Below are 144,179 nucleotides of genomic sequence, written 5' to 3' on the forward strand. Positions count from 1 at the left end.
TCAGGGTATATCGGCTCCTTCAGTGGAGAGGTGTGAGACTTCCACCCTCCCCAAATATCAGCCAAGACTAGACTGATTTTGATATTCCAGAGATAGGATCTTTACTAGCACTCCAAGATAGCAGATGCTGCCTAAATACACTTCAAAAGACCGTACACAAGTCTTAATAAATATATGCAGGTAATAATTAAGGTGAAGATATTACAAGCGCTTATGGTTTCTCAACAATAGAAATTGATTGTGTTTTGATAACATTAAAGGAAACAAAATGAAATCAATACTACTGGTGGTGTAGTTTTGTAGCTGTGTTACACTATTTGTATATATTTTTATGTCCATCATCAGCATCATCATTAGCTATTTATATAGCGCCACTAATTCCGCAGCGCTGTACAGAGAACTCACATCAGTCCCTGCCCCATTGGAGCTTACAGTCTAAATTCCCTAACATACATACAGACAGACACCGAGGGGTCTCTGCGTCAATAAGATGCGGTACTCCTAAATATGTATTGCTGCAAATCACTGCAATTTAAATAGGCTCAAAGGGTTAACCCAGAAGGTTAACCCTTTACCACGGATGTGGCACTTTTTTGCCCTGCCACACTGGCGAAGGCTTCCCCATGCCTTTCAATTGGAAGGCCTATTTAGCAAGCATAGCAGTATAATACTGCAATACCTCTTCTGATGAAAACCATTGAAGAAAATTCTTTATTGTTTGTATAGAGCATTTTTTTTAATGTTTAAGGTTTTTAATTCATTTTTTTTATATTTTTATTTTTTTTACCTATTTTAAGCCTTTTTGTGGAACTGAATCCAAATCTGGTCTTTCAGTTACACTAGGCATGTGCAAGCTTGCAGACATAGACAACCGGCCACATTGTCACCAACGGCACCTATTGATAAACAGGCCTCCATGTTTTGTATCACTGTGCAGTGGTCATTACTGATAATTTGTTTCACGTAATCAGAGCCTGATTGGTGGACACCTAAAGCTCAGCGCTGAATTTCTGGGGGCAACAGAGTAGCACGGAAATAGTTCTATGGGAGACAAGGATGCTAACGGTGGTGCATACAAGTAGCCTGATTATTGGTGTTTACAGATAGGATTGAATTGCTGGGTATTACATTAGAACAGTCAGGATATCATTATGGAGACAAGTCCAACACATGGCTCGGCTAACTTGACCGATTTAATGGAGACAGTTACCTTTTAATAATTTTTATGAAGGCTGTAAACAAGGCTTCAAGCTAAAGCCCAGATCTCCTGGTGCTGATGTAAACAGTCTCTCAAACTTGGGTGTTTGGCATTGTTCCTCAGAATCCCCTTGTCTCATCTGTGGACAGAGTTTCTTCTGCAGAGACCAACATTTGCACACTCAAACAAGGCTGTAGGACCATAGTCCATGGACTAGAAGTGGAATGATCCTGTTCTATGATGCCATATAGGGGTTTAAAGATTGTTTTGGTCCAATACCGAGTTCCCGAATCTTTGGAGGTAGTTATACAATTTTCTACCTCTATTATAAGAGGGGATGCTTACTTTTTACCCTAACACTCACCGCACAAGGGTGTTGGGAGGAACCCTAGTGCTTTCCGCATGAGGTTATTTTCTTATTAGATTATTAACCTAATGAGCCAAGAAATATAATAAGGGATCCTCCAGACGTATGAGGGTCAGGTGCAGACTTCACACTGAACACACAGCTCTTCTGATACTATGAAGAAGAAATAAATTGTATTCAGTGCAGGTCTTAGATCTTCCAGCCCTGTTGAGCCTAAAGCAGCTGCCTCTACTGCCTAACCCTAGGCCTGGCTTTGGTCACGTCAATGCAGGTCTCTCATCAACCAACAAGGTAGAATGCTCGAAAGTCATTTCCATACAAGGAATAAATCATTGTTGTGAAAACATGAAGACAAATAACAATGAAAAACAATCCCACTCTGCTCTGATAATCTAATTATTATGGTAAAGGGCACTTACTGTTCCTCTGGGTCCCCAGTTCCTCGTCTGATGTCTGGCAGGACCTGTTTCCTGTATGGGAAATACAATATGTTTATACAGATATGGTGACACTGCGGTTATGAGTCCGATTCCGACCAGGGCTTCATCCGTATGGAGTTTGTGTGTTCTCCCCGTGTTTGTGAGGGTTTTCTCCGGGTGCTACAAATTTCTCCCATAGTCTAAACAAGTGCTGGTAGATTGATTTTATTAATGAATAAACTAGTGTGCGTGTGGCAGGGAATTTAGACAAACAGTAAAAGGGAAAAGAAGTTTTATTGTATATGTTTTCTATTGTATCCTATTGTTCCCTTATAAACAGTTTTCTTAGGTATTATATATCTCTTATGACTCTAAGGTTGAAGGGTAATTATATTGAGAAGAAGCGTCATTAAATTAGGATGCACAGAGGAAGTATTGTATTAAAATGTAACTTTTAATTTATATTTCTTTAACATGATTTTGTTGCATTGTTTATCAAGTGTTTCAGCAAAAGATTAAATTAAAACAGATTGAAAATTATATAGATAGTATATATATATATATATATATATATATATATATATATTATAAATAAACCCGTCAGGATATTTGGCAGAAATAGTTGTTTTGACATCCTCTCTTAACTAAAATTTTCTCGAACAAATCTGAGATGGGTGGTGGACATTTCATTTTTTTTTGGGTGATCTGATGTGGAATGACCCTTATATATATAGATTAGAAGTCTCCTTGGAACATACACATGTGTTTGAAATATAGGGTTATTAGAAGTCATGTTAGTTTACACCCAAGTGTTTAGAATTTCAGGTTATTAGAAGTCACCTTGGTCTACGTCCATGTGTTTGGAATATAAGGTTAGTAGAAGTCACCTTGGATTACTGTACCCTGTATTAAAGCACTTTACCAGCAGACTCATATCTTTCAGAGTTCCCAGGTAACTTTTAATATCCTCATATTTACAGCAGGAGTCTATAAATATTCCTCATATATAGTGTCTACTTATTAAGTACCTGTAGCATCAGGGGTAGTATCACTTATTCTGTCACCTCCAGTTACCAGGCCCACGGTCCACAATGAGATGCCCACCAGCATCCAGCTATACGTGTCCATATGTAATGGCTGCCGGCCTATTGACTTGACCAGAACAACTTGTGACATCATCCATTGTGACAGCTGTATTGTGACATCATCGGTCAGAACGCTCGGATGTGTTCTAAGCTGGTGGGTCAAACCCCTTCATCAGGTGATTACATTGTTACAAGACACCTTATGTATGTCTAACAAGTAAACTGTCACGTGATCATAAAAGGCCAATCAAAGTCAGCATCTTATTCATTATTGGTATATTTAGTAATAACTTAGAAAGTAGGCAATCATTAGCAAACTGAAATAGTATTTAATATACTCTTCTACTAAAATGAAGAACACAGACATTATGTTACATAAACAGTCGTCAGTATACTTTTGCTGAAAGCTGTAGATATACATCACTATATTTGAAAACCTGTGAAAAATAAAAACATGGAATGACGTAGGGTTTACATCAGGCTTCAAGATACATATCCAAATATACCAGACACAGAAATATACAGGGACAGGTTATTCAAATATATATCTTTTTTATTTTAATATATATGATTCAATTTATATAGTTTAAATAGTCTGCATGACACGTAATAGAACAAATATACCATTATCAAATAGCTAACATACCTGTAACATTATGATACTCCCTATACCACAGAATATATATATATATATATATATATATATATATAAAATATTATTCAAAAGAGGCTATTCAAATCCAACTGCGTTTGTTATTTAATTAAAAATATCAAGCTCTAAAATACACATTATATATGAGATACCAATATTGACATATAAAGGGGCAATTTATTTGCTCATACCAATGTTTATTAGAAACCAGTGTATGCAATGGGGATGTGACTTATTTAAAGTTAGCTAATAGACTATAAGTAAGACTGTTAGCTGTTCATTATAGTTTAAATGCACACTATTTACTCGTAGACACAATATTGTAGGAATATAAATTGTGCTCTGCTGCCCTCCAGTGTTTATTTTGATCATTACAAAACATATTCTTTGAATGCAATCATTTCGTGTTCTCTGCTGGCACCTTGTGGACGATTTTGCAGTTGCATGAATCAGTACTCAAATGACACATCCCTTTATACTGTATTTGCAGATAATGAATATTCTTATTCACATTCCCAGTCAATATTATATTGACTGCACACTGTATATAACTCAATTGGTTAAAGAGGCAATATAAAAATAAGAATGAATTTAGTTATGTTTATGGTAATAGCATTTGGTTGCATAATTGTATTTTGACACAGGCTTATGCTAGTACAATCAAGGTTATTTACAAAGCATGCCTATAGTACACCACAATGCTGTGGAGATATTGTCTATAGCAACCAAGCAGATTCTAGTTACCATTTATTTAGTAAATTCTACAAAATGACAGCTAGAATCTGATTGGCTGCTATAGGCAACATCTCTACATCTCTACTTTTCAAACCCACCAGAACCTCGCAGTTTGATACATTTACCTCCTGATGTCAGATATCCTCACCTTCCACTAGGATTGCTGCAGCTCTCTTATCTGATTTCCAGCAATGCAGCAGTTAATTATTTTCCCAGGTCTGCTAATTTCCCCACCTGTTGCATGCCCATTTATACCTGCAACGCGTAGCTCTTATTGCTGGTTATTAATGGTCCCTAGCCTAGTTCTGTGATGATTCTTGCTGATTTCTGGTTTGTTGCAAGCTCGTACCTGGACCAGTCTCTCCTCAAGCTCGTACCTGGACCAGTCTCTCCTCAAGCTAGTACCTGGACTTTATCCGTTGGAAATTGGCTTTCTACAACCAGTCTCTCTTCAAGCTAATACCTGGAGTTTGTGTTTTTATTCAAGGATTATTTCACCAGGAAGCCTATTTTTGCAACCTGACATATACTGATGTAAAAAAGACAAAAAAATACTAGCGCAAAAACACTACCACTATAAAAAAAATTAGGAGATAGTATTCAGTGCAAAAAATCAAATAGTTCATCATGAACACCTGAGGATGTTCTCCACAACACAAACCATTTATATGGGATATTGTTTCCCTAATTGACTATATGTAAACAATTCATCATCTAGAGGTCTGGATCCTTATTTAACATATGCCATGTGATTTGTTTGAAACACTTTTTATTTCCATGTTATATGGTTGAAACATATTTATTTTTATTTTCATATTTTTCTGTATTTTATTGTTGCATATGTCAATGTTACTGGCACACATATATAAATGATGTGATTTTTTGCACTGAATACTATCTCACAATTTGTTTTATATATCCTCCGGTAGTGTTTTTGCGCTGGTATTTTTTTGTATTTTCTTTTGGTTTATATTGTGGGTTGTCGCTTTCCCATCTTCCAGCTGCAGCTCATTCCAGATTATTACTCATTATTTTTTATTTAGTGCCCAAATATTTTTGTATTTATTGGAAATACGGATGTAGACTCTTTCTCTACCACCAGTCGGTTCCTGTGCTGTCAGCTAGGATTATTGTTTGTTTTTTTATCACCCAGGATTTCAACTGTTTTATGTTTTTAGATACATTGTTTGCTTCAGCTCTTTGGGGGAATTTAATTCCTCCCGAATTACCGCCGCGCTAAAACTATTACCATTATTACGGCAATAGTGCATGTAATTACCGTTATTACGGTAGTTCTAACGCTGGCTTTTTGCTCGCAGCTCTTTGAGCTGTGAGCAGAAAGCCGGGTTAATATTACCGTAATAACGGTAATATCTATAACATGGCAGTACTTCGGGGGGAATTGAGTTCCCCCCTTTAAATCTTCCTTCATTTTCCACAGTACCTCCATAATCACTATCTGCTACCAGTGTGTACCACAGTTATAATAAAGCCTTTTGTTTAGCTCTACTTCCAGCTGTTGTTATATTCTGTTTGTGAGGACACACTGGGTATATCTAACAGTGAAGCAGAGAGGTGGAAAATTCTAAAGAGCCTCAATGTGCAACACTATAACCAGAGCCTTGACCCTGAACCAGAGCCATGATACTGAACCAGAGCCATGATACTGAACCAGAACCATGACACTGAACCAGAGCAATGACACTGAACCAGAACCATGACACTGAACCAGAGCCATGACCCTTAACCAGAGCCATGACACTGAACCAGAACCATAACACTGAACCAGAGCCATGACCCTGAACCAGAGCAATGACCCTGAACCAGAGCCATGACCCTGAACCAGAGCAATGACCCTGAACCAGAGCCATGACCCTGAACCAGAGCAATGACCCTGAACCAGAGCTATGACCCTGAACCAGAGCAATGACCCTGAACCAGAACCATGACACTGAACCAGAGCCATGACACTGAACCAGAGCCATGACACTGAACCAGAGCCATGACACTGAACCAGAGCCATGACACTGAACCAGAGCCATGACCCTGAACCAGAGCCATGACCCTGAACCAGAGCCTTGACACTGAACCAGAGCCATGATACTGAACCAGAGCCATGATACTGAACCAGAACCATGACACTGAACCAGAGCAATGACACTGAACCAGAACCATGACACTGAACCAGAGCCATGACCCTTAACCAGAGCCATGACACTGAACCAGAGCCATGACACTGAACCAGAACCATGACACTGAACCAGAGCCATGACCCTGAACCAGAGCAATGACCCTGAACCAGAGCCATGACCCTGAACCAGAGCAATGACCCTGAACCAGAGCCATGACCCTGAACCAGAGCAATGACCCTGAACCAGAGCTATGACCCTGAACCAGAGCAATGACCCTGAACCAGAACCATGACACTGAACCAGAGCCATGACACTGAACCAGAGCCATGATACTGAACCAGAGCCATGACACTGAACCAGAGCCATGATACTGAACCAGAGCCATGACACTGAACCAGAGCCATGACCCTGAACCAGAGCCATGACACTGAACCAGAGCCTTGACACTGAACCAGAGCCATGATACTGAACCAGAGCCATGATACTGAACCAGAACCATGACACTGAACCAGAGCAATGACACTGAACCAGAACCATGACACTGAACCAGAGCCATGACCCTTAACCAGAGCCATGACACTGAACCAGAGCCATGATACTGAACCAGAACCATGACACTGAACCAGAGCCATGACCCTGAACCAGAGCCATGACCCTGAACCAGAGCCATGACCCTGAACCAGAGCCATGACCCTGAACCAGAGCAATGACCCTGAACCAGAGCTATGACCCTGAACCAGAGCAATGACCCTGAACCAGAACCATGACACTGAACCAGAGCCATGACACTGAACCAGAGCCATGATACTGAACCAGAGCCATGACACTGAACCAGAGCCATGACCCTGAACCAGAGCCATGACACTGAACCAGAGCCTTGACACTGAACCAGAGCCTTGACACTGAACCAGAGCCATGACCCTGTACCAGAGCCATGACCCTGAACCAGAGCCATGACCCTGTACCAGAGCCATGACCCTGAACCAGAGCCATGACCCTGACTCTGAACCAGAGCCATGACCCTTAACCAGAGCCTTGACACTGAACCAGAGCCATGATACTGAACCAGAACCGTGACACTGAACCAGAGCCATGACCCTGAACCAGAGCAATGACCCTGAACCAGAGCCATGACCCTGAACCAGAGCAATGACCCTGAACCAGAGCCATGACCCTGAACCAGAGCAATGACCCTGAACCAGAGCAATGACCCTGAACCAGAGCCATGACCCTGAACCAGAGCAATGACCCTGAACCAGAGCTATGACCCTGAACCAGAGCAATGACCCTGAACCAGAACCATGACACTGAACCAGAGCCATGACACTGAATCAGAGCCATGATACTGAACCAGAGCCATGACACTGAACCAGAGCCATGACCCTGAACCAGAGCCATGACACTGAACCAGAGCCTTGACACTGAACCAGAGCCATGACCCTGAACCAGAGCCATGACCCTGTACCAGAGCCATGACCCTGAACCAGAGCCATGACCCTGACCCTGAACCAGAGCCATGACTCTGAACCAGAGCCATGATACTGAATCAGAGCCATGATACTGAACCAGAACCATGACACTGAACCAGAGCAATGACACTGAACCAGAACCATGACACTGAACCAGAGCCATGACCCTTAACCAGAGCCATGACACTGAACCAGAGCCATGATACTGAACCAGAACCATGACACTGAACCAGAGCCATGACCCTGAACCAGAGCAATGACCCTGAACCAGAGCCATGACCCTGAACCAGAGCAATGACCCTGAACCAGAGCCATGACCCTGAACCAGAGCAATGACCCTGAACCAGAGCTATGACCCTGAACCAGAGCAATGACCCTGAACCAGAACCATGACACTGAACCAGAGCCATGACACTGAACCAGAGCCATGATACTGAACCAGAACCATGACACTGAACCAGAGCCATGACACTGAACCAGAGCCATGATACTGAACCAGAGCCATGATACTGAACCAGAACCATGACACTGAACCAGAGCCATGACCCTGAACCAGAGCAATGACCCTGAACCAGAGCCATGACCCTGAACCAGAGCAATGACCCTGAACCAGAGCCATGACCCTGAACCAGAGCAATGACCCTGAACCAGAGCTATGACCCTGAACCAGAGCAATGACCCTGAACCAGAACCATGACACTGAACCAGAGCCATGACACTGAACCAGAGCCATGATACTGAACCAGAACCATGACACTGAACCAGAGCCATGACCCTGAACCAGAGCCATGATACTGAACCAGAGCCATGACCCTGAACCAGAACCATGACACTGAACCAGAGCCATGACACTGAACCAGAACCATGACACTGAACCAGAGCCATGACACTGAACCTGACATCCCCACTAGCAGCAATTCTACCATACTCCTCAACCTCCTCTGCATTATACATATACAATTTTTTTTAATTTTAATTCTATTTATTTTCCATGTCCACAAGACACCATCCTCCAAGGAGGAACAATTAATGATCGGCAGTTTATATTCCCTATTGTGCAATTAATGATCAGCATTCTCTTATCACGAGAAGCCCACTGAACCCACCAGGCTCCTCATGGGCGGCGGTCACTCACAATTTGGATTTGGTCACTGCACACGTTACATTCAGCTCTTGCAGGTTTAACTATTTCCCTGCCAGTCTCTGACAGTAGAGATCCAATAAGGCCTCTTGGAAGCCTCCAAACAGTAATAAACCCCCTTTTCCATGGGGAGGGGGTTGTATAGCTACTTGAGGGGTATGGATGAGCACCTCCCGTCTGTATTTAGGGAGCAGGAGAGCTCTTTGCATTTTTTGTCATTTTCTTTGAACTTCTATTTAATGTGCTCATCTACCAGTACAGCAGCAGGGAAGGGATCTACCAATCCTAATGCAACATTAGATACAGGGCCACTCTATTATTTTAGAGGGGTGGTCATTGAATAAACAGTGGTAATAAAAGAGGGTTATTATTAAAGAATGGGATTTACAAAAGCATAAAATATATTTAAAACAGGTGGCACTTTATATTGCACAATCCACACATTATTAATTATGGAGGTACTGGAATTATACCCAAACATACTGACATGTTCAATGGGAATTAATGATTTTCCCTTTTTACTTGTCTATTTTTATGACCGGCATTAGAACAATAACTGAATGTTCATACCAAAACCAAGAAAATTAAAAAGATATAAAAGGTTTTATTTACAAAAAATAAAATAATAGCTTGTGCCTGTGACATATCCCCATGCTTACATTCTGAATGCTCTGTAAAGTTTCTATACCTGCAGATACTTTGTTTGAGTAATGAGAAAGGAGGGGTTTAAAATAATGACAATCCCATCATTTCAAAATCTTTGTGGCTCATTCGTCAAGGTCCCCATCTGGGCAGGTCCTGTGGGTGTGGCTCGCTGCTCGGCACTCTGGGAAATTCTTCTGTAATTGCAATTCCTTTGCCTCTCAGTTTGAGAACTGACCTAAACCAGTTATCCTTATAACACATGGCAGTTAACGCACATCATTATATATGTATAAGGATATCTAGTGCCCTCTAGAGTCCGTTTAATGAAATACATGCATTAAACATTTTAGCTGGTAAGATTATAATTATATTCATTCTACAATCTACTATTAAATGTATTCTCTTCATTCGAATATAATTTTCTTTAACACCAGATACTTTCAAGTCTCTGACAATGTTTTCAAACATGTCTAGTTGATTACAAAGATTCTGACAATGGCTATTTAGAGTTAGTACAGGAGTAGTGGTGCATCGGATTAATCCTCTTATCGGAGATTGAACACAGCCAGGACAGACAGGGCCTTTACTGGGAGTACGGGAAACAATAGCCAAGAATCGAGGGCAGGAGGATTTTGCTGAGAAAGACGTTATTGGTTTATCAGAGTTAGAGAGCTAGTATGTGCTGTATCCATAGACTCTAGGAGGCTGGTGTTATATAGAGGCTTCTCCTGTTGTGGCTGTCAGAATAGTTATGTATCTTATAAACATTTGCTTCCATCAAGGCTGATGATTGTGCTGACTGTAGATCGCTCCACGCCCAACAGAAACAATCATTCTGGTGTTGGTTCCAACACATCTGAAGCTGTGATTTCACTTCTAGGAAACAACTAAAATAAGTATTAGCAATATTTAATGGGCAATTCTAATATCAATATCAACCGTTAAATATATCATTGTTATTTTGTGTGAAGATAACAATACTATTACCACCCTCTACAATATGATGTAGCACATGCCCTTGTGTTTCAAACTCCCAGTGTCCTATAGATTGCAAGCTTTCGAGCAGGGTTCTCTTACCTCTCTGTCTGTATGTATTACCCAGTATTGTCTTAATAATGTTTGTTCCCAATTGTACAGCGCTACAGAATCTGCTGGCGCTATATAAATAAATGATGATGATGATGATGATGATTATTGCACATTCAATCTGCTATGTAAATTATGTCCACTCTCCCAGTATGATTATATAAGGAGATAGTGCCAGTGAGAGAAATGTGAAAGTGAGAGAATGTGACATATTTAATTTTTAGGACTTTATTGTGCTGTGACAATCTCATAATACATTTGACCACTATTTCCAAACACAAGGATAATATCAAATGAATAAAAAGAAAAAAAAAATACAGCGCTCTGAAAGCTCTATTTGAGGAAAGAGCCAAAATAAACAGGAAACTCAGATGGCAGAAAAATTGGGCTGCAAGCATTCAAAAATCAGTAAAAATATTTTTGTAATATTTAGAAAAAACATACATAAAAAAATCATACATATAACAAACAATAAATAATGAACTATATATATGCACTATCACTCATAAAGAGAATATAGCATTGATACTGAAGTGCATTTGCACATCAGAAAACTAATTCAGTTAGCAAAAATTAATATTTAATGTGTGGTTCCTACCACAAAACATAGAAGATCCCCTAAAAAGAGCGTCTAATAAGACACATAGGACCTCATTTAGAGTCGGACGCAAAGTCCGTATAAGAAGTATAGACAGGGCCGGTGCTAGGGTCCATGGCGCCCTAGGCATTTTTACAAAATTGGCGCCCCCCCCCCGCAAAAATTGGCGACCTCCTCCCCCTCACCCCGTCTTTCCTTACCTTGTCTCACCACCGCCGCCTCTCTGCTCCGTCTCCTCCCCTCCACTCACTGACACTAGGGGAGGAGATGGAGCAGAGAGGCGGCGGTGGTGAGCAATAGCCTCTTCCCCCCTCCCCGTGCATCTGAATGCTGTGCGGCGGCCGTGACAGGTATGGTCAGCGGTCGCCGCACAGTTTTAAAGTAATTTACCATTCTGTGGCGCCCTCCAGGCGCCCTCCAGAGCCCGGCGCCCTAGGCAAGTGCCTAACCTTGCCTAATGGGAGCGCCGGGCCTGAGTATAGAAGAGGGAGTGTGCCGCAGCTTGGTAGGGTATTACAAGTTGCAAGCAAACCCCAGCTGCGTCCCACTCTTAATACCCTATCGAGCTGTGAGCAGTTCCTGCAGCTAGCTAACCGCTTGCGCCACCTAATTCCTGCCGGACAGCTTTAGCCCTGTTTAGACGTGTGTTGCGTCTGCGCCTTACTGCGACTAGGATGTATTTACATGGCCACGCCTTAACAAATCAGCGTTCCTCCCATTCTCTCGTAGTGAGTCGCAAGCTGTCGCAAGTGTTAATTGCGTCCAAGATGCAGGCGGATTTGGAGATTTCTGCACATGGGTGGTAGTGTTTTTTGGTTAGATGCGCCTAAATAGGACTTTGCGCCTACTCTAAATGAGGTCCATACTATATAATAGTCCTAAAACACAAATAGATTGCTTTGAAAAAGCAAAACGCATCAGGGACGGCAGGAGTATGTGTATGCTGAATACTTGATTTCCTTATTGATGCTGTATTGGGGTTCCGAGGATTTGTGTGGCTAAGCATTTAATAGTATTTGTCTCAGCGTGGTAGTGAAGACCAGAGATCCCTTATGTGCGCAGTCGGTGTGTACTGAAGAGCTCCGGTGATTGGAGGTAAGGACGGAGCAGTGTATGGGTGGCCACCTCAATCTTTACTCAAATTCAGAAGGACTGCAGGACCACTTTCGACTATCTCTTTTCTTCCAGGATCTGGGTAAGGACATTACATATATTTTACCGATCAACAATACAGACGACCGGGAACTACATTATTTATCTACAGCTTGAGACCATATATGATTTTTTTCCTGATATGGGATGATGAGTGCATGATCGAGCTGGTCTATCATTAGTGACTCCCATCAAAGAGGGCAGGACGCTCTTTTTTTAGAACTGCAGTTAAGTTGTTTTTCTATTTTATGTCTTATGTATATTAGATTTGTTTTCTATTTGTGTTTTAGGACTATCATATAATATGTGTCCTACTAGAGAAGGTTCTTTTTAGGGGACCTTCTATGTTTTGTGGTAGGAACCACACTTTATATATTAATTCTTGCTAATTTAATTAGTTTTCTGGTGTGGAACTACACTTCAGTATTGATGCTATATTCCCTTTATGAGTGATACTATATATTTCTAGGTTATTATTTATTGTTTTATATAGGTGTGATTTGTTGATTGATTTTTGAATACTTGCAGCCCATTATTTCTGCCATCTGAGTTTCGTGCTTATTTTGGTGCTTTCCTCAAATAGAGCTTTTAGAGCGCTGTATTTTTCTTCTGTTATTCATTTGTGTTTTATTAGAGATGTTTTGGCAGTTTCTTGATACAGCAGCCTGAGCCTATTTGTACAGGATTATTAAAGAAGTTTGGATAATTTTAGGATTATCGTAATATTATACATATCCATTCTGCGCCTGAATTTTCCCGTGTTTGGAGCTGACTATAAAGAAAATATTAGTTTCATAAGCTAAATTTATACCAGATCTAATGAAACTTAAGTGACACTGTAACAATAATCTGTATATACAGTTGTACATTTATTTTATTTCTAAATCGCAAATTTCTTTGTCCCTGATACATTCATGACATAAACTGTTTATAGAGCTTCAAAGTCAGTTTCAATATTACACTTTGGCAGAGCTCTTATCCCCTTGGAATAAACCGTGGCATTATATAAATAAAACAGTGGTAATATATCTACTGTACCTGTGATGTTTCCGTATTGTCCAGTTCAATACAATCTTTGTCAGTCTTACACATATACTTCTCTTTAATCCTACAAAATAAACGTAAGTGTGTAAAGACTGAACTGGATGATGCAGAAGTATTTTGTTAAACTTTAGCAAATATTGTCATTAAATTTAAACAAACAAGTTTGGGAAGGTGGATTCTAAAGAAACATGTTACCGAAGGTGTAAACAAAGGTATTTTGTAAGAATAAATGACAATATACTTATCTGATACTATGATGATCATCTTGAACCAATATATTTACATTTGATATAACGTCACTCTTGCACACATACGTGAACTGCTGCTAATGTATGTATTAATACACATAAGAGGCAGGGGTGATGCAGAGGGCCACAGAGATTAGGGGAGGATCATTACTTACTTCTTACAGTACAGTAGTGCAACGATGCCAGTAGCCAGGAACAGAACAAACACTATAGCAATCCAGGAAACGACCATGTACGTGAGAGCTTCTCTGTCTGTGTAAATGGAGAGATGATGAGAGAGAGGACTCAAATATAACTCTAATTTCTTGTAAAGATAAGTAGTGTAAGACACAGAAGAGGGGACATCTACAGAGTCTACAGAGGACGTGACAGGAGTAATAGGTAGGTAATGTCACACAATGAACAGGTGACATGACATGAACGGTACGTAGTGTAAGACACAGAAGAGGGGACATCTACAGAGGGCGTGACATCAGTAATAGGTAAGTAATGTCAGACAATGAACAGGTGGCATGACATAACCGGTAAGTAGTGTAAGACACAGGAGAGGGGAAATCTACAGGGGATTTTACAGCAGTAATAGGTAAGTAACGTCAGACAATGAACAGGTGACATGACATGACCGGTAAGTAGTGTAAGACACAGAAGGAATGGACAGGGAGCATTAAAGACATTATAGGTAAGTATAGCAATGAACAGTAAGTAATATGAGACACAGGAGAGGGTACAATGTCCAGGCTGTAAAATAGTTATAATAAATAACATGAGACACGGAAGTGAGAGAATGTTGAGAAATAATAATAATAATTTTATTTACATAATGGATTTCTCCAGTCGGAGCTATAACCTAAACACCTATGATATATAATAAAAATATAAAGAGATCGCAGAGTACAGAAGAGAGAACTAAATGAAAATGGAGAATGGAGTCTGTTCATGAAGATCTCTAGAATGAGGGTCTGACGGACGGTATGTGCTCCGCAGAGGAGGAGCACAAAGATAAAAGCTCCAGCCCCAGCTGAAGTATGGGAGATTCTACCAACTGTTAGTAGATCTACGTCTGCAGATTGAAGTGAGTGGGAGTACAGGGAATCAGAGGCTGCTTTAAGGACCTAGGTCCCTGGTTGTGAAGGACTTTGAATGTCAATAAGCCAAATTTGAAACAGATTTGCCATCTTACAGGCAGCGAGTAAAGGGAATGGAGAACAGGTGCTATGTGGCAGAAACGGGGCTGGTTAGGTACCAGCCTGGCCGCTGCCTTTTCTACCAGTTACAGGTGGTGTAGCTCTTCCTCTGCATGTATAGTGTAGGGAATGAAACGCATGTTCTTCAGATGAGAGAATGAGGATTTGATCATGGTTGAAACCTGATGTTTAAATGTCAAACCACAATCAACACCAGGATTCCACACACAATCAGATGTTTGAAACTCTCAACCCCCAAACGTAGGCCCAGTTGGTTGGCCAAGCTGTAATCTATATACTTGCTATTCAGTTTCTATCATAAGAACCTCTCTTTTATCAGATTCAATCTCAGCCAACTTCCACTAATCCACTACAAAAAAATGACATTTACCATCATTACATCTTGATATCTGCTGCTTTGCATCTGTGTTGGTTTTACTGAGCAGTCCCCATAAAAGTGTATGGGCGCTGCTCAGTAACAGTATTTACCAATAGCCAAAAAAAAGAAATTCTCTTTCGTCTCAAGTTAATGTACACGAGCTTCAGCTGTCGTACATTTTCATAAAACTTTAAAACTGTTAGTGCTGTGAGCTCTACTCCGAAGAGCAGAGCTGGACAGCGCATGTGTGGAGGGATCATGTGATCCCTCCCTGTCAAATGATAATAGTTCGTCGTACAGGGCTGTCTGTGCACATGACCGAAACTTTCGGTCAGCATATGCGCAATAGGTGTTCAAGGAAGATCAGGGCCATCTTAACAACATTGTGGGCCCCCGGGCAAAGCAGTGCATCGGGGCCCCTACATATATAGATATATATATAGATATGCATGTATAGAGATACAGATATAGATATATATCTATAGAGATAGAGATAGATAGATGTACTTGCTCAGTGACCCTTGAAGGTTTTTTTTGCAGGTTTTTTCTTTTGCAGGATTATTTATTCTAATTAAGAGCCGTGCCTATGGGGCCCCCTTGACCGTGGGGCCCCCGGGCACCTGCCCATCGTGCCCAATGGAAAAGATGGCCCTGAGGGAGATGCTTCACAGGGACAGCAATTTATCATGTCTGCTGTCCCTGCTGAAGTTTTTTGATAAATATGATAGATAGTACAATACTTATCAATGCAATGAGGATTGAAAACTATCTTTCATATTATGCGGTGCTACATAAATATGCCCCTTAGACTGTAAGCTCCAATGGGGCAGGGACTGATGGGAGTGAGTTCTCTGTACAGCGCTGCGGAATTAGTGGTGCTATATAAATAGCTGCTGATGATGATGACTAAGATAGAACAATCACCTCTGTATCTTACCATCAGATAATCATTAAACACATGTACCAGGGCTCTTTCAGTACTCTCTCCTGAACCCTGACTGTAATGGATCCTGGGTTGGCCGATGGTTCCCCAGTTTGGTTACAACCACTTTCTCCAAAACCATATCTATAAATGGATAGTTTGATATCAATCTGTAGCTAGTCATACAGTCTGTAAAGCACGTACGATACGGGGGAGCCATGGTAGGTAAGTAACTTTTACATAATAAAGTATAACATCATTATTACTATAAAAACAAGAGATTAAATAAATTACACAATTCTCAGTTGAAATGAAAGTCTCCAGTGGGAAACTTACCCTTAGCATTGAAGACTATAGATGATCTTGCTGTGCCTAATGTATTGCTGGCAGTGCAGAGATAGCTCCCAGAATCCTCAGCTGTGATATCTCTTATCTCCAGTCTTAGGTAGTTATATGACGGAGAGGACCAGTACTTGTAACCTCGGTCAACCTGTGACAGTGCTGAGCTGCCTAGAAGGATGTTATTCCGGTAAAGTCCAATAGTAGATGGGGGGTCGCTGTCTGCACTACACATTATGATTCCTCTCTCTCTTCCGTGTGTTTCTAAGAACGAGGACATCACCAAGTTTCTGGGACCATCTAGAAATCAAGATCTACAATATCACAACTGCAGAAATTAGTGTGAAGTTTGAGTTAGGTTTCTCAGTAGCGCCTCATAGTGGATAATACAGGAAATGTTAATGAATGATGGTGTGTATGATTAGATTCTATATGGAACATTCTGCTGTTGCTAAATTTTTAAATTTACTAGGGCGAGACCCATCTTTTAAATAGCTGTTGTTGAATATTTTATGTTTCTAACAATGTCCCTGTATTTTCTGGCTGACGAAGACAAGAGTTCCACAAACTGTGTTTAGTCTGTATACAATAATGTAATTTTTAAGAATGGATTTATTCTGTGACCTGTATCAATTATTTATTGAAGTAAACTACGTAAGATGTTGTAGAATTTCTAAATAATAAGATAAAGGTAAAAAAAAAATCGTCAAGGTTCAGAGTTAGGGTTAAGGTAGGGTTTGGGCTGTTTTGGGGCGGGTTACATTCAACAAAAGGAATTGCAGGAAGTTTGATGAGGATTAGTTTTATGTGGGAAAAGAAAATATTTAAGCAACTTTTTTTAATTTTTTGTGGATCAATATGATGAAAATTAAACTATTGTTGCAATCTCTCTCATTACATCATATTCAGAGGTCACATTAAGTTATGTATTTATAATTTAGTTCAGTTGTACTCAAGAGTTCAGCAATTAATTGTTTTGCTGTTTGGAAGCGCAGATGAATTACCATAATTATTTCACCGTCATTGTGTTAGAGCTAAATAATGTAACAAAAATAATTGTGTCCAGCACGTTATGCATTATATTCACATTAATGTTGTGACATGAGAAAAAGTCATTGGGCCTGATTCATTAAGGAAAGTGAAGCAAAGAAATTATTAAGATTTCTCCTGGACAGGACCATGTTACAATACAAGGGGTGCAAATTGGTTTATTATTTTGCACATAAGTTAAATACTGGCTGTTTTTTCATGTAGCACACAAATACTTGATAGCTTATTTGTACACTGAAATTTAAATTTGATGTAGGACATGCCTTACCCCAGCTATAAATTTGCCTCCCCCTCCAATGCAACATGATTTTGTCAAGGTGCATGGTTACTCATTTTTTTGCTTTACTTTCCTTAATGATTCAGGCCCATTATCTTTTAGCACTCTGGACTGGGGAAGTAGAGGAGAGGAAATCTAACATTTTACATGTCGGTGGGATTGAGTTGCATTTTTAATGTAATGGCAATACCCTGTACAGATAGATGGACGACCTGTGACTGAGGTTTATAGAAGGCTTAAGCTGACCATAGAAGTTGCAATATAGCATCCAATATTGGGGGATTGGACCAATAGTGAAGTTTGTATGACCATAAAACGAGGTCATAGTTACAGAACATTTAGGCAGATGTGGTCAGAAGATAACTGCAGATCTTGTCAAATTCGACCAATTATGTGTGAGGCCAAATTGGATATTAAGCTTGTCACCTGGTATTTACTCAGCTACAAATACATAGGATATTGATTGCTGATACAAACCTATTGACCCATCTACACTGCCCGTATTACTTCTGTGTCTCAGGACAGGCCTGTTTTTATTGTGGAAATGTTTAAATTCCATTTTCTCACCTTACTATGGAAATTGCAACATGTTTTGCTGTAGGAGTGTTTTTGACTCATAGAAGTAGCCTTTTAATCATGGGCAGCAAGCTGTGGAATATATTTATAATCGGGCATTGTGTATAACCTTTAAAGTCTTTGAACAAAGCTAAAGAAACAGCGCATTTCAGACCACACAATATCATCTAAATGAATCTTACACAGCACACTTAATCCAACCAAGGGGGAGACTCGGTTTCCTCTCCAATGATTTGCCAGGCAATGGTAAGAACCTGTATCTGAACTGGACACATTGGGCAGCACAAGGGACTTCTGGAGACCTTCATGGAGCCACTTGTTATTCTTGTACCAGGTGTAAGTTGTATTGTCCATCCTGGGAACCTCGCATGTAAGATTCACCGAGTGGCCTTCATGTATCTTCTCATGTGGACTTATCAAGACTCTCGCAGCTAGAAGACAAGTGGGACAACCCTAAATATAATGATAATCATAAATTTTGAGGTTTTACAAAAATATTCGGTGTCTGTTAGATACTGCCAACACTACCACATAACTTATTCAACATTGTGTGCGCTGGGGATACCCCTGGGCCTTTTTATTTTGATCACAGTATTTTGTGGATGCCCAGTTTGTCTCTCTCTAACAATGAAAAACTCACAAGGCTCATTTTGTGTCAACCTGTCTTACTTTGTTCATTATGACTCTTCCTCACGGAGTGTATATAACAGTATTCTTGTTGGAAGGATTTACTATTTAAAGGCATAGATCATATGCGGGTCTGTGTGCATATCTGACCCCCATGACTGCATCATCTGCCTGATGTCAGCTAACTGTCCCGAAGATGATGGACTCAAAAAACTTCTTGTGATGCCACCCACTGAGGGTCTTCAACTACTGATGTCATTAGATACAAAGTTGGAGAGTGTATCTAACGAACAAAATAGGATTTTGTGTATCTAACAAAGAAAATGGGATTTTTGTTAACAAGATTTATGATAGAAAAACAGTTCATTTTGTTAAGTGACTAAAAAATAAGACTAGAAAAGTTGACTAAATCTGCGATTCTCCACTTTTTTTTAATAGTTTTATATCAAACTTAACCATAGTTTTCTCTACAAGCATATTGACAAGTAAATGCACTAGATTTGAAAAAAATGTAAACATTAGTCATTATTTTGCAAAGCAAATTATAAATGCATAAAGTTATAATGTCATTTTGACGAGAAATGTGCAAATTATTTAAAAAATTCATAAATTCATCGGAATTGCAAACCTTTGTCAATGAATTAATGAATTGGTGTAGATTTAATAAAGGAATTGCTGAATATTTCACACTGACTGGAGAATCAGGCAACCCTGTTTACATTGAGACTATAGTGAAACTGGCTGGTGAGTCTATTGGAGGGTGGAATGCAAAAAAAACGCAAAAACATTCCTTGTTCTTCCCAGAAGTTACAATCCCCAAACTGAGAGGTACTGGATCTCTTCCCAACCCCCCTGAGCTGTGGGGGCTGGGTTATTTAATTAGGTTGTAATCCCTATCAATTAAACTGTGACACTGATGGTAATGCTTAACTAAAAGTTTCAATATTGGTATTAATGCATGTTTTCTTTGTCTCTCCATGGAAAATTGCTGCTGATTATAATAAATCCTTAATAATAATAATAATAATAATAATAACTTAATATTATTACTACTATTATTACTAATACAACCAGAAGCAATTCCAGTGTCTCAAAAGTGCACTGGAAACAAGCGTTTCATAAGGGATTTGTGATGATTTTATTGTTCGTAAAATATTCCTTGTAATTCGATTTTTTGTTAACCAGGGTATAAGCACCACCCCTACTTACTCTGAACGGAGAAGTATATGGATTTTATTGTCATTCCAAAGGTATTATTTGCCTGACAAGTATATTCCCCCTGGTCGTCTATTGTGATATCTTTGATTTCCAGTCTCAGAGTGTTCCGGGAAGTCAAGCGAGCGATGCGTGGGGCAGTAGACCTGGTAACGTTTACTACATCCTCCCCTCTGAGAAGAGATAATTGTGAGGGAGGCTCACTATCCACACTGCACAGTATGACTCCCAGCTGTCTCTCCTGCATCTCTAAGAACGTCGTCAGTGACAGGTTCCTTGGGGGATCTGTTGTAAAAAAAAAGATAACAGAGTCAAAATTGAGCTGGAAAAAATTGTAAATCATGATATGAACTACTTGAGAGTAGTATGTACATTAATAACTAAGTGTGGACATGATTGAAAAGGTATCTCCCTCCGAACAACAGTATTCTCACCTCAGCCAGCAACAAGGCCTAACAGAAATGTCAATAGTTGGAAAGGGCTGACATTTTATATGGTGGAATGTGGCACATCATTGATTTTGGCTCCAGCAAGGTTCATTGAAGTGGTACAAAGGCTACGAGCCCATGATGTAACACATTCCAAAGTATAGAACACCGTCAATCTTAACATTTCTACCTGACCCAATTCAGGATAGAATATTACTCCCTTACTCTTGTGGAACATTGTCCACACCATGTCTACTCTTTATATTAGTAGTACCCAGTCTGTTTTGTTTTAACTAATTTAACATTTATATAATTACTTCATATACTTCCCACTATCACTTCAGAGATGCTCTACATGGTGCAATGTTCAATTGCTTTTATTTCTTCCATTTTTATTTCCTTTTGTAATACTGTCTTTTTACTATCACCCAAACATATACAGCAGAGAGATGCTCCTGAAAATGGAATGGTTTCCTAGAACCAACCAACCCCCATCTGCCACCTCTTTTCTTCAAACTAGCAGTCCTAGGTGTTTGTGAGCACATCTGTCTATTCTCAGTTCCTGACCAATTTCTGGCTCACCGGAGTTGCTATAGGTAACATCTCCACTTTTCAAACCTGCAGCTTGATAAATTTACCCCTAGAACTCATGTCAACTTGTCATTTCATTAAATTAGGAGATCCCAGCAGTATAATATAAATATATACCATGACCTTGCAAACACACATGTCCTTAATACAGAGTGCAAGACGATAATAAGACTACTAGACAGGCTGTGGGTGCACTACATTAAATGATGTACCAAATACAATTAAACATTTTCTCATGTTAATACTTTTTGCAGATTGAACTTCTGAGTACTCACGTAGCACAGATATAGAGACTGGTGAAGAGGACTTGGAACCCTCAGTACTGTGAGCTATGCAGGAGTATGAGCCAGCATCACTGCTAGTTACTTTCTTAAACCCAAAAGAAGCAGCATTCCCTTCTTGGAACCACCGGCCATTTTTATGCCAGGTGTAGCCAGTCACAGCTTGGGGACCATCTACAACATTGCAAGTCAAGGTGACCGAAGAGCCTTCCAGTAGCTCTGTGAATGGACTGACAAGGACACGGGCACCTGTGAAGAGATTACAGAGAAACTACAATTTATTTGAAGTCAATCAATGCAATGAAAGTAAAATATTACAACCTGATGGACAATGCTGAAAGAATATTTAGAGTGGAAATGTTATCCTTTCAGATGTCTGACAACCAAGGCATCTCGTCCAACAGAATTACTGGATATACGTTTTTAGAACTGTTTCAAATGCGCATTTGGTTCTCAAAAGGAAGCATTGATTTTATAGTCTGAGGCAGCTTAACTTCGCTTGGGTGCCCCAGTCATTCGGTTTTGGAACACATTTGGGTACTATGCATAGGTGTTGATTAAAGGGTGACTCAACTTTGATACATTAAGCTTATTGTAGTGTTTAATATCGTTTTGACTCCCTCTAAATGCAAAACTAGTGATAACTGGTGTTTAGGTTTTGGGTAGGGTTCCCGTAATCTTGAAACAACTCAATCCATTAAAGCCATCTCCACCTGTGGGTGCCAAACACATTTGTAGGTGTCTAGCAGCATAAACCTTCATCATGATACTGAATGAAAGGAAGTCAGCTTTCTGAATTGCAGATTTGTTATAGTAAAAAGCCCACTGTACTTGGACAACTGGAAGACATGGGTGGTATCTTCCAGGATAAGAGTATATGTTGTGTGCAACATATACAAAAATGGTAGATTTTGGGGAGATGGAAATTGCCGGTGAACTCAGCAGCAGTGAGGCATACCTGACAGAAGAGGACATTCCTGGATTAGATGCATCATTTAATTGGCTCACATCGTACATTGGGACAATCTCTTCGGTCAAGTACATCCTTCTGCTGTCCAGTCCTGTTACTGCATTGTGATAACTGTTGTAATGCAGCCAGACGTTATCTGCCACTTTATAAGGCTTCAGCCCTTACTCATTTATATATTCCTTACTTATTGTGGGTCCTATACTGGCCATACGCAACATCTAACTCTGTGGTCAGGGAACAGGGGTAAATTACCCCAAATGGGGTAAAAATGAAATTCCTGGGTTAATGCTGCCGATTCACATGCTGTTAGTTGGATTGTAGACCCCCTTAAATGTGAAATTGCTGTTGTACCAGAAGAGCCTCAAGGGTTGGCAGAGGGACCTCTTGAGCTTCGATGCAATAATGAAGCACCTATTGCATTTGATAACAAAGCAGATCTGTCATATTTTTGGATGTCAACAGCTGCAAAGGCATTCAAAATTGCACATGAGGGGGCAGTCAAAAAGTTGCTGCCTTTTGCAACAACCTGCCTTTGCGAACAAGGATTTTCCACTCTAACGAACATAAAACAAAGCAGAGAAATTGATTGGACTCTGAAGACTGTATCCAAATTGCTCTGACCTCAAAATGCCCCAATATTGATGCTCTCGTATCAAAAATGAAGCAACATCATTTCTCCAAAACCTGAAGTTTTGAAGTTGAAGATTTCAAAGAAATTTTTAATAGATTCAATAATTAATAATATATGATTTCCTTCCTTTCAAATCAAGGGAGTAACCTTGGAGTATCTAAATATATTTGGGGGTAAAAGGTAAAAAAGTTTCCTAACCCTGATCTAACTGATAGTTCAACTTTCTCATCCTTCTTTCTGAATGCTGCCTTTGATATGGTTGACCACCAGATCCATTTGCAAACTCTCCAGTCTACAGGCCTCCATGATACGGTCTTCTGCTGGTTTTCCTCTTATTTTACCAACTGTTTCTTTTTAGTTTCCATCTGACTCCACTTTTCCCCCTTCTTCCCTTGTTATAGTTTCTCTAGCATCTGTTTTTGGCCCCCTGTTCTACTCCCTTGGTTCCCTCATGAGCTCTTTTGGTCTCCAGTACCACCTATTTGCTGATGACACCCAAATCTATCTTTCCTACCCTGAACTCTCCCCTTTACTTATCTCTAGTGTCAACTGCTGTATCTCAGTCATCACATCTTGGATGTCCCAGCACTTTCTTAAACTTATTGGGCCTGAGTCATTAAGGAGAGTAAAGCATAAAAAAGGAGTAACTTTGTAACTGGGCAAAACCATGTTGCATTGGATTGGGAGGTAAATGTGTACATACAGCATAGCAATACAATTCAGAATTGCACGCAGAGCAGACATTAGGCAGTAGTGCATTAGTCAGATAGGACAACTAGAATTAGAAATGTAAAATGTACATAAGTGTAATAAAATGTTAAATAAAAAAAGAATAAGGCACAAAGTAAGCTGTACATTAATGCAAATCCCCCACATTAATATTAGCCACTTTACATAAATCAATTACCAAATTAATACTACTCTACGAAACCAATATTATATGAAGAAACTGCAGAAGTGCACAGGTCATTTGCTTTCTTCATTTACATTTTTTCTATATCAGAAAAACACTATATCCAAAGGATAAGTAAAAAGAAAACACTAGTACCCAAAACTAAGTAAAATCAGTACGGCGGCTGTTTTGTTGAGGCCAATGTTCATTAAAACGTATGCAGATGCACATGAAAATGTTTCCTATGCTGTAGACAAAGTGTTGCAGATCATTCAATGCACATACCAACTGGGAGGTCCCTACAAGTCGGCGAATCATGCAATAGATGCTGGGGAAGGGGGGGGGGGGTGTTTCTGGGGAACTGAAAACCCCCTAGGTGCACCCCTGTTCAGAGGCCATAATTTAGCAATTTTACATATTATTGTACAATATGTGGGTCACAGATTCTCTATAGATATTCACTTTATGCAGCTTTCTATATACAACTTAAATAGAATTGAAAAGAATGCTTGCTTATATATGACATAGGATAGCAGGCCCATATATATGGTAAGGGTGTGCACCGGCCACTTTTGGTGTTTTGGGTTTTGGGTTCTGATTAGCTTGAGGGTTTGGGTTCTGATTTGTTTTGCCAAAACACCCCACGAAAGGTTTTGGTTCTGATTTTGGGTTTTGGGTTCTGATTTTTTTTAAAAAAAGCATAAAAAGTGCTAAAATCCATATATTTTTTTTTTTTCACTCCTACACTATTATTAACCTCAATAACATTCATTTCCACTAATTTCCAGTCTATTCTGAACACCTCACACCTCACAATATTGTTTTTAGTCCAAAAGGTTGCACCAAGGTAGCTGGATGTCTAAGCTAAGCGACACAAGTGGGCGGCACAAACACGTGGCCCATCGTAGGTGGCTGTGTAGGCTTGAATGGCCTTTTGCTGCTCCTCCATCCTCTGCAGCATTTAGAGGGTGGAGTTCAAGCGCGTCACTACCTCTTGTTTTAGTTGATGGCAGGGCAGGTTCATGCTTTTTTGCAGTAGCAGGAACAGTGAATGTAGTTTAATATCTGATAGTAATATTTCTGCACTGCAGGAACAGTGAACGTAGTTTAATATCTGATACTAATATTTCTGCACTGCAGGAACAGTGAACGTAGTTTAATATCTGATACCAATATTTCTGCACTGCAGGAACAGTGAACGTAGTTTAATATCCGATACTAATATATCTGGACTGCCTATTGAAGTGGAATCTCGACGGGATTTGGTACCGGGGACACAATACCTCCATCAACCATCTAAATCACACTCCACTGATGGCGGACACCGGACGCATGTCTAACACCAACATAGCTGTTACAGCTGCAGTTATCCGCTTTGCAATAGGGTGACTACTGTCGTACTTTGTGCTCATGGCAAACGACTGTTGGACAGTCAACTGTTTGGTGAAAGACGTAGCGTTCTTACGACTTCCCCTCTGGGAAGATGACCGACTACCAGCAGCAACAACAGCAGCGGCAGTAGTAGGCGTACCGCTGCAGGGTTCCTCGGATGAATCCCGGATTGAAGAGGACTCAGTCATGCTGGTGACATGGCCTGCAGGACTATATTTGATGGAGACCGTGGAGGAAGTTGACGAGGAGGGTGTTGGTGGTGTGTATCCAACAGGACCAAGGGATTAAGGTGTCCCTGGACTGCTGACGGTCCTAGCCACAGGTCCTGAACTAAACACTGAATTATGAAGGCTCTTCAGGTGACGTATAAGGGAGGATGTCCCTAGGTGGCCAAGATCCTTACCCCTGTTTATTTGTGCTTTACATAAGCTACATATGGCCATACATTTGTTGTCCGGATTGGGATAAAAATAACTCCAGACCGAAGAGGTGGATTTTTTGGTCTTCTGACCAGGCATGACGATGGGCTTTTTCATCCCGTGGACAACAACTGTTTCCCCCCTGGTGCCTCATTTAAGGTAACCACATCAGCATCCTCCTTGTCAAGTTCCTCCTCAGCGCCAGCTACATCAATATCCTCCTCCCGGTGTACAACATTGACACCTTCATTAGCCAAATCTGTAACTGGACTGTGGGTGATCCTTCCAGCATATGCAGAGGGTGTGCTGCAAATGGTGGAAGGAGCCAACTCTTCCCGTACAGTGATGGGAAGGTCCGGCTTCGCAACCACCAACACCCTTGGTCTCGCCTTGGGGATTTGTGATGCCATCTCTTTAGAAGGCAGAGTTGTTTGCTGTGTTGTTGATGACAGCTTGAGTCTCTTAAATTTTTTAGAGGGGGTGGTAGAGGAGGGCTTAGATCCTTGGGTGAAGCTAAACCACTAGTCATGAACACGGGCCAGGGCCTAAGCCGTTCCTTGCCACTCCGTGTCGTAAATGGCATATTGGCAAGTTTACGTTTCTCCTCAGATGATTTGAATTTTCTTTTTTTACTAATTTTAGTGAACTTTGGCTTTTTGGATTTTACATGCCCTCTACTAGGAGATTGGGCATCGGGCTTGGCAGACGACATTGATGGCATTTCATCGTCTATGTCATGACTAGTGGCAGCAGCTTCAGCATTAGGAGGAAGTGGGTCTTGATCTTTCCCTACTTTTTCCTCCAAATTTTTGTACTCAATTATATGCAGCACAAGAGAGCGTACCCCTAAACCACACACACTTTGGGACTGCAGAAACAGTGAACGTAGTAATATAGATTGCAGTACCTATCTTTTTGGGACTGCAGAAACAGTGAACGTAGTAATATAGATTGCAGTACCTATCTTTTTGGGACTGCAGAAACAGTGAACGTAGTAATATAGATTGCAGTACCTATTTTTTGGGACTGCAGAAACAGTGAACGTAGGTAAATATAGCAGTACTAATATTTCTGGACTGCAAGAACAGTGAACGTATTTTAATTTAGCAGTACTAATATTTCTGGACTGCAAGAACAGTGAACGTAGGTAAATATAGCAGTACTAATATTTCTGGACTGCAAGAACAGTGAACGTAGGTAAATATAGCAGTACTAATATTCTGGACTGCAAGAACAGTGAACATATTTTAATTTAGCAGTACTAATATTTCTGGACTGCAAGAACAGTGAACGTAGGTAAATATAGCAGTATTAATATTTCTGGACTGCAAGAACAGTGAACATATTTTAATTTAGCAGTACTAATATTTCTGGACTGCAAGAACAGTGAACGTAGGTAAATATAGCAGTACTATAATTTCTGGACTGCAAGAACAGTGAACGTATTTTAATTTAGCAGAATTAATATTTCTGGACTGCAAGAACAGTGAACGTAGGTATTGCAGTACTAATATTTCTGGACTGCAAGAATATATTGCTCTAGAATTTTTTTTATACTTTTTAAATTATTTTTTTATATTTTTTTTTATTATTTTTGTATAATTTTTTTTTTATGATTTGTTAATAATTATAAAATTACTATGGACTTATCAGAACAAAGCACAGGACAAAAGCACCACTGGACTCAGCAGGACAGACACTGGCCAAAGCACCACTGGACTCAGCAGGACAGAGCACAGGACAAAAGCACCACTGGACTCAGCAGGACAGAGCACTGGCCAAAGCACCATTGGACTCAGCAGGACAGAGCACTGGCCAAAGCACCACTGGACTCAGCAGGACAGAAAACAGGACAAGAGAATAAAGCACCACTGGACTGATCACACAGGAGCAGGATCACCACTACCCTACAACCTCCCTCTTCCCTGATCACAGCCCAAATGCAGATGGCGGCCGCAAGCGGCGAATTTATGACATCCGAATCTCGCGAGATCCGACGCGAGACTTGGATGTCATAGCCTCGTTTCTGATTTTTTTCCCGGGCGGAAGTACCCGAACAGTACTTGGATCCCGTCGGATCAGCACTGTTCGGGTGGGCTCGGAGTAGCGGAATCCGAGCCCGCTCATCCTTAATATATGGTGATCATACCTCAGTAATTTCTATTACCTGTATAGTTTACAACATTGGTGTGCGTTACTTCTTATAATATATACATATTATTATTATTATATGTGACTTTCTGTGATAGCTCACATGGGCCAATCAAGGCAACAGCTAGACCAAAACTGATTTTGTGTTGCATCTCTGTCATTTTGTACTTTGTGGAGGACCTCCTCTGTGTTTAAACAATACTTTCAGCTTCTCTACTTCATTCTTCTCTTTCTCATCCAATTTACCTTAGCCGTACATTACATTACTCAAAAATCATCCAGCACCTGACCTCACGCCAGCATCCCACATCTTATTATAGAATCCTTTCACAAGACATAGCTGAGTAACAGGTACAAATAAAACTTCCTACCTTTTCTTCTGCCTCTTCCCCTCTTTCCCCTTCCCTTATCCTCCATTCCTCCTTCTCTCCCTCTCTCCCCCGTGTCTCTCTGTCTGTCTACCCCACCCCTTAGATTGTACGCTCCTTTGAGCAGGGTCTTCTCTCCTCCTGTCTTCACCACTTTTAACTCTGCTCTCCAGCTACCTCGCCCTCCTCCTCGAGGACCCTCTTCCCCTTGTCCCCTCTCGCTCCCTCCTCCCCCCTCTGGGGGTCTCCCTGTCACCCATGCCCTCCCTCTTGGACTCTGTCTTAGGAGGACCTTCCCCTCTCCCCTCCCCCGCCCCCCTTGCTGTGCTTTGAGCTCACTGAATTACTGTGCTTATTGTTTAATGTACTGTGCTGTCTCACCTCGTATTGTAATTTCGTTTGTCCCTGTACGGCGCTACGGACACCTAGTGGCGCCCTATAAATAAAAATTAATAATAATAATAAAAAAATACATAATAAATTTAAAAAAACCCCTCATATCTCATTGTCACTCTCTGACTTAGCTAAAAGCAAATATCAACTAATGACATCACAAGACACCAAAGCTAAGGATATATGTCCCAGCTGGTTATATAAGGTTTTAAAACATTCATGTCTTGTGTGGCTAACATTTCTAGTTTACCTTCGACAGTAAAGAATACCGAGCTTTGACCCGTTCCCTGGGTGTTCCTTGCAATGATAACATAGGTCCCTCCATCACTGGTCATGACGTTTCTGATCTCCAATCTAAATGTGTCTGGGAAGAAGTAGGGATGTATCCTCTTACTGGATCTACTACTGTCAGTAGAGGAAGCCAAGAGTTGACCATCTTTATACAGAGACATTTCTGAGGGTGGGTTACTGTCCACAGAACCCAGAATAACTGCTACTTTTCCATTCTCTGTATCCAAAAAGGAATTTATATAAATATTTCTTGGAGGAACTAAAGAACAGAAAAATAATATGAAATCAATCAAACGAGCAAAGTAATATAATATATACTGCATAACGTAGCACTCTGTCATGTCTTATATGCAGTCTACTTTAACAGGGAACAGAGCACAAGTTATCCCAAAAGAATTCAACTTACCTTGAGACATATTTGTCATATCAATACACTGGATAACAGTGTAGCAAATGTTGCCCGAGATAACCAACGGGATAGACTAAGAACATATGGGATAACTGTTGCTCCATTTCTACACTACCTTTAACTACAATAGGTAATTAAAAAAACGCCATAAGAAAATGTAAACAAAAACCATTTAAAGATGTCTCCGACCTTCAGGCAACTTTGATCTGTTTTTTCTTGCAAATCCTTTTACAACTTTGACCTAATAAAGTATGCAATCTTTTCTACTCATGTGTATATAGGATATGTCAGAAGGAAGACAAATAAAGCAATGTATTTAGAGCATGAACAATCCAATACATTAAAGTTGTCTGGATGTGTAAACTCCATTAAATAGTCTTCTCTACAAATTGCAAACGGCACAGCAGTTCCAATGTTTTCAAATACCTCCCCAGGTTCCAGGGGTAAGTAAATGTTTTACACTATCTTGTATTGTATGTATTAACACAATATGACAGTTGACTAAGGGTTTATAAGATAGAGGATCCACAACAATGGATCACAAAGCACATAACTATATTTACCATCTCCATATAGTAATTATTTTGACATCAACTTTGGTAAATACGACTATACTAGCCACTAGCCACTAGCCACCCCTAAAAACAGATTAGTGGATTGACATTGTATGCGGTGCTGTAAGTTTGCTCAATGTAGTGGTGATCTTCAGATCTAAAGAGACATGGACCTACCTAAATGGCTGATATTTGTAGATCTAGCGGAACATTTGCAAACAGGTGCTGGCTCTGTACTTACATAGAACGTTTAATGAAACAGATTGGGAAGTTCTGTTCCATTGTTGACTGCGGACGTTGCAGTAATATGCTCCTCTCTCTTCACTGGTCACATTGGCGAACCTCAATGTCTTTCCCGTACCTGGTAGGTACCTGTTGTTCCCATTTTTATACCAGGTGTAAGTTGTCTCATCTGAAGTTTCAGTGGCCACCACACAGGTCAAGTTTACAGCGTGGCCTTCCTGAACGACCGAGGACGGGCTGATCACGATTCTGGTGCCTGTAAATGAATGAGTATAGGAGAAACATTTAATTCACAGAGCTCACATGTGCAGCTATTTAAGTACCTAGCATTACACATAAAGTTATTCTGTATGACTATACTCCAACTTACAAACCAGAATTCCTAATGTAAAATACTGTGACCTGAGCCACTGAGCGGTCAACTAAATTACTGAACCAATGGATGAGTTTCGGAACGCTTTTTTTTATTAACCTGTATGCTAATAGTTAATTTTTAATTGAATTTACATAGCAAATAGTTACACATATGAGAATCATACACAGATATTAATCAAAGCAGACCATACAAATGTGACTATATGGTTTAAAAAGTGGAAAAGATTTACATGAGAAAAGTTCTATTCCAGAGAGATTCAAATACATGGATTTTAAAAAGAATAAAAAGGCTAAAAACATAAATGATGAAGAAAATGAAACATTCACAAGACAAGAGTGTATACTGTACATGTTGTTACATTTTGCAATTTGTCCCATAATTCTAAACTAGTTCTGCGGTTCTTAAAGTAATGTCACTCTAAATAATTTTTTGCAGGAACTTTGTTCCTGTCTCTTTTCTTCGTTTGCACTTTACTGCTAACATAATGTTAGTTTATACTATTATTTACTTAGTTTTATTGTGAGAAGCCATGACATAATTCTCAGCTTTGTCCATCTGTTATTGTATTGTAAATAGTCTTGCTGTAGTTATATATATTGTGCAAACCATGGAAATGAACAGTCTTTCTGTCTTTGAAATATTTCATGTTGAATCTGAAATCACCTGGTGACCTCACATAACCCTGCTGCAGTTGTGTGTTCTTTCTTACCTAGGCACCCCCACAAAGGGCTGCCATTAGGGGGTATTATTATTATTATTCATTTTTATTTATAAGGCTTCACAAGATTTCCTGCAGCGCCGTACATGGTACAAACAATAGGACAGTACAAGGTAGAACAGTACGGTACAATAAACAAGAAGAACTATAATTCTAGTTTTCAAAGAATCCAATATAAAATTCCTCTACTAACATACTAGGCCATCAACAAAATTGCTATTCCTATGGCTAGATGGGCCGGTCCGCATGTCCGCCGAGCAGCAGCACCCTGCGCGCTGCTCGGTGGACGGGGAGTCAGTGACATGCCACCTATGCAAGTAATTACCTGGAATGGCACCACGTGACAGGGGCCGTCACATGTGATTACTTGCATAAGCGGCACTTCACTGACTCTCCGTGTGTCTATGGCTATAGTGTGTCTGTGACTATAGTGTGTCTGTGTGGCTATAGTGTGTCTGTGACTATAGTGTGTCTGTGTGGCTATAGTGTGTCTGTGGCTATAGTGTGTCTGTGTGGCTATAGTGTGTCTGTGTGGCTATAGTGTGCCTGTGTGACTATAGTGTGCCTGTGTGACTATAGTGTGCGTGTGTGACTATAGTGTGCTTGTGTGGTGCCATGTTGCTATAGTGTGAGTGTGTGGCCCCATGTTGCTATAGTGTGCGTGTGTGGTCCCATGTTGCTATAGTGTGAGTGTGTGGCCCCATGTTGCTATATTGTGCATGTGTGGCCCCATGTTGCTATAGAGTGCGTGTGTATATTTGGCCATGTTCATATAGTGTGCGTGTGTGCACAGTATTTTAATATAGCGTGTGTGTGTGTGTGCGTGCAGTATTTTAGTATAATATGTGGGGGAAGGAAGGATCTTAATATAGTGTGGGAGGTAGGCTATTTAATGGTGGAGTGTAGGTGGGGGCTAATTATTTAAGGTGAGTTGAAGGAACCTTTAATTTAATGTTGGGGTGGTTTAGGGCTATCAATTGAATATGTGGCTGATTTTGGGGAGGAGGGCTATTTATTAAATGCGAATATGAATTATTTATTGCCGGGGATGGCTGTGGAAAATGTCTATATTTATTAAACGTTAATGTTATTTAATTTATTGCTGGGACTGTTTGGTATATTGTTAATTTAATGTTGGGGCCGGTTGGAAGGAAATAGGTCTACTTATTAAATGTGAATATTATTATTGTGGGGACTGGAGGGAGGCCTAATTATAAAACATGAGTGCTATTGTTTTAACACCGGGGCTGGTTGGAGTTTATCTAAATCTCATGTACCCGTTTTTTTTCAAAATAGGGCATCCAATATTCCAGGATCAAGACAAGAAGAAACCAGTTGCTGCAAGTGGCGAAAGTGACCAAGACAGGTAGGAGAGAGCAGGACAGTCTGCAAACTGTCCTGAATCTGGTGGGGCAGTCCTGAATTTGGGTGATTGTCTCACTTAGTCAGGAGTTAATGTATGTATCAATGCCACATGTTGGCCACACCCACAACACAATGCGGTCACGCCCTTTTCGGTTTCCTTCATGCTGGAACTGAGGTGGGCCTCTGTACTTTAAATTCCAGGGTGGATTTTTAGACCCAGTCCGGCCTTGGTTTTCGGGAGTAGGTTAAGTCAAAAAAGTTACCAGATTAGGTGAACAAAAAGATGCAGTAGATCCCACTTACTTTGTGTAGTGAAGGTGATTGTTGATCTTGACTCTCCGATAGAATTTTTTGCAGCACAAAGATATGTGCCCTCGTCCTCCAACATGACATCACTGATCTCCATCTTTAGCTGATTCTGTGAAGAGGATATTTTCATTCTGTGACTGGTGGAATCAGAAGAGTCAGAAGAACCAACCAACAGGTCTCTGTGGTACAAGGCCAGCCTGGAGGGTGGATCGCTGTCTACGGAGCATTGAATGATGCCAATCTGCCCACCTTGTGCTTCCCAAAATGATGACATTACTGGTCTTCTAGGAGCATCTGCAGAGCATAAATGTGTTCTTATTAATAATTGTTACTTAGTTTGGACAGGTTGAATAACTGTTATACAATCATCAAAAACATTTTTTTACAGCCCAAAATAAAGGAACATCTTGACCCTGATGCAGACATTATAGAAATAATGTGTGATTTATTTATATATATGTCCTTCTTTAAACCCTTCCTGGCAATGCCTCGCCCACAACAATTATTTGTGCACCTGTTTTATACCTTCAAATGTTGCAAATGTTTCTTTCAAAATACATTACCCCTATATGAGTTAACAAGTTCTAAATTACCAGAATCTGAAAACTGGCAAAGAAAATAAAATTTAAGTTATAAATGTGTTACCCCAGTCCTATAATAAGAACCCCTACTCCCTGCAATTCCATCACTGTCTGTCATTGGCATACTCCTTACATAGACGCAGGATGAAGAGAGCAGTGACAAGGGAATGACCAGATCACCATTTGCTTCCTCCTGGGCAAGTCAGAAAGGGCAGATATAAAAGAAAAAACAGTCAGCATTCAACTTATGTGCAAAACAGAACACTAATTTTCACCCCTTGCATTGTAACATGGTTTTGTCCAGGAGACTTAAATAAGAAACTTCTTAATTTAAGTTCCTTAATGAATCAGGCCCATGGACACAATCCAAGCAAAATATGAACCTTTGTCTTCCATCTTCAATGACAAAAAAAATGATACATCTGTTTGGTGTTTGATGCTCCTGAAGATATGTGTGTTATTCAGCACTAACACATATGTTTGCTTTTTTGCAGTAGAATCTGTACATGTACAATTGAAGGGCAAAATCAATTAAACTCTAAATGAGGCCTAAAGCATTGAGGTTTGTGCCACATTTCAGTGGTGGAACTGCCTACCTCCATCACGATTATTGTGGTTGGCTCAAATCAGATGACACTCTGTAGGCTGGAGTTTCCAGCGCACCTGATACAAATGAATGTACAATATGGACGGTAGGTCATTTTGGGCCAACACATGGATAAATGCCTGGGGCAAAGTGGCTGAAAATCAGCAAATTGCCTGACATAAATGCCCCATGTGCAGACAACTTTATCACAGACAATCAGAGATAAGGAAATCCCAGAGGTGTTCTGTGTGGAGCGGAGTTAAAGTTCATTTAGAGACATAATCTTTTGGATGATTTCATGGATGAACGTGTTTGCAAAGAAAAAAAATAATACACCTTTCCATGAGTTAGATATTTCATTTGAATACAAGCCGGGCTTTCATGAAAGGTTCCGTTATTCACAGACTGATGTTTGGTGTGGAAAACTTATCACAGAATATTTAAACTAAACCCCACTTACAGGACACGTGCAGTGACACCGATGGGGAGACGCTACTGTCTTCAGAGTCCTGAGCAGCACAATGATAATATCCAGTGTCCTGGTCCTTTATACTATCAATCACCAGATAATTGTCGCTGGTCTTCTCCCGCCTCCTGCTGTCCTTGTACCATAAATACTCTGTCCCCACTCGCTGTGACATCATCGTGTCACACGTCAGTTTCACCTGAGCGCCTTCCACAACGTCCGTGGACGGTGTAACCAGAACTCTAGCAGCTAAAATGCAAAAGAAAGATTCATTGTTTAAATCATCCATCATACAATTGGTAGACTGACTGCATGGTACCAATGTGTTGTGTGTACAAGGTGCATATAGGTGGACTGAGCCACAGAAACCAATCAGAAATTTGCTTTTATATGTGGAGGGCAAATTACACAATGTAACCAAGTGTCTTATTGGTTGCTATGGTTTGGTGCATATTTTGCATCTATATTCAGTGTTAATAAATGAGCCTTAATGAGCCTCTACTGGATCCTAAGTGGATTACAGAAGCAGAAATCAGCCCACGGATCTACAAAAGGTGCAAATCAGGAGTGCAACAAAGGTCAGAATATATCAAGGAGGTTTAATAGCCCACGTCACTTAATTAAAAATGTGATATAAAAATATATTTACAGTCAGAGAAGATTGTCTATGGCTGTGCTTAAAGATAGTGAAACATTTTGAATAATTTCGAAATTTGTTCGAATTTCACTGATTCGATGACCACAAACATTTGTGGCGCAATCTTCATTAATCGCCAATTCAAATGTGAGGTTTGAAATTTGAGGCTCACATTCGCCATTTGCTTTCAAGGTTTGTGCTTGAGATTTGACATTCGCATATTAGCTTCACTGTTAACATTTTGCGTTTCAGGGTAAACACTGGATTTTAATATATGTTTATTTTTAAACACTAGATTATTTAAAAAACCCTACGTTTTTTTTAAAGTTCGCTTTTGCGTACAAGGTTCAGCAAGGTTTAAAAGTTAAAATGCATAGTTTTAAAACCAAACACATTTGAGTGTGTTCACACATGGTTGAACTGAATCCACAATTCAATTTCAAAAGGTTAGCTCATTTTTTTTAACCAATTGTACAAACTGGATAGTGAACTGGTTGTATTTGCAAAGGCTTCTTTTAAAAAAAAAAGAATAGAGATATCATTGAAAATGTTTAACCAGTTTGAAATTTAAACAAATATGTTTATTGTAAAATCCTCAATAGACACCCAATTAAAACTTATTTTTGTGAAATTTGCTTTGGGGTTTGTATGTTCTCCCCGTGTTTGCGTGGGTTTCCTCCAGGTGCTCTGGTTTCCTCCCACACTCCAAAAAGATACTGGTAGGTTAATTGGCTGCTGACAAAATTAACCCCCATCTGTGTGTGTGTGTTAGGGAATTTAGACTGTAACCTCCAATGGGGCAGGGACTGATGTCAATGACAAATATTCTCTGTACAGCGATATGGAATTGGTGGCGCTATATAAATACATGATGAGGATGATAGCGATATTTATGGAGTTTTTCATCTTTATTATTTCACATTTGATTATTTTATTTCCATTATCATCTCTTTTTTCAGAATGTTTTCTTACTTTTTTACACTACATTGGCTACAGAGGTGTGAAGGAGACTTAATCCATATTTCCCCTGTGCCTTTGTTAGAGAGACAGGAGACAAATACTGTAGAGTGTGGGTCTCCAATTATAATACAGTCAATCCCTCTTGGAGGAAGTTATCGCAACGTTACCAGGATTATCGGGTAACATAAAAGGGGGTTTCTGTATTTGGGAACAAAGTGCTCAGTCTGAGCTCTGTCTGTTAACTATTGTGTGACCAGGAAGAGGATCTAATGGTTCCCAATCACAGCACTGGAGCCAGAGTCTAGCAGTGACATCCCAGTAGCAGGAGCAGTGTATACAGCATATATGTGTACAGCAAGTTATCTCTCTGTTACAGAACCCAGTTGTGTCAGTTGACAACAGTTGGGGCAGCACGGTGGCTCAGTGGTTAGCACTTCTGCATCACAGCGCTGGGGTCATGAGTTCAATTCCCAACCATGGCCTTATCTGTGTTGAGTTTGTATGTTCTCCCCGTGTTTTCGTGGGTTTCCTCCGGGTTGTCCGGTTTCTTCCCACACTCCAAAAACATACTGGTAGATTAATTGGCTGCTATTAAATTGACCCTAGTCTGTGTATCTGTCTGTCTGTGTGTGTGTATGTGTGTGTGTGTCTGTGTGTGTGTATGTTAGGGAATTTAGACTGTAAGCCCCAATGGGGCAGGGACTGATGTGAGTGAGTTCTCTGTACAGCGCTGCGGAATCAGTGGCGCTATATAAATAAATGTTGATGATGATCAGTTGGGTGTTCCATGATGGAATATACAATAAAACTGTCAGTGAAGATATAACATATAACCTGGATCTGAGAAACACCTCTTATAGATACCAGTACCTTGTGTAAGCTATGGAGGATACAGGGTGCATAACTGTAATATACCAAAAAGTAAACTTACTCTGCACAGAGAGGTCTAGAGACTCAGAGGTTGATCCGATGCTGTTTCTGGAAGTACAGTTATACTTTCCTTCATCTTCTAGTTTTATGTTTTTAATGTTCAGTGTCAGCTCATTGAGGGATGAGGAAACCTTGTAGCGCTCATTCAGAACCTCAGTGCTTCTACTGGAAGCCACCAGCTGACCTTCTCTATAGAGCGACATCTCAGCCAATGGGTAACTTTCTACAGAACAGCGGATAAAAGCGGATCTCCCTTCTCCCATGTCCCGGAATGACGTGAGCTGTGTGCGTCTTGGTGCATCTGTGCAGAGCAAGCAGAGATATAGTCAAATGAAACCGTTCTATAGATAGATTGTAAGCTCATTGTACAAGAGTATTCGTGTGCGTTTGGTCTTTGGTAATTATTGCAAACACTTGCTTGTGTGTTTTTTACTTTTCCCTAATGTACCACTAATAACCCAAGTAATTAAATACATTCACGTGATTTATGTTGTGTAAAGCCTTGTATGACGTTCTGTGTAAATAATCTGAAATAATATAACTGATGAATTGTAAATGCATAGATACAAATAAATATGTAGTAACTAAGATATAGAAAGCATTAAACTGACACCCAACAAATCACTTTTTATTGCATCACAGTATTTCTGGGTTCCAATTTTGCATTGTGATACTATAATGTCAATAGCTAAATCAGCATAGCTGTTTTGCATGTAGTACCACTACTGGCCGCTTGGGGGCGCACTCATGAAGACATTCTAAAATCAATTTCTCTCTAACAATAAAATAAAATAAACAGTGTCCTCTCCAACCCTAAATGATTAACCAGCACCAGTGATGTAACTATAGAGCGGAGATGTTTGTGCGCATGTCCAGTTCTTCGAACTGCACATGTGCAATTGCAGTATGAAGGAAAATGAAGAGGACAAGGAGGAGATCCGGAGACAGAGCATTACGAAGAGACGGGGTAAGTATGTTTTTTTTTATCACAGAAACAGCAGTTTATCGGAACTGCTGTTTCTGTGTTGGGTGCTTCATAAATTTGAGAAATAGTTCAATCCTTATCAATGCAATAAGGATTGAAACTATTTTTCACTTTATGCGAACATTGATAAATGTGCCCCAAAGTAATCAGTAATCAGTAAGTAAAGTTGGGTGATAACGGGATGAAGGCAGTGGCCAACAGGATGAGAAAGATTTTTTTTTTTACCGATCCTTTGTTACTAGCAGCTTGCAGTTATGCATCATTATCATTGATCTATATATTTATTAGTAGTTAAGGATACATTAGTTCATACTCACATGCAACGTTCAGACTGACTGCGGCGGAGCTCGTACTGCTCTCGTTGTTCCAGGCTTTGCAGTAATAAGATCCAGAATCTAAGCTGGTAACCTGTAGAAGCTCTAATAGACTCTCAGTGCCCTCTCTGTACTGGGCACTGTTTTTATACCAGCTGTACGTGTAGTTTCTGGTATTTGACACACTATTCAAGGAGCAGGTCAGGGTAACGTCCTCTCCTTCCCGTACATCAGCAGGTGGAGACACAATAATTTTTGCCGCTATTTCATGATGAGAAGAGAAATACATTATAAACTTTATTAAACTTTTTGTTTATGTTTTCTTATTGGGGATCTTACTCTCCTGAACTATCCACACACTCGTGAAAATAGTGTATACACAGCACTAACAACCATTGTAACTGAAATGAAAGGTCATCAAAATTCATCTTTTAAATTTATGCTTAAAAACAACATTTAGATGCAGTTAATTAATAGCTATTTTGTATGGATAAAATGTTGCACTAAAAGTCTCAATTCAACTATAATATAGTTGGAGCTGCAGCTGTTTTCAGAATTGCTTCTCTCCTTCAGCCTTGAAAGCCGATAACGTTTCACTATGCCGCAAACACTAGGTGGTTAGTATTATCACTCATTAACTTATAGTGTTGTCTACATAGTGTACTGTAGATAGTTTGAGCCCAGCTGAATGACTGCATGGAGCAAGTTCTACTCTGTCAGTAAGGGAAACGGAGGTTCCTCTGTATAAACATAGCGGACTTGAGTTATTCCAAATCAATAAAACATAACACCAAACATAGGCAAACTGAAGGGGGGGGGGGTTCCTAGTACCTGGAAACCCCCCTCCAAGCCTGGGGCACTGTATAATTAAGGTGGCTGGACCCTGCTCCCGCTTCACACAGCTCTGCTTGAAAAGGGAGAGCTGCGTGCACCTAACAGTAGTGCACGCAGCATTGCCCATGTATATTATGGGCATAGGAAGAGTTGGAGAGCAGCCAAGCACTGTCTAAAATTATAGCTATGGCCCCATGCATGCTGGTCACGCCCATTGGCGGCGTTGTGTGGAAGCCCCCCTCTACAAATCCTGCGTTTGCCCCTGCCAAAGTAATTGTTATTTACTTGTCATGACTCAAATCTGGATGTACTCACTAAAATCACACCAACCAATCAAACACTTGCTTTCAATGTCCAGGTCTGCATGAAGCCCTCTGACCATTCACTTCCTTTCTCCTTTAGTGAAAGCCTTGTTTGTTATAGCTTGTAACACTTGTTACATTAACTTACATTGACATGTCTGACAATATATTATTACAAATTGGTGTCTCTCTTTTTGATTAATGTATTGTTTTAACTTATTACTGAGATTGAAGATTACATGTGGCCCCTGAAGTGTATGGGGTTGTCTATCACTGGTCTAACTTGTACCAGGCAGATCAAAGCTTATTTATAATTGGTTGCTAGGATTTATTGCACATTAAGCCACTGTTTGTAAATAACATTTTGAGTCTTATAATTAAATACATAAAATATTTTTTTTAAAAAATCTTGATAAAATGGTTTGGATTAAAACTATGGGGTACATGTATTTATGCTGGGAAAATGGGTGTAATAAACTCATGAAAATGAATGTGCAGTTTTCATTCAATGCGCTTTACTAATGCAATCTACTGTGCTGGCTGCGCTGATTAACGCATGAGAAATAGGTTGTTCTGAGTTCTAAAACGTTTAACAAACTGTTAACAATTTAGAATGCAGTGGTGGGAACGAGCCCACAGGAATCCTTTCTTCCTATTTTAATGCGCTCTTCAGGTATAAACGGCTGAAAAACGCATTAACAGCCTATAGTTGTGAAAAATCCTGAAAATAACTTCACAAATCCATAGACTACCAAATATGAAAACGTTTGTGAAAGAGTTATAGAATTTGCTACAGATTCAGTAATTGGTTAGCTAGAGTTAGACCTCAGCCAGATGAGCAACAACTTCCTTATTTCTTGCACTTATCATCTCCCGCATTGACTATTGCAATTCCCTCCTTACTGGTCTTCCCCAAAACAGACTCAAACCGCTACAATCTTTTTTGCACCCTGCGGCAAGATTGATTTTCCTTGCAAATCGTTATTCCTCTGCTGAATCACTCTGTCAGTCTCTACACTGGTTGCCTGTTTTCTACATAATCCAATATAAAATACTTTTAGGAACCTACAGGGCCATCAACAAAGCTGCACCAACATACATCTCCTCTCTTGTCTCAAAATATCTACCAACTCTCCAACTCCGTTCTGCACTAGATCTGCGTCTCTCATCCACCCTCATTACATCCTCCCATTCCCGGTTACAGGACTTTTTTCGGGCGGCATCCAGTCTATAGAATTCTTTTTCTCGCACAATAAGACTCCTCTGGTCTACAAACTTTCAAGCGTTCTCTGAAAACCCACCTCTTCAGACAAGCTTATAATATTCCTCAACCATCCTCTTAACCTCACAACATTACCCTATTACCATCCGTTACACAATTTCACACAAGACAACTACCCCCTGACCAACATCGTTGTGTGACAGTATCATTTAACTTATGAGTCACTTTTACCTTTGCAGCCTGGCTGGGCCGAAATGCAGACTTAACCTCATGTGTCAAACTCCCATTGTCCCATAGATTGTAAGCTTGTGAGCAGGGCCTTCTCACCTCTTTGTCCATTTTACCCAGTTTGTTTATTCGTATACTATGTTTGTCACCAATTGTAAAGCGATATGGAATATGTTGGCGCTATATAAATAAATGACGGTGATGATGATGATGATGATGATAAGTTGTGCCGCAGCTTAGACTGATAATTTATTGAGGGACTCTTCTTACCTGCTGCAGTGAATTCTAATGAGCCGGTGGTATTTCCATATGTGTTGTCAGCGAAGCAGGTGTATGTCCCCTCGTCCTCTATTACAACACCCTGGATCTCCAGTTGTAAGGAGTTAATAGAAGGGGAAACGGTATATCTTTTGTTGGGAAGCGCTATCGTACTCGAGGCCACCATTGTCTCTCTCCTGTATAGGACCAGCTGGGAGGGAGGTTCGCTGTCAACTGTGCATAAAATCACCGCGATAAACGTCCCTTGGCTCGACACAAGTAAAGATAGCGAGAGGTCACTGGGTGGAACTGCAGGAACAAATTGGATTTATTTAGCGCATGAAGATACATTACATTGATGACATATCATATTCTCCTCCAAACACTATTCCCATTTTTACATCTGGTTTATCACACTTGTCCCCATTACAACTCTATACACAATTTGCTATCAGTTCTCTCAGTAACTATTAATAGAGATAATATTCAAGACAGTGCAGGTGATAATTGGTTTTATCAGTAGCTAATAAAATGTATTTTCATACCTATATTATAATTCGTATTCAATGCCGTGACGTCAGGAACATCTGATATTTTATAACGTTAGAACATTTTTATATTAGTATGTTATTTTGTATTATTATAACTGTTATTACTTTCATTTTGTTGTATATAATTGTAAGCTATTTCATGAGCAGGACCCTCACTACTATATGTATCCATGTCTATATTTAATTAAAGCACATTTTAAGTCCCTGTTTAATGTATCCCAACTCACGGCGCTGTGAAGCACTTATAAATCAAGAATAGTAATACTTTTATAATTAATAAGTTGTGTTGATCACTTATAATGCAACTCTATTATGCACACCTGTAATTACCTTTTGTACCGATCAGCACCTTAGTATGTGACTAATAGGACCACACAATTTATAATTACGTTTTAACACACAATAGAACTTGCTATTTTATTCCTTCTATAACTTAGTAATTTATTAGCTGTATCCTTCAGAACACAAATGAACATCTTGCTCCTGCTGCTATTCTGATAGAGTTGCTTTGCTTTACATATATAAATGATACTGTGCCATTTATATGAGGAAATCTTTGCTGCATAAGAGCCTGCAGTATACTGCATTGTTTATCTCATTGAATATTTTGCTAACAATTAACGTTTGGCTTTTGGCTTTTTTGGAAATCTTAACCCTAAGTGACAAGCAAACAAAAAACGTGGCCTCAAATAAAAGCACTAATTACAAATTAAATTAAAATAATTAACGAAAATAACTCTAAAATTAATAATCAAAGTAATAGTAAGTGGATTCAGAGATAAACAAATAACTATCCTCTCTGTCCTCTCACCCCAATTAGTATTATGTATAGTTAGCTTACATACTATTTATCAAAAGTAATTTTTTTTTTTTACTGTGAAGTATTCTATGTACCCAAGTTACTAGGATGGACAATTTAAACAACCTAAACATATATCCATTACCATAGAGTAGTTTTTGGGGGATAGTCTCATATTTAAGTATTGTGTATGGGGACTGCTATTTTGCACCATTTAATAATCAAAGATTTTTTGGAACTGTTAGCCATTAAAGCCTATGGGGAGAGCATTGTAGGAGAGGGATCTTGGCATCCCTCACCGTATCCTACCTGCTCCCTCCGGTCAATATCGCAACGTGCCCACATTGCGTTAGTGACCATAGAAAGACATAGGACATAGCTAAAATGTGTGTTCACCAGGACAGCTGTGTATCATGACTGCTGTCCCGCAGAACACTTCTAATAAATGCTCAGGATCTTTCATTCCTCATTATTGCGATAAGGAATGAAATTGATCGTGGCAAAATAGTGATAGATAATAAATCTCCCCCAACTCAGTAACACCAGGAATGTATAAGGTGTATTTATTTATTTGCACTAGTGGCCCCCGACTTATATTGGTGCATAGTTATAGCATAGTAGGTATTGAATTGTATTTTGCTCCAGTGAAAAGCAATGTGCTGACTATTACAATTTATACAACTGGTTCGTGTTTTTTTCTATGAAGTCATTTCTTAATGTGAATTTCCGATCTCGTGTCATTGAATAAGGGAACTGAAACTTACATAACACATGTAGAGTCACTGATGGGGAGATGCTGCTTCCCTGGCTATTTTGGGCTTTGCAGTAATAGGAACCAGCATTCTGTTTAGACAATCTGTGGTAGACGAGCTCCGCTCCTTCCAGCTCCTCCTTTAACCACTTTCCATTCTTAAACCAAGTGTAAGTCGTCCCTTTCTGGGAGCTCTGTGTTGCCAAACAAGTCAGCGTCACCTCTTTTCCCACTTCTATCTCAGTAGACGGAGATATCTCCACTCTGGCCGCTGTGATAGAAAGACAAAGGAAACTTTAGACGGAAATAAAGTTCCCTTAAACTTCACTATAAGTGATAACCAACCTGTTTTTTAATAAAAGCATCTGTTACAATAAAGACTCAAATGTGGAAACGTTTTTTTCTTTACAAATGAATATAGCTGGGGATCGCAGGTTTATGTGCAACTAAGATGCTCCTTTCTCCTGAATACCTACACTTCTGAGTGGAATAATGATCACACATTTGCACACTATAATGGAAACAACTAAGGGATCTAAGAGTCACTATTTCAGGTGAGCGATGTAACAAAGCAACGAGGAAGGAAGTCGGATGCTTAGATTCAGAGGGAGAGGAATAAGTAGAAAGAAAGAAGTAATAATACCACTGTATTGGTCATTGGTACGGCCTCATCTAGAATACTGTGCTCAGTTCTGGAGGCCGTATCTCCAGAAGGATATAAATACATTAGAGACCTACAAAGAAGGGTAACTACAATGGTGCATGGTCTACAGCACAAAACTTACCCGGAAAGGCTAAGATCTTAATATGTATAGTTTGGAGCAGAGAAGGGAACGGGGGACATGATAGAAACTTTCACATATAACAAGGGTTATAACAAGGTTAAGGAGGGAAACATTCTACAGAGGAAGAGAAGTATTAGAACACGAGGACATGTACTGACACTGGGGAGAAGTAGGGTCAGAGGGAATGTGAGCAATAATGACTTCACAGAAAGGGTATTGGATAAGTGGAATAGCCTCCCATCAGTGGTGGTAGAGGCTAATACAGTAGAGCAATTTAAACATGCTTGGGATAGACATAAGGATATCCTTACAAAGAACTAAAGATCAAATAGGGTTTAAGGTACCATAGGTTAAAATATGGGTAGACTAGATGGTCCAAGTTGTTCTTAACTGCCGTCAAATTCTATCTTTCTATGAGTTGTTGCTTATTTCCAAAATATCCAATTGAATCGAATGAGATACAGGAATCTCCTGTGCAATAGAGAATATAAGAATTGTATTTCAGACTTAGATACTCCACTAGACACTCAGAGGCTCATGTTAAGCTGAACGCACATTGCGTGTTTAGCGTATAGTACACTTTTTTGCTTCTGCACAAACGCATATAGCTCTAGTTCTGAAGCTAGTGGTTTGTGCGCATGCTCAGAACTAAAAAAAAAGCATATTATTATACGCCATAAATGCAATGTGCATTCATCATAACATGAGCCCTTCGATGCATTAAATCTTATATATAACAAGTTATTATCATGAATGGTCAGTATTAAGGTGGACACTGATGTCCTGCTGCTTTCTCTACATTAGATATTAATATTGTACTATGGATTGTACATTAGTACATTAACCACATTGCTGTGTACCTTTAAATCTGACGTTCAGCTATAAAAAACAAACAGAAATATGAATACTATAAGCTTTAAACAGTCAGGAAATAGTGAAATTATGTCCGACGTGGATGGATATTTAGCATTAACAGATCATGAAAAGGACATGTAGTTTTAAGAAATTGTATTAAAGTGAATTTAAATGATGACGATTCTATAAACTTCTAGAGATAATTTTAATAAAAAGAATTGAGATTGGAGTATGGTGCAAATAAGACACCAGCGAAGGTTCTAAACCCACATTAACAGGCAGAGGTGAGACAGTGAAAGTCAAACATTAATTGTTGTGTAAACATATATTTACTATAGTAACAGCAGTAGGAGCCTGCAGTTGGCTATGGGGACGGACACTACTGGTTACAATGTCACACCTACTTCCTCTTGCGGTTGGCAGTGTCCTCCGTTGACCCCTACCCCCCCCCCCCTGGTTACACAGCAAATGCCACATGCAATGTCACTGGCAGTTTTATAAAGCCCGTAGGGAATGAGGGAATCCTCACAAACTCACAGACAGCACCTGGTTCAAATAACATAAATGCATAAGAGTAGGTGGTGATAGCGCATTCAAGTAATAATCTAGCAGGGAGAAATGTAAAAATAAAAGAAGAATAATCACCTGTATATAACATACACTATATGGACAAAAGTATTCAGACTGTATTTAAATACATATACTTTAATATGGAGTTGGTCCCCCTTTAGCAGTGATAACAGCTTCCACTCTTCTTGGAAGGATTTCCACAAGATGTTGGAGTGTTTCTGTGGGAATTTTGTGCTAATTCATTCTGTAGAGCATTTATGAGGTCAGGCACTGATGGTGGACGAGAAGGCCTGGCTCGTAATCTCTATTCCAGTTCATCCCAAAGGTGTTCGATGGGGTTGAGGTCAGGGCTCTGTGCCGGCCAGTCAAGTTCTTCCACATCAAACTCCTCAAATCATGTCGTTGTAGTCCTTGCCTTGTGCACTGGGCCACAGTCATGTTGGAATAGAAAAGGGCCTTCCCCAAACTGTTTCCACAAGGTTAGAAGCATAGCATTGTCCAAAATGACTTAGCATGCTGAAGCATTAAGATTGCCCTTCACTGGAGATAAGGGGCCTAGCCCAAACCATGAAAAACAGCCCCATACCATTATCCCTCCTGCACCAAACTTCACTGTTAGCATAATGCAGTCAGGCAGGTAACGTTCTCCCAGCATCCACCAAACCCAGATTCGCCCATCTGACTGCTAAACAAAGAAGTGTGATTCATCACTCCACAGAACACATTTCCACAGTCCAGTGTCTGTGTGCTTTACACCACCCCCATCTGACTCTTGGCATTGGTCTTGGTGATGCCTGCATGTAGCCGGTCGGCCATGGAAACCCATTCCATTAAGCTCCCCCCCGCACAGTTTTCTGTGCTTAGATTAATGCCAGAGGAAGTTATGAACTCTTCAGCTATGGAATCAGCAGAGCGTTGGCGACTTTTACGCATCATGCGCCTTTGCAGTTGTTGACTCCACTTTTTGATTTTACGTGGGCTTCAGCTCCGTGGATGAGTTGCTGTTGCTCCAAAACGCTTCCACTTTCTAATAATATCACTTATAGTGGACCATGGAATATCCAGTAGTGATGAAATCTCACGAACTGTGGCATCTATCACAGTACCACGCTTGACGTCACTGAGCTCTTCAGAACAACCCATTTTGTATCACAAATCTTTGCAGACTGCATGGCTGGGTAACATAGTAACATAGTTGATGAGGTTGAAAAAAGACACCAGTCCATCAAGTTCAACCTATTTTGGATCTCCTGCGATCCTGCACTTATATTTGAAATTAATCCAGAGTAGGCAACCGCCCATCTGTTTCAATTTTGAAAATCCCCCAGACTCAATATTGCAATCCAATTTTTACCCTATATCCACTACTATCCTTTATTTTAAATTAACAGTCGTATCCCTGGATACACCTTTCCGCTAAAAATTTGTCTAACCCTTTCTTAAACATATCTATTGAATCTGCCATCACAACCTTCCCTGGCAATGAATTCCATATCTTGACTGCCCTTACTGTAAAAACCCCTTCCTTTGCTGGTTGTGAAATTTCCTCTCCTCTAACCTTAGGGGATGACCACGTGTCCTGTGTATGGTCCTTGGGGTAAAAAGTTCCCATGAAAGCTCTCTGTATTGACCCCTAATGTATGTGTACATAGTAATCATATCTCCCCTTAGACGCCTCTTTTCTAAAGTAAACATGCCTAAACTGGCTAACCTTTCCTCATAACTTAATGACTCCATACCCTTTCTCAATTTTGTCGCCCTTCTCTGAACCCTTTCTAGTTCCAAATTATCTTTTTTATAGAGTGGTGCCCAGAACTGTACTGCATATTCTAGATGAGGTATTTCCAACGATTTATACAGTGGCAAAATTACACTGTCTTCCCTTGCATCTATGGCCCTTTTTATGCATGCCAATACTTTGTTTGCCCTTGCAGCTGCTGCTTGACATTGAGCACTATTGCTAAGTCTACTGTCTACGAGCACTCCCAAATCCTTTTCCATTATAGATTCTCCCAAATTAGATTAGGTGCTTGATGTTATACACCTCTGGCAACGGGTCTCATTGAAATACCTCAATTCAATAATTAACAGGTGTGGCCCATATAATATATATATATATATATATATATCCTTACCTCCCCACTGATTAGTTTATTCCACTACCGTGTGGAAGACTTCTCCAGTGCTGCTCTCGACCTCTGGAACACATTTCCATCACCAATCAGACTATCCACTAGTCTCCAAAGCTTCAAATGTGCTCTTAAAACTGTTCTTTATATCGAATCCTATCAGCTCTCCTCCTAACTCATCCTTTTTCAACCCCCTCTCACCTACTGCCCCACATAGTGTCATCCTTGTTGTGTATGCCCCTCCAATCTAGATTGTAAGCTCTCATGTGCAGGAGCCTCTTTCCTTCTTCCTTCCTGCCTACACTTTCCTATCTACCCCTTAGCCATGCACCTTCTGTCCAATCTCTAAGTCCTCAGCGTCTCTCATGTTCTGTCCTGTTTCTCACTCCTACGTACCTGGGATCAGGCTTGCTGCATATATAATCTGTAGTTGTTTATATTATATAAGTATATATAAGTATATATAAAATAATTATATATTAAATATATTATTATTATTATTATTATTATATACATTATATAATCTATACCTGTTTATACTATATAATAATATAATTTGATATTATATTATCTACTATATAAATGCCTAGTGGCGTGTGTGAAAAAAAAAAAACAAGCTGCAGCGCCACCTGCTGGGCAGAGTTATACACTGACCTATATTGTTCTTGAAGGAGAAGTGACAGTTGGGAGTGGTTGGTGGTTGACGGGGGTGACAGTGGGGAGTTTTTAACACCTTAAGTAGCTTGATGAAGGATGTGGCGATGAAGATGAAGGAAGAGGTGATGGAGAAAAATGATGAGGTGGTGACATGTGGACAAAACCACGTTAAAAAAGGGTGCTTGCGTCGGGAAGTAACGCTCTTCCCCTGCGGAGGCCTGGGCTAGGCCCAAATGCATGACAAGAACCTTTTTAACACCTTAAGTAGCTTGATTTGACTAGAATGCATGAGTATCATGCACGGGTTAACTTGTAATATTATATATTATTATTATTTTTATTATACACATTATATAATCTGTTGCGCAACTCTGCTACTCATGGCGTTTTGTTTAGAATTTAATTTTGCTGTTTCATTATGTAATATTGTACTTCGCTATTGTACAGTGCGGCAGAAGCTTTGTGGTTCCTTATAAATAAATGATAATAACAGTTAAAAAAAATATTACAAAGAGATAGATTATTAACAGGCAAAATACAGGACATGCAAGAAGCATAAATGCAAGAACAGTGGGAAAATAAGCATAAAACCTTCCATAAAACAGAAGGTACACAGTACAAGGACACACAGGTGGATTAGGTGGTGCAAGACAAGAAGATAGTTGGAGAGAGGACCCTGTACGTGAGAGCTTACAATCTAATAGCGTAAGATTGCAGCCATCAATTATTACAATGGAGTTTCTTGTTTTAGAAAGGGTGAATAATATCTTTTATTAGTAATAATCATATACCTTATGAGGCACACAAACAGGACACATAGGTAATTGTTACTAACTTTGTACAGTGAACTGGAGGCTGGATGTTGAGTTTCCAATAGAATTCTTAGCAATGCAGCTGTACAACCCTTCATCAGACATTTTCACGCCCTGTATCTCCAACCGGAGAGAATCTCTCGTGGATATCACCCGTATCCTCTGCGTGGGGGCCCCGTGAGAGGTGGTGCTTGCTATTAGATTTCCATCCTTGTACAGCATTAGCTCTGAGAAAGGGTTGCTGTCCACGGCACAGTGAATAATGGCCAGATTCCCCCGCTGGGTCTCCAGGAATGAGGTGAGAGTTGGAACTCTTGGGGCATCTACAAGGTTGAGATGAAAGTGATGACAGTAAGTTCCACGGCATCGCCAACATCACTTACACAAATGGAGGCAGGATCTGGATTTTTAGTTGTGCCAAAATGTAGTTGCACTTTTATAGGCTGATTTATCAAATGGTGAAAAGCCCCATTACCAGCGACAACAGGTGTCTTCACAAGAGATAGGCTATTTTTTCCCTTTTTGCCCTATAAGTACTCAGGTTACTGAATAGGGAAGCATATTTAACACTATTACCGCTGTAATACCTCTTCCGTCATCACCATCTCAAGATAACAGATGACAAGCATTAAAATACATGCTTTATTGTTTGAATAATGCAGTTTTATATGCAATTTTTATAAAAATAAATTTTATCTATTTTTTACTTTCCTTTTTAAATATTAGGGAAACTAGAAGCCAGGTTTCAGATCCACTGCATATGTGCAAGTCTTATAGTTCATGCATGTACCTATCTACAGAGGCTGACCTGGTAAATCTGCAAGTTAACCCTTACCTCTATGAGTCAGTATCGTCCAAGGACATTTTTTTATATAAATTGCGGTGAAAATGGGTCTTTTATTGCTGCTAAGAGCAGCAATAATAAAATCAGCTTTATTGCTGGATAAATAGGCCCCTTATCTGCCATCTTTTATATAAACCTTTACATTCTCTTTTGTCTTTTTTAACCCCTTTGAGTATTTCATACTTAAATACAACTTCTTACAGTTTGGCAGATATCAGTTTGCCTCTTCATGGGTGGAAAAAATTAAAACTTATAAAGAGGTAAGAAAATACGTTTTACATATCGGATTGAACTGGATAAATGTCAATTTGTATCTGCCAAGCTTGAAAAAGTAATGTTTTTTTTAATTATATTTACATAGATAAACTTAAGCTGGTGCGATGGCTCAATCAGGGATCATTTTACAGTTTGACAGTATCTTCTGAGCTATTCTGAGATGAGCAACCCCAAGAGACATGAAATAGTAAATGGATTCTATAACTGTTCTATTGTTGATTGTTCTGTACATGGTCCAGTGGAGAATGAGGCCCAGATTGTGTTCTATGAACCAAACCTGACAATGAAACTTCCTACAGTAACAACTCATTGTCAGGGACCTACATAAAGACATAATTTTGACCTCGGCTTCATCTGTTTTATGAAGTCCCTGATGCTATGTAATGATCTACGTCACATATCCCATATGGTAAGATAAGGTAAACGTACACATAATGTTTAAGACAACGGGTGGAGAAGAGTCGCTGCCTTTGTCGTTCTGCACCTTGCAGTAATAGTACCCAGCATCATGGCTGGTGGCTTCCTGGAAGAGTAGAGACCTCACAGACCCTTCCTTAATCCAGACATTATTCTTATACCAGCTGTAGTGAACCTCATCGGGTTTGGCTCCAGGGACGTCACATGTCAGTGTCACAGACTCCCCTTCTCTGATATCGGGGGAGGGACTCACCATTGTCCAGGCAGCTGTGGAAAACAAGAGTAAATGCTATAAAATTGCACAGTACATAAAACAGAATTTATTTATACTATGCAGAAGAGATGAATAGACTGGTTGTTGTTGGCATATATTTTGGTTAGATCGACAACATCAAAATGCAGGAAAATAATGTGGTCCCTTTGAGTCCAGCATGTAAAGGAGATGTCCACTCAACTTTCTTCTACAATTGAGCTATGAACATTACTATTCAGTTTCCTGCTCATTTATGGTTGAAAGAGTGTAGTACTATTCACTAATACTGACTACCCTGACAGTGACTACAACGACATGGCAATTCCGAAGAGTAATACCCTGACATGAAAAAAAAATTACTTATCATTACACAGAGAAGTGATGTGACGATGTGTTGCAGACTGAGGAAAATGATGTCACGTCAAAACGTGACTCCTCTTAAAAACGATGGACGGACCAGGGGGGTAAAGGTAAGATTAACCCTAACCCTAACTCCTAACCTTAACTCCTAGCCCTAACCTTAACTCCTACCCCTAACCTTAACTCCTAACGATAACCCTAACTCCTAACCCTAACCCTAACTCCTAACCCTAACTCTTAACCTTAACTCCTAACCTTAACTCCTAACCCTAACTCTTAACCTTAACTCCTAACCTTAACTCCTAACCCTAACTCCTAACCTTAACTCCTAAACCTAACCTTAACTCCTACCCCTAACCTTAACTCCTACCCCTAACCTTAACTCCTAACCCTAACTCCTAACCTTAACTCCTAACCCTAACTCCTAACCTTAACTCCTAACCCTAACCTTAACTCCTAACCCTAACCTTAACTCCTAACCCTAACCCTAACTCCTAACCTTAACTCCTAACCCTAACCTTAACTCCTAACCTTAACTTCTAACCCTAACTCCTAACCTTAACTCCTAACCCTAACTCCTAACCTTAACTCCTAAACCTAACCTTAACTCCTACCCCTAACCCTAACTCCTAACCCTAACCCTAACCCCTAACCTTAACTCCTAACCCTAACCCTAATTCCTAACCTTAACTCCTACCCCTAACCTTAACTCCTAACCCTAACCTTAACTCCTAACCTTAACTCCTAACCCTAACCCCTAAAATAATGCTTACATTGGATGAATGGCAGCTGGGTCCATTGATTGGCGCTTTAAAAAGAGTCGCGTTTTGACGTGACATAATTTTCCTTAGTCAGCAACACATCGGGTCATCACATCACTTCATCTGTGTCATGGTAAGTCGTTGGAATTGCCACGTCGTTGTAGTCGATGTCGGGGTAGTCAGTATCGATAAACTGACTACCACCGGGTGGAAAAACAATGTTTAAACTTCTTAGACTCTCTAGCAGTTAAGTAAACTGTTCTGCAGCAACAATGTTTCATTAAAGGAACAAATTGTTAGTTATTTCAACTAACAGAACAAATATTGCAGAGCTAAAGAGGGCAAGATCTCCTCATCTAGTCTCCTCTACTCCTATAGTTCTGCTACTTTGTACTTTATAATGTTATAGTTATAATGTTGTTGTTTTTGGTGGAATTAGTCTTTAATGAGTAATGATGACAGAATTTGGAGAGCAGTTAATGAATTTTAGTTATGTTTGATGCATCCACTAATATAATTACAGGAACGTTTAACACAACCTTAATAAACATTTCCAGAATAAAGGTAAATAAATAAAATAGACAATAAATATAGTTAAGATTCAGCAAAATATCAGGTACAGAGATTTTCATTGTTGAAGACAAATTATACAATATGCTAACTTCTCTGTATTTGTTCTTTATTTAAATAACTAGAAATATTATATACCACTTCCTCTAAATCCTCATAAAGTTTCATTTCCATCTGATACTTTTTATATGTGTTATTTCATGGTCTTTCTAGCTTACAGCTGCACTTCTGCATTTCTAGATGTGAAACTTACAAATCAAATAATCACAAGCAGGAATTGAATGTTAACACTTAATTATGGGGTTCATTGAACAATTGTGTCACCATATAAAACATAAAACATAAAACATATAAATGCGAAGATAACGGGCTCTGTCCTTACCCAGCACCCGAAGGAAACCCACGCCACACAGATAAAGCCATGGTTGGGAATCAAACTCATGACCCCAGGGCTGTGAGACAGAATTGCTAACCACTGAGCCACCGTGCCGCCCAATCATCTACTGCTTAGCCAACACTCTATAGCCTTTGGATGATACCCATAGAACTTTTAGATTTTAACAAATCCACTTTTGTTTCTTTGCATTTTTTACCTCTGCTACTAGTACAAGTTTACTCACAGAAGACGATAAGTTGGGCCGTTACAGAAGATCCGCTTCCTACAGCATTCTGAACTTCACATCGATATTCGCCATGGTCATCTCTGGAGATACTGTGAAAAGGGACAAAGCTGTCTCTGGAAAATTGCCTTCCATTCTTGTACCAGGTGTAACTATTAACTCCAGGGTTGCTGCTGTTAACATGACAGACCAGAGTCACAGAATTTCCCTGTTTAATATTTTCTCCAGAAGGTTGGAAAATGACTTTTACTCCTTTGGGAGGATCTAAAGATGTATAAATGAAAGATTAGTCACCATTCTAGTTATGACAATTCATTCTCAATTCCTAGAAAAAAAAAAATGCTTGGGTTGAAGCCACCAATCTCTAACCTGATTTTTCCTAAAATTTTGACAGAAACTTAAGTTACCATTCAAAAACGGGACTTACGACAGTGAAAGCAATTTCCTGCATTTCTGTCCGGCGCTGCCCCCGCTTCCTCCCAGTGCAGGGAAGGCGCCTGACAGACTCGGCCGGGGGTGTCCTGTTACCAAGCAACAGGTATGCAGCGTCCCCAGCCGTCCTCTGATGTGTCCCGTTGCTAGACAACGGGGTGCTTCCTTCGGCGGTCAGCGTGTTCTGACCGCCCCCCTGCGCGCCCTATCGCTTCCTCTCTACTCCTAATTAAAACCCGCTCTAGCTCCATTAGGGTGCCAGAGTATCAGGTTTCCTGCCTCTAGCTTTACCATTTGATTTAGTTACCTGTTGTGACCCAGCTTTCCTGACCATTCTCCTGCTCCTGCACTGTTCCTGTTGTAACCCCGCTTGCTGTCCTTTCTCCTGGAGTTGCCCAGTTCTGTTCCCATGAATTTGGCCTGCCTGACTACTCTTCGGATTATCCTTTGGCTCTGTTTACTCTTGATTGGCTTTTAACTCGGACCGTTTGACCTCTCTACTGCTACACCAGCAACTGGCTAGTGGGACCACGACCTGCAAGCCGTCCAAACCCCCTTGCAGGGGTCCCTGGTGAATACCAGGGGCACGTTTAACTCCACACCCGCTAGTTCAGTGGCGCTAATACCGGTTAGTGGAACCTGTGCTTCTGCACTTCAGCCGAGCCTGACAATTTCATATCCGATTGCAACTGACACTTACAACTGCCCACGATTTGAAGAGTGGAACGGAGGTTGGGAAGGGGCAGAACGACGTAGACAATGTACAGTAAGGAAGTGCCGAGGAAGTGCCTTCGCAGATGCGGCCGATTTGAATTCATGACATCTTGAACGTACATATTGTTTAGCCGAATCACTTACACCAGCTACAGGGCAGGTGTAAGAGCCGACCGATAGTGATGACTACACGTATGTATGCCAGAACATGTATTTTCAAATATGCATTTTATGTACATTAAGCACATCCTGATTTATGTATTTCATGTAAAAAAAACTATTAATGATTATAGCATTAAGAGTTGTAAATTAAATTTATATATTTTTTACTTGTACTTATACCCATTTTCAAATGGCAACATATCTCTAGACACCTGTTCTACTGTTATTAAACCCGTTTGCCAACTTTAACCCACAGGATGCTGTTGAAGGAAAGAATGAATGATAGGTGAGTGGCTGACCCAGGGGTAAAACCAGATAGGAATTATGCAGAACACTCTACCATAATGCACCAATTTAAATAGGGGTTACATACATTTAATAAAACTATTAAAATCTATTAAAAGTATTATAGTGCTGAAACCTTTGTGCCCTACCTCCCACATAATCATCTTCCCACAAATATAAAACAGTTAAAAAACAGTGAAGGCAGTGGGGAATTACATGGTGGTGCTAAGTATTGCCATCACACCAAGGGCAGGAATGTTTTGAAGATCTACCAGAGCATCATTTCTGTTTAGCTGCTAGACCCAGAGTGTTCAACTATCATTATGGTTGACATCTCTGTGGCTTCTTTTGTGATCACCGCAGTCTCCTTGATGGCAGCAGCTGCCGCCACAGCTTCTGTGGACACACGGAGCAAGTGTTCTGGCTCTATGCCCAGCAGTGGGCATGATGTTATAGAAAAGTACCAGGCACCCAGCTACTCAGAACTGTCAAATAGCCATCAGGGTGCCCATGTAGCACAAAAGTAAAAACCTGCACCAGAACCAGAAGAAGATGGATCCTCAGTTGGGATAAATGGTAAAGGACAGTCATGGTCTTAAGATTTATACAATGACTAGTTCATCTTACATGCCTCCACCTTCTACTGTCTCTCCTCATCCAACACCCGCTAAAATTGTTATTCTTATACCTTATGTATATTGTTATACATTTGTACCATGATCCCCTCACTGTACAGTGCTGTATAATTTGTTGGAACTTTAAAAGTAGAGGATGATAATAATAATAATAATAAGATATGTTCCATTCCAACAAGCATTCTATTTGTGTGGAGTTTGTACGTTCATGTGTGTTTCCTACAGTTGCTCCAGTTCTCCTGCTCCTCCCACAGCCCAAAAAACATATTGATAGGTTAAATGGCTTTTGACAAAAGTAAACCTGGTGTGTGTGTTTGTGTGGTTACACATCAGTGCACTGTGGCCGGGACTGTTGTAAATCATTAAACATTCTATGTAAAACATTGCATAATGCTGGTTCTATATAAATAAAGGATAATACTATGTATAATAATGCTACAAACCGACTATGAGTAGAAGGATCCTCTACTGACTTAATCTGATCTAGTAAAGGTTTAGAATTTAAAACATTTACACAAACAATTTAACATGTTAGGGAGCATTCTAAGATATTTCCTAGTGACACCTAGCTAATAGTCTAACTTGCTCCTGACAGATAAAAGCTCATTGCTGATTGGTTGCTAAGATTCTGTGCAAATGTTTCACCTAAAAAAATTCTACAGCAATTACTTTCTTCATATTTAAATTAATACTGAACCTGTTACTGCTGTATACTGTAATTGACTCATAAGCTATATTAATGGGACTGTATAATAACTACTGAACAGGCATATAGCAGTGAATGCCCAATGCATATGTGCTGCTCAGAAGAAGCTGAGCAGTGGTCTTGGGGGGGAGCAGGGGCCTTAGAGGGGAATTATCTGGCATTGCCAGGTCATATGGGCAATGTAAATTACAGCAAATTATTTAGCAAATTTGGAGCATACTGGGTTGATTTGCAAGTGAATTCGATAAAATGGTAATAGCAGAAATTAGGCTGATTTTAAGGATTTGACAAAGCAATTCGTTCATGTCTAGTCCAGACATGAAATCTCTCAGGTAGAAAATGTAATGGGTCACTTTTCATAAACACTTTGCAAGGTAGAGCAAAATAATAAAATGCAAAGTATATCAAGTGTACGTACTCAAGCTAAGTATCTTGGCTGGGATGAAAATCTCCTGGGGTAGATGAGAGCATACAATGAGGTACCCTTGACGTTGGGATGCAGGCTTAAATGGTTTGATCAAAATATGAACCAATACCTTATGTTCTAGATGAGAATATAAAGCTGTAGTCACACAAGAAACTAGAGTCTCTAAGGATTGATACTTAACCTGTCACACTATTACTCATTTCAGGGCTCTATATTTGTCTTCCATGAAAGTTAAATTTAGTGAAAAGATAAACTTTCACTGTCAAATATAAGAAGAGCGTACATGATATATATCTGGCGATAACTGTCCACAAACATCTCACAAGGACTTCCCTCTCAGAAACTATTCACAAAACAGGTAAATGCAATGCTTTCTTATTTGCATGTAATCTTAACAAGTAAAACAAAGTTTGTTAGGGCAGTTAATTGCACATACATAGGTCCCACTCTTTGTGAATTCTCCAGACATCTTAATTTTTACTGAAATACGGTATCCAATGGTGACTTATGGTCCTACTGGTTAAATATTTTTGCCACCAGAAATCTTTAAAGGCTGGCTAACCAGCCTTTAAAGCCTTTAAGGTCAATGGGCCTGAGTCATTAAGGAAAGTAAGGCAAAAAAGGAGTAAATATTGTCTGGGACAAACCATGCTACAATGCAAATTAGATTATTATTTTGCAAATAAGGATAATACTGGCTGTTTTTTCATTTAACACACAAATACTTGATAGCTTTATTTCTACACTGAAATTTAAAGTTGATCTAGAACATGCCCTAACCGCACTATAAATCTGTCCCCATATTTTAAATTGACCTCCTCCTCACATGCAACATGGTTTTTTCCAGGTGCAAAGTTACTCTTTTTTTATGCTTGACTCTCCTTAATGACTCAATGTCTTCTTTTGCAATATTAAGTTAATAAGCATATTGTGCTGAGTCTTTATCTTCACATTATGCTGTTATGCATATTTTAGGTTCCTTTGACCCCTGACCTGACTTCTTGTGTTTCTACACTCCCTCCCCCTAAGCACAGCTGTCTATTACAGCTTCATCTAAGAAGCTGTGAGAAAAGGAAGGTAGAGGTTTGATGTAGCATATTTTAAACCAACACAGAAAATCATGTTCTTATCTGCATTAAAAGAAACAGTCCAACTAAAGGCAAGTTCCCACTGTTAAAGACTGACACTGTTACTAAAGGCATGGGAAGCTGTGCAACAAAACTATCATTAAGTATTTTGTATTCATTCCACTATATAAATATTATGGGAGTTAAAATTAGATTAGAGAGTCTTTATATAAGTCAGTTTATGTTGCCAGATTTCAAAAGCAGCATCTATTACCATTAAACAATTGTGGTTGTGAAGAAAGAGTGGAATTAACAGATTTAGTGAACTCAACGTTACTTGAGAGTCCATGATTATTGCTTAAAAAAACAACGACTTACATGTGACATTGAGGGTAATTTCTTTCTCTGCTTTCTGAGCTCCAACAGAGACTGCGCAGTGAATCTTTTTCTGGTTTTCCATCCAGGTGAAGCTGGTTGTCAGGTTCTTCGTGACAAGAACGCGACTTGTGTCCAAATGCACATTTGTAGATATGAATGACCTCTCTGGGACATAGTCCAGCCAGTCTAGTGACACAGAACCATCTGGACAAAAGTACGGTGTTGAACACTGAAATGTCACTGAATCACCTTCATTCATAGACGTTGGAAACACGACATCTGGAGTGAGTGGTTCATCTGTAGAGACAGCAATGAGATAACCTTCACCACAAACCACTATCCTCTTGCATTTTTGAAAGAATGTTCATGCTAATAAAGTTCTTGAAAATGTTTTTTAAACTCAAAATCACCCCAAAATACAACAATAGACTAGCAGGTTAGACTGAGGACACCAATCATCGGCTGAGTATGATGAACCTCCATGACAGAGTGTGATGAATAGTGAGGGACCAGCAGAATTACTGAACACTTTAGACATGTAATATATTATAGTTCCTTTAATAAGTATATAAATAAACATAATACATTAATTGCCTTTCCATCATTACTAAAAATGTATACACCCTTTAGTAAAATAATGCTAAAACTACAAATACTGACAGAGAGTAAGACAAAGAAATGAGTAAGATTTCTCCTGGACAAACCATGTTACAATACAAGGGGTGCAAGTTAGTTTATTATTTTTTTAACATAAAATAAATACTGGCTGTTTTTTCATGTAGCATACAAATACTTGATAGCTTTATTTTTACACTGAACTTTCATCCAGGACATGCCCTACTCCAACTATAAATCTGTCCCCACATTTCAAATTTACCTCTCCCTCCAATGCAACATGGTTTTGCCCAGGTGTGAAGTTTCTCCTTTTTTGTGCTTTCCTTTCCTTAATGAATCATCCCCAAAGAGATAGATAGACCATGATAATACCATACTTGCCGACATTTTCAAGACGGAGTCCAGGAACTGCCTGGGGGGAGGTGGGGGTTTCGGGGGCGGGGCTACAAATCACACAGAGAATTGCGGCATTTTGTAACTAATTCTGCCCACTTCACTAGGAAGTGGGCAGATGCGGGAGGCTGACATTCTCTCCCGGGAGACCTACCCAGAATCCGGGAGTCTCCAAGACATTCCAGTAGAGTTGGCAAGTATGGATAATACATATGCAATTTGAGAAAGCTGTATCACATTACAGCTATTTCTCTTAAGATTAATTGAATTGTTTTGTCAACAATCTGTATGGCCATCAGTTTTGTACAATATTGAGACTTACCAGTCACTTGTAACGTGACCCCCTTCTTGTCTAGCCATTTATTGTTATTTATTATCTCAAATCGAAATTGAAATGTTCCCGCATCTCCTTTCTGAAGATCTTTTATAAGGACACTACAGTTTTTTGGAGAGGAACTCCCCAGAAATTCCACTCTTCCAGCATATTCCTTATCAGATGTACCCATAGGATGGTACATCACCTTCCGGTTATTATCATAGTCCTTGTACCAGATCTTATCAATTCCTTCCACAGGCTGGATGTCATTGGGGTAATCAAAGCTGCAGGGGATGAAGGCACATGATCCAGGAACACTGTTCATTGTTTCAGGGCACTTTACTACCCAGTTAGAGTAAACTCCTATAAGAATATAGACAACAGAAGTCACGGTTACTGATTTATATCCAAAGATGTTCAAATTATATATGCTTAAATAGTCATCTGTTACCTGCGATACCCCAGTATAATATAAAGGGCATACAAATTATATGTCTTGTTATTATTATATGTTACTGTTCAGCTCTAGCTTGTATTGTTGCTGAAATAAACTCTGTTAGGACACTAGTATTACATTAATATGTAAACAAATGTTTTAGGTTACAAGGGCACATTTAGAGTTAAGAGTATACATCTGCATGTGTAAATGCATAAATAAATGTATATATCCACATTCATCCATACTTCTGAATCACTCAACCATGCACCTACTCAATTTACCATCTCTCTTTCTCCTACTCACGTTCAGTTCACTTCTTTCCAAATATCTCCTCTCTCTCCAGCAACCTATTTCTCCCTCCACCATTTACCCTTCACAACTTCCCTCTTCACTATGGACTGTTTTGAATCCTGCACCCACCTCACTCACCGTCCTATATAAGCAGAAACAAACCTCAAATGCACAATTAAGCCTCACATGTCCTCTTTTTTACCCATAAACTTATGGCTGCTGGCAACATCACATCCAACCCTTGGCCCCATGCAATCCCCACTATTTGCCCACATTCTTTGTTCGACTAGACAACGTTCCATCCACCTTGCATTTCCAATACTTTCCACCCTGACCACATATCTACACTACCCTCCCCCTTTCCTGTACATTTTGGAATGTGATATCTGTTTTGTAACAAACTTGCCTCAATCCATGATCTATTAATTTAAAAATCTCTCAGCCTCCATGCCATTACAGAAACCTAGCACTTTTCTGACACTTTCTTCTGACACTATATCTCCAGCAGCTCTCTCCTGTTGGGTAGTCTTCTTCTACTTTCTCCATACTAGATACTTCCATAAACCTATGCTCTATTTTCTCCTCTCCACCTTTGTTTTGCTGTCATTTATCACCTCTCAGATCCAGTTTCCCAATTCCCTTGACAATTTTCCGGCCTGTATCACTTATTTTCTACCCTTTGACCTGCCTACACTCATACTAGGTGATTTCTACATTTTCATTGACTATCTCTGCTGCCACCAATTTTATTTCACTTACTGCATCATTTAGTATCTTCCTGTGGACTTCATCTCCCACCCACTTTGATGGACACTTCCTTGACTTTGTCTTCTCCTGCTTCTACTCTATCTCCAGGTTTCTCCAACTTGGCCTTCTCACATTTTGACCACAACCTTATGCTCACCATGCACCCAAATCTACACACACAGTGACACCTAAATACTCTCGACCTGATGCACTATCATGGCCTGCCCTGACCTAGCTGCTTCTTTCTACAATAACACACTCACTCTAGCCCTAACACATGCGACTACAGCAATCACATACAGTGTTTGATGATCATCAACCATGGCGCACCAAACAGACCCACCATCTGCAAAAGTGCTTCAGCATTGCTGATTGTGACCGGAGTAAATCTTGCTCCAAAGCAAATTTCCTCCACTATAAGATTATCCCTAAATCTTACAACACAGCCTTCTCACTTACCAAGCGAACATACTTAATGTCTCTATCATCCACTCAGTCCTCTAAGCCCGAAGGCCTCTCTGCCACCTTCAACTCGCTTCTCTGCCGATTGTACCTTCCCCTTCATCCCTCATTGCCCATGATTGTACCATGACATCAAAGACAAATTCAACACCGTTCCACAATGAGTCCTCATGACAAATTCTGCCTGCTCCACCCTCCTTTTCCTACAATTCTCAAGCCAACTACCATCCTACTTCTGTCCTACACTTTGCCTACAAACTACTGTGGGTGACCTGTGTACAACCACCAATCTCACATTATCTCCTTTCACTTCCTTATTGACTCTATCATCATCATCACCATTTATTTATATAGCGCCACTAATTCCGCAGTGCTATACAGAGAACTCACTCACATCAGTCCCTGCCCCATTGGAGCTTACAGTCTAAATTCCCTAACATACACACACACAGAAAAAGAGACTAGGGGCAATTGTTAGCGGCCAATTAACCTCCAAGTATGTTTTTGGAATGTGAGAGGAAACCGGAGCACCCGGAGGAAACCCACAGAAACACGGGGAGAACATAGAAACTTCTCACAGATAAGGCCGTGGTCGGGAATTGAACTCATGACCCCAGTGACTCTATGCAATTTGGCTTCTGCCCCTGACATTCCAGTCTGCCAAAAGTGGCCAGTGATCTAATTACAGCACATTTTAAGAGTCACTTGTCCATATTTACCCTCCTGGCTGCTTCGGACACTATAGATAATCCTTGTCTCCTGAACACAGTTCATTCTATTTGTCGTTATGACACAGTTCTTTCCTGGTTCATTTCCAGCCGAAGGAATCATCCTTCAGTGTCTCTACCTGGTATATCTTTCCCTCTACTCCCACTATCTGTTGGGAACCCAAAAAGCTCTGTTCTGTGGCATTTGCTCTCTCACTGAATAACTCACTGATACTCACTACACAGACATACATCATACCGAATCTCCTAAAACTTCCTAAAAAACAGTATGACATTAAATGAGATCTTCACACAAAATGTAAAATTTAGTTTTATATGGAGTTCAGTAAACTCCAATAAAAAATAAAATAAAAGAATCCTTTTAATTGACACTTTCTGAGGATTCAGATGTTATTGGTATTTAACTTATAAAGCATCTAGCAGTGGAAAGGAAGTGGCTACACTTCCCAAAAATACTCAAAAAGAACAGATGGTCAAAACCACAGCGCTCAGCTAATATATACAAATATAGAACTATTACTATGGTTAAAAGTGAGAAGCACTTGTAAACCGTTAATGATCAATATGATAACACAATTTTATTTATTGACAATATAAAAATGACAGCTACGTATCTGCAGTTACCTCTTAAAACCTAATATGAGAGCTTAACCGTGTCATAAAACATTGCAAGGTCAAAAAATAAGACCACACAGATCCACCTCATGGGTTTCCCACCTCACTTAGATCATGTCCCAAAATATCACAGTTCAAACATTACAGAGATATGGTATTATGCAGTCACCTTGCCACAGATAATGGGCCAATTAATGATATATACCTCTGTAAGTCAACATAGGGCATATGAACAGATCTGTGGACCACGTCCCACTAACATATTTTTACCTTTTGTACAAATCAGTTCTATTGTTCTATTGTTCTGCTATCCTAATATAACTATTATTGTACAGTGTAAGAGATGAATGAGGCTAATACAATGGATGAGTCTCATATATTGCCATGAAAACAGATGGGGCTTTTTTTTTTATAACACATAGACAAGTTGGATGAGAGCAAAAGGTTAATTTGCTTTGACAAAAAAATACTAAAACGTGTCACTATGGATCTTGTGACATTGGGTGGCAGGAAGCCATGTTCTATAATATTATATATTGCTTACATGAAACTTAAGACCTAAATCCCCCAAGCTATGTGTTATTATCATAAGTTACAATCTATATGGCAAACGCATGCAGTGTCAGCCGAGTTTAAGCAAGTTACTAATGTTAATTATAGTTTTATTTATTTTATTTCTTCAAAGACTTTTCTGCTATAATAGGAAACTGATACTAATGAAATACTGTACCTGAAACACAGAACAAAGCCAGGAGAACTGACGTCAGCTTCAACATTCTGTATCTTCTGTGAAGGAAACAAGTCAAAGTCAATGTGATTTCATTTCAACTTTTGTTGAAATTTTGTGTTTTTATATTTTGTGTTTTTATACTTTTCAGGTATTGTTTAATAACGTTTACATGTAACATGTAATTATGTACAATGGATCTTACTTTCCTGCATGTTTGCATTTATTAACATAAACAGGAGTTATCAAAGAGGTTGCTTTGGTACAATTGTAAGCCACAATGGGGCAGGGACAGATGTGAGTGTCAAATATTCACTGTACAGCGCTGCGGAACTGGTGGCGCTATATAAATAAATGAAAAAGATTGTAAGGTCAGTGGAATATGAATATAGACAATAGAACAGAGATTCTCACTGGTGTCTCTGGATTGGATGAAAATGGCAAATTCGAGCTTGGTATTAATCGTGGTAACTTCTGAACACTTGATGAACTTCTTCTATACTGTCTGCCTCTTGTATGTAACAGGCGTGTACACCGCAGCGGCATTAAACACAGACACCATTCAAAGCTCTCCCAGCAGAACTCTGTCAAAACCAAGAATCGACATTTCACACTGATAAGTTGTACAAATTCATTACATTTTCATTAAAAAAAATTAAATTATTAGATTGTTTAAATCTCCAAATATCATCTTATATATTCAGAGAGGGCCTGATTAACTAAGGGACTTAAATGCCGATACGTGCCGTGGGTTGTATAAAAGTGCTCTGCGCATGCCCAGAAACTAACCATACGCCAGAGAACGCAGCAACATCCAATTCATCTTCCAGCGTAAAGGACCCTGACTACAACCTATGATTTCGTGGGCAGAAAGGCCAGGGGACTGGGTGTATGCCCGTAGTCAATGTACAGTAAGGACGTGCCAAGCTCAAGCACACGCAGCAGCGTCCAATTAAAGCTTTGGGCATCTCTCAGGTACGTGTTTTTCAGTCCTATCACTTGCTCCAGCTACAGGTCAGGTGTACGTGCTGATTAGTAGTGATGACGGCTGTGTATGCAGCTAGAACATGTGTTTGCAATCAGGGGTAACTGTAAAAAATTATTTTATGTCCACTAGATATTAATAAAAACTGTTTTTTTTTATTTTGTAATGTTTTGTCGCTAATAGTTTTTTTTTTTCTCAGTGTCCTTTTCTGATTTTATATTTCACATGGGGATTGGACATATCCTGCAGTATCTTCTATGTTAGAGCAGAGCAGACCTACACCTGTATTCCTCAACAGATGTATCTTCAGATCCTCCCCATGTTGAATACGGATGTGTGTATGCCCCATATATGGGCAAAAAACGTACCATATGTTTATTTTGTTTTCTTTAATGAATCAGAGACCTAGGGCTAGATTTACTAAGCTGCGGGTTTGAAAAAGTGGGGATGTTGCCTATAGCAACCAATCAGATTCTAGCTTTCATTTATTTAGTACATTTTACAAAATGACAGCTAGAATCTGATTGGTTGCTATAGGCAACATCCCCACTTTTTCAAACCCGCAGCTTAGTAAATATAGCCCAGAATGTTTAGGTAGAGATGGAGCAACACAACTAAAAACAATATCTCAATCCAGATCACGCCAGTATGGAGCACATGTTCCATGCCATGCCCTATGAATCCTTCCTACTCACATGCATTGACTCAATGGATGAAACCGGGGGCCACACAGCTCGCTAGTGTGGCCCTGTGCATCATGACACAGAGTACACTGTGTGTTCTACACATATATCATATTATTATTAGTGTGTATTGTTATTCATTTTTACTACCTATAGCAGCAGCATATTCTCAAATACTCAACAGTCAAAGAAACAAGTTCAATATAATAATAATAATAATAATAATAATAGGTGATACAATAAAACAGAACTTGAGATCGCCTGCTTAACAATGCTGCCATTGTACTGGTTGGTGCAAAATAAAAGACAAGGTGGAAGACAAACATGTAGCCTGATTATATGTCTGTAATGCATTAAATGAAAAATCTAATATGATTTCATCATCGTCATCATCAGCTATTTATATAGCGCCACTAATTCCGCAGCGCTTTACAGAGAACTCACTCACATCAGTCTCTGCCCCAGTGGAGCTTACAGTCTAAATTCCCTAACAGACACACAGAGAGAGACTAGGGTTTATTTGATAGCAGCCAATTAATCTACCAGTATGTTTTTGGATTGTGGGAGGAAACCCACGCAAACACGGGGAGAACATACAAACTCCACACAGAAGGTTGGGAATTGAACTCATGACCCCAGTGCTGTGAGGCAGAAGTGGTAACCACTGAGCCACCGTGCCACCCTAAATTTAGGTCATAGCTAAGATATTAAAAGAAGTTAAAAATAATTGTAATATTTTATTGTATAACGGTATATATTATAAACCAGAGATTAAACTTGCTTTCCTGTAAACCAATTTTACTGTCAAAATAGGAACTGATGGAATCATATGCAATGTGGACCTCATTTATAATGTGCTATTGTGTACGCCTTCGAGCTGGCTTTTGGAGACCTCTTGTGCGTTTAGGAATGCAGTGAGGAGGTAAATGTATTAAGCTGAGAGAGTTTTCCGGCTTTGAAAAACCAATCAGATTCTAGCTATCATTTATTTAGTACATTCTACAAAATGACAGCTAGAATCTGATTGGTTGCTATAGGCCACATCTCCACTTTTCAAACCCGCCGGAAAACTCTCAGCTTGATACATTTACCCTCAGAACTTTCTTTACTACATCTGTCACTTTGTGTGCTTAAAGTTTTCATTTACATTGGTAGAAGTTAATCTAGAAATAACCTATAGCTGAATCACATTCAATAATCTTCCTTCTGAAATTGAAATCTTCTTTATTCATTCCTCTGCAAAACAAGGCTCACCATTGAACCTACTACGTACTTTGAGCGAAACTCCCTCTTCTCTCTTTGACTGGTGCAAACTTTTATTTTTCCTGAGATCTGGCTCTATAAACCCATAAGGATTTTACACAGTGTCTCGCCCAGTTTGCCCTTAGTTAAAAAGGTCCTGTATGTGTTAGAAATAAAAGCCATTCAAATAAGGAATGGAATGACATGTAACAAGAGACATAAATCTAAATCTCAGTTCTCATCTCTAATAAAAGGGGAAGTGAGGAAAATGGTAAAAGCTCAATCACTGAAGAGTGAAAAGTAGAAATGGAAAATGTGGTTCGGAAGTCACTGACGGAAAAGTACTGATTATGCAACTTTTAAAATTATTGACACAAATAACGATGGTGTTAGCAGGTTTTTCAGAACTTGGTTAATTGACTCCAGTTCACCACCCACATAGAAAATGATGGGGGTGGCGGTATTGAGCAATAGTTTGGTAAAATATAACAAATAGCGGAACATAATTAGGCCCGTCCACTGGTGGCGGAAGATGAATAGGGTGTCAGTGGGTATTGGACAGCCGCGTCGCAGGGTGGGTGGAGCTTAGCCAAACAGCGCAAAAAGGGCCAGTGCTGGGTGTGTGAGCCTCACATGGGGACCACAGTCTAAAAATCTCTGGATTCCCTGCTATTAGAAAAGAGGTGGCCATTTTAAACTGAGACCCAGTAAGATAGGTGTGTGGTCCCGGGTCCCTGGCGAGGGGGTGGGGTGTAGACTCCTAACTTCCAGGAGGCACGAAAGTGCTACTGCCCCGAGCCTGTGGTACCCTCAACATATTGAAAGCGAGTGCATGATAGCTGCCAAGAGGACCAGCATACAGAAAGAGGAGGGAGAGCCCCAACTATTGAAGGTCTACAACAAGTAAAAATCAAGGGGGATCCCCACCTTCAGTACCCCAAAAGTAAGATCCACCCAGCAGCCACAGTTTTGGCACCACAGGGTAAAAGGCAGTGGACATCTGTAGAGCCCCATGGAGTACCTCCCTTGGAAAGACCCCCATACTGCCTTTGGTGCTGCACGGGGAGTGCGACTGGGGTGGAGGTTGGAGGTGGTATGGCAGAGCAGTCCCTGTATGAGGGGATGTTTGCACCTCATGAAATTAGGGTGACCCTGGATATTGGGATGAAGGTCCCGGAGGATCTGGTAGGTGGCACACAAACATGGGGAGAACATACAAACTCCACACAGATGGTTGGGAATTGAACTCATTACCTCAGCGCTGTGAGGCAGAAGTGCTAACCACTGAGCCACAGTGCTGCCCACATATAATGTTGTTCTTTAAAATAAATATCCTGTATAGAAAGTGGTCACATGCAAATCCTATTATATCAATCAACATTGCGTTGTCATTCCCCAAGGAGATTTTGGGTTCTGTGTCTTGCCCCAAAACATTCACCAGGATGCCAGTGTTCATTACACACTGATGTCATTGCTTACAGGTATGATTATATGACATCACTAAAAAACAACATGTCACAATAGTGAGGCTTTGTTATAAGTTAGTAGAGAATGCTTAAATCTCTGTCCCTTCAAAAAAAAATAAAAAAAATAAAATAATATATATATATATATATATATATATATATATATATATATACTATAGCAGAGGTTTCTAAGTTCAGTTGTCAAGGGCTAACAACAGGTCATGTTTTCAGGATTTTTGTAATCATGCACAGGTGAGTTATTATATTTGACTGGGGCAATAATTATCCACCTGTTTGTACAGACAGGAATCCTGAAAACATGACCTGTTGGTAGCCCTTGAGGACTGAACTTATAGTAATACATGTATAGTATGGGTTACCCTTATATATGCACTGACACGCATGTTGCATAAGAAATTCACCATAGTCTTGCTTGACAGCATTGTAGAGTATGTTGGTGATATATAAATACAATATTACTGCACATATGACAGTGAAGGCCCAGACAAGGATTACACATCATGACACTCCTCATTTCTTATGTAACCACTAGATACAGTCATAGTTTGCAACACTCAGACTCATAATTACTTAACAGGTGGAAAACTATATGTTGCATAACATTGGTATAAATGTGTCTGTACATATGAAGTGCAATAAAGTTAGAAAAATGTTCTGCAAAAATGCTAAGTAAAATAAAAGTACAAGAAGAGAATATGTATAAAAAACAACAACAATGTGTCATAGTAAAAACGGCAGACAGCATGTTCAAATAAAATGATTTCTTAAGTGTGAAAAAATAAACTATAGAAAAGAATATGAAAATCACTGTAATACATATAATGTGTGTGAATTACCTTTATGCGGATTCCAGTAATCTTCCAGCTAGACATCTATATAGTCCTCTGATCCTGGTGAGATGCTCACGTCAAAAGAGTTCTTTATATATTCTGTACAAAGGTCAGTAAACCTGGAGTTTCCTCTTTTAAAAAATTTTTTGCAGAAAAGTTCTGGGTCTGCAGTTTTCAGATTCCTGTCTTTAGTTGGGAGATGGGGAAGAAACGAAAATGATTCTGAATAGATACAAGGCACTGAAGGATGAAGTGGTGGTTACAAGAATGAGGTTCACCAATCACTCAATATTCTTTGTTTCTTTTGTTGGGTTTCCAGGGCCTAATTTTCATGTGATTCTACTGGATCTTGATCCGATCATTCCTTTATGAAGAACCCTCCCATGTTATAACTGTAGTTGTTAGCTTGTTGTATATATGTTTACATATTATATGGACTCGAGGTGAGAACCACATCCATTTTCCTGGCCATGTCTGACAGCATTAGAGAAGGTAGACCTCATCGGTGAGGCATTGGCTTTGCACCAATGCACTTAGCCGGTCTGACACACACATCCCAAAGTGTATGTCTTCCCTTCAGTCTTTGGATGGGGGTCGAAATTGAAAGAGGTGCACTGTGCAAAAGTGTAAAAATGACATCAAATTCCAACCTGGTCCCGCTATGGTATCATCCCTCCTATTAAATTATACAATTCTGTTTCTTTTAAATTACTGAGTGATTTAACCTCATTTTTGGCTAATATTTTTCTTGACAGTGAGGGGACACTATGGGCTTGCATAATCATCTCAAAATACAATAGAGAAAAGAACACCAGAACGAAGCCTAAAATAAATCTGAAAAAGTAATGTTTACAAAAATATTTCTAAAAAAAGACCATGCAGCCTCCTCTGATGAAGTTGTATTATCTATAATGAAACACGTCAGAAAATATCACCGTTACACACTGGAATACTTATGTTTCATTCTGTTGCGGGACTGTGAAGGATTTGATAGAGTTTGTTCTTCCTAACTGTGATTACATGCACTTACTTTGGGCGTTCCACTGAGGGAGTCCGTCAGCTAATTATCCCACTGTGCTATGGACCTCTTGGAAGTGGACCTCAGAACAGCTTATCACTACTGACGGCAGACTCCAGGATCGCTCTCTTTGCAGCCTATGAGTTGCTGCTAATCAAGTTGCTACAAGGATTGAGTGGTTTGTAGAGATGAAAGAGCTACATCAGTGACGTCTGTACTTAAGCACAAGAGACGCCGCTACATATTGGATTCATATTGGATACATACTTGGATTCTCTTCCCACTCCAGAATCCAAGACTTCTCCCGTGCTGCCCCCCTTCACTGGAACGACCTTCCTTGCTCCATCCGTCTTTCTCCCAATCTGTCCTCCTTCAAGAGAGCACTCAAAACTTACCTGTTCCTAAAGGCTTACCAACCTTCCACCTAACCTCTCCTCCACCTGTTCTTCCCCTCTCTCCTCCCGCCCCCCCGTTCTCTCCCCACTTACTTCAACTTGCTCCCTGTGTGCCTGAGATCTGTCTACCCTCCCTTAGGATGTAAGCTCATTTGAGCAGGGCCCTCTTCCCTCTGTTCTCCATACCTGCTCTTCTGCTCCGTCTTTACTGCATTAGCCTGCCTGGAGTCTCTGAAGTTTTGGTATTTTTTGTTAACCGTTTGTAATGTGTCACCTTGTTTAGTCTACTGTTTGTGCTGTGTACGGCGCTGCGGAACTCTTGAGGCGCCTAATAAATAAAGGATAATAATAATAATATGATTGTGGATATATCTATGTTGTTGTTGTGAGAGGAGTATCTATTAAGGAGTCACATCATACTCCCTACTATTAAATCTACAAGATCTAAAGAAGCACCAAGGAGTCCGGATAAGTATATGAACGCCGCATGTTCATGGTGATGATGATGATGATGATGTTCTATCGGGTCATTAGAGACTGCAGCGCTGCATCCAATTATGCACAGTTCATTGTCTATACACTTCTATTTACAGTGTGTTTCACCAAGGATGTGACTTTACCCACCACCGTTATCTCAATTGTAAATATACAACATGCTCTTTCAGCACAAGTTGATGTGTGACTTACAGTGTGCAATATTTTACTTTTTTTGATTAGAAGGTGGACTTTATATTTTTAATTAATTTTTAAAAAAAAATATAATTTATTTAAAACATTTTTGTAAACATTACTTTGTCAGATATACTTTAGGCTTGGCGCTGGTGTTCTTTTCCTTTATGTGCACGGTACAAGAGATCAGCAAATTCTTTATCACCAGCTGCCGCATTAAGTTGATCAAATTTTGAGCGCCCATTCTTTTGTTGGTTTTATCAAAATACAACATCTTGGGGCCTGGGTAATGGTGAGGAGCATGTGTGACTTTTTTGGGGAGGAGTATGATACAACATACTAAATACGCTCATTGTCTTTTTATTGAAAGTCACTCATGTAGCACACACAACGAAATCATAACAATAAGTGGAAACCATTGCGAAATACATCACATACAATAATAAGAGAACAGCGTAAAAGATAGTCCCTAAAGATTAAATGATACTTAGAAGTTTGGATGGATAACTCAACTTTGACAACAATTTCTTATCACCTATTAGAGCGAGCCCCGTTGAACTCCAGGTAGTGAAAATAATTCAAAGTCGGTTACAGCAAGATATCCACTATCTATCATAAACACTAAGAGCATTTGGACACACATAATTGGGGGTAAAATATAAGGGAAGAGGGAAGAAGGGATGAAATTGGTAGGGATAGCTCCAGATCTGAGGCCATGGCAGTCCAGTTCTAGGGTCCAACATAGTCAGACCAAAACACATTTAATAATCAAGCAATTTAAGATAAAAAATTTGTATGGACTTATACAGCGCAGAGTCAGTGAAGTTTGACCAACTGTATCATGTAGCACAATAATCATCAAATTTATCATTTAAGAAGAGAATGATTTCATCCATGCTTCCATAATATTCTATCCTGGTGAACATAGCTTATACGTCGTGGTCAGGGCCGGATTAAACCGAGGTCTAACTGGGCTATAGCCCAGGGGCCTCGGGCATCCAGGGGGCCCTTCAAAGTCCTCAGCAGCATTATTGATCGGTCCGGGGGCGGGGGCGCCCCCAGCCCGATCAATGCTGCTGAGCACTGTCACTGTAGTCCTCCGTCCCTGGCGCTCAGTAATCTGCTTACTGAGGAGATCTCGCGAGTGAACTCTCGCGAGATCTCCTCAGTAAGGAGCTTACAGCGCGCCGGGGATGGAGGACTACAGTGACTGGTAAGCGCTTGGGGGGGGGCCCTCACGGGGTATGGGGGGGCGGTGGGAGGCTCACATTGGGGGCCTCACGGGGGAATGGAGGCGCCCTTAGCCCAGGGGCCTCCATTCCCTTAATCCAGCCCTGGTCGTGCTAGGCACAATTTGGGTTATAGTATATCTAAATGTACTTTGATGGATCTTACCAGACCTCGTTAAAAATATTTACTCCTCCTCCTCATCTACCTAGTTTATTAGACAAACGTATGACAGAGTACCCTCCTCTTATATGATGATGAAGCAAAAACCTTGTCAGCTCAAAGTTCTGAGACCAAAGAATTCGGGCTCATTTATTTAGTTTGGAGATGACAATGAAACAAAAGAAATTCTGAGTACATAGAAGCCACTGATGAAAGTTGTTGTGGTTACAAAAAAGAGTTTCACTAAGAACTCAAAATTGCTTGTTATATTTTTGGCTTTCCGGGGAGTCATTTGAATCTGATTCTACTGGAACTGGAACCAATCATATCTTTAAGAAAAGTTTCCCATTTAATCACTGTAGTTGTTAGCTTGTTACATTTATGTTTATGCATTATATGGACTTGAGGTGAGAACCAAACTCCTTTTCCTGGTCCTTTTCTATTGTTGGAAACAATCAAGGGTCTCTTATTTACAGTCATGGCCAAAAGTTTTGGGAACTATTATTATTATTATTATTATCGTTAATTTATAAGGCGCCACAAAGGGTCCGCAACGCCGTACATGACACAACATGATACAGAAAGAACAAAACAAGAATAAAAATATATTCACAAACTCAGGTAACATGGTAATGCAAATCAAATTATTACTGGGAGTTAGTGAAAATGATGGTAGAAATCAGCGAGAAGAAGGCCAAAGCTTTAAAAAACAGGGCTAGGGAAGCAGGCCAAGAGGTACAGAGGGTGATGGAATAGTAGAAGGAGCACACAAGGAAAGAGGGCCCTGCTCCTGAGAGCTTACATCCTAAAGGGGGGACACAAATAGGGTGGTTCTAACTGGGGAAGAGAGCCGGGTCAAGGGAGTTAGGAGGGGGGCTGATAGACTTTAATAAAGAAATGGGTCTTAAGGGCACGCTTGAGGCCTTTGAGAGTAGATGCTAACCTGATGGAACGTGGCAGATCGTTCCACAGCTGTGGAGCAGCCAGGGCAAAGTCCAGGAATGAGAAGAGTTGATTAGTAAAGCAGTGAGGCGGTGGTCACAGGCAGAGTGGAGTGTAGGTAGATATGAGATTGGAGATGTAAAGAGGGGAGGATTGATCAAGAGCTTTAAATGACACAATGACACAAATATTATTTTTTACATAGTCTGCTGTCTCAGTTTTTATGATGCCAATTTGCATATACTCTAGAATGTCATGAAGAGTGATCAGATGAATTGTAATTAATTTCAGTCCCTCTTTGCAATGACAATTGACTTTATCCCCAAAACAACATTTCCACTGCATTTCAGCCCTGCCACAAAAGGACCAGCTAACATCAGGTCGGTGATTCTCTCATTAACACAGTTGAGAGTGTTGATGAGGACAAGGCTGGAGATCACTCTATCATGCTGATTGAGTCAGAATAACAGACTTTCAAAGTAGGGTGGTGTTTGAAATCATTGTGATTTTGGCTTGTTAATGTGTGTTTTTGCAAACTCTTAGCTGTGGGACCCTCCTACTATATAATACCCTTTCTTTGAATTGGTGATGGATAGTGTGAGTTGAAACTGTCGTACCATGTGTCTGAACGTCATAATGAATCTGTTTGGCAGTTGATGGAGATGCTTTCTCAACCATTTGCACTGCCATCTTCGATAAAGTTTTCTCCTTCTAGAGAGGTTGGCTACAGTGCCATGAACCTTAAATGTCCTAAACACATTATGTACATTGTAAATGGGAACATTGAGGTCTCTGAGGATGGATCTTCTGTCAGACCTCCTCAGACAATTCTTTGGATTTTTTCTTTTCTCCATGCTCATTGTAGTATACACAGTGACTCAAAAGAGGAGAATGGGTCCTTTTCTCTCTTCAAGCTTGTTTAAAAAGTGATTTTTATATATGAGCCACCTGTTACTCACAGCAGGTGGACTATTTCTACAAAGGTGTCAATAATTTTGTCCAGCCCATTTAAGGATTTTTGTGTGGAAAACGCTATATCTTAAAAATATATATCTGGATACCAAAGTAATTTTCCACAGCCTGGTTCAATGGGGCCCACTTAGGTTAATTAAGGTGCTCGGTCTGGATAAGTGGTAGGCGACTCCCAATTTAACCCCTAACATTACTTTTCCCCACCTGGCCACATTTAAGAATAAGCTATTATAAAGTTATATACAATACAATTAAATATAAAGGGTAACAATTTGGCTACTTTGAGCATAATAATACATACAATGCCCCCCCTGCATGCCTAGAGTGGGAGAGACGGTGTACAGTGGGTTGCGACCTTTATTCATTGCGGACCAGACCCCTGCTCTCAACACACACATGGGGGTAAATGTATCAAGCCGAGAGCTTTCCGGCGGGTTTGAAAAACCAATCAGATTCTAGTTATCATTTATTTAGTTCATTCTACAAAATGAAAGCTAGATTCTGATTGGTTGCTATAGGCAACATCTCCACTTTTCAAACCTGCCGGAAAACTCTCAGCTTGATACATTTACCCCACGGTTTCCTAAATAACACTGAAATGATGACATAAGAACAGTACACAGTATTGATATCCTACAATATCATCAGCTCCAGGCTTTTATATTTGCCATTGAGGAGATGAACAGGAACCCGGATACTCTACCCAATGCTACTCTGGGTTATCATGTGAATGATTCTTGTGGAAATATAATTAAAGTTACAAAAGATGTTCTACAGATACTGTTTGGGGCCAAGGTGACAGTTCCTAATTATTTATCTATGGAACATGGTTAATTGGCTGGTTTATTGGAGATCTTCATAACGCCACTACCATTGCAATGGCGCAGTTATTGAAAGAGTAGGCTTGATAACTTAATGGTTTTGGTGAGAAAGTTTAGTGAGTCAGTGCCGAAGACCTGGAGAGAACAAGACGGCAGAAACAAAGAGATTGTGGAGACATTCTATCTATCTATGAATTATATTTTTAACTGATATAGAACTTATATTTTCAGTTTTAGTGTGTTCTATTAATAAAGAAAAACGAAGAAATTGAAGGGCACAAGTGGAGTCCATCAAGGTGACAGACCATGGGCTAGTCAGTTCTGTTATGATTGTTTTTAGTAGAGGGAGCACAAAGATGATACCCTCTTTACTATTTGCATCCAGCTACAGCATTGAAAAGTGAAGGGGATCTTCCTAATATTAAAAACTATAAATATAACAATATTTTTTAATAAAAGAGGTGGTGATATTAAAAAATGAGTTAAAAAAGAGGCTGAATATATATTTTTATTCAATACTAGCAGTCCTAATGATCCTCGTCAACACTCTCACCTGTGTTAACAAGAGAATCGCTGACCTGATGTCAGCTGGTCCTTTTGTGACAGGGCTGAAATACATTGGAAACGTTGTTTTTGGGATATCGTCACGGCAAAGAGGGACTTTGAAATTAATTGCAATTCATCTGATCACTCTTCATGACATTCTGGAGTATATGCAAATTGGCATCATAAAAATCGAGTCCAGATGACAGTCTTTGTACTAACTCCACTATAGTAGGTTGTTCACAATAACCCTTCTGTATTAAAACATGGGCTATTCTGTGTCTTATTGCAACACTCAGAAAAGATCACTATAGTTCTACTATGTGTCCACAAGAGGGAGCTCTAAGGAAACTGTATTAAATGCAATCGGATTGTATGTAGATTTTACTGAAGTCCATAAATACGTGGTTGTTAATTTAGACTCCATTCAATAATGCCCATAAAATAAGATTACCTCGGCTCAGCATAGTAAGCATCGGGCTGACGGTGAGAAGAATGGAAAAACGGACCGTTATTTATAAGAGCCCATGCTGACCACATAGAGTGAAGGTTCACAGCACAGCATAAATCCGAACAGAAACAAGGTAATTTTCTGTGACTCCAAATCACACTGTTCCACTCCCCTTTGTGCTGAGACACACTGGCCACCAAGTAAATAGTAAGTGATCTTTCCAATGTTTTTTCTTACTGCTTTCTGACGCATTTCCTTGCCCTCAGGCAACTTCTTCAAGGGAACCGTTTGTAGCAGTTTGTAGGGTTATTGTGAGTAACCTATTATATTGGAGTTAATTCAAGACTGTCATCTGGACTCTATGCAATAAAACCCTATTGGGACATTAAATATTTTGGCTATATTAATTCACTATAGAGATATTTATTCTCACAAATTATTACAGGCATTTGATTCAGAAAGAAATAATTTTTATTGTGCTATTATATGGATGTAATTTTTTGATAAATATGGAGGTGATATCAAAGTCACATTATTAATTATTAATAAAATGTTTAATTTTTAGCATAGTGTTGATCTGACTAGCCTCTGCGCTGTCTATTGCTATTTATTTATGTTTAACCCTAGGACTGGGCTGCGATGGCCTCAGATCTGGAGCTATCCCTACCAATTTCATTCCTTCTTCCCTCTTCTCTTATATTTTACCCCCACTTATGTGTGTAGACTGTAAGGGCAGCGCCCCTTCTGGAGCAGACTGTAAGGGCAGCGCCCCCTCAGGAGCAGACTGTAAGGGCAGCGCCCCCTCTGGAGCAGACTTTAAGGGCAGCACCCCCTCTGGAGCAGACTGTAAGGGCAGCGCCCCTTCTGGAGCAGACTGTAAGGGCAGTGCCCCCTCTGGAGCTGAAGACTCGGGAGTAGAGGCAGCGGCTGAAGACACAGGAGTAGAGGCAGTGGCTGAACACCTGGGAGTAGAGGCAGCGGCTGAAGACCCGGGAGTAGAGGCAGCGGACTCAGGACCGGACACAGCGGACTCAGGACCGGACACAGCAGACTCAGGACCAGACACAGCGGCAGGAGACTCAGGACTGGCAGTAGCTGGAACTGGCACCGCAGGACAGGCGGCAACTGGAACTGGCAGATTAGGCTGAAGTAAAGCAACAGGAGGTGACGTGCAGAACAATCCAGGGTCTGGAGAGAAGCACACTGAAGGCTGCTCAATAGGATTTTGTGGTCTGCGGAGCGGACAGCTTTGTAAGAAATGTTTGCCACTGGCGCAGTAGAGGCATAGTTTACCAATCCTTCTGCGCCTTTGTTCCTCCTCAGTGAGAGGGGGATGCAGGTAGCTTGGTCGTTTAGAATCCCTAATGATAGGGACCGCTGGCATTACCATAGATGCAGCACCAATGTCAGAAAAAGTTCTTGGAGGATTCTCTGCGGTCTGCATGCTTTCATTAGAGGAGTTTGTTGCTTTAAAATCAGAATTAGTGTTGGAACTACTTAACACAGCAGCAGGAAGGGTTTTAAGCAGTTCTTGGAGTAAAGTGGAAACCTGTATGATTTGGTAACAGAGCTAAACAATGTCCATTTGCAGCATTTGTAATTGTGGATTTACTGACATGTCTAATAGCCAAACAGAGTTCAATGCAAAAACACTAGGAATTCCAGGACTAAGGCAGAGGGTGTGCAATCAGCAGGCCCAGATTGTATGGCAGTTCATCATGTTATGAATCCCAGTGCATTCACGAAGAGCAACAGTAGTGTAAAGCAAAGTGTCTTTATTCAGGTAAATATATTAACAATGATAAGTCAAACCCACGGATAACAGGTTGCAAAAGAGACTGTATAGTAAAATGGCAGGAACAAGTATAATAAGTTTTACCCCAGTCCAGAAGGCACAAGGCTGTCCAGGCAAGCAGACAGAGTCTAGGGATAAAGCAGTGATCAGACAAACAAATCCAAATAGCCAGGCAAAGATCAAGCAAATTAGCGAGGTCCAGAAGTCTGTCCAAAAGGTCAGGGCAACAGGCAGAATAGCGTGGTCCAAGGTACAGGCAAATGATTCGGGGTCTCAGGCAAGCAGGCAAGGTCCAAGGTACAGGCAGGGGTCATACACAGAAGTTCAGTCCAGCAGGTATATATCAAATAGCACAGGAGCAGGTTAGCAGCAGCCAGGAACAAACGGGATGAACTGCACAGAGCACAGCTTGAGGCAGGTATTTAAAGCAGTGTGACAGGTGCAGTTCTAATTAGGCCTCAGGCAAAGAGATTAACTCCTTCAGGCATGCTGAAGAGTTTAGGAACAGAACAGCAGCATCTCTGGTTGTATAAGGTACTGCTGCTAGATACAAAACACAGGAAGAGTTGTAACAATTATCTTCCCCTCATTCTGACACCCTCCCGTTCTCTGGCAGTGGCTCCCCGTCCCTCATTCAGCCCTTGTGAGCTCATCCTCCCACGGCCGTCGGTCGCGGGTGGGTGGTGTCATACGCCGAGTCGGGATCTCATTGTCCGCAGCGCTGAGGTAGCCGGCTTCGGGGTGAGCATTTGTGCAGGTGAGGGGACGGTTTTGGGGGTTGCAGAGGGTTCTGTCCCCCTCTTGCGTCCTCCCTGCCTGTGTCTTCCAGCAGCAGTGCCTTGTTCAGCGGCTGGGAGACACAGGCAGACAGCGTTCCTCCTGTTATTTTCTCTGGGCTGGGCATGTTACACCCCCTTCCTCCATACAGGGGGTTAGGCCCTGTTATCTGGGACCCCCCTCCTTATCCCCCACCCGATGAGCAGTTTGGGCCCTTCCTCCGGAGTGCCCTTTTGATTTGGATGTTCATCCACCACAGGTTCCCAACATTTATTTCCCATGCCAGGGGTTTTTCCAGAGTCCACAGGACTCAGACCTCTGCCTTCACACAGAGACTTACACAGAGGGCGGTCTCCTCACTCTATACCTGCGGGTAAAGTCGCAGCACCCGCAACAGTTGTTTCCCTTTTGCTCTTTTCACAAGATTGGGCTAGCTTAGATCAGACCCCTCCTTGGACCCCTCAGATTCTATTGGGAATACCTCTAGGGTACATAATTCAGCCCCTTTTCCTTTGCCGCTGTCCGCATCCTCAGTGTCTGTGGGGAGCACTCCTTTCCAATTGTATCCTCCCTCTAGTTCGTCAGGAGGGGTTCCATCGACCAATGTACGTGCAGGTCAGAGGGTGCCGTCGGATTTACCTTTCCCGTCACCAGATAACAGGCTCAATACCCAGAGTTTGTCAACAATCATTCTCCTTTACCCTACACCATCCATGCGCTACACGCATATTATCCGTCACCAGCAGGTACCGAACTCAGTATGACAGGAGAGGGTCAGTCAAATGTGGGGTTAATAGGTTCATCAGGCTTAGATTCCATGGGGCAGCCTCCTCCCCTGAGTTTTTGCCACATTTTCAGCCTCAGACAGCAGATATATCGGTTAGGGTTCAGACCCCCCCCCCCTCCCTGCCTTTCAACCAGTCAGTTGTTGCGGATGCTAACATCAACCTGTCTTCAGCATTACAGGTGGTCATGTCTGAGCTGGGAAGAACAGGGAGGCAGAGGTCGACCACGGCAAACAATCAAGCGTCAGCGGTCTACTCGAAACACCAAGAGGAGGGGGCACTTGTGCAAGTTGCAGCTGGGCATCAAGAGGTGGGAGAAGCATTACCTTCGACTTCTGAGGCTTTTCCAGGACATCAGGCATCTGCAGCAACCATTGGTGAGTCTAGTGATTTTGTTATTTCACATGAACACCAAGTTCACCAAACCACAAGTGAGGAATCTTTCTCCTCATCAGGCAAAGGTCCCCGTTAGATAATTAAGATTTTGAACACTCATTTCAGTCACAATAAGTCGTATTTAGACAAGCGGTACTTGCCACCCAAAGGGTCAGCAGCGACAGGGCCAATGGTCAGGTGTGAGAATACAGCCCTTTTGTCCGGTTTGCGGCGCAGCGTTATGGATAAGATCAGGCGGGGTTTATACTTGAAAATATTCGAATTAACAGTATTGGCCAAAGAGGATTTAGACTCTGCATGCACAAAAGGGGGCATTGGAGAGGAAGCCTTTATATATTTATATTATTATCTTTAACTTATAAGGCGCCACAAAGGGTCCGCAGCACTGTACATAACATATACAAAAATCAGAGACCCAAGACACAACATGATACAGAAAGAACAAAAATATATATAAACACGGTAACAAGGTAAAGCAAATCACATAATTTCTGGGACAGATAGTGAAAGTGATGGTAGAAATCAGAGAAGTGGGCCAAAGCTTAAGAAAACAGGGCTAGTGAAGCAGGCCAAGAGGTACAGAGGGTGATGGAATAGTAGAAGAAGCACACAAGGAAAGAGGGCCCTGCTCTTGAGAGCCTAAAGGGAAGGGGGAGACACAAGTAGGGTGCTACTAACTGGGGAAGAGAGCAAAGACAAGGGTGTTAGGAGGAGGACTGATAGACTTGAATAAAGAAATGAGTCTTAAGGGCACACTTGAAGCCTTTGAGAGTAGATGCTAACCTGATGGAATGCGGAAGATTGTTCCACAGCTGGAGAGCAGCCCGGGCAAACTCTTGAAGACGGGAGGGAGAAGAGGTGATCAGTGAAGTAGTGAGTCGGCGGTCACAGGCAGAGCGGAGGGGGCAGGTAGGAGTGTAGGTAGAGATGAGATTGGAGATGTAGGGAGGGGAGGATTGCTTAAGAACTTTAAAGGTGAGGGCGAGGAGTTTAAATTTAATTCTGTAGGGCATGGGGAGCCAATGTAGTGACTGTTGGAGGGAGACTGCAGAGACAGAGCGGCGGGAGAGAAAAATGAGGCAGGCAGCAGCATTGAGGATAGACTTAAGAGGGTCAAGTTGAGAATCAGGTAGGCCAGAGAGAAGGAGGTTACAGTAGTTAAGGCGAGAGATTACAAGCGAGTGAACAAGAGTTTTCGTAGCTTCCGTGGTGAGAAAGGGGCGAATATTGGATATATTCCGAAGGTGGAAGTAGCAGGATTTAGAGACAGAATGTGAGGCTTGAATGAGAGGGAGGAATCAAGGATGACCCCAAGGCATCGGACTTGGGGGACAGAAACGAGGGTAGTGTTATTAATAGTAATAGAGAGGGGGGAGGTGGGGGAGTCCTGGAAGAAGGGAAGACTATAAGCTCAGTATATATCCACCACATCCCGAGTGCACCAGCTGCCTAGCATCTTATAATCGTGGCATAAATCACAATAGCTGAGGAATCTGGATTCCATCTGTTTCCGGTCCAGAGGGGTAAGCTGTCAGTGCTCGCTGTTTTGTTCAGTGAGAGTGGACGCATTCCTTTTATGTGACTGAATATATAACAGAAAATTGGGCTCTTTTTGTGGATGATATTGGCTAGCAGTGTGGGTAGTAGGAGGACTAGATCCCTTGCCATATTCCTATGCAGTGTGTGAGCACTTTGACATTGTATACACCAGACTGTGGGCAGTACAAACAGCATTTTTGCTATCAATCAGAATAAGTGAAGAGTTTGATTTGGTTTCTAATATGAAGCACATGACTGGTTGCAGAACAAACTTTCACTTAGTCTGATTTGTTACAGTTATTAAGCTCAAGTGCACACTAGAGTATAAAGGAGGATATTAGTGTATTTTTCATATTGGTGACAGAGATCGATGTGTCATGCAGCGAAAAACTATTTATGGGTACTGATATCATTATATACATGTGTATTTTTTAAGGATAAAAAATAATTTATTTTATTTTATTTATGTGTGTTGGTGGTTAATCATAATTTAAACTGCTCTCAGCATTGTACCATTTTTCTTTTATGAATTTTAGTTTAGACAGGTGCATCTGATGCCAGTTTGGAAAGACCCTTTGTCATCTTGATTCAATTGGATGAATTGTTTAATGTGTGAAAGAAGATCACAGAAACAAGATAATCTTCCTAAAATAGTAGATAATGATCAGTTTAAATTGAATAAAAGAGAATATCATTATTTCCAACAACAGCATAATAATGACTAATGACCCCACTAGCCTTACCTTTATGGCAATATCTAAAGTAATAAGGAACTAGAAGGGAGGACATTTTACCCACAAGATTAATAAAGAAGAAGCTAAATGGATTTTTAAACTTAAAACTCTGACACCACATGGGCTGAATGTGGATTTTGAAATCTTTACACTTCTATAGCTTCTATAAAACTTACATCTGCAAGTGTCTCCCACTAATAATATCAACATACATTTAAGTCACAGTACCAGATACTTTTTAGAAAAGAAATCACATCAGCATACTCTAACTTAAAAGTCATACCATTACTCCAGACACCACTCAATTAACACCAATACTGAGTATAGATAAGGTTTATGACCTCCATGCATAAAACCAGGGCTAAGTACCATTATAACATTCCTCCCAATAATCACCCAGTCACCCAACAGCCCTATTTTGGAGAAATGTACAAAATTCACTTTGTACGACAAATCCCTTAACTCACATGTGATAAGTACACAAACACACGTAAGAGTATATGTCATCACGCTCATCGCCAATCAACCGTATAGGTGCATACAAGCTTTTTCAATAGATTTCTACCATGCACTGAATAAGTAGAAAGAGTATAAGTATAAGACTATAGTTTTCCTGAAACGTTATTATAATATTAGTAATTTTTGGCCCCGCACATACAGTAGTTTACTCAAAACTAGGTAGCATATAAATCATCAGCCTGTGTCCTATGGATGACATCTTTTAGAGATCGCAAATAACCAGACATAATTACCAACCCTTTCATAATTAATGTCATCGCTTTGATCATCTTAACATTACGTAAGCTTCTCTGACATTGCCACATAATATATAAGCATCACTTTTATTATTTATTTATTTATTTATTTATTTATTTATAAGGCGCCACAGGTTCCAAAGCGCCGGATACAGAAGCAAGTAACAAATAGATAAGGCAATACACATATACGTAGCACAGATGATTGTCAGTAATGCTATGGGGACTCACACAGAGTGCAGCAAAATACATGACAGGATGTACAAGGGAGTCAGACAATGGATAGACATGGGACAATAGGTAGAGAGGACCCTGCCTGCAAGAGTTTACATTCTAGAGGGGGGGGGGGTGGTTGTAGACAGTAGGGATGTGCACCGGCGACTTTTGAGGTCTCGTGTTTTGTGTTTTGGATCCGGATTTTCGTTATTTTTGGGGTTCGGATTTGTCTCGCAAAACACTTGACGAAAGGTCTCGGTTCGGATTTAAGGTTTTGGATTCGGATTTTTTTTGAAAAAAACATAAAAAGTTTAAAAATCAAGTTTTTGGGCTTATTTTCACTCCTAGGCTATTATTAACCTCAATAACATTCAATAACAAGCATTTCCACTAATTTACAGTGTATTCTGAACACCTCACAATATAGTTATTAGTCCAAAACGTTGCAACAAGGTATCTTTCTGGACTGCGTAGAGGAGTGGGTCACCACAATATATATTAAAAACCCTGAACTTTTATGATTCGCACCAATAAATGTACCTGGACTGCGTAGAGGAGTGGGTCACCACAATATATATTAAAAACCCTGAACTTTTATGAATCGCACCAATAAATGTACCTGGACTGCGTAGAGGAGTGGGTCACCACAATTTATTAAAAACCCTGAACTTTTATGAATCGCACCAATAAATGTACCTGGACTGCGTAGAGGAGTGGGTCACCACAATATATTAAAAACCCTGAACTTTTATGAATCGCACCAATAAATGTACCTGGACTGCGTAGAGGAGTGGGTCACCACAATATATATTAAAAACCCTGAACTTTTATGATTCGCACCAATAAATGTACCTGGACTGCGTAGAGGAGTGGGTCACCACAATATATATAATAAGAAAACCATCAACTTGTTTGATTCGCACCAATAAATGTACCTGGACTGCATAGAGGAGTGGGTCACCACAATATATATTAAAAACCCTGAACTTTTATGAATCGCACCAATAAATGTACCTGGACTGCGTAGAGGAGTGGGTCACCACAATATATTAAAAACCCTGAACTTTTATGAATCGCACCAATAAATGTACCTGGACTGCGTAGAGGAGTGGGTCACCACAATATATATTAAAAACCCTGAACTTTTATGATTCGCACCAATAAATGTACCTGGACTGCCTAGAGGAGTGGGCACTGGGCACCACAATAAAATATATAAAAAACCTTCAACAGGTCTGCATTACACTACACATACGGCTGCTCCTCCATCCTCTCCATCATATACATGTTGGAGTTTTAGCGTGTGACAACCTCTTGTTTTTGATAATGTCAGTGCATTTTGAATATTTTTCAATTTGCCCCACACCACTGAATGTACTTTATCTATGATACGCATCTATCTATCTTGACTGCGTAGTGTGGTGGCCCCGGTACACAATTTGGTACCGAGGCCACAATATAATTAAAAAACCCTCCACGTGTCAGAATTCCACCAAAAAAGGGTATGGACTGCGTAGTGTGGTGGCCCCGGTACACAATTTGGTACCGAGGCCACAATATAATTAAAAAATTGGGCATCAACTGTCACCGTTGTTTAATATATGATACACCTAAATATGGACTGCACAGTGGAGTGGCCCCGGTAGTAAATTTGGTGCCGGGCCACAATACCTCCATCAACCCTCTAAATCCCACTCCACTGATGGCGGACACCGGGCGCACGTCTAACACCAACATTGCAGTTACAGCCGCAGTTATACGCTTTGCAATAGGGTGACTACTATCGTATTTTGTGGTCATGGCAAACGACTGTTGGACGGTCAATTGTTTTGTGAAAGACTTAGCGGTCTTACGACTTCCCCTCTGGGAAGATGACCGACTAACAGCAGCAACAGCAGCAGTGGCAGTAGTAGGCGTACCGCTGCAGGATTCCTCGGATAAATCCCGTATTGAGGAGGACTCAGTCTGGCTGCTGACTTGGGCTGCAGGACTGAATCTGATGGAGATTGTGGAGGAAGTTGACGAGGAGGGTGTTGCTGGTGTGTATCCAACTGGACCACGGGATTTAGGTGTCCCTGTACCGATGAGGGTCCTAGCCCCAGTTCCTGAACTAACCACTGAACTATGAAGGTTATTCAGGTGACGTATAAGGGAGGATGTTCCTAGGTGGGCAAGATCCTTACCCCTGCTTATTTGAGCTTTACATAAGCTACATATGGCCATACATTGGTTGTCTGGATTTGGATAAAAATAACTCCAGACCGAAGAGGAGCATTTTTTGGTCTTCTGACCAGGCATGACGATGGGCTTTTTCATCCCATGGACATCAGCTGTTTCCCCCCCTGGTGCCTCATTTACAATAACCACATCACCATCCTCATCATCAAGTTCCTCCACAGCGCCAGCTACATCATCAATAGCCTCCTCCCGAGCCACCTCTTCCCGTACAGTGATGGGAAGGTCAGGCTTGACAACCACCAACATCCTTGGACTCGCCTTGTGGATTTGTGATAATTTCTCTTTAGAAGGCAGAGTTGTTTGCTGTTTTGTTGCTGACAGCATAACTCTCTTCAATTTTTTGTAGGGGGGGGAGGAGGAGGAGGGCTAAGATCCGTGGGTGAAGCTGAACCACTAGTCATGAACACGGGCCAGGGCCTAAGCCGTTCCTTGCCACTCCGTGTCGTAAATGGCATATTGGCAACTTTACGTTTCTCCTCAGATGATTTTAAGTTTCTCTTTTTGCTACTTTTTCTTAACTTGGGCTTTTTGGATTTTACATGCCCGGTACTACGAGATTGGGCATCGGGCTTGGAAGACGACGTTGATGGCATTTCATCGTCTATGTCATGACTAGTGGCAGCAGCTTCAGCATTAGGAGGAAGTGGGTCTTGATCTTTCCCTACTTTATCCTCCAAATTTTTGGTCTCCATTATATGTAGCACAAGATACTGCAGAATGTGTGAACTTGGTAATATTGCAGTACCAATGGACTTATACTGCTGTATTGGTTTTGCAAATTTGGTTATAATTATTATATATATATTTTTTTTAAATTTTTTTATTTTTTTTTACTTTTTTTTTATTTTTTAAAAACTTGGGAATAATGGGGAAATAACTATGCCCTTAGAAGCACAGAGCACAGGACACAGCACCACTGGACTGAACAGGACACGGCACAGGACCCAGCAGCACTACGGAACTCAGCAGGACAGAGCACAGGACACAGCACCACTGGACTGATACTGCAGAATGTGTGAACTTTGAATTATTGCAGTACCAATGGACTTATACTGCTGGATTGGTTTTGCAAATTTGGTTATAATTATATATATTTTTTTTTTAATTTTTAATTGTAATTTTTTTTTTACTTTTTTTTTATTTTTTAAAAACTTGGGAATAATGGGGAAATAACTATGCCCTTAGAAGCACAGAGCACAGGACACAGCACCACTGGACTGAACAGGACACGGCACAGGACCCAGCAGCACTACGGAACTCAGCAGGACAGAGCACAGGACACAGCACCACTGGACTGATACTGCAGAATGTGTAAACTTTGTAATATTGCAGTACCACTGGACTTTTACTGCTGAATGTGTGAACTTGGTAATATTGCAGTACCAATTGGCTTATACTGCAGGATTGGTTGTGCAAATTTTGTGGTAATTAAAAAAAATTAAATTAGTTTTTGGTATTTTTTTAAATAACTTTTTTTTATTTTTTTAAACACAGGGGAATATTGGGGAAATAACTATGCCCTTAGAAGCACAGAGCACAGGACACAGCACCACTGGACTGAACAGGACACAGCACAGGACCCAGCAGCACCACTGACCTCAGAAGGACAGAGCACAGCACACAGCACCACTGGACTGATACTGCAGAACACAGCACAGCACAGCACAGCACAGCGCAGCACAGAACTAAACAGCACAGCACAGAACTAAACAGCACAGCACGAGATCTACCAGGACAGAGGACCACCTAACACACCCTCCCTCTACCCTGATCAATGCCCGAGTGAAGATGGCGGCGACTAGCGGGGAATTTATAGGATCCGAGTATCGCGAGATCCGACAACGGGATTATGAGTCAGAGCCTCAGTTTCAGATTTGAATTTGGCGCCAATACCCGGATCTGTCTCGGATCCGACTCGGATCGGCAACGTTCGGGTGGGCTCGGATTTCATAAATCCGAGTGCGCTCATCCCTAGTAGACAGTAGGGCCAACTAGGAGAAAATGGAGATGGCAGGCTAAAGAAGAGAAGGTGATGGATAAGATTGTCAGAAGGTGGTAGGATAGGCAAGCTTGAAAAGGTGAGTTTTGAGTGAGCGTTTGAAGGACTGAAGGTTGGGTGAGAGTCGAGTGAGGCAGGATAGAGAGTTCCAAAGATTAGGGGCAGCACAGCAGAAGTACTGGAGGCGAGCATGGGAGGAGGTAATGAGAGGTAATGAGAGGTGAATTTAGGTGGAGCAGAGTGGTTGGGTATGTATTGTCAAAGTCGTATAATTGGATGAACAAAAGTATATTGGTTAATATTGTTTTACCATGCAATTGCGATCAGTAGGCCATGTAACACGTGGCATGGTGCGATCACGCGGTAAAATACGCACGCACACACTCGCACTCTCATATTTAGTTATTTATATATTTCATATAATAATGGTTCCATTTCCACAATGTTTTAAGAGCAGCTGATATTTAGTTTATAGTTTTATACATAGTTTAAAGTTATATGTACACTTTGGTGATATTTAAGGTCCAGGTTACAAGAAACATGTCATGTTTAGTATCATTTGAATCCCCTATTCATCAGCATGTCCGATTCATTGGCCGAAGAGATCCCATATTGCATACTCTAGCTAGCAATGTTAGGGAATAAATGTTTAAACTGTTACTAACTGTTAATTGTTACTAGACTAGCTTAAACTGGTTTCTGGGCGGGAGAATCATCTGGAATGTTGACCCTCACCCTTGGAGAGGGTTGTTTGAACTAGCCTATGACCTGTTTACACTGGACCCTCCTGAAGCCTGGACCTATAGAAGCAAGGAACGTCATCTGTATTGTTCTCTATGTAACACTGAGTGTATATAATATAGCTTTGCTGACACTGGCTTCAGTCATTTCTCTGACCACAGTATTCTGGAGTGAAGTACTGTAAGCTGGTACCAGTGAGCGCAGCTTTGTGCAGCTTCGCGCAGCGAGTGCAGCGGTATGTATTTATCTTTGGTATCGGCTGTACTGTATTATAATTATGTATTGTACTTTTAAATTTTGCATCTGCTAAACAAATTAATTTGTGCTTTGGAAACTCAAAATCGCTTAGACAATGCTTAATGAAAGACGATAAAAAATTACTTTAATAATTTGGGGGCTCAAAGTTGGTGGTTACGCTACCAGACGATAAGCAATGCATACGGATTTCGGATCCTCAACAAAGGGAAAGAACGCAATGTGTTCAAAACCTGTTGTTCATTCTACGTTGTGAAAACTGAATGTCCGTTGTTGCATAATCTAAAGGAGCACTAACTTGAATCTAGGGACAAAAGAGAAAACTGTTTCTTTTTATTGTCATTTTGCATTTTAAATGTATTGCATTGCTTAGCGTATGTGTACTTCCTGCCTTGCGTATGTGTACTTCCGGTATTATTGCCACATGTTTAAACAATTGAGGTCATAGTCTGTTATATATGTATAGTATAATGACTTGCTAAATCCTCTGAAAAGATATTACCATTGTTTGGGAAATCTATTTTTTGTGGAGAAAACTAAGGTGTATGTGTTTGTGAATTGTATGATTTTGATGTGAAAGTTGATTTACTGTTGAAAAAGACAGGGATATCGGTTGCCGTCTGACGAGGCGGGCTGGACAACCGAGGTTAGGTATACACGGCAGATATTCTGGCAGCAAAAGCTCTGTTTGAAAGGAGAACAGTTAAAGAGGCTTTTTAAACGTACTCTCCAAAAGTAATTGCAAAGTTTAGCGATATCTAGTGTCGCTAAGCGGTGTGATCGGACCGCATGGTTTATTGTGCAACCGTGATTGTGACTTGGGTGGAGTTACGGAGGAATTACGCTGGCAAGGTGGGTAAACTCCGATGCTACCAGTTTAGTAATATACTCAACAGATTTTGTGGAGAGCCAGGATATTGAGGAGCTGAGATTTCTGTTGTTCATAGTGATATTTCTGTGTTAGGAGGTGTGTGGGCGTAGCCTGTGAAACCGTCCACAAGTAGGCTCTGTTTGAAAGGAAAACAGTTAAAGAGGCCTGTAAAATCTCTAGTAGGCTCTGTTTGAAAAGAGAACAGTTAAAGAGGCCCTTTTTGCGTAGCGTTGAGAAATAGGTTGTTTTCACAATGGGTGCGAAGCAAACGCTAGAGATGTTTGATGTTGTGCTGCCTAAGGAAGGACCGATTGGTTCAGCGATGTTCCTTATGTTTAAGAAGTATGGTGCGTACGCAACAGCGTACTGCGACAAATGGGTCAAGAGTGTGTGAAACCTTTCACAAACATAGGTAGTTTCGAGTCAGAGGTGTTAAATAATGTTAGAGACAAAGTGTGGTTGATTAAATCAGCAACAATGAGAATTAAACATGATAGCTGTTTAAAATTGTGGCAACAAGAAGGGTACACGTGGCAAGAAAGCGTGTGCTCAGCAGAAGTAAGCATACCGGAAATAAGCGTTCTGGAAGTGTGCGTTGCAAAGCATGGAGAACTGAGCGCAAGCGCGCCCCCAACAAATGCGGTCGGCGCGGTAAGTACAGCCGATACCAAAATGTAAAGAATGTAACCAGTAACTTGTATGTTGTATTAAGCCATGGTAAGAGTAATGTATCAGAAGAAGGAAATGTACCCACTATCAGTTCAGCCATTGCCCATGCTGAAAGCAGTTCAGCCATTGCCCATGCTGAAAGCAGTTCAGCCATTGCCCATGTGAAAGCAGCACCACATGGACAAGAAAAAAGAACGGTCCCACCAGCAGGGGCAGCGGCTGAAAGTGGTGAGAATAATGTAAAGGTTAACAAAGGGGGAGACATCCATTATACTGCAACAGCAATTCCAGCAACTAGTTCAGAATATAGTGATTTGGTAGGCTTACATCCTGTTCGCACAACAGCAGTTCCCAATGGGAAGGCGGACAAAGATGGTGAAGTTCCTTTAAAACATGCAGCAAAGCACGATCCAAGGACTAGGTCTGAAATGTTTTCAATTTTGTCTGATTTACCTGATCCTAGAAAAGGTTTGTAAAAGTGTCAGAGGTTTATTAGATATTATGGTAATGTGTACGAGCCAACTAATAACGATTGGCGAGTAGTGTTGAGGGCCTGCCTTCCTCTCAATACTGATATACAAAAGTTTATTAAGGATTGTATGTTGGAGGAGGATAGATCGCTCAACAGAGGGTGTAAAGTTTTCACTATCAAACAACAAGACAGTGAAAATGCAGTAGACTATTTTTCCAGGGCTCTGATAGCGATGGCCAAATACACTGGGGTGTCAGACATAAAAGATAATGTACACTACAGAGAGGTTGCTGTTTCAGTCTTAATGGATGGCCTCAGGGAAAATTTGAAAAGCAGGGTGCAAACTTCATTACCACACTGGAAAGGAATCACTGTAAATGTTCTCAGGGAGTCAGCTATAGGACATGATAGAAGAATAAATAAACAGAAAGAGACACTAAGTGATAGGGTAACAGTGGTAAGTATCCCAGTGCTAGAGGGACTGCACACACGACCACAGTATAAGAACACCTGGTATGAGGAAAGGAAACGACATAAGCTGAGGAAATATTTTCAATGCAATAAAATAGGACACCTAGCAAAAGATTGTTCAGACATGACAAGGATGTGTTTTTACTGCCTTAAAAAGGGACACATGAGTAGGAACTGTAGAGAGAGAAAAAGGGATACCTGGGTTGGAAATCACATAGACACCCACAAAGAAGGCGCATACAAGTCTCAGAGGTTTCCCAACAGTTGACTGCACACCTCATAGCAACAAATACTTTGAGGGAGAGCTATAGCCAACTCTAGAGGTCAGGTCATTACTGTAGTCCTACAACCAGGTGAGGTAAATGTTAAGCTGTGGTAAGTATCAGTGTGCAGGTTTAGAAAGAAACTGATTTAAAAGTATTCTTTGTTGATTTTGCTTGTTTGTTTTATGTTGTCATATGTTTGCTTTCCTGAGCGCTGACTGATGGTAAGAAATGAAAATGTTTGTTTCATTTGTTGTTTAAAAATAACTATCTTTTCTTCTAAGAGGTAAGCGTAAACAAAAGAAATATAGACTTAGTGATTTAAGGGGTGGGATAGAGAAGTGAAAAAAAAATTACTCTTGAAAGACTAATTAACAATGGGTCATTATAACACTCTTTGTTTTAGGGTGCAATGGCTCACGATAATTTGTTTGGCTGAGAGTCATTATTCAAAAATGAAGTATGAGTCACTCAGAGTTCATTTTTCATTTCTCTATTATAAGCTAGGAAGTCTGTCACAAAGGTATGTGGTTATGGTGATGCCGAGTTCCATATGAGCTAGTGACGGACGGCACTGGATTGCACGGTTGACATAAGACCCCCTAGTTAAGTATGGTGAGGGGTCATAGTTTAGAGAATAGCTAAGGGGATTAGTGGAATAAAATACAGCCATTTTCCCATAGTGTCCAACCCAGCTGTCATAGTTACTCTAAAATCTCCTTTTCTGCCATTATGTTTGTACTCAAATCCTTGTACTCAAATTCTCGTATTCTTATTATTCGCTGCTCTCCTATTTTCTCATTCTTTACATCTCTGCTAGTATCTCTCTCTCTTCTCTTGTATAGAGATACAAAAAGACATAGACACAGTCTCATTCATGGGGCTAAGACATTTGTGACATCAGACGGACTCAGGGATACAAACACTAGATTGACATAAGTCACAGAAGCATCTAGGGGTTTGTTTTTATGTGTATAGAAGCTGATAATTTTAAGCAGAAAGGTTTTGTTGTGGAAAAATGATTCATGTTTTATAGATTGCATATTTGCCTTTTTGTCTCCTGTGCAAAGTGTGCCTTTATATATATGCACAAAGGGTGGGGACAGGAGATTGCTGGAGGTTAGACATACAGATATGCATCTCTGTGTAGAACATTGGAGTAGGATTTTTGCCACAAGACATGACATAATGTGAAACCGTAGATAAATGTAAAATTTTCATGTTTTATATTTTTTCACTGTTAGACAGACATGTACTGGATACTGTTATATTTGAAAAAAGTAGCTGAACGTAGGGTACTGAAAATGGCATGTGAGTTGGCAGAGGGAAAATCGATTGATATACATTGGTCTTCAGCATTTTTCTAGTTTAGGGGGCGACGTTGAGGTGACTAAAATGTCACTCACCGTACCGTGAGTGCCTCTTCCCGGACATTTAGGAACCGTGGCCGTCCTCCATCCTGAGGGTCTGCGCATGCGCAGCCCTTTCCTATACTTCAGTGTATGTCCCTTTAACTTAATTGGCAGTTCAGGCAACCTCCCTATATTAAGCACCCGTGGTCAACACCACGTTGCCTGATCTTGGAGTCTCATTTCCTATGAGTCTCTGAAGGTGTTCCTGTATTCCTCGTGTTTTCAGCGCTGCTGATTCCTGTGGTTTCCAAACCACTTCTACCTCTGTGGTTTCCAAACCACTTCTACTACTGTGGTTCCCATACCACTTCTACCATCAACTGTATCATCGTGACTGTTAGCTGATTCCTATCCGCTGCCTCCGTGCACTACAGTCTTCCAAACCACTTCAACGCTATTACTTATCATTGTGACTGTTTGCTGATTCCTATCCGCTGCCTCCGTGCACTACAGTCCTCTAATCCACATCACGCTATTATATTTCACTGTGACTGTTTGCTGGGTTCTACCCGCTGCCTCTGTGCACTCCAACCGTTACTTTACATCCACTCACCTGTTCCTCATTAAGTCCGTGAGCTGATTCCTATCCGCTGCCTCCGTGCACTACAAGCCTCCAGCCTGCAACTCGCCTGTGTTCATTACCGTGACTGTTAGCTGTTGTCTATCCGCTGCTTCCGTGCACTACAGCCTCCAGCCTACAACTCGCCTGTGTTCATCATCGGGATTGTTAGCTGATGTCCATCCGCTGCTTCCGTGCACTACAGCCTCCAGCCTACAACTCGCCTGTGTGCATCATCGTGACAAGTTAGCTGATTTCTATCCGCTGCTCCTGGGCACTGCAGTCTCTTCTCAGCTCTCCTGTGTTTCCTCGAGACTGCTGCTCTCATTGCCATTTGCTACTCTCCGTGATCAACAGCTCCTGGTCTACTCTGCTCTCCCGTGTTCCATCGCTACTGACAACTATTGGTTGCTACTGGTTACCTCCGTGTACCGCAGAGTCCTGCTGCTGCTGACCGCGCTATCTACTACTCCTCTGCTGGATCATCTCCACTCCCCTGGGTCCTGCTTGAGTCCAGTTCCACGTGTTACTGATTGCTGTGGATTCGTGTCCCTGTTGGGTTACTTATCTGTGCGCTGCACCTACTGACCGCTGCCTCAGTTATCCTGGGACTTCTCATCCAGCCGGCCTCCTGCCGCTCAGGTATCCCTGCACTCCTCTCTGACTGCCTGCTTCTGAACCACGGTATGCATACTTCTCATTGACTGTGCTGGTGTATTGCATATCTTGCTGGACTGTGTTGGTTCTCCTCTGGAGTCTGCTATCCGCTGAGTCTATTGCCATCATTGACTGTGTTAACTTGTGCTAGACTACTTCAAGAGACTTTCTATATTTGCAGACCTGTTCAGTCATTTATTTATATATTGTGCATGTTACTGTGGATCGCATATAAGGTGCCTGTGTATATCCTGTGTTGCAGTCTCTCCCCGTGCACCTCCTCACATATATATTCAGTGGTACAACTTGCTGGTAGCATACCACTGATCCCTGTTTCCAGTATCACCTGTTCCAGTATCCTTTCACATAGCAGTGGTACAACTTGCTATCGCAGACCACTGACTCCCTGGATACCTCCACTTGGATTCCACTCCTTCACTCAGACAGCGGTACCACTTGCTATCCGCAGACCGCTGACTCTCATCACCTCCTCGTTTCTGTTGGACACTCCTCCTCACCATAGCAGTGGTACAACTTGCTACCGCAGACCACTGACTACCTTCACGTGTCTTTGTCCTACAGTTCCTCGTGTACTATTACCTCCATATTACCAGTGCTGCTAGTCATAGACTTTCCTGAGCATCTCATCATCTGCTGCTTCCTGGTCCGTGATCACCCAGCTACCAGAGTACCCTATTACCATCTACATTGCTCTGGTAAGCCTACCACCTGGTGATCTCTGGGTAAAGACTCCTAGTGCCCGTGACAGTAAGATCAGGCCATGACAGACCCAGATACGGAACCTACAGCCAAAGAGATGCTGCAGCATCTGGTTAGCCGTGTGGAGCAACAGGATGCCCGCCAACAGCTGTTACTTTAGTGTTATCAATCGTTAACCTCCCAAGGAACATCTGGACAGACTGTGACAGCTACTACTGAGGCTCCTGTGCTTTCCTCCGTTTCCCCAGTGCCATCCCAGGTGTCTACAGCTTCTACGCTTCACCTGCCTACTCCGTCAAAGTACGATGGGGACCCCAAAACTTGTAGGGGTTTCCTTAATCAATGTTCAGTCCATTTTGAGCTCCAACCTCAAAATTTTTCTACCCATCGTTCCAGAGTGGCCTATCTTATTTCTTTGTTTTCTGGACAAGCCCTGGCTTGGGCCTCCCCTCTGTGGGAAAGAAACGACCCAATATTGCAAGATAGTGCCAAATTCATTTCTACATTCCGAAGTGTGTTCGATGAACCAGGTCGTGTGACCTCCGCTGCTTCCAGCATCCTCCGTCTGCGACAAGGATCTCATACAGTAGGACAGTACGTCATTCAATTTAGGATCTTAGCCTCTGAACTTCAGTGGAACACTGAAGCCCTAGTTGCCGCCTTCTGGCAGGGGCTCTCCGATAAAATTAAAGATGCACTGACTACCCAGGAGCTTCCTTCGTCACTTGAAGATCTGATCTCTCTTTGCCATCGTGTTGATATGAGATTTCGTGAAAGAGAGGCTGAGAAAACAACTTCTGCTAAAGCACCTCTTCGTTCTAACCCTCAATTTCGTCCAGTTTCACCCTCTGTGATTCCCATGGAGATAGGACGTTCCAAATTATCTTCAGAGGAGAGGAAACGAAGAGTAAAGAATAGACTCTATATCTATTGTGCTGATTCCACTCATATGCTCAGCTCTTGCCCTAAGAGATCGGGAAATGCCAGGCCCTAACTAGTTCTGGAGAGGTGAAGTTAGGGTCCCTGGAGTCCTCTCCATCTTCCATGAAATCTAAAGTCTGCGCCTTTGATGTTACAATTTCCTGTGCTACCAAAACCTTTGAGTCACAGGCATTGATTGATTCCGGAGCAGCAGGAAATTTTATCTCCAAATCATTAGTAAATCAATGGTCCCTACCAGTGATTACCTTAAAAACACCCATTACTGTGACGGCTATAGATGGATCACGTCTCATCAACGGTCTCATCACCCAGAGTACATCTCCAGTAACCCTTCTGATTGGTGCTCTGCATCAGGAAGAAATATCGTTTTTAATCCTCCCTGTTACGACTAGTCCAATTGTCTTAGGCCTTCCATGGCTTCAGTGTCACTCTCCCCAGATTGACTGGCGCACCCCTCAAGTCACGTCTTGGGGGTCTGAATGTCACCATCGTTGCCTTTCCCAAGTCATTCCTCTCAAAGTACAGCAATCTTCCATCTCATCTACCTCACCGGGACTCCCTCCTCAATATGCTTCATTTATGGATGTTTTTGATAAAGCTCAGTCTGAACGTCTTCCTCCTCATCGTTCTTGGGATTGTCCGATCGATCTTCTACCTGGCAAGACTCCCCCCAGGGGCCGGGTCTATCCACTCTCGTTACCTGAAACTCAAGCTACATCTGAGTATATACAGGAGAACCTCCAGCGTGGGTTTATTCGACCTTCCACCTCTCCCGCTGGAGCTGGGTTCTTCTTCGTCAAAAAGAAGGATGGATCTTTACGCCCTTGCATAGATTTTCGTGGACTCAATGCCATTACTATTAAGAATCGGTATCCCATTCCGCTGATCACTGAGCTATTCGATCGCATTAAGGGAGCCCGTATCTTTACTAAATTGGATCTTCGTGGTGCCTACAATTTAATCAGAATCCGTTCCGGTGACGAATGGAAGACAGCGTTTAACACCAGAGATGGGCATTACGAATATCTGGTAATGCCTTTCGGGCTGTGTAATGCCCCCGCTGTTTTTCAAGGTTTCATCAATGAGATCTTCCGGGACTTATTATATGTATGTGTCGTCGTCTATCTGGACGACATATTGATCTTTTCACAGGACCTGCCTTCTCACCACCAACATGTGGCAGAAGTCCTTTCCAGGCTACGGAAAAATTCATTGTTTTGTAAATTAGAAAAATGTTCATTCGAATTACCCCAGATTCCATTCTTGGGGTATATAGTTTCCGGAGTTGGTCTGAAGATGGATCCAGACAAGGTGAATGCTGTACTACATTGGCCCCAGCCAACTACTCTTCGTGCTATCCAGCGTTTTTTAGGGTTTGCCAATTACTATAGACGCTTTATTCAAGACTTTTCTTCCATTGCATCTCCTATTGTGGCCCTGACTAGGAAGGGGGCTAATCCTAAGCAATGGTCACCTGAGGCTCTTCAAGCCTTTCAAACACTAAAAGAGTCCTTCTCTTCGGCTCCAATCCTTCGACAGCCTGATGTGACACTCCCCTTCTTCCTGGAAGTAGATGCCTCTAATGTGGGCTTAGGAGCTATTCTCTCTCAACGCTCGGAACAGCAAAAATTCCACCCTTGTGCCTTCTATTCTCGGGGCCTCCTGCCCGCAGAGAAGAATTATACTATCGGGGACAAGGAGTTACTAGCTATCAAAGCTGCATTAGAGGAATGGAGATACTTATTGGAGGGAGCTCGCCATCCGGTGACGATCTTCACGGATCATAAGAACTTGTCATATCTCCAGTCTGCCCAATGCTTGAACCCTCGTCAAGCAAGATGGTCTCTTTTCTTTTCCAGTTTTGAATTAATAATAACCTTCAAACCAGCTGCCAAGAACAAAAAAGCTGACGCTTTATCTAGTGCCTTTATGACGTCCTCTGATATAGAAGAGGTTTCCAACCATACCATTCTAGACCCCAAATGTATCTCACTGGCTGCTTCATCCACCAAAACGCTACCATTTGGGAAGACCCTCGTGCCTCCTACTCTAAGGAGGAAAATCCTTTCGTGGTTCCATGCCTCTCGTTTTTCTGGACACGCCGGTGAACACAAGACCTTTGAGATTCTCTCTCGAAGCTACTGGTGGCCCTCAATGAGGAGAGACGTCAAAGAGTTCATTGCTTCCTGCGAGCTTTGTTCCCAGTTCAAATCCTCCCGCAGAACTCCAGCAGGGTTGCTGCGACCACTACCCATTCCGTCCAAACCGTGGACCCATATTAGTATGGATTTCGTTACTGACTTACCACCTAGTAAGAATCATAACACTATTTGGGTGGTGGTGGACAGATTTTCGAAGATGGCTCATTTCATTCCTCTATCTGGTTTGCCTTCCTCGTCTACTCTGGCTGAACACTTCATTAAAGAGATCTTCCGTATCCATGGATGTCCTTCTGAGATTGTGTCGGATAGAGGAGTACAATTCGTTTCCAGATTCTGGCGAGCCCTTTGTAAAACCTTGGGCATACGATTAGCACTCTCATCTTCTTACCATCCGCAATCTAACGGACAAACTGAACGTGTCAATCAGGATCTTGAGACTTTTATAAGGATGTTCTCTTCAGCCAATCAAGACAACTGGGTAGAGTTGCTTCCTTGGGCTGAATTCGCCCATAACAACATGTACCATGAGTCATCATCCAAAACTCCATTTTTTGTGGTCTACAGTCACCATCCGTCTTTTCCGGAATTTCCTGCCCTCCCGCCCACCCAAGTTCCTGCGGTGGAGACTGCTTGTCAGACCTTTAAAAACATCTGGTCTCAGGTCAAAACCTGTTTAAAGAAGACATCTATCAAATATAAATCTTTCGCAGATAAGAAGAGGCGGGCTATTCCACCACTAAAAATTGGAGATCGTGTCTGGTTATCTACTAAAAACATTCGTTTGAAGGTTCCATCTATGAAATTCGCCCCTCGTTTTATTGGTCCATATAGGATCATTCAAGTAATCAATCCAGTATGTGTGAAACTTCTTCTTCCTAAGAATCTTCGGATTTCTAATGCCTTCCATGTGTCTTTACTCAAACCTCTTATTATCAACCGTTTCTCAAATCCTCCCTCAGCTCCGCAGCCAGTTCAAGTTCATCAGGAGGAGGATTTCGAGATTACTGAGGTACTAGACGCAAAAATTTCGCGAGGAGTCCTCCGTTTCCTCGTTCATTGGAAGGGCTTTGGTCCTGAGGAGCGCTCTTGGATCAAAGCTGAAGATCTTAATGCTCCTGCCCTTCTGAAGAAGTTCTACTCCAAAAATCCAGACAAGCCCGGTTCCAGGCGTTCTGTGCCCACCTTTAAAAGGGGGGGTACTGTCACTCACCATACCGTGAGTGCCTCTTCCCGGACATTTAGGAACCGTGGCCGTCCTCCATCCTGAGGGTCTGCGCATGCGCAGCCCTTTCCTATACTTCAGTGTATGTCCCTTTAACTTAATTGGCAGTTCAGGCAACCTCCCTATATTAAGCACCCATGGTCAACACCACGTTGCCTGATCTTGGAGTCTCATTTCCTATGAGTCTCTGAAGGTGTTCCTGTATTCCTCGTGTTTTCAGCGCTGCTGATTCCTGTGGTTTCCAAACCACTTCTACCTCTGTGGTTTCCAAACCACTTCTACTACTGTGGTTCCCATACCACTTCTACCATCAACTGTATCATCGTGACTGTTAGCTGATTCCTATCCGCTGCCTCCGTGCACTACAGTCTTCCAAACCACTTCAACGCTATTACTTATCATTGTGACTGTTTGCTGATTCCTATCCGCTGCCTCCGTGCACTACAGTCCTCTAATCCACATCACGCTATTATATTTCACTGTGACTGTTTGCTGGGTTCTACCCGCTGCCTCTGTGCACTCCAACCGTTACTTTACATCCACTCACCTGTTCCTCATTAAGTCCGTGAGCTGATTCCTATCCGCTGCCTCCGTGCACTACAAGCCTCCAGCCTGCAACTCGCCTGTGTTCATTACCGTGACTGTTAGCTGTTGTCTATCCGCTGCTTCCGTGCACTACAGCCTCCAGCCTACAACTCGCCTGTGTTCATCATCGGGATTGTTAGCTGATGTCCATCCGCTGCTTCCGTGCACTACAGCCTCCAGCCTACAACTCGCCTGTGTGCATCATCGTGACAAGTTAGCTGATTTCTATCCGCTGCTCCTGGGCACTGCAGTCTCTTCTCAGCTCTCCTGTGTTTCCTCGAGACTGCTGCTCTCATTGCCATTTGCTACTCTCCGTGATCAACAGCTCCTGGTCTACTCTGCTCTCCCGTGTTCCATCGCTACTGACAACTATTGGTTGCTACTGGTTACCTCCGTGTACCGCAGAGTCCTGCTGCTGCTGACCGCGCTATCTACTACTCCTCTGCTGGATCATCTCCACTCCCCTGGGTCCTGCTTGAGTCCAGTTCCACGTGTTACTGATTGCTGTGGATTCGTGTCCCTGTTGGGTTACTTATCTGTGCGCTGCACCTACTGACCGCTGCCTCAGTTATCCTGGGACTTCTCATCCAGCCGGCCTCCTGCCGCTCAGGTATCCCTGCACTCCTCTCTGACTGCCTGCTTCTGAACCACGGTATGCATACTTCTCATTGACTGTGCTGGTGTATTGCATATCTTGCTGGACTGTGTTGGTTCTCCTCTGGAGTCTGCTATCCGCTGAGTCTATTGCCATCATTGACTGTGTTAACTTGTGCTGGACTACTTCAAGAGACTTTCTATATTTGCAGACCTGTTCAGTCATTTATTTATATATTGTGCATGTTACTGTGGATCGCATATAAGGTGCCTGTGTATATCCTGTGTTGCAGTCTCTCCCCGTGCACCTCCTCACATATATATTCAGTGGTACAACTTGCTGGTAGCAGACCACTGATCCCTGTTTCCAGTATCACCTGTTCCAGTATCCTTTCACATAGCAGTGGTACAACTTGCTATCGCAGACCACTGACTCCCTGGATACCTCCACTTGGATTCCACTCCTTCACTCAGACAGCGGTACCACTTGCTATCCGCAGACCGCTGACTCTCATCACCTCCTCGTTTCTGTTGGACACTCCTCCTCACCATAGCAGTGGTACAACTTGCTACCGCAGACCACTGACTACCTTCACGTGTCCTTGTCCTACAGTTCCTCGTGTACTATTACCTCCATATTACCAGTGCTGCTAGTCATAGACTTTCCTGAGCATCTCATCATCTGCTGCTTCCTGGTCCGTGATCACCCAGCTACCAGAGTACCCTATTACCATCTACATTGCTCTGGTAAGCCTACCACCTGGTGATCTCTGGGTAAAGACTCCTAGTGCCCGTGACATAAAAGATCTTTTTATAGCAATAGCCGCACATGAGTAGGACATTACATAGAGGACTTGATACAGTGACACAAGTTACCAACTTAAGTAGCTGCTAGTAAAGTCCATACTTACACACACGACTATATATGACTGTCACACTAGGACGAACATAGCTGTCAAATAGTGCAGCAGGGTTTTATGTGACAGCTGACAAATCTATGTTTTTTTTGTTGTTCATTGTATTGTTTTAAACTGTGTACACACATACCCACACACATGCACGCATACACATATTAGTTAATATATGATTATTTGTTTTACCTGAAGAATTTCTCCAGGTGAAACAAATCCACGTCATCCAATTACCACCTTGCAGGATCCTCAAGTATACACTGGTGTACCGATGAAATATGTCTGGGTAAAGGTGTATTGAAATGTGTCTAATGTATTAATGTGTCATACTCAAAGCTTTTGTTATTCAATGTGATAGCCCTAGAGTTATAATAGGTGATACAGGTATTCATGTTATTGATAATAAATGTATAATGTATGAGTAGTGGTAACAAATTACATACTTTTGACTAGCCACAAACCAGTGCGAACATAAAGTAACGGTACAAGTTAGAACGAATTTAATAGAATGAGGGTTGAAACTGGTTTGAAGTGGCTAGTAGCTTTGGCCACTAGTCCTTCCCACTATCAAGATCACTCCTGAGCTGCCTCTTAATCTGTTGACTTTCAAAATGTTTTGACTTCTGTTGTGATGAGTTTGTAACTGAGAGACTAGTCTAGACCTTGAGAGGGAAGGTAAATAGTGAGACAGCTACGTACAGAACGTACAACTGAGACAGAACGTACAACGCTGTCTTCTTAAAAGTTACACTAACTGTCAGGATATTGGACCAGGAAAGTAAGTTGTGGAACAGTGATTCCTTATGTTCAGGTTATTTTATAGACAGGTACCAAGTGTAGGCTACCAGCATCCTTAAGGGTAGCAGAGAGTCACTGGTACCCATTCCACCCACTGCAGAGGAGTCAACACCCAGACAAGGTTCCAACTACACTCATGAATCTGTTTTGGGAGGCCCCGAATGCAGTTAGCAACACCTGAGCTAAAGACTAAACCAGTTGTCCAGCATAAAGTGGTAGTTTTTCTGTGTTTCTCTCATCTCATTCTCTTTTCAGGACAGTCAATCCTTTCATTTGGGGACAGGTGACAGAGGCTGTTTCAGGTAGTGATATTGAGAAGTTGGGGATGAAGGAGAAGTTGGTAGCACAATTGGTCCAGCCAGCTACTCTATTCAATTCAGGGGTAAAGGAAAATTTGGAAACCTTGGAGCCTGGAGAAAGTGCGATGGGCTATTGTCTGAGTAGTAATACGTCCGTAAGTAGATTGACCCCATAGTTGAAGAGAGGTACATCCAGCGATGCTAGTCCAGTAACATTCGGACTTGAGCAGGCATCCTTGAGAATGATTATCTTTCTTGGGTGGGTAAGGCTTTAGACCAAACTAATTGCTGGGTGTGCACTCACGTGCCTCGAGGATTATATCAAGTAGGACTAGTTCTCTTTCCAGTAAATATTCCTGAGGTACCCAAATTATGGGGTGGGAGGGCACTAGGGGAAAGGTAAGACAGCTAGGTCGCTTAGTCTGGAGCCTCCCAATATTTGGCAAGCCGATCACTGTTTCACCTACAAGAAAACTTAAGCATTGCGAGACTGGGTAGAACGAACAGACAATAGCCCGCCCCACAAATGTTGATGAAAAGAACTGATGACATTATTAGAGTGTATATACTAATGCAAGCTGAAGGAGATTGTATATGACATTATTGATAGACATAAAATGATGTTATTGGTGAACTTGAAGTGTTTAAATGTTGTCCGAGTTTAAAGATACGCGTTGGACAGATGAAGAACTGTAGTAGAATATTCTATATTGTTGATACATGTATTATCGTATCCTGTACCATTCCAAATAATGTATTACATGTTTTATTATACCCTTGAAGGGCATAAAAAAAAGGTTATTTCCAAGCTCCAGAGGTATACGGTCTATAGTAAAGGAAAATTTTTTTTGAGGATTAAGACTCTCTCTTATGATAACCTGATTAGATCTACAGATAGCGTGGTCATACACCAAGGGGGACATATATTACAGAGCAATGAAACGTGGTACTGATATCCTGCATATAAAATCTTTAAGGTGATAGTTTATTATACTATCAAAGGGTGGAACTGTCGAAGTTTTATAATTGGATGAACAAAAGTATATTGGTTAATATTGTTTTACCGTGCGATTGCGATCAGTATGCCACGTAACATGTGGCATGGCGCGATCACGCGGTAAAATACGCACGCACACACTCGCTCTCTCATATTTAGTTATTTATATATTTCATATAATAATGGTTCCATTCCACAATGTTTTATGAGCAGATGCTATTTAGTTTATAGTTATATATATATTTTAAGGTTATATGTACACTTTAGTGATATTTAAGGTTCAGGCTACAGGAAACATGTCATGTTTAGTATTATTTTAATCCCCTAATCATCAGCAGTTGTCCGGTTCATTCACCGAAGAGATCGCATATTGCATACTCTAGTTAGCGATGTTAGGGAATAAATGTTTAAAGTGATACTGACTATAAAATGCTAATTGACTAGTTGAAACTGGAGTCTTGGCAGGAAAGTTGGAGCACATCCCCTGGAGTGATGACCCCCACCTTTGGATATTTTGATTTGAACTGGTATATGACCTGCAGTACACTGGACCCTCCTGAAGCCTGGACCTATAGAAGCAAGCCACGTCATCTGCATTGTCTTCTCTGTAACACTGAGTGTATATAATATAGTTTGCTGGCACTGGCTTCAGTCATTCTCTGACCACAGTATTCTGGAGTGAAGTACAGTAAGCTGGTACCAGTGAAGGGCGCGACAGTATGTATGTATTTATCTTTGGTATCGGCTGTATTGTACTGTACTTTATTATAATTATGTATTGATCTACTAAATTTTGCATCTGCTAAATAAATTACTTTGTGCTTAGGAAACACAAATCGCTTAGACAATGCTTATTGAAAAATAATAAATTACTTTAATACTTCAGATGATGGTTATGACAGATGAAGATAACAGATTTGAAGGTATATCGTGTAACACATGTATAGTGTGTACACAGGAATCGGCATGCTGTTTGGGGCTTTTTTTGTTTTCAGTTGTTGGTAACATCGTTAAGGATAGCACATCAGGAGAAATTTTCTGTAATGTGTACCCAGCCTTACAATTAAATAAATGAACCATGCTACACTGGTACAATGTAATACTAAGTATCTATTTTATTTGTGCAGTCAGAACTTAATTGATTGTGAGTTTCTAGTAGTCTTAGTATATTCAGATTAGGCTATACATTACTACTATATCTCTACATTAATAGCCACTATTATTACAAATTCTTACAGAGCCCAAATCATAGAAATATGGATAAATAACATGATTACACGGACCATATAAACAGTTTTCAAAGAATCTTAATAAACAATTTACTTAACTGCAATTCTATATTCAAAATATACCGGTAAATTCATTATATCTGTAGTAAAAAATCCCATTTGTTAGTAAATGTGATGAAGCCAACCTTTATTCAACGATCAATAATATAAACTAATATATTCATGTCCATCAATTAAATCAATAGTAATACTGATCAAGTATATTTAAATACTATATTAGACCAACTGTCATGAAATACAGGAATATGATAGACTCCAGTTGTAAAAAACTATTATTATTATTATTATTATTATTATTATCTTAATTTAAACAAATAATAATATTAAATAAAAATAAATATCAATTCTAAATATAAATATATATACAAAAGGAATCCCCTTCTTTATTGTTAAACAATTTTTTAATTTCTTTTTAAACTTTTAAATACAATTTCTTGTACATAAGACACTACGGGGCTGATTCATCAATATACGCATCTGCCAAATTTGACCATATCGTACGCTAAATCACACTGCGCATTCCCAGAACCGGGAGATACGTGAGCGCAGTCTTGTCTGGATAAAGAAAGGGGACGGTGGCAAGGCAAGCCTAGCCGGTCCCCAGCAACACGGTCAGGGTGGCATAGGAGGTCCATCCTGTCACAGGAAGTTTGAACTTTTGGTCCGAAAAAATGGCTTGTTGGGACTTGCCAGATTTTTATGCCCAATACATTAGCAAGATCCCCTGCATTGACTAGTGTTGGTAAGTTTTGTGGGGATCTAATATTTTTGTCCCCACCACGATCAAGGTCCCCACAGGTGGTAGAAATGGTTGCTTGAAACAGGGACATCTTTTCTCTTCTTCCTGGGCTTACCACTCTTATAGAACATGACATAATAAAACCCCCTGGGGAAGTAGTAAATAAGTGTCCCTACCGTATATCCGAGAGTAGACGATCTGTGGTGAAGCGAGAGGTTGATCTTGATTCATCTGGGCACTGTGGAAGAATCCACCAGTAAGTGGAATAATCCTATTGTACTAGTCATCCCATTCAGATACAAGACAATACGCCTTTTCAATGATTTTAGACAATTAAATCAGGTCTCCCAGTTTGACACTTATCCTATGTCATGAATAGATGAACTAGTGGAGAACCCAGCCACAAATATCTGACTACTTTAGACCTCACAAAGGGATATTGGCAGATCCCCCTGACAACCTCTGCCAAGCCCAAAACTGCGTTCTCTCTGCCTGATGGCTTGTTCCAATATAAGGTATTGCCTTTTGAGCTACATGGGGCACCTGCCAAGTTTCAGCCCAATCACTTCAATGTCCAGCCATATTGCTCCAGAGACAGAAATAGGCAGATTTTAGCTGCCATCATTGTTATTTCATGAGGAAGTTCGCCGCCAATTTTATGTACTTCCTGGCTGGTGCTTCAAATAATTGTGGGACTTAGGGATGACTTGAGAGCTGGTGTCAACATAGTCAATAACCTTTATTTCTTACACTACAGCCACCAGCAGAAGACATAATCCGACCAATTCAGGACTGGGTAGAGGAGGACCATTATCGCTGGCCTGTTTCTGTCTCTCATCCAGTGTTACTTACTGAATTGTCCTTTCTTTTACTTTAGCCTCTCTGAGCTATTTACTTTACTTTTATAGGCAGCCACTATACACAGAAATTTCTATAATGACTGCTTATTTTCCTATGTTAGTGTCTTATCTTTATTGGTTATACCTATTGGTAGAATACATGGGTTGATATCTGTGATAGGTGTTAGCGGTGTTTGGATGTCAAGCCACACACGCATTAAACTTAGCCAAGTACTCGTTTATTGAACTTCTAAAAAAGCAGTTGTGCAGGTACTCACAGATGTAGACAGTTGTGTAGGTACTCGCAGATGTAGACAGTTGTGCAGGTACTCACAGATGTGCAGCAACAAACAGGTACACAGTCTTATGCAGATTGTATATGCAGTATCCTTATATCCACATATATGCAGGCAGGTTGTTGTAATGAATACTCTGCTCATCAGTGCAGGATTAGATTACTGTTACCATTACCATTACCATGCTAACAAGCGCATGCGTAAGTGTACCATACTTTGTCTTGTAATACTCTGCAAATAAACCTTTTGTACTTTGGAACCACAGCAATCGCATCGGAGAGTCTTTATTGCAAATGATAGATACAAACGTAATACTACCATACACTTATGTTTTCTGTTGAGAAGGAAGAACTGGACATTATATCTAGTACCCAGTGCTGTTTTCATTAGTGTCCATTGTTGTCTAAGTAGGAAAGACAGAGGACCAACTTGTTTGCCTTTTCTGAGGTGGGGTAGAATTGACAAAGACCTAAATGACTGACTGAACTTGAAATGCAGAAATGGAAGTTGCTTAATAAATTGAAAGCTAACTTACCAAGAGGTACCCCAGGAGCCTCCAAATGGCAATAGAGGAACAGTCCTCCACATCAGCTACTGATACCAACCATGCCTCACAAACAACAATACAGAAATGGAAGTTGTTCAATCAATTTCTAGGTTTGTAGCAGGTGCTTGAAATGGTGGGGAAAGGAAAAAAAAAAACAGAAAAATCCCAGCAACACTGTTGTGAATCAGTAAAAGAGCTGCTATTCCACTTTTACATACAAATGCAGAATTCTCAGTTACACACATTGCAAATGTATGGTAAGCGACCCGCCACTTCAAGGTGCTTCTGCTAATAGGGTGGTCCTAACTCTAAACAATGTGAGTCCCTCTATATTAGGTCATATATTCATATGTTTTTAAATTGAGAGCTAATTCACCAAGAGGTACCGCAGGAACCTCCAAATGGCAACAGAGGACCAGCCCTCCACATCAGCATCTGATACCAACCATGCCTCACAAACAACAATACAGATATGGAAGTTGCTCAACCAGTTTACAGGTTGACATGTGCAGGTGCTTGAAAGTGTAGGGTTTTCTCTGTGTTTTTCTTGATCTTGAAATACACCTGCTATTATTTCTGAATATCATTTCCAGCTGTACCACCAATGCATAGGCATCATTAAGTGACGCAAAGAAGTAAAGGAAAACCGAGAGCCATAACAGCATTCTGTAGGCTTCTGCAGGTGAGGTTATAATCTGTTGTAAACTATGGAGTGTACTGATTGTGTCAGGAGAGAAGAAACTTAATGATGAGCTCCAACCACTGACTTAGGATTATTCTGTGCAGACCTCATGCTTTAAATGCACTGCACTTGTTAGATAGGTGTGTTTCAGCTATTGCACCCTTACTAGCAATCTTTGGGGTTCCAGTGCTGGTAGACTGCTATTTTCTTTTATGTCTTCCAGCTCAAGTTGACTGAATTCTTATTCTGTTACAAATAAAGATTGTCTGTCTGGGAATTTTTGAATGAAAATGAAACAATGGATGACTACTGTTAAGTGCGTATTGTCGCTAACCAATAACGATGGTCGAATCTCGAGTTGTGTTTCCAACGCACAAAGATTTATTCTCAAAAAGTAGCAGTAGTTATTCAAGCGAAAATTATAATAAGTACAGCCGTTACTTATCGCAGGCGCTCTGGATCCAGTGTACAGTCATTCAATCCTGAAGTCTGGGGACAAGATGTCTGAACACTAGATGTGAAGCTGCTGCTTATATGCACACAGAAATACAGTAAAACAATGCAGAATGGTATAGCTTGCTTCTATTGGTCCAGGTTTCAGGAAGGTCCAAGGGTTTGTCAATCATTGGCTAGTTCAACCTAAAGAATCCAAAGGAGGGGGTTATCTCTTCAGGGGGTATGCTACGATCTTCCCGCCAAGATTCCTTAGTCTTAAATAGTTCATAATTCCCTATCATTCATGACTTGCGTATGCACTCTGCGATTCCTTCGCAGAGTGGCCCAGACAGTTGCAAATGTTAAGAGGAGTATTATGATACCACACATGATATAATTCCTTCAACCTGTACCATATGTTTTACTGATATGCATATAACTTATGATATTACACATAAATACTACTATATTTCGACATAAATGACTATGTGTTGCAACTACCATTAATGTGTACTATTTTACAAGTGAGCGTGTTTGTGCGAATGTATGTAAAAGACTAAATACTGTTGTTGCCACGTGTTGCAGCTGCGTACGCCCTTTTACGCCGTAGCGTGCCCTTTTACGCCGTAGCGTGCCGTACGCATCTTTTCAGACAAAGACAACCAAGTGTGCTCGATTTTAATTGAAATTACTTTATCCAATATGCTGACTTTGAAACTACACTACAGACCAATAGACAATCAAGACTAAAGTATCTTCTTTACTTTATTTAACCCACATTAAAAGCAGTTGGAGCAGAAAACTGATAGAAAATGTCATTGTTATAGTGAGGCCAGGAAACAGGCAAATAGTAATCTTTTGCACCATTGGCCTTTCTGACATTGTCCTCTCATGGTTCACCTCCTTCCTCTCTAACCACTCTTTCTCTGTTTCTACCTTGGGTTTCTTCTCTTCTTTCCCACTTCTGTAGGAGTCCCACATGGTTCCATGCTTGGCCTTGTACTCTTTTCTTTGTACACCTTTTCATTGAGTGAACTTATCAGTTCCTTTGGCCTCCAATACCATCTCTATGCCTATGACACCCACATCAACCTTTCATTTCCTGACCTCTCCCCTTCCCTCCTCACTAGGGTGTCCTGCTGCCTCTATGCCATTTCCTCCTGTATGTCCCAACATTTCCTTAAACTCAACATGGCAAAAACTGACCTTATAGTCTTCCCTCCCTCCAGAGTCTCCTCCTCTCCTCTCCTCTCCTCTCTATCACTATTGATAATACCAATATACAACTTGACTCCTCCCTCTCCGTTACCCCCATATGCAATCCCTCACCTCATACTACTGCTTTCTTTTTCGCAACATAGCTAATATCAGACCCTTTCTCTCCATTGATGCCATCAAACCTCTCATCCATTCTCTGATCATTTTCTGACTTGATTACTGCAACCACCTCCTTACTGGCCTTCCCAACACCCAACTTGCTCCTCTTTTCATTCTATACTCAATGCTACAGTTAGACTAAACTTCCTTTCTTTCCTGTTTACATCTGTTTCCTCTCTCTGTCAAGCAATGCACTGGATCCCTTTCCACTACAGAGTCCTCTTCAAACTCCACGCGCTCACCTACAAAGTCCTTTCTACCTCCATTGCTCCTTAAGGCTCCAACCTCATCTCCATTCATACTCCCTCTCACCCTCTACAATCAGTCGTCGACCATCGCCTCACCTTCCATCAGGTAACCACTTCTCATTCCCTAAGTCAAGATTTCTCCCAGACAGCCCCTCTTCTCTGGAACGATCTCGTTCTATCAATCTATCCCCTAGCCTGCAAAACTTCAGACCCACCTGTTCAGGAAAGCCTAACATTCCACTGTCCAACCTCTCCCTTTCCCTCCCTATCCCACTTTATCATGTGCCTTCTTCACTAACTATTTTGCACTCTTATTCATCCTTCCCACTCTTGTTTTTCCCTCCCCTAAGATCTCTAGTATCCTTACTCCGACTCGTTGAATTGCCACTATATGTTTCCCGTTGGTCTGCCCCCTCCCTTTAGATTGCAAGCTCCCACTAGCAGGGCCCTCTAACCTCTTGTCCTCCTCCTGTTACCTTTGCCTTCAGCACCTCAGATTAATTTTGTACCTCTTCACCAGGCGCCTGCACTTGGTGTCCTCATTTCCCTTGGTGTTGCATTTACATCACTGGCTCCTGTTTATTGCGCCAACTCTACTGGAGACAGCTTTACTTTAATTCATTCCCCCACTTCTCCTCCTACCCTTTTATAGTGGGATTCACTCATACCTCTTTGCTCTGTGTGTTTGTTATTTGCTGAGCTGATATTTTAACTGCACCGTGTTTATTGTATTGTCCTGTAATGATATGTTCTGTTTTGTCCTATGCTCTCTGTATGGCACTGTAGACTCTTTGTGGTGCCCTATAAATAAATAGTAATAATAATAATAATAATAATATCCATGATTCGTGATCCATATGAAAGTAGTCTATTTAGCTTGGCCTTTGTAATGCTGTTCTTTGGCGCATTTCAGGTGAGCGAGTCGGTTGCCTCTGGGCAGTCTGCTCTTCTCTCCGGTATGTTGGTCAAGGATATTGTACTGTTCCCTCATTCTATATCTTGCAAAGTGCAGTGGTCCAAGACGGATCAGCTGGGAAGGGGGCGATGGGTTACACTGTTGCCCCGGCGCAGTTGCACGGTTTGCCTGGTACAGGTCGTAACTAGCTTTTCGGGACTCAGGCCGAAAGATGCTATGCCGTGGCTGGTGCATGGTGATGGGTACCCCCTTACGATGTACCAGTTCTCAGCGCTCTTTAAGCACACACTGGACGCCTTATTCTTGAATAACGCGCAATTTGGCATGTATTCATTTAGAATAGGTGCTGCCACGTCTGCGACTGTAGATGGGGAGTCCGGCCCATATATTCGGGAGTTAGGGAGATGGAAATCCCCTGCATATCACTGATACGTGAGGCCCTCTCTTCTCTCATGAATTTTTTCTTTCTTCCTGGGTTGACACAGGACTCTGTTGCTTGCTGCTTTTGGGCCCAGGGGCGCAAAGGTATTTTTCCGGATTTTCCCTCTAAAAGTGCCTGATTGGCTATTGGCACCATGAGGTTTCGAAGTTTTTTAGCTTTGCCTGCTTTATCCGTCCCTTTCTTCTCCTCCTCTTCGCTCCCCTTTTTCTTTCTTTTTTTCTTTATCCTTGGAGTGCGTCTCGTTTGTCCTGATGTGCTGTGTTGCTGTGTGGTGCTTTAACCATTTTGTTTCTGCTGCCCTTACAGTGCATAGAGATCCACTGAAGATCTGGGTCATATCACTCATTTGTGCATTGGGCTGCTTTGCACTGAACAGCTGGCAATTCAGCTGCATTCCCCTGCCCGGTAGTGGCATCTTGGTTAGGGCAGAAGGGAATGAAGTTTTATACTGGAGCATGGGGTTCCAAATATTCGAGTTATTTACCTGGGTGGGAATGATTTTCTATTGGCCTGATCTGTTCCTGTGTTAGTTCGACATAGTTCCCCGACTAGTGTGGAGGACTTTTCCGGATGGATGGAGGGCAGATGGTGCCCGTAAAAAGGTGAATACAGGCAGGTATGATGAGCCACTTGGTGCACGGGCTTGTGGTATGGTACAGGTGTGCTGGTTCAGCTCTAGAGGTATGTAAGGCCAACAAGAAGCGCAGGCCATGGTGTGGTACAGGTGTTTTGGTTCAGTCCCAGAGGTATGGTGGGCCACAAGGAGCACAGGCCATGGTATGGTACGGGTGTTTTGATTCAGTCCCAGAGGTATGGTGGGCCACAAGGAGCGCAGGCCATGGTATGGTACAGGTGGGCTGGTTCAGCCCCGGAGGTATGATGGACCACTTTGGGCATGGGCCCTGGTATGGTACGGGTGTGCTGGTTCAGACCCGGAGGTATGATGGGCCACTTGGCACACGGGTCCTGGTATGGTACGGGTGTGCTGGTTCAACCCTGGAGGTAGGATAGGCCACTTGGTGCGCGGGCCATGGTATGGCATGGGTGTGCTGATTCTGCCCGGAGGTATTTGGAGTCTTTTGGTGAGCGTGATTACTGCACTGACTGAAGTCCTGTGGCTTTTTTTAGCCTTTAGCGTGGGAGGAGAACACTGTACAGGATAAGCAAGGTGGGTGAAGTGCACATTTATGGTAGTCGGCGTTTGGAACCCATTCCCTTTGAAGAGTCAGCTTAGGTTCGGTGCAAGTACAGCTCCTCTGGGCTGGCTTGCGTTGCGTTATGATTAGCACAGAAGGGTGCAGGTTCCGGAATTCCTGGGGAATTCGTGAACTCGCACCGGAATTCCGGAAGGTTCAGATGCTAGGGTGCGCTTATGGATAGACGAGGCCAAGTACAGTGTTCTTCCATCACCATAACAGGAAACGGTTATTTAAATAGAGAAGAGTTATTTGCCATCAAGTCAGTGTGGTGTCTTTTATAATATAGCTTAAGGGTTAAGGTTAAGAACTGAAAGGTCTATGGTTATGTTATCAACCGTTAAGCATTTTAATGTATTAGGCATGTATTGCACTAATGGCATCCCAACCACACCCCGACACCAGCATTTTTAACATAACTAAGGACTGGAGTGAAGTAGTAGTAGAAGGGGGAGAAGGGAGACCCCTTTTTGTGGACCCCTATATTTTGTTACCGTACTGTGCCTTTTTAAAATATTAAACCTAATAAATTAATATTTTTGGCCCAGGCCTGTACTGGACAGTACCATTGGTAGCAGGTAAAGTAAGCAGCATAGTGCTATATTTTCTTATAATTTATTTAGTTTAATTTCGTGTAATTCCATTTTAAACCCTTCATGAATAAAAGTGTTTTCAATAATGATTATACTGTAATAAGAAAAAACATAAACCAACTTCTATGTCGTGTCCCTTGTGTTGCACCTATTTGCTTTTTTATTTTTTTTACTATATTCATTTTTGAAATGCAACATTGTTCTATTTACACTTCTCTATTTTTATTAGTCTGTGACAAACAAATGATATTTATATTTTTACAATGATTATAAAGCTTCAGGTATCTCCTCTTCAACCTGCTTTCTGAATTTCCCATAACACTCTTGTGCAGCTGTCAGTGCTGAGCTTGGAAAGAGAGGACAGAACCTTCCAAATGCACCTGAGTTCCTGTAACAAAGCATCTGATCTCTTATTTCATTCATTTTGTCTGTTAGTTCTGTGTCTGACACTCTGCAGATCGGAGACACAGATCTCTGCACTTTATTGTCACCTTAGAGTGCAGGAATATACATATAAATATACATACTCAAAAAGAAGATATCATTACTGGAGGAATTTTCACCCGACCTTCAAGGACATTATCAGGGAGGTAAAGAGGGGATATTTTCTCCATTGTCATCTGCATATTGTAAGTACATTAGATTCTCATGTTACATAAACAACAACATTTCTAGCAAACCTAGATAATTCATAAGACTTTCTGGGCATTGATTAATGAAATAAATGGCTATTTCAACCTAATTTTATACCAACCACAACAAAAGTCATTGTCCCTCATTTGAGTATGGCCAATTTTGATTGTAATTGATACAAATATCTGCAAAATATTGTCATTAGAAGATGACAAAGGTGTATTCCTAATTTACAGTGCTGCTCATACTTAGAATAACGGAGGATTAGTCCCTAAACAATATTTTAATGTCATCGAATCCTTTCTGCTCACCTGCAGCTAGAAGATCTCTGTTTCACTATAACATTTCTGACAGCTCTTAAGAGTTATAACATTGCTTTATTTTTAAAAGAGCCGTCAGATATACAACAATCAATGTAAGTATGAAATCAGTTAGTAGGTCCTATGCTAGGAGATTTTGCTTACATTTATTGGTTTTTAGTAATCTAATATTTTTCTCTATGCTATTATTTAGTAGTGATTAGCATTGTTGTCTGTTAGTGCAGGACCCCTGTTGTAGTGTTGCCATAATAATAAGATTAGAAAAGCACAATATATATATAACTGTAATAATGTATGATAAATAAATATTAGAAAAAAATGGGGCCATAAAGCGTGTGCATTAAAAAACCCCACATCAATATTAACCTCTTATTAAATTAATATAATGTAATACCTTGCCAAGTAATACAACTCTATAAAAAGAATACTAATCTCCTAGCATTGAAGTAACTAGAATACAAATTTTTAAATAAGTGTTACAGTTCCTAACCTAGTCTTTCCAATCACTCTCAGCAGTTAAGAAACTGCAGAATATAACAATTATCTTACTTTTACCTGATTCATAGAAACACTAGTGCCAAAACATAAGTTAGAAAAATACACAACCAAAAATAAGAACAATCATGGCGGCCATTTTGTTGAAGCCAATGTTCATTATAACAATAGCAGATCCCCATAAAAAGACTGCAGACTGTGTTATAGTGTTTATGAGGCACAAGGAGCAGAACTGTAATAATTTTAGTTTAGGGGTGTGTGTCAGGATGGATCTCCTCTGCCACCCTGTCCTTTTGTTGCTGGGGACCAGTTGGGCTGGCCTTGCCATTTGCCCTTTTTCTTTATCCCAAATATGCCCTCTAACCATAGTTGGAGGGGTTTTGCTGCTGCCACCACTAGGCTCCTTAGCGGCACATAGAACCGCGCCCTTCTGGGTAACTCTCAATGCTAGTGTACCGCCTTGGTGGTACATCTGGGCTGGTACACCTGACCTCTTACATATGGTATGATGATACTAATACATGGTCAAACAGTGCGCTTTTTATACAGATTTACACAGATACCCTGGCAGGAGGTACTTCAGCCTCCTGCCCCTCTAATCAATCCAGGTTCTACATGCAGCCTGCACATAAATAAGCCTGGAGGGATTTAACCTTTTTACATTGCTGCTAGGGGCACCACTACGTCTGAGGTTTTCTATTGAATGTTTACCATCAGGATATAACATTTCCCTAATCTTGCTTTGAACGCAATTTAACTTGCAAAATTCACATTCATCTGTGATCACTTGTATAGGGAGTCTACCAGCAAGTATAATTACCTCCTCCTGTCTTTCAGACTCAACAGACGTTTTGGTTACTCAGCAATGAAAAAGTCTAATTAACATGAGATGACCTTTCTCCAGACAGTTGCAAATCTTCTTCAATTCTGTTTTGCACATGAGTTAAATACTGCCAGTTTTTTCATGTAGCACACAAATACTGATAGCTTATTTGTACATTGAAATTTAAAGTTGATATTTGTGTGCTACATGAAAAAACAGTCAGTATTTAACTTATGTGCAAAACATAACTGATGTTAACCCGTATTTCCTAAATTCCTCACTTTACAAGCCTAAGCAATGAATCAAAGCTAAATTTATAGTCTATAATGTTATTTTTTTATATTTTTATAATTCTCTACCTTCTAACTCCTATTTCTTTGGGAGAGTGAATGAATATAGTATAGATGTAAATTTAGCAGTAATAGACCTATGCTTTACTACCATTCCTTGTTTAAATAGTGGGATCATTCAACTTAATGTCTCTGTCTGGTTCTAGATTTTTAATTTTCTATTTTTCTTTTTTATTATTTTGTATCTATATTTCTCTATTTTTATTGTATATTTTTTGGTATAAATTATGCATTGTTTGTATCAATTGATGGATTAGTTTTATGTTTAATTTATTATTTGGTGAAGATGAAGTTTTTAAATGAGACTTTTGTCTTCAGGTGAGAAGGAGACCAACTAAGTGCTGGGTATATAGGGAAACTTATACATGAGCTCAGAATGTCTCTGATGAAATTGTCCTATAGGTGATGAAACGCATCAGCCTGTGTGTGGAACGAGTGAATTTGTGAGTGGGGTGCACTACTATTATATAGCAATCTTTGCCAATGGACTGCCAATATTTTCTGAAAGACACTAACAGCACCTGACTGCCGATCTGTGCACGGATGGCTTTGTGCAAATTAACAATGGACTCCCTGTGAGCGTGGGAGGAGGAGTTTAAACACCCGGATTCTTACCTCCCTGTGGGTGGTCAGTATCGGAATGCACATGTAATTGGGCTGAGCAATGTTCCTTTCCCCTTCCAAGTTTGTCGGTAAGAACATTGGCTATGTGGATCTAACTGTGGCAAGAACCATCCATACCTGATATTAATATGCAGCAAGGTTTTGTTGATCCACCGGTGATCGGTCTGGTTTCTGGACATTTATTGATACAGAACAGTATCTTTTAGTTCAAGATTAGCTACAGGCGGAATAATATGCCATAAAATACAAGTGATTATACTCAACTCTAAATATAACACATATTTTTTCCATCTATCACATCGTTATATCTTGATATATCCTTTGGGGATCTTTATTAGCATTCGCTAAGAGCTAATTAGAATTATTTTAGGTTTGTGTTTATGTTTTAGTGGTTTTGTTATATTGTTCCAATGTTTATTTTATATATTTTATGGATTTATATATAAATAAATGCTAAAATTACCGCAGTCTATTCACCTGGTTATTGATCAGTACGTTACACACTGTTGCATAATTTTTCTTGTGAACAGTAAATGCGGCTATAATGTATATTAACCTCTCAGTGTCTCACTGTGCTTTATCATCTTTCATTAGAATTATGCAGCTGTCAGGGAGGAGAGTTAAAGAAGACAAAATCAACAAATACTTTCGACCATTTAACATTACCTTTATTATTTTACACAAAATGATTTGGTTGTGCATCCTGAGCATTGCACTTGGCAAAACTGAGACACAGAACCCAACACCTGGATGTGATCTTAATAAACTCAATAGATATGTATTTGAATATAAATATTCCCAGGAAGGAGATATAATTATTGGTGGAATATTCACTGTCAATGCCTGGGTGTCACCATATCATTATAAACGTGGGATCAAACATCTGTTCTGTCGAGGGTAAGTAACACATACTTGCCAACTTTTCCTCGTTGGCTTCAGGGAGATCCTGGGAGAGGTGGGCGTGTGGGGGCGGGGCTTGGTGAATCACATAATTTTGGCCCCGTACATAAACGATTGTCACAACTTTGTACAATTACAGCTGAGGGCAGGGATAAGATAAGGCGATATTTGCGTCATTAAGCCACCCCCACTGTCACTTATCTATTGCTGGGGCGAGAGCTGGGAAGTGGCCCTGCTCTCCCTGGAGGTCTCCCAGAAATGCGTGAGTCTCCCAGACATTACAGGAGAGTAGGCAACTATGGTTTAAAGAAAAGCAGCTAATGAATCTCTAGAGACTGAAGTGTCTTTTACATTTCTGTCTTCATTACTGAAGTCATGTTGTCTTACCCATCAGTCTTTGATTAAATCTTGGTCTCCATGAAAATGGCCACCTCCATAGGCATCAATACATGGACATAGGATACAATTTCTGAACTGTGTCATCATGCCACAGATGGCGAAGCCAACCACGTCTTGTACTGGCTCAGCATCAGGGAGAATGCCAGACTCTTCAGGGAGTGAGGGAGATCACCCGTATTTCAGGGAGTCTCCCTGACATTCAGGGAGAGTTGGCAAGTATGAAGTAACATATTGATTGTATACAATACACTTTATCTAACATCCGCAGAATGTGAGTATGAAACGGGGTCACACAAGAAAGTTCACCAGCCTGTAGTTTTGGTGCAGGAAACAGTGAAATACTTCACCCTAAAATATTGCACTGAATTTACCCACCACTTATTTATGCATTTTCATTATTTTCAATATTTCACTATTGCGTAGATTAAAACTGCCAGTTGGAATAGTTCCATTGGAAGTAAATCACTGCCTCTATTATCTGTGTGCATGTCTAAGACCTCACTTATTTTTGTCACTGGGGTTACCAGGTCCATTATTTAAACAGAATATAGATACATGACACTCATGTATTTGTTTATATGCCAGATTACAGCATGTATCTAAATTAATTGAAAACTAAAGTAGCTATATTATCTATGCTTTCCTTTGGCATGCAAATTTTATCATACACATGAACACAGGAGCTTAAATATCATCAGTTATTCAGTAACGTGTGAAATTAACATTAGATTCATTAATTTACTGGTCTTTCTGTTGCCAAAATTTCACCTCTAGAGAGTGTTTAGCAGTCAACTGCTCGACTAATTCCCCTTGGAGTAGTATAGTAACAGATTTCATTTACTTAATAAGCATTCACTGTAATTTATTATTAAAGTGAAATCAAACTTAAATGTAACAAAAACCCTACGTTTTTGCAAACTAGGGGCCTGATTCATTAAGGATCTTAACTTGAGAAACTTATTTTATTTAGTCTCCTGGACAAAACCATGTTACAATGCAAGGGGTGCAAATTAGTATTCTGTTTTGAACATAAGTTATATATTGCCTGTATTTTCATGTAGCACACAAATACTTGATAGCTTATTTGTACACTGAAATTTAAAGTTGATATTTGTGTACTACATTAAAAAACAGTCAGTATTTTAACTTATGTGCAAAACAGAATACTAATTTGCACCCTTTGCATTGTAACATGTTTTTTTTCCAGGAGACTGAAATAAGAAGTTTCTCAAGTTAAGATCCTTAATGAATCAGGCCCTAGAACACTTAACTAAGAATTTTCAAATCAAGGCAACTAATAAAGGTTATTTGCCATCCCAAAGTGCTATTGAATTTAAAACACAGGCAGCCAATAAGCATTGTTTACAAACCCATTGCAATGTTGAAATTAGAACAGGGGAAAGACAATAAAAATGCTTGTTATTCCAAAATAATGTTGGATTTAAACAGAGGCAATTCAAATGTAGATTTTTACATTTGAGGTACATTGTACTTTGTCCTATCAGTAAATGAATTTTGCTTATGATGCAAAAATTAGGTGTAGTATTATACTAAGAGTTAAATTGACATTCACTGTCAAAAGCTCATATTGCATCAGCATTCACACTTTTTGAAGCAAAAGCCTATAAATGCATATAATTGTTCAGACATTCTTTAGACCAAGTTTAGACCAAGATCATGGAGTCCGCCTGATATAGTGAGAACCGGACCCAGGAAGGTCAATGCTCTGGTTCCTAATATGTTCACTCTGGTTAGGGATTAATACGGGAACTTTTTTAGTACGGAATGTGGTAATTAGATAGAAGTGAAGTGTAGACTGAGGACAGCTACGTACAGAACGTACAACTGAGACAGAACGTACAACGCTGTCTTCTTAAAAGTTACACTAACTGTCAGGATATTGGACCAGGAAAGTAAGTTGTGGAACAGTGATTCCTTATGTTCAGGTTATTTTATAGACAGGTACCAAGTGTAGGCTACCAGCATCCTTAAGGGTAGCAGAGAGTCACTGGTACCCATTCCACCCACTGCAGAGGAGTCAACACCCAGACAAGGTTCCAACTACACTCATGAATCTGTTTTGGGAGGCCCCGAATGCAGTTAGCAACACCTGAGCTAAAGACTAAACCAGTTGTCCAGCATAAAGTGGTAGTTTTTCTGTGTTTCTCTCATCTCATTCTCTTTTCAGGACAGTCAATCCTTTCATTTGGGGACAGGTGACAGAGGCTGTTTCAGGTAGTGATATTGAGAAGTTGGGGATGAAGGAGAAGTTGGTAGCACAATTGGTCCAGCCAGCTACTCTATTCAATTCAGGGGTAAAGGAAAATTTGGAAACCTTGGAGCCTGGAGAAAGTGCGATGGGCTATTGTCTGAGTAGTAATACGTCCGTAAGTAGATTGACCCCATAGTTGAAGAGAGGTACATCCAGCGATGCTAGTCCAGTAACATTCGGACTTGAGCAGGCATCCTTGAGAATGATTATCTTTCTTGGGTGGGTAAGGCTTTAGACCAAACTAATTGCTGGGTGTGCACTCACGTGCCTCGAGGATTATATCAAGTAGGACTAGTTCTCTTTCCAGTAAATATTCCTGAGGTACCCGAATTATGGGGTGGGAGGGCACTAGGGGAAAGGTAAGACAGCTAGGTCGCTTAGTCTGGAGCCTCCCAATATTTGGCAAGCCGATCACTGTTTCACCTACAAGAAAACTTAAGCATTGCGAGACTGGGTAGAACGAACAGACAATAGCCCGCCCCACAAATGTTGATGAAAAGAACTGATGACATTATTAGAGTGTATATACTAATGCAAGCTGAAGGAGATTGTATATGACATTATTGATAGACATAAAATGATGTTATTGGTGAACTTGAAGTGTTTAAATGTTGTCCGAGTTTAAAGATACGCGTTGGACAGATGAAGAACTGTAGTAGAATATTCTATATTGTTGATACATGTATTATCGTATCCTGTACCATTCCAAATAATGTATTACATGTTTTATTATACCCTTGAAGGGCATAAAAAAAAGGTTATTTCCAAGCTCCAGAGGTATACGGTCTATAGTAAAGGAAAAATTTTTTTGAGGATTAAGACTCTCTCTTATGATAACCTGATTAGATCTACAGATAGCGTGGTCATACACCAAGGGGGACATATATTACAGAGCAATGAAACGTGGTACTGATATCCTGCATATAAAATCTTTAAGGGGATAGTTTATTATACTATCAAAGGGTGGAACTGTCGAAGTTTTATAATTGGATGAACAAAAGTATATTGGTTAATATTGTTTTACCGTGCGATTGCGATCAGTATGCCACGTAACATGTGGCATGGCGCGATCACGCGGTAAAATACGCACGCACACACTCGCTCTCTCATATTTAGTTATTTATATATTTCATATAATAATGGTTCCATTCCACAATGTTTTATGAGCAGATGCTATTTAGTTTATAGTTATATATATATTTTAAGGTTATATGTACACTTTAGTGATATTTAAGGTTCAGGCTACAGGAAACATGTCATGTTTAGTATTATTTTAATCCCCTAATCATCAGCAGTTGTCCGGTTCATTCACCGAAGAGATCGCATATTGCATACTCTAGTTAGCGATGTTAGGGAATAAATGTTTAAAGTGATACTGACTATAAAATGCTAATTGACTAGTTGAAACTGGAGTCTTGGCAGGAAAGTTGGAGCACATCCCCTGGAGTGATGACCCCCACCTTTGGATATTTTGATTTGAACTGGTATATGACCTGCAGTACACTGGACCCTCCTGAAGCCTGGACCTATAGAAGCAAGCCACGTCATCTGCATTGTCTTCTCTGTAACACTGAGTGTATATAATATAGTTTGCTGGCACTGGCTTCAGTCATTCTCTGACCACAGTATTCTGGAGTGAAGTACAGTAAGCTGGTACCAGTGAAGGGCGCGACAGTATGTATGTATTTATCTTTGGTATCGGCTGTATTGTACTGTACTTTATTATAATTATGTATTGATCTACTAAATTTTGCATCTGCTAAATAAATTACTTTGTGCTTAGGAAACACAAATCGCTTAGACAATGCTTATTGAAAAATAATAAATTACTTTAATACTTCAGATGATGGTTATGACAGATGAAGATAACAGATTTGAAGGTATATCGTGTAACACATGTATAGTGTGTACACAGGAATCGGCATGCTGTTTGGGGCTTTTTTTGTTTTCAGTTGTTGGTAACATCGTTAAGGATAGCACATCGGGAGAAATTTTCTGTAATGTGTACCCAGCCTTACAATTAAATAAATGAACCATGCTACACTGGTACAATGTAATACTAAGTATCTATTTTATTTGTGCAGTCAGAACTTAATTGATTGTGAGTTTCTAGTAGTCTTAGTATATTCAGATTAGGCTATACATTACTACTATATCTCTACATTAATAGCCACTATTATTACAAATTCTTACAGAGCCCAAATCATAGAAATATGGATAAATAACATGATTACACGGACCATATAAACAGTTTTCAAAGAATCTTAATAAACAATTTACTTAACTGCAATTCTATATTCAAAATATACCGGTAAATTCATTATATCTGTAGTAAAAAATCCCATTTGTTAGTAAATGTGATGAAGCCAACCTTTATTCAACGATCAATAATATAAACTAATATATTCATGTCCATCAATTAAATCAATAGTAATACTGATCAAGTATATTTAAATACTATATTAGACCAACTGTCATGAAATACAGGAATATGATAGACTCCAGTTGTAAAAAACTATTATTATTATTATTATTATTATTATTATTATTATTATCTTAATTTAAACAAATAATAATATTAAATAAAAATAAATATCAATTCTAAATATAAATATATATACAAAAGGAATCCCCTTCTTTATTGTTAAACAATTTTTTAATTTCTTTTTAAACTTTTAAATACAATTTCTTGTACATAAGACACTACGGGGCTGATTCATCAATATACGCATCTGCCAAATTTGACCATATCGTACGCTAAATCACACTGCGCATTCCCAGAACTGGGAGATACGTGAGCGCAGTCTTGTCTGGATAAAGAAAGGGGACGGTGGCAAGGCAAGCCTAGCCGGTCCCCAGCAACACGGTCAGGGTGGCATAGGAGGTCCATCCTGTCACAGGAAGTTTGAACTTTTGGTCCGAAAAAATGGCTTGTTGGGACTTGCCAGATTTTTATGCCCAATACATTAGCAAGATCCCCTGCATTGACTAGTGTTGGTAAGTTTTGTGGGGATCTAATATTTTTGTCCCCACCACGATCAAGGTCCCCACAGGTGGTAGAAATGGTTGCTTGAAACAGGGACATCTTTTCTCTTCTTCCTGGGCTTACCACTCTTATAGAACATGACATAATAAAACCCCCTGGGGAAGTAGTAAATAAGTGTCCCTACCGTATATCCGAGAGTAGACGATCTGTGGTGAAGCGAGAGGTTGATCTTGATTCATCTGGGCACTGTGGAAGAATCCACCAGTAAGTGGAATAATCCTATTGTACTAGTCATCCCATTCAGATACAAGACAATACGCCTTTTCAATGATTTTAGACAATTAAATCAGGTCTCCCAGTTTGACACTTATCCTATGTCATGAATAGATGAACTAGTGGAGAACCCAGCCACAAATATCTGACTACTTTAGACCTCACAAAGGGATATTGGCAGATCCCCCTGACAACCTCTGCCAAGCCCAAAAGTGCGTTCTCTCTGCCTGATGGCTTGTTCCAATATAAGGTATTGCCTTTTGAGCTACATGGGGCACCTGCCAAGTTTCAGCCCAATCACTTCAATGTCCAGCCATATTGCTCCAGAGACAGAAATAGGCAGATTTTAGCTGCCATCATTGTTATTTCATGAGGAAGTTCGCCGCCAATTTTATGTACTTCCTGGCTGGTGCTTCAATTAATTGTGGGACTTAGGGATGACTTGAGAGCTGGTGTCAACATAGTCAATAACCTTTATTTCTTACACTACAGCCACCAGCAGAAGACATAATCCGACCAATTCAGGACTGGGTAGAGGAGGACCATTATCGCTGGCCTGTTTCTGTCTCTCATCCAGTGTTACTTACTGAATTGTCCTTTCTTTTACTTTAGCCTCTCTGAGCTATTTACTTTACTTTTATAGGCAGCCACTATACACAGAAATTTCTATAATGACTGCTTATTTTCCTATGTTAGTGTCTTATCTTTATTGGTTATACCTATTGGTAGAATACATGGGTTGATATCTGTGATAGGTGTTAGCGGTGTTTGGATGTCAAGCCACACACGCATTAAACTTAGCCAAGTACTCGTTTATTGAACTTCTAAAAAAGCAGTTGTGCAGGTACTCACAGATGTAGACAGTTGTGTAGGTACTCGCAGATGTAGACAGTTGTGCAGGTACTCACAGATGTGCAGCAACAAACAGGTACACAGTCTTATGCAGATTGTATATGCAGTATCCTTATATCCACATATATGCAGGCAGGTTGTTGTAATGAATACTCTGCACATCAGTGCAGGATTAGATTACTGTTACCATTACCATTACCATGCTAACAAGCGCATGCGTAAGTGTACCATACTTTGTCTTGTAATACTTTGCAAATAAACCTTTTGTACTTTGGAACCACAGCAATCGCATCGGAGAGTCTTTATTGCAAATGATAGATACAAACGTAATACTACCATACACTTATGTTTTCTGTTGAGAAGGAAGAACTGGACATTATATCTAGTACCCAGTGCTGTTTTCATTAGTGTCCATTGTTGTCTAAGTAGGAAAGACAGAGGACCAACTTGTTTGCCTTTTCTGAGGTGGGGTAGAATTGACAAAGACCTAAATGACTGACTGAACTTGAAATGCAGAAATGGAAGTTGCTTAATAAATTGAAAGCTAACTTACCAAGAGGTACCCCAGGAGCCTCCAAATGGCAATAGAGGAACAGTCCTCCACATCAGCTACTGATACCAACCATGCCTCACAAACAACAATACAGAAATGGAAGTTGTTCAATCAATTTCTAGGTTTGTAGCAGGTGCTTGAAATGGTGGGGAAAGGAAAAAAAAAAACAGAAAAATCCCAGCAACACTGTTGTGAATCAGTAAAAGAGCTGCTATTCCACTTTTACATACAAATGCAGAATTCTCAGTTACACACATTGCAAATGTATGGTAAGCGACCCGCCACTTCAAGGTGCTTCTGCTAATAGGGTGGTCCTAACTCTAAACAATGTGAGTCCCTCTATATTAGGTCATATATTCATATGTTTTTAAATTGAGAGCTAATTCACCAAGAGGTACCGCAGGAACCTCCAAATGGCAACAGAGGACCAGCCCTCCACATCAGCATCTGATACCAACCATGCCTCACAAACAACAATACAGATATGGAAGTTGCTCAACCAGTTTACAGGTTGACATGTGCAGGTGCTTGAAAGTGTAGGGTTTTCTCTGTGTTTTTCTTGATCTTGAAATACACCTGCTATTATTTCTGAATATCATTTCCAGCTGTACCACCAATGCATAGGCATCATTAAGTGACGCAAAGAAGTAAAGGAAAACCGAGAGCCATAACAGCATTCTGTAGGCTTCTGCAGGTGAGGTTATAATCTGTTGTAAACTATGGAGTGTACTGATTGTGTCAGGAGAGAAGAAACTTAATGATGAGCTCCAACCACTGACTTAGGATTATTCTGTGCAGACCTCATGCTTTAAATGCACTGCACTTGTTAGATAGGTGTGTTTCAGCTATTGCACCCTTACTAGCAATCTTTGGGGTTCCAGTGCTGGTAGACTGCTATTTTCTTTTATGTCTTCCAGCTCAAGTTGACTGAATTCTTATTCTGTTACAAATAAAGATTGTCTGTCTGGGAATTTTTGAATGAAAATGAAACAATGGATGACTACTGTTAAGTGCGTATTGTCGCTAACCAATAACGATGGTCGAATCTCGAGTTGTGTTTCCAACGCACAAAGATTTATTCTCAAAAAGTAGCAGTAGTTATTCAAGCGAAAATTATAATAAGTACAGCCGTTACTTATCGCAGGCGCTCTGGATCCAGTGTACAGTCATTCAATCCTGAAGTCTGGGGACAAGATGTCTGAACACTAGATGTGAAGCTGCTGCTTATATGCACACAGAAATACAGTAAAACAATGCAGAATGGTATAGCTTGCTTCTATTGGTCCAGGTTTCAGGAAGGTCCAAGGGTTTGTCAATCATTGGCTAGTTCAACCTAAAGAATCCAAAGGAGGGGGTTATCTCTTCAGGGGGTATGCTACGATCTTCCCGCCAAGATTCCTTAGTCTTAAATAGTTCATAATTCCCTATCATTCATGACTTGCGTATGCACTCTGCTATTCCTTCGCAGAGTGGCCCAGACAGTTGCAAATGTTAAGAGGAGTATTATGATACCACACATGATATAATTCCTTCAACCTGTACCATATGTTTTACTGATATGCATATAACTTATGATATTACACATAAATACTACTATATTTCGACATAAATGACTATGTGTTGCAACTACCATTAATGTGTACTATTTTACAAGTGAGCGTGTTTGTGCGAATGTATGTAAAAGACTAAATACTGTTGTTGCCACGTGTTGCAGCTGCGTACGCCCTTTTACGCCGTAGCGTGCCCTTTTACGCCGTAGCGTGCCGTACGCATCTTTTCAGACAAAGACAACCAAGTGTGCTCGATTTTAATTGAAATTACTTTATCCAATATGCTGACTTTGAAACTACACTACAGACCAATAGACAATCAAGACTAAAGTATCTTCTTTACTTTATTTAACCCACATTAAAAGCAGTTGGAGCAGAAAACTGATAGAAAATGTCATTGTTATAGTGAGGCCAGGAAACAGGCAAATAGTAATCTTTTGCACCATTGGCCTTTCTGACATTGTCCTCTCATGGTTCACCTCCTTCCTCTCTAACCACTCTTTCTCTGTTTCTACCTTGGGTTTCTTCTCTTCTTTCCCACTTCTGTAGGAGTCCCACATGGTTCCATGCTTGGCCTTGTACTCTTTTCTTTGTACACCTTTTCATTGAGTGAACTTATCAGTTCCTTTGGCCTCCAATACCATCTCTATGCCTATGACACCCACATCAACCTTTCATTTCCTGACCTCTCCCCTTCCCTCCTCACTAGGGTGTCCTGCTGCCTCTATGCCATTTCCTCCTGTATGTCCCAACATTTCCTTAAACTCAACATGGCAAAAACTGACCTTATAGTCTTCCCTCCCTCCAGAGTCTCCTCCTCTCCTCTCCTCTCCTCTCCTCTCTATCACTATTGATAATACCAATATACAACTTGACTCCTCCCTCTCCGTTACCCCCATATGCAATCCCTCACCTCATACTACTGCTTTCTTTTTCGCAACATAGCTAATATCAGACCCTTTCTCTCCATTGATGCCATCAAACCTCTCATCCATTCTCTGATCATTTTCTGACTTGATTACTGCAACCACCTCCTTACTGGCCTTCCCAACACCCAACTTGCTCCTCTTTTCATTCTATACTCAATGCTACAGTTAGACTAAACTTCCTTTCTTTCCTGTTTACATCTGTTTCCTCTCTCTGTCAAGCAATGCACTGGATCCCTTTCCACTACAGAGTCCTCTTCAAACTCCACGCGCTCACCTACAAAGTCCTTTCTACCTCCATTGCTCCTTAAGGCTCCAACCTCATCTCCATTCATACTCCCTCTCACCCTCTACAATCAGTCGTCGACCATCGCCTCACCTTCCATCAGGTAACCACTTCTCATTCCCTAAGTCAAGATTTCTCCCAGACAGCCCCTCTTCTCTGGAACGATCTCACTCGTTCTATCAATCTATCCCCTAGCCTGCAAAACTTCAGACCCACCTGTTCAGGAAAGCCTAACATTCCACTGTCCAACCTCTCCCTTTCCCTCCCTATCCCACTTTATCATGTGCCTTCTTCACTAACTATTTTGCACTCTTATTCATCCTTCCCACTCTTGTTTTTCCCTCCCCTAAGATCTCTAGTATCCTTACTCCGACTCGTTGAATTGCCACTATATGTTTCCCGTTGGTCTGCCCCCTCCCTTTAGATTGCAAGCTCCCACTAGCAGGGCCCTCTAACCTCTTGTCCTCCTCCTGTTACCTTTGCCTTCAGCACCTCAGATTAATTTTGTACCTCTTCACCAGGCGCCTGCACTTGGTGTCCTCATTTCCCTTGGTGTTGCATTTACATCACTGGCTCCTGTTTATTGCGCCAACTCTACTGGAGACAGCTTTACTTTAATTCATTCCCCCACTTCTCCTCCTACCCTTTTATAGTGGGATTCACTCATACCTCTTTGCTCTGTGTGTTTGTTATTTGCTGAGCTGATATTTTAACTGCACCGTGTTTATTGTATTGTCCTGTAATGATATGTTCTGTTTTGTCCTATGCTCTCTGTATGGCACTGTAGACTCTTTGTGGTGCCCTATAAATAAATAGTAATAATAATAATAATAATAATATCCATGATTCGTGATCCATATGAAAGTAGTCTATTTAGCTTGGCCTTTGTAATGCTGTTCTTTGGCGCATTTCAGGTGAGCGAGTCGGTTGCCTCTGGGCAGTCTGCTCTTCTCTCCGGTATGTTGGTCAAGGATATTGTACTGTTCCCTCATTCTATATCTTGCAAAGTGCAGTGGTCCAAGACGGATCAGCTGGGAAGGGGGCGATGGGTTACACTGTTGCCCCGGCGCAGTTGCACGGTTTGCCTGGTACAGGTCGTAACTAGCTTTTCGGGACTCAGGCCGAAAGATGCTATGCCGTGGCTGGTGCATGGTGATGGGTACCCCCTTACGATGTACCAGTTCTCAGCGCTCTTTAAGCACACACTGGACGCCTTATTCTTGAATAACGCGCAATTTGGCATGTATTCATTTAGAATAGGTGCTGCCACGTCTGCGACTGTAGATGGGGAGTCCGGCCCATATATTCGGGAGTTAGGGAGATGGAAATCCCCTGCATATCACTGATACGTGAGGCCCTCTCTTCTCTCATGAATTTTTTCTTTCTTCCTGGGTTGACACAGGACTCTGTTGCTTGCTGCTTTTGGGCCCAGGGGCGCAAAGGTATTTTTCCGGATTTTCCCTCTAAAAGTGCCTGATTGGCTATTGGCACCATGAGGTTTCGAAGTTTTTTAGCTTTGCCTGCTTTATCCGTCCCTTTCTTCTCCTCCTCTTCGCTCCCCTTTTTCTTTCTTTTTTTCTTTATCCTTGGAGTGCGTCTCGTTTGTCCTGATGTGCTGTGTTGCTGTGTGGTGCTTTAACCATTTTGTTTCTGCTGCCCTTACAGTGCATAGAGATCCACTGAAGATCTGGGTCATATCACTCATTTGTGCATTGGGCTGCTTTGCACTGAACAGCTGGCAATTCAGCTGCATTCCCCTGCCCGGTAGTGGCATCTTGGTTAGGGCAGAAGGGAATGAAGTTTTATACTGGAGCATGGGGTTCCAAATATTCGAGTTATTTACCTGGGTGGGAATGATTTTCTATTGGCCTGATCTGTTCCTGTGTTAGTTCGACATAGTTCCCCGACTAGTGTGGAGGACTTTTCCGGATGGATGGAGGGCAGATGGTGCCCGTAAAAAGGTGAATACAGGCAGGTATGATGAGCCACTTGGTGCACGGGCTTGTGGTATGGTACAGGTGTGCTGGTTCAGCTCTAGAGGTATGTAAGGCCAACAAGAAGCGCAGGCCATGGTGTGGTACAGGTGTTTTGGTTCAGTCCCAGAGGTATGGTGGGCCACAAGGAGCACAGGCCATGGTATGGTACGGGTGTTTTGGTTCAGTCCCAGAGGTATGGTGGGCCACAAGGAGCGCAGGCCATGGTATGGTACAGGTGGGCTGGTTCAGCCCCGGAGGTATGATGGACCACTTTGGGCATGGGCCCTGGTATGGTACGGGTGTGCTGGTTCAGACCCGGAGGTATGATGGGCCACTTGGCACACGGGTCCTGGTATGGTACGGGTGTGCTGGTTCAACCCTGGAGGTAGGATAGGCCACTTGGTGCGCGGGCCATGGTATGGCATGGGTGTGCTGATTCTGCCCGGAGGTATTTGGAGTCTTTTGGTGAGCGTGATTACTGCACTGACTGAAGTCCTGTGGCTTTTTTTAGCCTTTAGCGTGGGAGGAGAACACTGTACAGGATAAGCAAGGTGGGTGAAGTGCACATTTATGGTAGTCGGCGTTTGGAACCCATTCCCTTTGAAGAGTCAGCTTAGGTTCGGTGCAAGTACAGCTCCTCTGGGCTGGCTTGCGTTGCGTTATGATTAGCACAGAAGGGTGCAGGTTCCGGAATTCCTGGGGAATTCGTGAACTCGCACCGGAATTCCGGAAGGTTCAGATGCTAGGGTGCGCTTATGGATAGACGAGGCCAAGTACAGTGTTCTTCCATCACCATAACAGGAAACGGTTATTTAAATAGAGAAGAGTTATTTGCCATCAAGTCAGTGTGGTGTCTTTTATAATATAGCTTAAGGGTTAAGGTTAAGAACTGAAAGGTCTATGGTTATGTTATCAACCGTTAAGCATTTTAATGTATTAGGCATGTATTGCACTAATGGCATCCCAACCACACCCCGACACCAGCATTTTTAACATAACTAAGGACTGGAGTGAAGTAGTAGTAGAAGGGGGAGAAGGGAGACCCCTTTTTGTGGACCCCTATATTTTGTTACCGTACTGTGCCTTTTTAAAATATTAAACCTAATAAATTAATATTTTTGGCCCAGGCCTGTACTGGACAGTACCATTGGTAGCAGGTAAAGTAAGCAGCATAGTGCTATATTTTCTTATAATTTATTTAGTTTAATTTCGTGTAATTCCATTTTAAACCCTTCATGAATAAAAGTGTTTTCAATAATGATTATACTGTAATAAGAAAAAACATAAACCAACTTCTATGTCGTGTCCCTTGTGTTGCACCTATTTGCTTTTTTATTTTTTTTACTATATTCATTTTTGAAATGCAACATTGTTCTATTTACACTTCTCTATTTTTATTAGTCTGTGACAAACAAATGATATTTATATTTTTACAATGATTATAAAGCTTCAGGTATCTCCTCTTCAACCTGCTTTCTGAATTTCCCATAACACTCTTGTGCAGCTGTCAGTGCTGAGCTTGGAAAGAGAGGACAGAACCTTCCAAATGCACCTGAGTTCCTGTAACAAAGCATCTGATCTCTTATTTCATTCATTTTGTCTGTTAGTTCTGTGTCTGACACTCTGCAGATCGGAGACACAGATCTCTGCTCTTTATTGTCACCTTAGAGTGCAGGAATATACATATAAATATACATACTCAAGAAGAAGATATCATTACTGGAGGAATTTTCACCCGACCTTCAAGGACATTATCAGGGAGGTAAAGAGGGGATATTTTCTCCATTGTCATCTGCATATTGTAAGTACATTAGATTCTCATGTTACATAAACAACAACATTTCTAGCAAACCTAGATAATTCATAAGACTTTCTGGGCATTGATTAATGAAATAAATGGCTATTTCAACCTAATTTTATACCAACCACAACAAAAGTCATTGTCCCTCATTTGAGTATGGCCAATTTTGATTGTAATTGATACAAATATCTGCAAAATATTGTCATTAGAAGATGACAAAGGTGTATTCCTAATTTACAGTGCTGCTCATACTTAGAATAACGGAGGATTAGTCCCTAAACAATATTTTAATGTCATCGAATCCTTTCTGCTCACCTGCAGCTAGAAGATCTCTGTTTCACTATAACATTTCTGACAGCTCTTAAGAGTTATAACATTGCTTTATTTTTAAAAGAGCCGTCAGATATACAACAATCAATGTAAGTATGAAATCAGTTAGTAGGTCCTATGCTAGGAGATTTTGCTTACATTTATTGGTTTTTAGTAATCTAATATTTTTCTCTATGCTATTATTTAGTAGTGATTAGCATTGTTGTCTGTTAGTGCAGGACCCCTGTTGTAGTGTTGCCATAATAATAAGATTAGAAAAGCACAATATATATATAACTGTAATAATGTATGATAAATAAATATTAGAAAAAAATGGGGCCATAAAGCGTGTGCATTAAAAAACCCCACATCAATATTAACCTCTTATTAAATTAATATAATGTAATACCTTGCCAAGTAATACAACTCTATAAAAAGAATACTAATCTCCTAGCATTGAAGTAACTAGAATACAAATTTTTAAATAAGTGTTACAGTTCCTGACCTAGTCTTTCCAATCACTCTCAGCAGTTAAGAAACTGCAGAATATAACAATTATCTTACTTTTACCTGATTCATAGAAACACTAGTGCCAAAACATAAGTTAGAAAAATACACAACCAAAAATAAGAACAATCATGGCGGCCATTTTGTTGAAGCCAATGTTCATTATAACAATAGCAGATCCCCATAAAAAGACTGCAGACTGTGTTATAGTGTTTATGAGGCACAAGGAGCAGAACTGTAATAATTTTAGTTTAGGGGTGTGTGTCAGGATGGATCTCCTCTGCCACCCTGTCCTTTTGTTGCTGGGGACCAGTTGGGCTGGCCTTGCCATTTGCCCTTTTTCTTTATCCCAAATACGCCCTCTAACCATAGTTGGAGGGGTTTTGCTGCTGCCACCACTAGGCTCCTTAGCGGCACATAGAACCGCGCCCTTCTGGGTAACTCTCAATGCTAGTGTACCGCCTTGGTGGTACATCTGGGCTGGTACACCTGACCTCTTACATATGGTATGATGATACTAATACATGGTCAAACAGTGCGCTTTTTATACAGATTTACACAGATACCCTGGCAGGAGGTACTTCAGCCTCCTGCCCCTCTAATCAATCCAGGTTCTACATGCAGCCTGCACATAAATAAGCCTGGAGGGATTTAACCTTTTTACATTGCTGCTAGGGGCACCACTACGTCTGAGGTTTTCTATTGAATGTTTACCATCAGGATATAACATTTCCCTAATCTTGCTTTGAACGCAATTTAACTTGCAAAATTCACATTCATCTGTGATCACTTGTATAGGGAGTCTACCAGCAAGTATAATTACCTCCTCCTGTCTTTCAGACTCAACAGACGTTTTGGTTACTCAGCAATGAAAAAGTCTAATTAACATGAGATGACCTTTCTCCAGACAGTTGCAAATTGTCACGGGCACTAGGAGTCTTTACCCAGGGATCACCAGATGGTAGGCTTACCAGAGCAATGTAGATGGTAATAGGGTACTCTGGTAGCTGGGTGATCACGGAACATGAAATGATGGCCGATGAGATGCTCAGGAAAGTCTATGACTAGCAACACTGGTAATAATGAGGTAATGATACACAAGGAACTGTATGGACAAGGACACGTGAAGGTAGTCAGTGGTCTGCGATAGCAAGTTGTACCACTGCTATAGTGAGGAGGAATGTCCAACAGAAACAAGGAGGTGATGAGAGTCAGCGGTCTGCGGGTAGCAAGTTGTACCGCTGTCTGAGTGAAGGAATGGAATCCAAGTGGAGGTATCCAGGTAGTCAGTGGTCTGCGGTAGCAAGTTGTACCACTGCTATGTGAGAGGATAATGGAACAGGTGATACCGGAAACAGGGATCAGTGGTCTGACATCAGCAAGTTGTACCACTGCATATATATGTGAGGAGGTGCACGGGGGAAGACTGCAACACAGGATATACACAGGCACTTTATACACGATCCACAGTAATATGCACAATATAGGTATATATATATGTAAATGACTGATCAGGTCTGCAATCTAGAAAGTCTCTTGAAGTAGTCCAGCACAATGATAACACAGTCAATGATGGCAATAGACTCAGCGGATAGCAGACTCCAGAGAGAACCAAACACAGTCCAGCAAGATATGCAATACACAGCACAGTCAATGAGAAGTATGCATACCGTGGTTCAGCAGTAGCAGTCAGATGGGATTGCAGCGGTACCTGAGCGGCTGGAGGCCGACTGGATAGGAAGTCCCTGGATAGGAGAAGCAGCGGTCTAGCAGGTGCAGCGCACAGGTGAGTAGACCGGCAGAGACACGAATCCACAGGAGTCAGCAACACGTGGAACTGGACTCATAGGAAACCCAGGAGAATGGAGATGATCCAGCAGAGGGTAGTAGAAGAGATACAAATCCAATGCTGACAGGAGGGTAGAGGCCAGTGGAACACGTGAAGGCGTGGAGAGTGGATCAGCAGGAGATGGACGATAGCGCTGACCACAGCGGCAGGACTCAGCGGCACACGGAGGTAACCAGTAGCAACCACAGGAACCAACAGCGATGGGAAACAGGAGTGCAGCGCAGGGCAGGAGCTGTAGATCACGAAGTGTAGCAGATGGTAATGAAAAGCGGCAGTCTCGAGGAAGTCACAGCAAAGATGAGATGAGAGTGTAGTGCACGGAGGCAGCGGATAGTAATCAGCTGGCAGTCACGATGTTGAACACAGGCGAGTTGCAAGCAGGAGACTGTAGTGCACAGAGGCAGCGGATAGTAGTCAGCTGGCAGTCACGATGTTGAACACAGGCGAGTTGCAAGCAGGAGACTGTAGTGCACAGAGGCAGCGGATAGTAGTCAGCTGGCAGTCACGATGTTGAACACAGGCGAGTTGCAAGCAGGAGACTGTAGTGCACAGAGGCAGCGGATAGAAATCAGCAAACAGACTTGATGAGAAGCAGGTGAGTGAGGTAAAAGCTGGAGTGCACGGAGGCAGCGGATAGCAATGAGCAAACAGTCACATTGATATAAAATAACGTTGAAGTGGTGTAGAAGACTGTAGTGCATGGAGGCAGCGGATAGGAATCAGCAAACAGTCATGATGATAAAGTTGATGGTAGAAGTGGTATGGAACCACAGTAGTAGAAGTGGTTTGGAAACCACAGGAATCAGCAGCACTGAATACACAAGTAATACAGGAACACCTTCAGAGACTCATGAGGAATGAGACTCCAAGATCAGGCAACGTGGTAGTGACCACAGGTGCTTAATATAGGGAGGTTGCCTGATCTGCCAATTAAGTTAAAGGGGTATACACTGAAGTATAGAAAAGGGCTGCGCATGCGCAGACCCTCAGGATGGTGGACGGCCACGGTTCCTAAATGTCCGGGAAGAGGCACTCACGGTCCGGTGAGTGACAGTACCCCCCCTTTTAAAGGTGGGCACAGAACGCCTGGAACCGGGCTTGTCCGGATTTTTGGAGTAAAACTTCTTCAAAAGGGCAGGAGCATTAAGATCTTCAGCTTTGATCCAAGAGCGCTCCTCAGGACCAAAGCCCTTCCAATGAACGAGGAAGTGGAGGACTCCTCGCGAAATTTTTGCATCTAGTACCTCGGTAATCTCAAAATCCTCCTCCTGATGGACTTGAACTGGCTGCGGAGCTGAGGGAGGAGTTGAAAAACGGTTGATAATAAGAGGTTTGAGCAAAGATACATGGAAGGCATTAGAAATCCGAAGACTCTTAGGAAGAAGAAGTTTCACACATACTGGATTGATAACTTGAATGATCCTATATGGACCAATAAAACGAGGGGCGAATTTCATGGATGGAACCTTCAAACGAATATTTTTTGTGGATAACCAGACACGATCTCCAATTTTTAGTGGTGGAATAGCCCGCCTCTTCTTATCAGCGAAAGATTTATATTTGACAGATGTCTTCTTCAAACAGGTTCTAACCTGAGACCAGATATTTTTAAAGGTCTGACAAACAGTCTCCACCGCAGGAACTTGGGTGGGCGGGAGGGCAGGAAATTCCGGAAAAGACGGATGGTGACCGTAGACCACAAAGAATGGAGTTTTGGATGATGACTCATGGTACATGTTGTTATGGGCGAACTCAGCCCAAGGGAGTAACTCTACCCAGTTGTCTTGATTGGCTGATGAAAATATCCTTATAAAAGTCTCAAGATCTTGATTGACACGTTCGGTTTGTCCATTGGATTGTGGATGGTAAGAAGATGAGAGTGCTAATCGTATGCCCAAGGTTTTACAAAGGGCTCGCCAGAATCTGGACACGAATTGTACTCCTCTATCAGACACAATCTCAGATGGACATCCATGGATACGGAAGATCTCTTTAATGAAATGTTCAGCCAGGATAGACGAGGAAGGCAAACCAGACAGAGGGATGAAATGAGCCATCTTCGAAAATCTGTCCACTACGACCCAAATAGTGTTATGGTTCTTACTAGGTGGTAAGTCAGTAACGAAATCCATACTAATATGGGTCCATGGTTTGGACGGAATGGGTAGTGGTCGCAGCAACCCTGCTGGGGTTCTGCGGGAGGATTTGAATTGCGAACATAATTCACAGGAAGCAATGAACTCTTTGACGTCTCTCCTCATTGAAGGCCACCAGTAACTTCGAGAGAGGATCTCAAAAGTCTTGTGTTCACCGGCGTGTCCAGAAAAACGAGAGGCATGGAACCACGAAAGGATTTTCCTCCTTAGAGTAGGAGGCACGAGGGTCTTCCCAAATGGTAGCGTTTTGGTGGATGAAGCAGCCAGTGAGATACATTTGGGGTCTAGAATGGTATGGTTGGAAACCTCTTCTATATCAGAGGACGTAGCAAAGGCTCTAGATAAGGCATCAGCTTTTTTGTTCTTGGCAGCTGGTTTGAAGGTAATTATTAATTCAAAACGGGAAAAGAAAAGAGACCATCTTGCTTGACGAGGGTTCAAGCATTGGGCAGACTGGAGATATGACAAGTTCTTATGATCCGTGAAGATCGTCACCGGATGGCGAGCTCCCTCCAACAAGTATCTCCATTCCTCTAATGCGGCTTTGATAGCCAGTAATTCCTTGTCTCCGATGGTATAATTCTTCTCTGCGGGTAGGAGACCCCGAGAATAGAAGGCACAAGGGTGGAATTTTTGCTGTTCCGAGCGTTGGGAGAGAATAGCTCCTAAGCCCACATTAGAGGCATCTACTTCTAGGAAAAAAGGGAGTGTCACATCAGGCTGACGAAGGATTGGAGCCGAAGAGAAGGACTCTTTTAATGTTTGAAAGGCTTGAATAGCCTCAGTAGACCATTGCTTAGGATTAGCCCCTTTACGAGTCAGGGCCACCATAGGAGATGCAATGGAAGAAAAGTCTTGAATGAAGCGTCTATAGTAATTGGCAAAACCTAAAAAACGCTGGATGGCACGAAGAGTAGTTGGCTGGGGCCAATGTAGTACAGCATTTACTTTGTCAGGATCCATCTTCAGACCAACTCCGGAAACAATATACCCCAAGAATGGAATCTGGGGTAATTCGAATGAACATTTTTCTAATTTACAGAACAATGAATTTTTCCGTAGCCTGGAGAGGACTTCTGCCACATGTTGGTGGTGAGAAGGCAGGTCCTGTGAAAAAATCAATATGTCGTCCAGGTAGACGACGACACATACATATAATAAGTCCCGAAAAATCTCATTGATGAAGCCCTGAAAAACAGCGGGGGCATTACATAGCCCGAAAGGCATTACCAGATATTCGTAATGCCCGTCTCTGGTGTTAAACGCCGTCTTCCATTCGTCACCGGAACGGATTCTGATTAAATTGTAAGCACCACGAAGATCCAACTTAGTAAAAATACGGGCTCCCTTAATGCGGTCAAATAGCTCAGTGATCAACGGAATGGGATACCGGTTCTTGATAGTAATGGCATTGAGTCCACGAAAATCTATACAAGGGCGTAATGATCCATCCTTCTTTTTGACAAAGAAGAACCCAGCTCCAGCGGGCGAGGTGGAAGGTCGAATGAACCCACGCTGGAGGTTCTCCCGTATATATTCAGATGTAGCTTGAGTTTCAGGTAACGAGAGTGGATAGACCCGGCCTCTGGGAGGAGTTTTGCCAGGAAGAAGATCAATCGGACAATCCCAAGAACGATGAGGAGGAAGACGTTCAGACTGAGCTTTATCAAAAACATCGGTAAATGAAGCATATTGAGGAGGGAGTCCCGGTGAAATAGCTGAAATGGAAGCTTGCTGTACCTTGAGAGGAATGACTTGGGAAAGGCAATGATGGTGACATTCAGGCCCCCAAGACGTGACTTGAGGGGTGCGCCAGTCAATCTGGGGAGAGTGACACTGAAGCCATGGAAGGCCTAGGACAATCGGACTTGTCGTAACAGGAAGAATTAAAAACGATATCTCTTCATGATGCAGAGCACCAATCTGAAGGGTTACTGGAGACGTACTCTGGGTGATGAGACCGTTGATGAGACGTGATCCATCGATAGCCGTCACAGTAATGGGAGTTTTTAAGGTAATCATTGGTAGAGACCATTGATTAACTAACGATTTGGAAATAAAATTTCCTGCTGCTCCGGAATCAATCAATGCCTGTGACTCAAAGGTCTTGGTAGCAAAGGAAATAGTCACATCAAAAGCGCAGACTTTAGATTTCATAGACGATGGAGAGGACTCCAGGGACCCTAACTTCACCTCTCCAGAACTAGTTAGGGCCTGGCATTTCCCGATCTCTTAGGGCAGGAGCTGAGGACATGAGTGGAATCAGCACAATAGATACAGAGTCTATTCTTGACTCTTCGTTTCCTCTCCTCAGAAGATAACTTGGAACGTCGAATCTCCATGGGAATCACAGCGGGTGACACTGGACGAAATTGAGGGTTAGAGCGAAAAGGTGCTTTAGCAGAAGTCGTTTTCTCAGCCTCTCTTTCACGAAATCTCATATCAACACGATGGCATAGAGAGATCAAATCTTCAAGTGACGAAGGAAGCTCTTGGGTAGTCAGTGCATCTTTAATTTTATCGGAAAGCCCCTGCCAGAAGGCGGCAACTAGGGCTTCAGTGTTCCACTGAAGTTCAGAGGCTAAGATCCTAAATTGAATGACGTACTGGCCTACAGTATGAGATCCTTGTCGCAGACGGAGGATGCTGGAAGCAGCGGAGGTCACACGACCTGGTTCATCGAACACACTTCGGAATGTAGAAATGAATTTGGCACTATCTTGTAATATTGGATCGTTCCTCTCCCACAGAGGGGAGGCCCAAGCCAGGGCTTGTCCTGAAAACAAAGAGATAAGATAGGCCACTCTGGAACGATGGGTAGAAAAATTTTGAGGTTGGAGCTCAAAATGGACTGAACATTGGTTAAGGAAACCCCTACAAGTTTTGGGGTCTCCATCGTACTTTGACGGAGTAGGCAGGTGAAGCGTGGAAGCTATAGACACCTGGGATGGCAATGGGGAAACGGAGGAAAGCACAGGAGCTTCAGTAGTAGCTGTCACAGTCTGTCCAGATGTTCCTTGGGAGGTTAATGACTGATAACACTGAAGTAACAGCTGTTGGCGGGCATCCTGTTGCTCCACACGGCTAACCAGATGTTGCAACATCTCTTTGGCGGTAGGTTCCACATCTGGGTCTGTCATGGCCTGATCTTACTGTCTCGGGCACTAGGAGTCTTTACCCAGGGATCACCAGATGGTAGGCTTACCAGAGCAATGTAGATGGTAATAGGGTACTCTGGTAGCTGGGTGATCACGGAACATGAAATGATGGCCGATGAGATGCTCAGGAAAGTCTATGACTAGCAACACTGGTAATAATGAGGTAATGATACACAAGGAACTGTATGGACAAGGACACGTGAAGGTAGTCAGTGGTCTGCGATAGCAAGTTGTACCACTGCTATAGTGAGGAGGAATGTCCAACAGAAACAAGGAGGTGATGAGAGTCAGCGGTCTGCGGGTAGCAAGTTGTACCGCTGTCTGAGTGAAGGAATGGAATCCAAGTGGAGGTATCCAGGTAGTCAGTGGTCTGCGGTAGCAAGTTGTACCACTGCTATGTGAGAGGATAATGGAACAGGTGATACCGGAAACAGGGATCAGTGGTCTGACATCAGCAAGTTGTACCACTGCATATATATGTGAGGAGGTGCACGGGGGAAGACTGCAACACAGGATATACACAGGCACTTTATACACGATCCACAGTAATATGCACAATATAGGTATATATATATGTAAATGACTGATCAGGTCTGCAATCTAGAAAGTCTCTTGAAGTAGTCCAGCACAATGATAACACAGTCAATGATGGCAATAGACTCAGCGGATAGCAGACTCCAGAGAGAACCAAACACAGTCCAGCAAGATATGCAATACACAGCACAGTCAATGAGAAGTATGCATACCGTGGTTCAGCAGTAGCAGTCAGATGGGATTGCAGCGGTACCTGAGCGGCTGGAGGCCGACTGGATAGGAAGTCCCTGGATAGGAGAAGCAGCGGTCTAGCAGGTGCAGCGCACAGGTGAGTAGACCGGCAGAGACACGAATCCACAGGAGTCAGCAACACGTGGAACTGGACTCATAGGAAACCCAGGAGAATGGAGATGATCCAGCAGAGGGTAGTAGAAGAGATACAAATCCAATGCTGACAGGAGGGTAGAGGCCAGTGGAACACGTGAAGGCGTGGAGAGTGGATCAGCAGGAGATGGACGATAGCGCTGACCACAGCGGCAGGACTCAGCGGCACACGGAGGTAACCAGTAGCAACCACAGGAACCAACAGCGATGGGAAACAGGAGTGCAGCGCAGGGCAGGAGCTGTAGATCACGAAGTGTAGCAGATGGTAATGAAAAGCGGCAGTCTCGAGGAAGTCACAGCAAAGATGAGATGAGAGTGTAGTGCACGGAGGCAGCGGATAGTAATCAGCTGGCAGTCACGATGTTGAACACAGGCGAGTTGCAAGCAGGAGACTGTAGTGCACAGAGGCAGCGGATAGTAGTCAGCTGGCAGTCACGATGTTGAACACAGGCGAGTTGCAAGCAGGAGACTGTAGTGCACAGAGGCAGCGGATAGTAGTCAGCTGGCAGTCACGATGTTGAACACAGGCGAGTTGCAAGCAGGAGACTGTAGTGCACAGAGGCAGCGGATAGAAATCAGCAAACAGACTTGATGAGAAGCAGGTGAGTGAGGTAAAAGCTGGAGTGCACGGAGGCAGCGGATAGCAATGAGCAAACAGTCACATTGATATAAAATAACGTTGAAGTGGTGTAGAAGACTGTAGTGCATGGAGGCAGCGGATAGGAATCAGCAAACAGTCATGATGATAAAGTTGATGGTAGAAGTGGTATGGAACCACAGTAGTAGAAGTGGTTTGGAAACCACAGGAATCAGCAGCACTGAATACACAAGTAATACAGGAACACCTTCAGAGACTCATGAGGAATGAGACTCCAAGATCAGGCAACGTGGTAGTGACCACAGGTGCTTAATATAGGGAGGTTGCCTGATCTGCCAATTAAGTTAAAGGGGTATACACTGAAGTATAGAAAAGGGCTGCGCATGCGCAGACCCTCAGGATGGTGGACGGCCACGGTTCCTAAATGTCCGGGAAGAGGCACTCACGGTCCGGTGAGTGACACAAATCTTCTTCAATTCTGTTTTGCACATGAGTTAAATACTGCCAGTTTTTTCATGTAGCACACAAATACTGATAGCTTATTTGTACATTGAAATTTAAAGTTGATATTTGTGTGCTACATGAAAAAACAGTCAGTATTTAACTTATGTGCAAAACAGAATACTAATTTGCACCCCTTGCATTGTAACATGGTTTTGTCCAGGAGACTGAAATAAGAAGTTTCTCAAGTTAAGATCCTTAATGAATCAGGCCCCTAGTCCTTATATTAGCTGACACTAGAAATCCTGCTTCACACTGTATGTTGTATGATGAATATTCGTTTAGAGTTTAACTGATGTTAACCCGTATTTCCTAAATTCCTCACTTTACAAGCCTAAGCAATGAATCAAAGCTAAATTTATAGTCTATAATGTTATTTTTTTTATATTTTTATAATTCTCTACCTTCTAACTCCTATTTCTTTGGGAGAGTGAATGAATATAGTATAGATGTAAATTTAGCAGTAATAGACCTATGCTTTACTACCATTCCTTGTTTAAATAGTGGGATCATTCAACTTAATGTCTCTGTCTGGTTCTAGATTTTTAATTTTCTATTTTTCTTTTTTATTATTTTGTATCTATATTTCTCTATTTTTATTGTATATTTTTTGGTATAAATTATGCATTGTTTGTATCAATTGATGGATTAGTTTTATGTTTAATTTATTATTTGGTGAAGATGAAGTTTTTAAATGAGACTTTTGTCTTCAGGTGAGAAGGAGACCAACTAAGTGCTGGGTATATAGGGAAACTTATACATGAGCTCAGAATGTCTCTGATGAAATTGTCCTATAGGTGATGAAACGCATCAGCCTGTGTGTGGAACGAGTGAATTTGTGAGTGGGGTGCACTACTATTATATAGCAATCTTTGCCAATGGACTGCCAATATTTTCTGAAAGACACTAACAGCACCTGACTGCCGATCTGTGCACGGATGGCTTTGTGCAAATTAACAATGGACTCCCTGTGAGCGTGGGAGGAGGAGTTTAAACACCCGGATTCTTACCTCCCTGTGGGTGGTCAGTATCGGAATGCACATGTAATTGGGCTGAGCAATGTTCCTTTCCCCTTCCAAGTTTGTCGGTAAGAACATTGGCTATGTGGATCTAACTGTGGCAAGAACCATCCATACCTGATATTAATATGCAGCAAGGTTTTGTTGATCCACCGGTGATCGGTCTGGTTTCTGGACATTTATTGATACAGAACAGTATCTTTTAGTTCAAGATTAGCTACAGGCGGAATAATATGCCATAAAATACAAGTGATTATACTCAACTCTAAATATAACACATATTTTTTCCATCTATCACATCGTTATATCTTGATATATCCTTTGGGGATCTTTATTAGCATTCGCTAAGAGCTAATTAGAATTATTTTAGGTTTGTGTTTATGTTTTAGTGGTTTTGTTATATTGTTCCAATGTTTATTTTATATATTTTATGGATTTATATATAAATAAATGCTAAAATTACCGCAGTCTATTCACCTGGTTATTGATCAGTACGTTACACACTGTTGCATAATTTTTCTTGTGAACAGTAAATGCGGCTATAATGTATATTAACCTCTCAGTGTCTCACTGTGCTTTATCATCTTTCATTAGAATTATGCAGCTGTCAGGGAGGAGAGTTAAAGAAGACAAAATCAACAAATACTTTCAACCATTTAACATTACCTTTATTATTTTACACAAAATGATTTGGTTGTGCATCCTGAGCATTGCACTTGGCAAAACTGAGACACAGAACCCAACACCTGGATGTGATCTTAATAAACTCAATAGATATGTATTTGAATATAAATATTCCCAGGAAGGAGATATAATTATTGGTGGAATATTCACTGTCAATGCCTGGGTGTCACCATATCATTATAAACGTGGGATCAAACATCTGTTCTGTCGAGGGTAAGTAACACATACTTGCCAACTTTTCCTCGTTGGCTTCAGGGAGATCCTGGGAGAGGTGGGCGTGTGGGGGCGGGGCTTGGTGAATCACATAATTTTGGCCCCGTACATAAACGATTGTCACAACTTTGTACAATTACAGCTGGGGGCAGGGATAAGATAAGGCGATATTTGCGTCATTAAGCCACCCCCACTGTCACTTATCTATTGCTGGGGCGAGAGCTGGGAAGTGGCCCTGCTCTCCCTGGAGGTCTCCCAGAAATGCGTGAGTCTCCCAGACATTACAGGAGAGTAGGCAACTATGGTTTAAAGAAAAGCAGCTAATGAATCTCTAGAGACTGAAGTGTCTTTTACATTTCTGTCTTCATTACTGAAGTCATGTTGTCTTACCCATCAGTCTTTGATTAAATCTTGGTCTCCATGAAAATGGCCACCTCCATAGGCATCAATACATGGACATAGGATACAATTTCTGAACTGTGTCATCATGCCACAGATGGCGAAGCCAACCACGTCTTGTACTGGCTCAGCATCAGGGAGAATGCCAGACTCTTCAGGGAGTGAGGGAGATCACCCGTATTTCAGGGAGTCTCCCTGACATTCAGGGAGAGTTGGCAAGTATGAAGTAACATATTGATTGTATACAATACACTTTATCTAACATCCGCAGAATGTGAGTATGAAACGGGGTCACACAAGAAAGTTCACCAGCCTGTAGTTTTGGTGCAGGAAACAGTGAAATACTTCACCCTAAAATATTGCACTGAATTTACCCACCACTTATTTATGCATTTTCATTATTTTCAATATTTCACTATTGCGTAGATTAAAACTGCCAGTTGGAATAGTTCCATTGGAAGTAAATCACTGCCTCTATTATCTGTGTGCATGTCTAAGACCTCGCTTATTTTTGTCACTGGGGTTGCAGGTCCATTATTTAAACAGAATATAGATACATGACACTCATGTATTTGTTTATATGCCAGATTACAGCATGCATCTAAATTAATTGAAAACTTAAGTAGCTATATTATCTATGCTTTCCTTTGGCATGCAAATTTTATCATACACATGAACACAGGAGGTTAAATATTATCAGTTATTCAGTAACGTGTGAAATTAACATTAGATTCATTAATTTACTGGTCTTTCTGTTGCCAAACTTTCACCTCTAGAGAGTGTTTAGCAGTCAACTGCTCGACTAATTCCCCTTGCAGAATATTCTGCACAGTTTCTCTTGCACTGATTGTCTGTAGTTTATTGGAATACAGTAGTATAGTAACAGATTTCATTTACTTAATAAGCATTCACTGTAATTTATTATTGAAGTGAAATCAAACTTAAATGTAACAAAAACCCTACGTTTTTGCAAACTAGGGGCCTGATTCATTAAGGATCTTAACTTGAGAAACTTCTTATTTCAGTCTCCTGGACAAAACTATGTTACAATGCAAGGGGTGCAAATTAGTATTCTGTTTTGAACATAAGTTATATATTGCCTGTTTTTTCATGTAGCACACAAATACTTGATAGCTTATTTGTACACTGAAATTTAAAGTTGATATTTGTGTGCTACATTAAAAAACAGTCAGTATTTTAACTTATGTGCAAAACA

The 144,179-nt window shown here is 41.0% G+C and overlaps 1 protein-coding gene across 3 annotated transcripts; it reads right to left on the minus strand.

The window, feature by feature from the left end:
• Positions 1-9,782: 9,782 nt before the first annotated feature.
• Positions 9,783-69,108, minus strand: SIGLEC1 (sialic acid binding Ig like lectin 1). 3 transcript variants are annotated; one of them, XM_075189517.1, is made up of 22 exons: positions 69,007-69,108; positions 63,777-63,832; positions 59,771-60,127; positions 58,441-58,737; positions 53,635-53,898; positions 51,083-51,337; positions 49,557-49,856; positions 43,739-43,996; positions 41,637-41,933; positions 38,784-39,041; positions 37,483-37,782; positions 34,949-35,203; positions 33,316-33,615; positions 30,552-30,809; positions 29,307-29,606; positions 21,835-22,089; positions 20,535-20,825; positions 18,881-19,129; positions 16,793-17,095; positions 14,127-14,223; positions 13,718-13,787; positions 9,783-10,719 (listed from the first exon to the last, which is right to left on the minus strand). In XM_075189517.1, the coding sequence occupies exons 2-22, from the start codon at positions 63,820-63,822 to the stop codon at positions 10,714-10,716; spliced, it is 5,016 nt and encodes a 1,671-aa protein (XP_075045618.1). In that variant the 5' UTR covers positions 63,823-63,832; positions 69,007-69,108; the 3' UTR covers positions 9,783-10,713. The 3 variants fall into 3 exon arrangements, with proteins under 3 accessions (XP_075045618.1, XP_075045617.1, XP_075045623.1); XM_075189516.1 differs by having other exon boundaries at positions 9,783-10,730; XM_075189522.1 differs by lacking the exon at positions 63,777-63,832 and having other exon boundaries at positions 9,783-10,730; positions 69,007-69,104.
• Positions 69,109-144,179: the final 75,071 nt, after the last annotated feature.

This window comes from Mixophyes fleayi, chromosome 1 (assembly GCF_038048845.1).
Source record: "Mixophyes fleayi isolate aMixFle1 chromosome 1, aMixFle1.hap1, whole genome shotgun sequence".
Lineage (NCBI taxonomy): Eukaryota > Metazoa > Chordata > Amphibia > Anura > Limnodynastidae > Mixophyes > Mixophyes fleayi.

Excerpts from the sequence above, each read along its gene's own strand:
- SIGLEC1 (XM_075189516.1), bottom strand. The coding sequence starts at position 63,822 with ATGTTGAAGCTGACGTCAGTTCTCCTGGCTTTGTTCTGTGTTTCAG. Across the intron at positions 41,934-43,738 it reads AGTGACTCTACATGTGTTAT|TTCCACCCAGTGACCTCTCG; the intron begins GTAAGTTTCAGT and ends TTGTTCCTGCAG. Across the intron at positions 17,096-18,880 it reads GGTTGGATTAAGTGTGCTGT|ATGGTCCCAGAAACTTGGTG; the intron begins GTAAGATTCATT and ends CTTGATTTCTAG.